Genomic DNA, 133,201 nt, shown 5'->3' on the forward strand with positions numbered 1-133,201 from the left:
TCCCAGCACCAGTTGTGGGCTAAGAGTCCTTCAGGCCAAAAAATATTATTCCATGCTCACTGTTGCCTGATTCACCATTTGAAGTCTGGACTTCGCTATTGTGTAGTATTTGTTTACGTCATCTGCATTCCTGCTATTTTAATACTTCCACCTTATGAACTGTATCAACTGCTGTGAATTAAGGCCTCTTCAAAGGCTGTGAATTAAGGCCTCTTCTTTCAAAAATGCCTCCTCTGGTGGTTTGAGTTGGAGAAGTGATAGCTTCATCTCATGCCATGTAACACTGCAAGGGTAGAATGGCTGCCATGTCCATCCACAGAGTTAGCCACGTTCCCGAGCTATCGCTAGAACTGCAGCCAGTAGAGTACTTTGGGTGTCTGATTTCCTGAGTGAAAGATAAGTGTGTTGGTAATGGTACCTTTCCTTTACAAGTGTAACCCCTTGGGGTTGAGAGAGCATGGCCCCTTTAAATCTTTTTCCTAGTAGGGAGGGGGAGCAGTGAGAGAAAGGAGGGAAAACTTGGGGGTGTGGCTTTGGAGCCCCCCAGGAGAGAAGGGCTGCAGCCTGGAGGCCCTGGACAAAGGAAGCAGAAAGAACCTGCCGGAAGCCTGGGAGGGACAGAGCAGCCAATCGGGGACACCCCAGGACAGGAGCCAGGAGGAGCACTGTGCCAGGGAGGAATCGCCCGAGAAGGACAGGCCAGAGCTGGACCCAGTATCATGCCGCCCAGAGCTGCATGGGGCTGTGAGTACTGGGGCTTGTAACTCTGCACTGGGAATAAGGCTGGCTAGTTAAGTGGGGAGGTGGTTGCTCTGTGTGGCTTTGCAGAGAGCGGCAAAAAAGGGCACTGAAAGGTTTTGTTAGGAAAAGTTCACTGGCACCGAAGACGAGCAGGAGCACCCAAAACTCACCATTGAACTGAAACTTGCTCAGAACTCCTGAACTGTGTGTGCAGACACATGGCTCAGTGTCTGCCTTTTCAGACTGTGCTACCACTGGGCATGTGGGGCCTTGGTTTGGATGCAACCCTGTTCTACTGCTCCCCCTATACTTACCCTTCTTGTTTTCTCCTCTCATCCCTCTGTAAATAAATATCTCCCTTTATTATATCCACTGTACTTTTCCTGTGGGTGGGTGTGTTCACTCTGGGGGGTTTGGAACAGGTGCCCCTGGGGTGAAAGGAATTTTTCCTGCTGCATTCCTGCGCGTGCCGTCTCTTGGACAGAGCTACCTGCAGAGCAGACTCCATCTTGGCCACGAGGGCACTAAAGTTACACAATTAAGAAACAAAAGGAGTTGCAATGACAGTTTGAAACAGGATTTGATGTGTAGTAACTAATGAGCATTTTTCCCCTTGATAGTGTGATACGGTGCAGGATCATAGCTGCAGGTGGGGGTGCACTGGCATGCTTACCTGACATAAAAACTCCATGCCACAAAGACAAGTAACAATAGCCAGGGTGCTGTAGATCAGTGGTTCTCAAACTAGGGCCGCTGCTTGTTCAGGGAAAGCCCCTGGGGGGCCGGGCTGGTTTGTTTACCTGCTGCATCCACAGGTTCGGCCGATCGCGGCTTCCACTGGCCACAGTTCGCCACTCCAGGCCAATCGGGGCTGCAGGAAGCGGGCCGAGAGATGTGCTGACCGCCCTTGCTGCAGCCCCCATTGGCCTGGAGCGGTGAACCGCGGCCAGTGGGAACCGCAATCGGCCAAACCTGCGGACGCTGCAGGTAAACAAACCAGCCCAGCCTGCCAGGGGCTTTCCCTGAACAAGCGGCAGCCCTAGTTTGAGAACCACTGCTGTAGATCATTTGGCTCTCCCTTTGGTCACTACTGGCCTGGTCCAGTGCTTACTGAGGTCAATGGAAGCCTTTTATTGACTTCATTGGGCACTGGATCGGGCTTTATGGTTGTCAGCACCCATTTTTAGTACTCTCTGTGGGGAAAGACTGCAGCCTTCTTGATGACTGTTCACACAAGCTATTACCTGACTTTGCAAGTCCAGGGTACTTTGTTCCCTCTCCAGGATCAGCCAGTGACTGCCTCAGTTAGCAGTTCAGAGAGCCAATTCACTATGTCTTCCTCAGAATAAACTCTTACTGCTGGCAATTGTATGGAAATGGAGAGAAAAATCTCTTAAAAAGATAGGAAAAAATAAACAGCCCTAGCTGGACAGCACAGAACTGCCACTCAGTTATAAAAATATTGAAAAATAACCTACACAATAGCAGAAAATATCCTCCTTTCTCCTCTTACTCCCTAAAGCTGACTCCCTTTGCTAGCACTTTGTCTGGCAATGCCCTCAGAAAATTTTATAACTAGAAACTCTTTGCTCCAAAATCTGCTCAGCTTTGATGTGTAACCTTCTGCCAGGTGGAGCCGGCAGCAACTAGGACCGGGTTCAATATCTAGGGGTTCCTTTTCAACAATACAACACACAACCGGCTCGAGCCTCCACCCAGTGACCTGGGACAATTACACACCACCCCTGGGCGCCTTTGAGAGGCAATACTTCCCCACACGCAAGCACAGAGTCTGAGTGTAGAAAACAAACTTTTAATGAAAGGACAGAAGTCACCCAATATTAATTAGGGAAAATGCCACAAGCAGGATTCATAAACATAAATCTGTGAGCAAAACATCCACCCCAGAGTGCGTGGGGCAGTATCTTCTGTCTCAGGTTCTTAAGTTCTACAACCAAAAGTTCCCTTTCCATGCCCCTCTCTGCTCCCTCACCACACCTCACTCACAATGGTTGTCCTTGGTCAGTGTGGACCCAGAGTTCAGAGGTGCATCTGTGTGAGGTCACCTCCCACCAGGGGTGGAGGCTGAAGGGCATCTTGCTTGCTCCACCATCTGAACAGTTGCTCTGGTTTCCCCGCCCTGCTGGCCAACCATTGCTCTGCTGGCTGCCCCGCCAGCCGCTCTCTGTTATGCTGGCTACTCCACCAGATGCCACTTCGTGGGCCGGCTGTCACTCCACCGGCCACCCCACCAGCTGCCATTCCGCTCCACCATCGCTGCTCTGCCGGCCACCTTCTTGCAAGCTGCAGTTCTTGGATGTTTTGCTCACAGTTCTACTCCACTGGCCGCCTTGCCAGCTGCTGCGCTAGACACAGTCACCTTCTGCTGCCACCTACTTCTCTGTTGTGATCTCTGCAGGTCAGTCTCTTGAGGTTTGCCTCAGTGATTGTCATCTCTTAATGGGGCTGCTGAAGCAAGCTGGGCAGAAATGCTGTCCCACAGGGAGTGATTTAAAATCTAGTGATCACTTAACAAAACAAAAGACTCCTAATGGAGCCTTACTTAGCTCTATCCTTGAACATAGGGGAGGGGCAGATTACACTTGCCTGCGGCTTTGAAATACAGTCCACACCTTCTGGCAAGGACACCTATCCCCACCCCCTCCTACTTTCACACTGGTCCAGCATTTGAGCCTCTGACTTAATGAGTTCATTTCAGTTGCGGGTGACCCCTCAGTCAGGACAGGCTTAGCACAGGTCTGCTGCCCTTTACTTATATAGTAAAGAGAACAACATTGATAACAACATTTCACTACCCCTGAATTAAGTACTAAAGTGATTTGTAACCCAACACCAGCCAAAGTTGATCACTTGAAGCTACATAACTCCTGTCCACTGGATACCTAGGCGGAGTGGATGTGTTCACTTAAATACAGTCTGGTCCTGAAATCTTTTCCCGTCCCCAGCTAGCTGTCAGTGGAGAGGTCATTCAGACCCTGCTTACATAAGTCTCTGCTGCAGCCTGTCTCAGTTTTCTCTTTTGATGAGATAACACTGAGGTCACTTTAACAGCCCCATCAAAAAGAAGCCGAACTCTCTAATTAATGTCAGCATATCTCTATTTAATAAAGCAATCTGAAAGGAACAGTTGAAACAAGTTAAAGGCTCTACCCTGTGAGCCCTGACAAAACGTAAGAGCCCCACACAAAAGTTTCTGGATTCCAGCAACAAATTCTGCTGTAAGGCCTTGGGCTTCTCCCCTGCCTAGAGAGCCCTGCACTCCTTCTCCTGCTTGCTCAGGGTCTCTCCCTGCCTGGAGAGCTTTGAAGTCAAATCTTTCTGTTTGTTCAGAGTCTCTCTGACCTCATGGCTTCCTGCTGCTCTTTTATAGATAGGCTTGGTAGAACTCCATTTTCTCTCTCTCTCATGTGTGGCCAATAAACTAACTAGCTGGGACTGGCCAGCTCCAGGTCTTTGGCTCCTAAAGGGGCAGGCCACCCAGTTACAATGTCCAAAAGCATCTCTACATTAGCATTAAAGGATCTTACATCTTTATACAAGGCTGTTATTTCTCTGCTGATGTCTGCTTATCAACAATATGATACAATGTTTTCAGATTATAAATCTCTCAAAGTTCTATACAGCCTTTAGGAGCTGTTACCTCCAGGAATGTTATAAAAAACAGTCATCACCCACAATTTAGCTTGCCCATAAATCAATCAGGTATTTAACAACTATTCATTGGTCTTGTAAGAACAGCTGATCTTGCTCTTCTGGCCACAATCTCATATGATAACAGTGCTATGAAATGAAAACCCAAACACTAACACTGATTTGACCTTCGACTCTAATCCCAAATCCTAGCATAATTTGCAACCAGAAACCACCTCATGTTATTTCACCTGAACTGGCTTTAACCCTCTATTATGTAGCTATAATAGTGTTGTGGTTAAGAGTAGTTGTAAAAGACAAACTACAAACTGTCTCTGGTGTCTGTTCTTGTGACCCAAATACACATTTCAGGAATCTCATGATGTCACTAGTAGAACCTTTTTGAGATCTGTCAAATTGCTGGGCTCAGACTGGTTCTTGGCTCAGACCTATTTGGATTCAGCTAGAGTATCTCCACAAGATAATTCAGCACAGAAAAGATAACCCACTGACACAGCAATGAGGATTATCATCCTTCAGGATACATATGCTAATACATGTAGGCTGTTTTCCAGATGCTTAAGAATCTTCATTAGTTAATCCCCTTGTGTTGGTTCTTTTCCAGAGGGACCAATATGATCTCGGAGTGCATGTTCACTTCACTTGTGTTGAAACATAGCTCTGTTGAGTAAAATTGTATTACACACAAATGCATTCACTCAGTGGTGTAGCAAACGTGATCAGATTCTGCGTTCTGTTACATTTGTGCAAACCACATCATGTGCAGGTTGGGATAGATTACTGGAGCAAAGTGGGAAACAGAGACTACATTGTTAGACTCTCAGTCCACTCCTTGCCCCAGCCAACTCACTCTCTGAATCCCAATATGGTCTGTGGTCTGCTCCTGGGGCAGTGTAACTATGCAACATGGGCTTGTGGCACAGTCACACTCTAGCCCCAAGATAATAAATATTATCTTATTTCAGGTTAGGCTCATTTGTGGATGAGACAGGTTGGGTCTGGGCAAGTCTCTCTAGGCATCTTGACACTAATAGTCATTTTTCTGTGTCCCACTCTCAACTCTATTCAGAACCATTATTTCATATACAGGATCTGCCAAGTACTCTTTATTCCATATATCAATCTCCCTCTTCTGTCAGCACTATCAACATTCACCCCTGCCATTTGTTGTCACCAGCAGGTCAGTAGACACATGTGTTTCCTTGGACCTACCTCTGATAGGTGTGCTCAGATCGCTGATAAACAGCTTGTCGGGAGTTTGGGGAACCAGGCCATACTCCTGCTGTGTTAATAATATACAACATTAGTAACTGCTTGTTTGGATCTTCCATTCACATAATGAATAAACAAGGTTGCTGAAGTAAAAAGAGGCTCTGTGCCTCTGAAAAAACCTCTTACAGATGCCAGGGGACACGCTTAACATAGACACGACCACCATGGCTTGGTCCTTACAGTTTGGCAAGCCACAGCGAACTGCTGTACAGAAATATCAGTTTAATTTGAACTGTTTTATTGAGGAAAGCAATAAGGCAATGCCCTTTTTGGCTGAGAAAAGGTGGCAAACGAGTTTGGCCAATCACAGAAGGAAGTGGAGACAGATACTGTTTCTTGAGGAGAGAAGGCTCATCTTCCCCTGAGTTCTGGCTGGGTTTTTCATCTCCTGAAAGAGATGGTGGTGTGACCTTTTTCCCAGTTACTCTTCAGGAGCACGAAATGGACAAAGCTTTCTGAGAGGCTGCCCAAGACTATGTATCAAAATCCCACAGAAACCAAGGACTGTTGTTGGATCATATTAAAGAAGTTCTGTATTAAAATCACAAATGAGTTTGATTCCCCATAGTTTAAATTCCAGGGTATTACTAATTAAGAGGTCTTTTGGGTTTTGGGACTGTTTCTCTCCCTCTCTGTGTGAAACTTGCAAGCTGCTAATTGTGTTAGCACATTCTAAGACAGAGTCTGTTCTCAAAGCAATTCTTTGTAACAACAACTACTCACACAGAGAGAGACTCAAAGCAATACTCTGTAACAACAGAAATAGAACCCAGAGACTCCCCGCCCTTTTATTGTAGTCATCTCGCTTTGTTAAAAATTGTGATTAAAATAGAGATAGAGGATGTATGTGGATGGGTGCTTGGTGTGGATAATAACTGAATGATCAGGTTTCAGAGTAGCAGCCATGTTAGTCTGTATTCGCAAAAAGAAAAGGACTTGTGGCACCTTAGAGACTAACAAATTTATTTGAGCATAAGCTTTCGTGAGCTACAGCTCACTTCATCGGATGCATTCAGTGGAAAATACAGTGGGGAGATTTATATACATAGAGAACATGAAACAATGGGTGTTACCATACACACTGTAACCAGAGTGATCACTTAAGATAAGCTATTACCAGCAGGAGAGGGGTGGAGATAGTGATAATCAAGGTGGGCCATTTCCAGCAGTTGACAAGAACGTCTGAGGAACGGTGCGGGTGGGGGATAAACATGGGGAAATAGTTTTATTTGTGTAATGACCCATCCACTTCCAGTCTCTATTCAAGCCTAAGTTAATGATATCCAGTTTGCAATCAGTGGATACAATTAACTGAGTTAGAGACTGGGAGTGGATGGGTCATTACACAAAGTAAAACTATTTCCCCATGTTTATCTCCCTCCCCCCCCACCACCACTGTTCCTCAGACATTCTTGTCAACTGCTGGAAATGGCCCACCTTGATTATCACTACAAAAAGTTCCCCCCTCCCCTGCTCTCCTGCTGGTAATACCTCACCTTAAGTGATCACTCTGGTTACAGTGTGTATGGTAACACCCATTGTTTCATGTTCTCTATGTATATAAATCTCCCCACTGTATTTTCCACTGAATGCATCCGATGAAGTGAGCTGTAGCTCACGAAAGCTTATGCTCAGATAAATGTGAATGATCAGGGAGGTGCCAGCCTAAGAATCCAGTGTCCATCAGCTGAAGAAGGTGTCAAGTGGAAATAACATGAGGACCCCCGGAGGTCAGACTGGAATCCACCCAACAGTCTCAAGGATGGGAGAACCAAAGAACAAGATAACATCTGGCAGCACGGAGCCGTCAGGAATGTGCTATCTGCTGATTGATTCAGCAACAGCATGATGAAGCAATTCCCATAGACTGGCAAAAGAATAAATTCCTATAAAAATGGACTCTAGAAAGTGAGAACTTTGGGGTCTGATTCTGCAAACCAACTTCCAGGAGCATCAGATGAGCATCTGACAAGGCCCTGCTCCCTCCTCATGTCCAGGCCACCTGGCCAATGGCTTGGCATGAGCAACTCTAAGGCTGGTAACTATGATAACAACCTTGCAGAACCTGTGTGTGTGTGTATGTGTATGAATGAATGTGTGAATAAATATGAAATTGAATGGAATGTTCTAGCTATAACTAACTGCTTACTATGATTCTTTCTGTATTGACAATAAATGTGGCATTTTGCCTTTTCCCCTTTAATAAGATCCTGCTGGTTTTTATTTTATCGGTATAAAACTGTCACAAATCTCACCACCTTATGCTGTAAGCGCAAGGTGCATTTCTTTGACCTTATAACAAAATCCCAAATGAAGCGCTCCACTCCACACACTGCTCCTTCTGGGGAGAGGATTAGAAAACAAACATGTGACAGATGTTAGTCATCTTGCTCAATGCACTACTGGAAGGTGTTCAGATACTACAGTGCTGGGCATAGTATAAGAACCTATCTGGAATGGAATGGAATCCAATAGAAGAACGAGGATCCTGTGGAGTTGGACAGGACAGGTGTTATTAGTGGATAGGGAGGAGGAGATCCACATATTAACATCTTCTTTCAACAGCGTCTCAAAAGGAGAACGGTAGGGGTACACACACTCCCATATACCACATACACCCAGCCACCCAGCTAGGAGATGGTCATGATTGTCCTGGAGTCACAATCACTCTCTGAGTTCCTCTGGAGCACTGAGGTTCTGCACTGGCACCAATGCAAATGACTGCCCCAATTTTTTCTCCAGCTCAAACATACACAAACACCGAATCAAAGGTGTGGAAAATTCCATCCCAGCGACTCCATGGGCTAGAGACACAAGAATGCTCCGGAATATTTCTTTGCTATTATTTGCCCAGCTGACTAAATTTCTTCAGCCATACCATCCTGACCCTGTATGTGCAACATACATAGCACTGTACTGGAGGAAAAGGTCAGCATGTACTGTACCTGACACAGAGCAGCATCAGAAGCTAACCAGATTCTGATTCTGTCTGAAGGGTGTGGGATAGGTGTGCGTATAGGATCAATGCATTTATACCTATAAGAGAGAGAGAGATGAGAATACAGGGTTGTTATTGCTGTTAAATGTCTGCAGGAGCAGATTGTTCATACCAGGGTATTTTTATCTTGTTTGTGAGCATGTGTAAAATAACATGTTAAGTAAACCAGCAGTATACACAGAGAGGAAGCATCAGTCTAAAGGCAACAAAGTCTATTGCTCTGAGGATAGGACAAGGTATCAGGAATGTATAAGTTCTAACCCTGGCTCTGTCCGTGGCTTGCCCTGCTGTGTGGCCTTGGGCAAGTCACTGGAAGCTTGATCCTACCAGCTGTGCCTGCTGAAAGATGCTGAATGCTGTCTGTTATCCGACAAGGATATAAAGGTCACAGAAAAAGGTCAACTTCTTCTAGCACTGATCAAGTGACTGTTAGCAAAGGAAAAACAACATTGTCCCAAAAGCTTGTCTACCTGCCTCTCTCTACTTCACTAGAGAACTTCTACCTAGCACTTTCCCAGGTTCCCCTCCAGCCAGGCTTCTTGCTACAGCTTTTAAGTGTACTGTTCACATATGTTCCCAGTATCCCCAGAGAAGTCAGCAGCTGTTATGGGCTCTCAGCCTCTCATCAGATTAGTCTTCAGAATTATAGCCCCCTAATTCACAATGACCTGATTATTCTAAGTATAATGACCCCCTGCCCATGAAAAGGAAGATCTGTTTTTGGTAGAACATTGATTCATCAAAGTGTTTGTGTATCCTCAGAAAGACAACTCCCCCTTTCCCTCCCCATCTGCCCCTCCCAAAAAAGGTATATTACCTTCTACAAAGAAATATCAGCAATCCTCCAGTGAAGATCATGGAGGGAAACAAAATTAGTATGAGCAGCTTCCAGGTGTTCATTTTATTATCTTTATATTCTTAAAAAAGAAGAGGGAAAGTTAGTTTTAGTAAAGTGAAGAGAATATAGAATCCTGAAAAAGTACAACCATAAATGGTTGCATTATACACTTTAGGGCAGGGGTGGGCAAACCTTTTGGCCCAAGGGCCACATCTGGGTATGGAAATTGTATGACAGGCCATGTATGCTCACTAAATTGGGGTTGAGGTGTGGGAGGGGGTGAGGGCTCTGGCTGGGGGTGCGGGCTCTGGGGTGGGGCCAGAAATGAGGAGTTCAGCATGCGGGAGGGGTCTCCGGGCTGGGGCAGCGGGGGTTGGGGTGCGGAGGAGGTGAGGGCTCTAGCTGGGGGTGCGGGCTCTGGGGTGAAGCTGGGGATGAGTGGTTTGGGGTATAGGAGGGTACTCTGGGCTGGGACGAAGGGGTCGGAGGGCAGAAGGGGCCTCAGGGCTGGGGCAGGGGTTTGGGACATGCAGGGGTGAGGGTTCTGGCTGGGGGTGCGGGCTCTGGGGTGGGGCTAGGGATGAGGGGTTTGGGGTGCAGGAGGGTGCTCTGGGCTGGGACTGAGGGGTTCGTAGGGCGGGAGGAGGATCAGGGCTGGGGCAGAGGGTTGGGGCACACGGCAGTGGCTCAGGAGTGCAGGCTCCAGGTGGCGCTTACCTCAAGCGGCTCCCAGAAGCAGCAGCATGTCCCCCCTCTGGCTCGTATGCAGAGGTGCGGCCAGGTGGCTGTGCTGCACATTGCCCTATCCACAGGCACTGCCCCTGCAGCTTCCGTGCGCCACAGTTCCCGGCCAATGGAAGCTGTGGGGGTGGCGCTTGGGGTGGGGCAGCGTGCAGAGTGGAGTCTTCTGGCTGCCCCTATGCGTTAGAGCCAGAGTGGGGACATGCCGCTGCTTCTAAGAGCCACGTAGAGCAGCCCCCAACCCTGCTCCTCGACGGAGCGACAGAGCGGGGCAAGCCCCAGACCCTTCTCCCCAGTGGGAGCTCAAGGGCCGGATTAAAATGGCTGGCACACAGTTTGCCCGTCCCTGCTCTATGGCCTCGTTTCTATGAATTATTGAATCAAAGGATATTATGGTCCTTTCTGCAATGCTGTAAAGTCCAAAGATAACACTTCTTTGAGATTTAATGAGAGGTAGCGGATGGAGCATTGGAGTGGAATGAGGGAAACCTTGGGTGTATTCCTAGTTCTGCCAGTGACTGGGTGGGTGACCTTGGGCAAGTCACTTTGCCGCACTGTGCCTCAGTTTTTCCATCTGCAAAATGGGAATAATGATACTGAACTCTTTTGTAAAGCACTTTGAGATCTTTGAGATGAAATGTGCTAGATATGAGGTAGCTGTTAATTTATTATTTATTATTATTATTATTAATTATTATAGTTTCCAGAAGTATTACTGTTATGCTGCTATTCTATGCACAATAGAATTATGGTAGGGGCATCTGCTTTTGAGGTAAATATTCTATAGGTTCAGGTTTTATAGCACAGTACTTGCTTATACATTATGTAGTTCATTCAGTGTGGTTTATATTGGGTACATTTTAACCTTGTGACTATAAAGTTGTTCCAATTCTTTGCACTCAAAGCTGAAACCATGCAAAACGTGCCTGAATCAAGGTTCCTTTGCATTCAAAACTGAGTCCCAGACTCAGCAAAAAGTGTCATTACATTTCTGATTAGATTGTAAAATCTTTAGGGCAGAAATTGTTTTCATGTGTGTTTATACAAGACCTATTGCGCTAAGCACTACCACAATACAAATAATAATAACCATCTTTGAGTGGAGCCTAGCTGATTTCATGGATGTGGGCTGAGGAGGCCATATTTGAATGTGGATTTGTTTTAAATTAGGGTTGAGGCTCAAAACTGAACCAAAGCTTAAGTTCCGATTCCTTTGAACAACACACTTCACAGAATGTAACTCAAAATGGCAGAAACCAGGTAAGGTTAGCACTCAAGTTTTTCATCATTTTGTGCTACCATCAGGCGAGATGTGTAACTGGTTTTAGATCCAACCCAGATCAATTTCAGGGCATGAAGGGCTTGAATATGGGCTTCCAGTTTGAACTTATCTACATCTATTTCATGTGGTTTTACTGTGAAATCAGGAGAAACTAAGGGTAAGTCTACACTACGAAATTAGGTCAAATTTATAGAAGTCGGTTTTTTAGAAATCGGTTTCATATATTTGAGTGTGTGTGTCCCCACAGAAAATGCTCTAAGTGCATTAAGTGCATTAACTCGGTGGAGTGCTTCCACAGTACCGAGGCGAGAGTCGACTTCCGGAGTGTTGCACTGTGGGTAGCTATCCCACAGTTCCCGCAGTCTCCGCTGCCCATTGGAATTCTGGGTTGAGATCCCAATGCCTGATGGGGCTAAAACATTGTCGCTGGTGGTTCTGGGTACATATCATCAGGTCCCCGTTCCCTCCCTCCCTCCATGAAAGCAAGGCCAGACAATCGTTTCGCGCCTTTTTTCCTGAGTTACCTGTGCAGACGCCATACCACGGCAAGCATGGAGCCCGCTCAGGTAACCGTCACCGTATGTCTCCTGGGTGCTGGCAGACGCGGTACTGCATTGCTACACAGCAGCAGCAACCCATTGCCTTGTGGCAGCAGACGGAGCAGTAGGACTGGTAGCCGTCATCGTCATGTCCGAGGTGCTCCTGGTCGCCTGTGTGAGGTCGATCAGGAGCGCCTGGGCAGACATGGGCGCAGGGACTAAATTTGGAATGACTTGATCAAGTCATTCTCTTTAGTCCTGCAGTCAGTCCTATTGAACCATCTTATGGTGAGCAGGCAGGTGATACGGATTGCTAGCAGTCCTATTGCATCATCTTCTGCCGGGCAGGCAAGAGATAAGGATGGCTAGCAGTCCTATTGTACCATCTTCTGCCGAGCAGCCATGAGATGTGGATGGCATGCAGTCCTTCTGCACCATCTGCTGCCAGCCAAAGATGTAAAAGATAGATGGAGTGTATCAAAACAAGAAATAGACCAGATTTGTACTCATTTGCAAAGCCGCCCCCCGTCTAGGGGACTCATTCCTCTAGGTCACACTGCAGTCACTCACAGAGAAGGTGCAGCGAGATAAATCTAACCATGTATCAATCAGAGGCCAGACTAACCTCCTCATTCCAATAAGAACAATAACTTAGGTGCACCATTTCTTATTGGAACCCTCCGTGAAGTCCTGCCTGAAATACTCCTTGATATAAAGCCACCCCCTTTGTTGATTTTAGCTCCCTGTAAGCCAACCCTGTAAGCTGTGTCGTCAGTCGCCCCTCCCTGCGTCAGAGCAACGGCAAACAATCGTGCATCTGAGTTGAGAGTGCTGTCCAGAGCAGTCACAATGGAGCACTCTGGGATAGCTCCCAGAGGCCAGTACCGTCGAATTGTGTCCACAGTACCCCAAATTCGACCCGGCAAGGACGATTTAAGCGCTAATCCACTTGTCAGGGGTGGAGTAAGGAAATCGATTTTAAGAGCCCCCTAAGTCGAAATAAAGGGCTTCATTGTGTGGACAGGTGCAGGTTTACATCGATTTAACGCTGCTAAATTCGACCTAAAGTCCTAGTGTAGACCAGGGCTAAGCAATTTACAGACTGGTAGGCAGAGTGGAATGTAAGAATGGCCTTTAACAAATCTTTATACACCGTAAGATGAACTAGGTATTTTTCTCAAATGTGTGTGCCGGAGATAAAATCAGAGCAGGGTCTATTGCTTTCCATTTTAGCAGCAAGTTTTATGCTGAGTGAATGACTCAGCTAACTCTAGGTCTCCTTAGATAGACCAGAGAGAAAGAGGAGCTCGGAGCACTCCTTACCCCAGCCAAAACACCAGGTCTACTCTCCTTCTGACCACACTCTTTGGGGACTGAGGAAAAAAAACAGCAGACATTTCCCTGCCCTCCGGGGCCCTGGTTCAGGAAGGTCTCAGACAGGCTGAAGTCAGGGACTGCTTCAGGTGAGGCACATGTTTAAGTACTTTGCTCAATAGAGATCTAGGGATGGGTAAAGGAAGGCTGTGGTCCTGGCATCTCCCCACCCTAGCACACAAACCTTGCAAACTCCTGAGGGAAGGAAGGGAAAAAGAGGACCAGAAGTACTTGCAGGGCGGAGTGCAGGAAGGGGGATCTGGCAAACTGGCTTTTGAGGGGGAGGAAGCAGTGGAACATATTCCCCAAATATCCAAGGATACTGTTATTGGATATGGTTAATTCTAAGATCCTGTGCTCATCCCAGGGGTGTAGCATGAGTTTACAGTAAACCATGTCTGCTTTTAACATAGTCACCTTTGCAATTTCTTTTAGATTTGTTCATATCTGAAGAGCAGGAAACCAACGACTACTCATATTAGGGAACTCTGCTATTCAATTTTTGTTTCTTTTTTCTTAGTGGCTATGGGTGGAGGGTGAATAAACCCATTTTCTCTTCTCAAAGGATCAAGTCTTGTTTACATATTTTACATCCCCTGAGCCATCCCTGATTCATGTCCAAGCTGAAGACGATGCCTGGGTTACAGGGCTAGTGACTGGCAGGATGGTGGTGTTGTCCATAGTGATCAAGGAAGGAGGCAGCAGGAAGGGTTTGGGAGGAAAGATTAGCTATGGTAAGCTTTAGCTGATGGCTAGATGTTCATGAGAAGATGTCAGAAAGACAGGCAAAGATTTTCATTTGGACAGGAGTCAGGTCTGGGGCACACAGGTAGATCTGTGAGTCACCAGCACAGGGATGGTAGTTGAATTTGTGTTTGTGGATGAGATTGGGCAGAGCTAAGGTGGAAAGATGGAGAAGAAAAGGGGACCAAGGACAGAGCCCTGTAGAAGCCCCACAGAAAGCTGGAGGGCAGATGAGGAGGATCCTCTGAAGGACACACTGAAGAAATGATTAGATATGTGTAAGATTTTGTGCGCAGGCACACACATACACACAAATATATCTATTTCCATATATATGCATATAGGGCTAAGTGCTCCGTTGCTCTGTGGCCCCTTTACACCAGTCTAACACCATCAAGATGCCAGAAAGGCAGCAGATTCTCTCATCAGGAATACCCCAGCATAGGGGTTTCCCTGGGTGGCAAGGAGGTGGCATAACCCTGGCATAGTGGGTGTAGGCAAGTGTCCGTGTGCTCCAGTTCTGCTTGGCTGTTGCAATGTCCCCTGGGGGCCATGGGCAAGGAAGTATAAATTGGACAGCTCCAGAATGTGGAGAGATGAAAAGGTGGCACAAACCTAACTTCCTACTTCTTCCAATTTCTAGCTCTGCCAGAATGAAAAATTGTCCCCATGATCTATTAACAGGGCTGAATATATTAGGCCAACTCCTTTGAGGGCAACATAGCTGCTTTGCATTTGTGCCACTGATGGATTTTGTTCATAGGGCTAGTGCTTCTGTTCTCAGAAGGATCACTCCAGTTCAGGAGGAAGTTCTCCAGTAATGCAGAACCAATGAAGAGGCCACTAAGATAGCTCCATGCTTTAGGGTAAGGGATTTGACTGGAGGAAAGGAGTCGGGTCTGGGATGGTCCTATACTGTGCTAACCCCCAGTCGAAGTTTCCCCTCTTGGAACAATTAGGAGCCAGCCAAGAGAACAGCCCCGCACACAGTGGCCCCAGGATCAGGGGAGTGTGATCTTTGGGGGCAAGGACTGTCTTTCTGTCCTGTGTTTGTACAGTGCCTAGCACAAAGTGGTCCTGGTCCATGACTAGGGCTCCTAGGCACTTCACTCCATCTTTGTACCCCTTCTCTCAACCTGCACTGCATGTAGTCTGGCAGACCCCCAAGAAGTGGTCCCGTATTCCTATTTGTTCTGGCATTGCCTTTTGGCAGCTAAAGTTCTTCCCTTTTATATATTATGAGTCATAGAAGTCTGGTAACTTACCATCATTAATAAAAACTGGTTCACTCCATTCACTCCAAATCTTGTTACTTATACATCTTGTTTTCTTTGCTCTGACTTGAACAACATATTGTTTTGCTGGATCATGAACTGGATGCACATATTCCTCTTCAGACACATCTACGGGCTAGCACAGGTTTTGTTTTAGTGATTTAGCAATACAACTCAGAAACATATAATACTAGAGATCTCAAATGTCATTGTCTCTCTTTCAAACCTAATATAGATATATTTTTAGTGACAGTGATTATGGTAAATCACAGTCTGATTGCTAGCTGGGGTATATGAAAAGTCCGATTCCAAAACAAAAGGGCAAATCCTGGGAGCTGATAAGATGAGAAGCTACAGAACAGGAGAATTTTAATACACAAAGAGCAATGACTCCTTGTTGATTTTCTATTAGAGTGAGCCTGAAAACCATATTAAGGCCAAGCTCTTTTGTTTTTGTTAGTGTTTGTTTTGGCTTGATTTTGTCACAGAATTGTATTTGTTTCCCTAAAGAAACAGCCTACATTTTCAAAAATAACTAGCAATTCTGGGTGCCACAATTTTGGGGTAACTAACCTTAAAATGGACTTCAGAGTGGGTGTTCAGCATTTGTGAAAGTCAGGGCCCATTAAGGTCTCTCAAGTTGGACACTGAAAAATTGAGGCACCTAAAATAATTAGTCATTTATGAAAATTCAGGCCGACTATCATACATGTGCAATAATACATGGTTTACAAGAGGCAGAAAAAAAGGAGGGGAGGGGACTGTTACTGACAAGGAGAATCAATAGTGGAAGAAAGATACAAAGGAATAAACTAAGAGGCAGAGAGCTGTGCAGGGAAGTTGTGATAACCTAAGCAATGAGGTCTGGAATCATTATAATTTTGCAAGGCAAAATGACTCCAGTGGTGTTAACTCCAAACGTTAATATGCTACTTTTTATAAAAGCAACTAAAACATCTCCGGGGGGCGGGGGGGAGAAGGGGAGGGTTCAAAGGCACGCACGGCAGTTAGGTGACCAAGAATATCTTATTGCCCTTATATAAATCCATGGTACACCCACATCTTGAATAGATGTGGCCTCCTCATCTCAAAAAAGATATACTGGCGTTAGAAAAGTTTCAGAAAAGGGAGACTAAAATGATTAGGGGTTTGGAACAGGTCCCATATGAGGAGAGATTAAAGAGGCTAGGACTCTTCAGCTTGGAAAAAAGGAGACTAAGGGGGATATGATAGAGGTCTATAAAATCATGAGTGGTGTGGAGAAAGTGAATAAGGAAAAGTTATTTACTTGTTCCCATAATATAAGAACTAGGGGCCACCAAATGAAATCAATGGGCAGCAGGTTTAAAACAGATAAAAGGAAGTTCTTCTTCACACAGTGCACAGTCAACCTGTGGAACTCCTTGCCTGAGGAGGTTGTGAAGGCTAGGACTATAACAGGGTTTAAAAGAGAACTGGATAAATTCATGGAGGTTAAGTCCATTAATGGCTATTAGCCAGGATGGGTAAGGAATGGTGTCCCTAGCCTGTTTGTCAGGGGGTAGAGATGGATGGCAGGAGAGAGATCACTTGATCATTACCTGTTAGGTTCACTCCCTCTGGGGCACCTGGCATTGGCCACTGTTGGTAGACAGGATACTGGGCTGGATGGACCTTTGGTCTGACCCAGTATGGCCATTCTTATGCTCTTATGTTGGGGAAGCAAGTGAGGTGCCGGCTACACTACACCTTTAAAAAGATTTAGCGTGCTGTCTTCTCGGCATGGGCTGGTGCACAGCATAGGTGTGACCTGTGTACCATGTGACTTTACTCTCCTCCTGTAAATCCTTCCTGACCTCCATCTCAACCTTTGGTCCAGGAATGCCGAAAATGTTAATATGCTACTTTTTATAAAAGCAACTAAAACATCTCAGGTGGAGTGGGGGACGAGGCGTGTTCAAAGGCACGCACGGCACTTAGGTGACCAACTCCCACTGACTTTGAATGGAAGTTAAGCACCTAACTGTCCTTTGGGCTTTGTTGTATGATATAAATGTTCCTCTAAAATACCAAACTTAGCCTGTGTAACAACTTTTCACTGATATGACCTTCATCCTTCTCTGCCCCCATCTCCAGGCTTTATTCATTGTTGTCCTTTGTTGTATGATACTTAGATTAGATCCTGACAGTGTGCTTCGTGTGAACGCTCCTTATGCACAGAGCTAGTCACATGCTGACTTCAGCAAAGGCTACAGGTGCTCAACACCTCACACACTCAGCGTCCTTGTGTTTAAGTGTCTAAATACAGACTTTGCTAAAACCTAACTTTTTGCATTGAATTTGAAAATGCTGAACAATGCACGTGTCTATTTTGAAGAGGAAAAGTACAGTTCTAATAGGGCGTGTGGGTTACAAAGGCAACAATATGCAACTAGCACACTTCCACTTTATCTTGTGATTTTCAAAGAATGGGTAGATATCAATTTAGTAGGGCTGTCAAGCGATTAAAAAATTAATCACGATTAATCGTGCTGTTAACAATAGAGTACTATTTATTTAAATATTTTTGGAAGTTTTCGACATTTTCAAATATATTGATTTCAATTACAACACAGAATACAAAGTGTACACTGCTCACTTTATATTTATTTTTATTACCAATATTTGCACTGTAAAAAACAAACAAAAATATTTTTCAGTTCACCTCATACAAGTACTGTAGTGCAATCTCTTTATCATGAAATCTGAACTTACAAATGTAGAATTAGGTACAAAAAAAACTGCATTCAAAAATAAAACAATGTAAAACTTTAGGGTCTACAAGTCCACTCAGCCCTATTTCTTGGTCAGCCAATCGCTCAGACAAACAAGATTGGTTACAATTTGCAGGAGATAATGCTGCCTGCTTCTTGTCACCTGAAAGTGAGACAGGTGTTTGCATGGCACTGTTGTAGCCGGCATTGCAAGATATTTACATGCCAGATGTGCTAAAAATTCATATGTCCCTTCAAGCTTCAACCACCATTCCAGAGGACATGCTTCCATGCTGATGATGGATTCTGCCTGATAACGATCCAAAGTGGTGCAGACTGACACATGTTCATTTTCATCATCTGAGTCAGATGCTACCAGCAGAAGGTTGATTTTCTTTTTTGGTGGTTTGGGTTCTGTAGTTTCCGCATCAGAGTGTTGCTCTTTTAAGACTTCTAAAAGCATGCTCCCCACCTCGACCCTCTCAGATTTTGGAAGGCACTTGAGATTCTTAAACCTTGGGTCGGGTGTTGTAGCTATTTTTAGAAATCTCACATCGGTACCTTCTTTGCGTTTTGTCAAATCTACTATGAACGTGTCCTTAAAACAAACATGTGCTGGGTCCTCATCCGAGACTGCTGTAACATGAAATATATGGCAGAATGTGGGTAAAACAGAGCAGGAGACATACAATTCTACCCCCAAGGAGTACAGTCACAAATTTAATTGATGCATTATTTTTTTAACAAGTATCATCAGCATGGAAGCATGTCCTCTGGAATGGTGGCTGAAGCATGAAGGGGCACACGAATCTTTAGCGTATCTGGCATGTAAATATCTTGCAACACCACCTACAAAAGTGCCATGTGAACACCTGTTCTCACTTTCAGGTGACATTGTAAATAAGAAGCAGGCAGCAGTATCTCCTGTCAATGTAAATAAACTTGTTTGTCTTAGCAACTGGCAGAATAAGAAGTAGGACTGAGTGGACTTGTAGACTTTAAAGTTTTACCCTGTTTTGTTTTTGAGTGCAGTTATGTAACCAAAAAAATCTTCATTTGTAAGTTACACTTTCACAATAAAGAGATTGCACTTCAGTACTTGTATGAGGTGAATTGAAAAATACTATTTCTTTGGTTTATCATTTTTACAGTGCAAATATTTGTAATAAAAAACAATATAAAGTGAGCACTGTGCACTTTGTATTCTGTGTTGTAATTGAAATCAATATTGAAATGTAGAAAAACATCCAAAAATATGTAATGAATTTCAATTCATATTCTATTGTTATAACTGCGATTAATAATCGCAATTAATTTTTTTGAGTTAACTGAGAGTAATTGACAGCCCTACAATTTAGCTGTCCAGATAAATTGACCATAACTTTTCAGCTCAGCTGCTTACATTTTATAGTGTCAGGTGCTTTAAAAAAAAACTAAGGCAGATGAGGTCCATCTCTAAAGTAAAGATTACAAAATATTAATATTACACTGTATTCATTAGTACAACTAATTTAGATGCTTGAGCTATATAGGGAAGCTTTTTCAAATCTTCATAGCACTCATGAAAAACCAACACTGGATGTTTTATTGTAGGAATTTTGCCATCACGTACAAATTATGGCATTTGAAATACATAGGTTACAATCTCAGTCCTGCGAAGACCTACATATGTATTTTATGCAGGTGAATACTGCCATTGAGTTCAATGTGTGTAACATTAAGTGCATGAGTAAATCCTTGCAGGACTGGGGACTAAATACATATTTTGAGAGTGAACTACATATCTAGTTTTATTTTTCCAATACATTTTTATTTTGAAGGGAGAAAAATGTCTGATGGAAAGTTGGCAAGTCTTAATTAAATTCATGCTGAAATTTTTATATTCAACTAATTTCCTATTAAAATGCAACATTGTGCTTTAAGGCCCCAATTCAAGAAAGCACCTAAACACATCTTTAAGTGCTTTTCTGAGTAGGGATGTTTCCTTCTTGGTGTCCAAAAATACTCCAGTCCATTGTCCAGAGTTTTCCAATGTTATTGTAATCCTAGGTTATAGCTTAGATTGGACCCAGCTCACCAGTAGCTCAGTGCAGGGTGCTCTCTCTATTCTGAGCACAGACAAAATTCAGAATTCCCACAACTTGCTTCTTGTGCACATGGAGTTCTGTCTACACTCAGCTTTGGAAGCATGAATTGCGGAGGCCGTTCTCTGTTTTTAACTTCCAGTGTCTTTTGTTTCAAAACATATCTATATCTATATGAATTTAAAACTATAGCAAGAACTACAAAAAACACATTTAGCAGACATTCTTAAGGGCATAAGACATGCATAAGGCCTAGAGTTTAGGATATGTACTCTTTCACAATTTCAACTAAATACTGCAATTATGACAACACTTGCATGCATATAACAACCCTCATACACACAAGTACTCAAAATGCCTATGCCAATGCCTATGGAGATCTGTTACTTCTATTCACCAGTTTCAGAGATACTGAAACTCTAAATGAAATTTAGGAAAGGAGTACAATAAAATAGCAAATCTTTAATTTGACCAGGACATACCCATCCTCTTGCAAAACATATCACAAGCTCTTAAATAACAAGGGAGCCTTCATCTCAAAAACAGCCTCTCTAACACCCTAGTATTTGCTAAGGAAGTTTTGATCAGCAATGACTCAGAAGTAGAACTGCTCAAAATTTTCCAGCACAAAGATTCAGAGTCAAACTGGTCTTTTCAGTCGACATTTCTCATGGAAATTTGTCAGTATTGTTGATTATTTTTTTCATTTTTCACAAAATAATGAATGCCAATATTTTTAAAATTGAAAATGTTGAGATGGTTATCGACATTTTTCTTTTACCAAAAAATCTGCTGTTTAGTAAACGAAAAACGTCAGTAATCGTTTTATAGTGTTTTCAGTAAAAAAGAAAACAAAACAAATGAAAACCTGATTCCTTTCAAAATGAAGAAAACTTTCTACATCTTCATGAAAATAGGTTTTCACTTTTTGACCAGCTGTACTGAGAAGAAAGGATGGTAAATGCTAGGTCATTTGCTGCAGGGCTTGGAATTTCTCAGAAGTTCAACCAAGACCTGATTCTGTTTAACCTGAGTGGGGAATTAGTTGGTATAGAGCTGAGGTTATATTGGTTAAGAAGTATTACCATATATTACCTCTAGATCTGTAATTTTCACTTGGTATGTAAAGCAAATGTTTTTTGCTGAACCAATAGTAGGTGGTGGTTTCCAGTTAATTTTAACGCTTCTGTTTTCAAGTGATACAGACACATTGATTGGAGGGTTCAGTTTCTCTGACAATAAAGAAAAACAGACTATTTCACATTCTTTCAGCAAGCAGGCATGTGAATGGAATACAGTATACTGGCAGACTGCAGCTTCTGTTTGGCAGTTTCAGTCAAAGTATGCTGTCCGCATTTTGGTTAGGTAATCGCAATAGTCTAGTGTAGCTTAAAGCTAAACCAAAATGTAGTGCTGCACAAGTTTTCCTAGGGTCTGAACAAAGAATTCACACCAGAAATACGTTTGAAGGTCCACATAATGATCTCAGTTACCGTGTAAATCTGAGGTGATGCCAGTAAATCCCAGTGATGTAAATCAGTGTAAATGAATTCAGAATCTGAGTCAGAGGGTAGATGAGAGTAAACATGGTGGGCCATCTTCTGAAATAAGTTATAGTGGTGTAAATCTGGACTGCCTGCGACAATATTTCTGTTGCTCGGATATCAATGGAGTCCATAAATTCATAGAGTTTGAGGCCTCTAGAGGGACCATCAGATCATCTAGAGTTATTCCAGATTTATGGCAGTGTAACTGAGGTTTGACTACAACCCTTTAGGTTCATAATGTAAAAGGGTGGCTACGTATGTATTGTAACTGAGATGTGAACTAGAACCAACCAGGAAAATACCCAGATTTTTTATGAGAAGCTTTCCCCCCTCCTCCCCGGGTTTAATCCATAGGAGTAAATGAATAAGAAATTTATCAGATCAGCCATAATTATCAACAGAGTTACAAATAGCACTCACTGAAACTCTTCAACTAAAACATTTTACATCAAAAGGTTTCAATGAAAATTCATTTTAAAAAATGAATATTGCCCATAAGTATAGTTTAAAATCTTCCTTTTTTAACTAAACACCAACATGAAAATTTTGAGGATTTGGTTTTTAGTTTTTGTTTTTATTTCCCCTTTTGTGGTGGCAAAAAAGGGGGGAAAGAAATAAAAAGGATTAAAATGGGGGGAAAGCGGGGATAGGGGAAGAAATTAGGAGAAATGAAAGCTTCAAAAACACAAATGTTCTATAAAAATCTTCATGAAATGTTCTAAATAAACTAAAAATCATTACTTTTCAAATTGTGCAGGACACAAACGATTTTGAAACATTTGATTTTTTTTTTTCACAAAACAATCATTACCATTTTTCGAACAGCCCGAATTACAAAGTGATTTGTATAAGAGATTCTTTGGTTTGTGAGCTTTATGTCAAACTCCTACAAATGTCAATGCATTATAGAAACAGAATATACCCCTTTGAATGCAGTGAGTCGTGCTTTTTTCCCCCTCTCCCCTGCAGGAAATCACAAGCAATTGAACATTTCACAATGCTAGGCAATAATGAAAACACCTACCTAGACTTTGAGGTGTAAATTTTTTGTAATAGGAATGGTTTTCTGAACTGTTGCTGAGTTCCTTTACCGTGATATTAAATCTGATTTTCTTAGTGTGATTAAAATACACTTCTTTCATGTGACATCCAATGTTTTTGTTCTTTGCGTTTGTTAAATAGAGTTGGCATTGAAACTCTTCTCTGCTGTGCCTGTAGGAAGCAAACAGAAGTAATGTAAAGCTCGGGTGATTTTTTAATATTATTTTGTGCTTGTTTTAACAGGATCCTTACCTGTAGGAAAGGAAATACTGAGCATCCTCAGGAGCTTCTGTTTTAATGTCCCAGGTACAATTTAAATGGGAAATGTTATATATGATGCATGAGAGATTTTGGATATATACTGCAACCAAAAAAGAAAGCAAGAAAGAAAAGAGAAAGATATTAGCATGTTGCTTGCTTTACATTGATCCTTGAAGTGACTGGTGCCAGTACAAATCCAGGAGAGAGACAGAGAGGGATCCACGTTTTTAGAACTGAGTTAAAGGATGTGTCTGCCTTTGCCTTATAGGGCATTGGGAACATTTCTATTCCTATTGCCAGAGGTCCCTTTGGAGACATTTGCAGAAACACTCAATAATTCCTATTGCAGACGCTTAAGGAGCCCACCTGGGATTCCGCAGCAACCATGTGCTATGGCACTTCCATAATCCATTCAGTTGCTAGGGAAGTCCAAGAGGATCGAGGGGTGCTTCTGTGTCTGAGTCAATAGAGTAGAGGTGGTCATTTTGTAAATGTAGTTTGCTTCCACCCATCTCTCCCATAATGCCTATAGCATGGGGTTGTATCCCTGACTATCTTGGCTATGAGCTATTGATGGAGGGGAGGGATATCTCAGCAGTTTGAGCATTGGCCTGCGAAACCCAGGGTTATGAGTTCAATCCTTGAGGGGGCCATTTAGGGATCTGAGGCAAAAATTAGGGATTGATCCTGCTTTGAGCAGGGGGTTGGACTAGATGATCTCCGGAGGTTCCTTCCAACCCTGATATTCTATGAACTTATCTAACTTTTTTATTAACCCAGTTATATTTTTGGCCTTCACGACATCCCCTGGCAATGAATTCCACAGGTTGACTGTGCATCGTGTGAAGAAGTGCTTCCTTTTGTTTGTTTTAAACCTGCTGCCTATTCATTTTATTGGGTGACTGCTGATTCTTATGTTATGTAAAGGGGTGAATAACACTTCCCTATTTACACCAGTCATGATTTTGTAGACCTCTGTCATTATCCTTCCTTAGAAATGCATACCAAAAAATAGCCAGCACAAGAAAGAGCTATTAGCCAGGACTTCACAACTGGTGCATCTCTAACTTTTTTATCAGACATTTTTAATATCCTAACACTATGCAGAAAACTAGCTGACCTGGAGGTGCCTTGTAAGTAAATTCAGTCCAGTTACTCTCCTTTATAACGTCTTCTGTTTCTTTTGAAAGAAGCTGTGTTTTAACTTTAGCATGGAAACCAGAGTGTAACCCAAGTCTTATCATCTTTTCCTTTTCTCGAAGTCTTTCCTGGAAGCAGAAAACATGGAACTGCATTATAATGAAGAGTTCTATGCAATAGCCAATTAGCAGTAGTATTATTAGAGGAAAGGTCTGCAAATGACAGCCAATAAATAAGGCATTATCTTATTTTACCAAAACCGTGTGTAAAGTGTGTTGTGACTTACTGTTATTTCCTTAGCTGCATCGAACTTATAAATCAAAAAATATTTCACATAATATGTCTCCATTTCTTCTGTAATGTTACAGTTCCAGGAGAGAATAACTCCGAAGTCATGTTTAACAATGTGCAGATCACTGGGTGCCATAATAGAAGCTGTAAATACAGTAAGATGAATGATAATTATTACTGTATAATAGGTGGGGCTGATGGTACAGCCCATTCTTGAGGTTGCCCAACACTTCTTATTCTAAGACCTTGTTTTCAGTTGCTTCTAACTTTACTAGAATTGAACTGTGTATGTTGAAATTTTTCATGTCCAGTGTTTGCCTAAAGCTGAAGTGTTCTGCCATTTCTGAAAACAAGGCTAGCAAAGAATTCATTGTATGATCTGCATTAAACAGTCTTGAGACCTTTTATTTGAAATACTATTGAGTGCTGATGCTTTGGAACAGGGACCTGACATTTGGCAGGCGGGGTGGCCTTTGTGTCAGATTTGCCTTTTGCTGTCCTCATGAAAACCCACCCAAATCTAGACAATTTATAAGCCTTTTGAAAAACTGCAGTTTGCAAAGGTTCAGTTGAGCGTTCTTAGATTTTAGCTGCTAAAGTACCCAAAGATTCTTTCCACACGGAGCAAGCTCCAGCCCTGTGCAATTTCGGCTCTAGACTGCTGCAGGCTGTGCAAGGTCTGGGCACTAGAACTGAGAGCAGAGAGCTTGTCTCTCCGGTGCTCTCAGTGCCCCATCTGCTGGGCCCAAACAGCCTGGAGGAGAAAGCTGTCTGATTCAAATTCAGATGGGATGAGAGCAGTGGTATAGCTAGGATAGGAAAACTGGGTGGGCCCCAGCTTTCAGGTGGGCAAGCAATGATGGGGAGTGAGGGGAGAGGGACAGGAGGGATGGGGGCCCTGGTGGGGGGCGGGGGGGTCAGGAAGGAAGGAGGGATGGGAGGCCCACTTCCCCCCACCCCCTCTTACTGCTCAGCAGGCACCCAGGGCAGACAGGCTGCAGAGCATGCCCATAGGGTAGAGGAGGGTCCCACTGGGGCTTGAGTCTGCCAACCCCTCCCAACCCCGGCTCGGTGTCTGTCAGCCCAGCCTTGTGCCCCTCCTGCCCGTGCCGTGCACAGCTGCCCTGGTCTCCGGCCCCAGTGCTCAATGCTAGCCCCGCCCAGACCCGCCCCCATGAGGTGCAACGCCCGCGGGGCTAGTGCTGGGGCCAGAAACCAGGGCAGCAGTGTGCAGTGCCGGCAGGATGGGGAAGCGGCCAGGCTCACAGACACTGAGCCAGGGTCGGGAGTCCCAGCCTGTAGCTTTGGGGGGCTCTGGTCCCAATTTGGGAAGGCCTGGATGCTAAGTGTGTGGTCTGCAGCCACTAAGGCCCACCCAGGGCTATGCCCCTGGATGAGAGCCAAACCTCTGGGTGGGAGGTAGCACGGCAGAATAGATTTGGACAAGGATCTTGTAAGGGGGCAGCAGACTTGGACTAAAGGCTCGTGGCGGGGAAGAGGAAAACTGGGACTGGAAGTTAGAGTTGAGGGGTGACTGGGATTCCTGAGTAAGAAGACTAACTCTTGGAGCTGTTGGGAGAGGAAATTGGAAGTGGATGTGCAGGCGGCAAACTTAATCATAGGCAATGCTATAAACCCCACCAATATTAGTAACAGACAAAAACCTACATTAAAAGAACATTATTAAGGATGCAAGGAAAAGCACTCCAAAATTCATCATCATCATCACTCCCATAACCACATTGGTTGTTGGGCGACCATCATTGATGAGCAGTCAACCAATTGTCTCCACCCCTAACGATAGTGTGTCAGTGCTTGAGTCTCCACGAAGTCCATTCCTGTCAACTCTTTTATGCTGTCAATCCATCTCTTCTTCTGTCTACCTCTTCTTCTCTTCCCCTGTACTGTCCCTTGGAGGATGATCTTGGATAAGCCAGATGATCTTGTTACATGGCCGTACCACTTCAGCTTGTGCTTTTCCACAGTCGTCAGAAGGTCTTCATATGACCCAGCGCATTGGGTGATGATGTTGCAGACCTCTTCATTAGTGACATGGTCGAAGTAGGAGATGCCCAGGATTTTACGGACGTGTCTTACCTCTACTTCCTGTATTTTCTGTTCAAGTTCTGACCTAAGGGTCCATGTCTCCCACGCATACAGAAAAATGGAGATGACCAATGTGTGCAGCAGTTTCAGTTTGGATTCCAGGGAGATGTTCTTATTCCTCCAAATTGGCTTTAGCTTTGCCACTGCTGCTGTTGTTTGCACAGTTCTTGCCAGAATTTCTGCCTTGGATCCTTCATCAATGATGATTGCCCCCAAATACTTGAACTGTTTCACTGTCTCCCACTCTTGTCCACTGACATTGATATGTGAGCTGATCCTGTCACGTTTCTTTGTCAGCAGCTTGGTTTCATCTGAACTGATTTCCATGCCATATTTTGCAGAGGTTTCATCCAATCGTTTCACAAGGTTGGTAAGTTCATCCTTACTGCCTGCCAGGCCGTCAGTGTCATCAGCAAACTGAAGGTTTGAGATTGACCACCACCCAATTCTGAATGTGCATATGTGATCTTCTAGGGCATCAGTCATTATGCACTCCAAGAAGATGTTGAATAGTGTGGGTGAAAAAAGGCAGCCTTCCTAGACTCCAACCGTGGTGCAAAATCACTCTCCTGTTATGCTATTGACGAGAACTGCCTGCTGGCCTTGGCCTACAGTTGTTTAATGGTAAGAATCTGGGCTGTCTAAGACAATAGGATTTCCATTTGTCTGGCAGTTGCATAGATCAGAGTGGTACTTTGTCCACCTATTGATGATGTCTCTTTCTTCTGTAAGACTGTTCCATTCTTTGTCTTGAATTGCGTTAGCTTTGGTCCCTCTTTCCTTCATCAGATCTTTTACAATCTGGAAGGCTCGTTTGCTATTTTTATTATTGATACACTCTTCAATTTTAGAGCATTCTTTTTCAATCCATATCTGCTTGGCCACCTTTGTTCCTTTCTTGATCTTTCTGCCAATTGCTCTGTATTTATCAGCTCCCTTAGTGCTGTTCTTGTTTCTCTTAAGTTCTCTTCTAATGTCACACATTTGTAGTATTTCATTTGTGACCCTTGGTTTTGTCGTCTTACAATGTTTCCCAAGGATGTCCATTGCTGCTTCATTCATTACAGCAGTGGTTCCCAAACGTGGGACGCCGCTTACTCAGGGAAAGCCCCTGGCAGACCGGGCCGGTGTGTTTACCTGCTGCGTCCGCAGGTTCGGCTGATGGCGGCTCCCACTGGCCGTGGTTCGCCACTGCAGGCCAATGGGGGCTGCGGGCTGAGGGACGTCCCAGCCGCCGCTTCCCGCAGCCCCCATTGGCCTGGAGCAGCGAACCGTGGCCAGTGGGAGCCACAAACGGCCGAACCTGCGAACGCGGCAGGTAAACAAACTGGCCCGGCCCTCCAGGGGCTTTCCCTGCACAAGCGGCGGAACAAGTTTGGGAACCACTGCATTACGGCACTGAAATTGTCGGTGATTGTTTCTATGTCTTCCTCTAAAGCAAGCAGTGGGGCAAATTTTCCACCGATCATTGCTTGGAATGACTCTGCAATGTTTTGGTCTCTGAGTCTTGCTAAGTCAAACTTGGTTCTGGTGAACTTTGGCCTGACGATTTTCCTTAGCCGCAGCCAAAAATTTAGCATCACAAGGTCATGATCACTTCCAATATCAGTACCGGGGAAACTCCTTGTTCTAGCTCTGTTAATCCCAGAACTAAATCGGTTTTGCACCATGATGTAGTCGAACTGGCTGTGATGTAGACCATTAGGTGTGTACCACGTTGATCGTCTGGCTGCTTTATGTTCTCCTAATGTGTTTGCAAGAACCAGATTGTTATAGCTGGTAAACTGCAAAAGTCTCAATCCTCTCTCATTGGTTAGTGCATTACAGAAAGGGCCACAATAATCTCGCTAATTTGCCTGTGCGTCAGAACTCACCATAGGCACCAACTTCCCCTCTGTCATGGGGGTGCTCGACACTCCCCCACCCCTGGCCCCGCCCCTTCCCCCCCTCACCCTGCCCAAATTCCACCCCCTTTCCCCAAGTTCCTGCCCCTGCCCCTCCCCTTTACCGCCTCCTCCCTGGAGAGCACCACATCCCCAATCCTCCCCCTCCCTCCTGGAAAGTCCTAAGCACTGCCAAATAGCTGTTAGGCAGCGGGCGGGAAGTGCTGGGAGGGGGAGGAGCAGGCAAACAGCGGGCTTGGGGGAGGAGGTGGTGGGGGCGGGGGAGGCTTGGCTCCCAGTGGGTGCGGAGCCGCTGCTAATTTTTCCCCCTTGGGTGCTCCAGCCCGGCAGCAGCCAGGGAGTCGGCACCTATGATACCCACTTTAGCATTCCAATCTCCCTATACAATCAGGATATCTTTCTTGTCTACCTTATCAGTGATGCTTGGACCTGATTGTAAAAATCTTCAATTTGCTCATCATCATAGTCTGTTGTCGGGCTGTAGACTCGTACCACTGTGATATTAAATGGTACTGCCTTTAGACGGATGGAAATAAACCTGCTGGACATTGGACGGAATCCTAATACTGAATTCTTGATATCTTTATGCAGAAGAAATCCTATGCCGTTTACATGTTTGTCCTCTCCACTCTAATAAACTACATGGCCTTCTTCCGTTAGTACCTCTCCAAAGTTCTTCCATCTGACCTCAGAGATTCCTAGGAGGTGCCAGGTGTATTATTCCATTTCATACATAAGTTCTTCCAACTTCACCATTTGTCTCAATGTCCTTACATTCCATGTGGCTATGGTGATGTTATCTCTTCCAGGGATTCTCTTTGTTGGGGTTACACCAGTAGTATACTTGTTGCGTCCGCTCTGGTGGATGACGCGGTCATTATTAACCCGGGCTGTGATCAATCTGGTATAGACATGGTTGACTTGCTCATTATATGGTGTGTCTTGGGCAAATTTCTAACCTGGCTGAGTCCATCCCTCTCCAGGCAGCCCCCTTTTAGTTTCAGGACATGCAGGAGGACATGCAGAAGACCTATTCTGTCCCCGGACCCACAGGGGAAATTAGGAAATGGCACAATTGAGGCTGCCTATTGTCAAGGCTGATTCCCCACTCTGGCATTTCGAGTGCAGAAGGTGGGGGCCTGCAAGTACTCTAAAAACTAATACTTGCCACTCCAGGTTTGTATTAAACTCCCAAGGTTACTGTTTTTCTCTGACCTTGGCTGTGTAGATGCTGCCACCACCTAAATGCAAAACCCATTGGAATCCAGGAAGGCGCACTTGGGAATTCCTTTGTGTGGGGTACCCTCAAGCCCTTTCACACACACACCCCCAACCCAGGGAAGAGCTGAGAAAGTAATCAGCTGTTGCCACCAGCTAATTAAAAAAACATGGGCACAAACCTTTTAGGACACCAAAAATCCAATCCTGTTTTTTAAAAATGTAAATTGTATTAAAAACAAAAAGAAAGAAAATACATCTGGGTCTTAGGCTTTTACTATATTTAAAAATCCCACTTACAAAAATTAAACATCAAGAATAACCTTCTTGAGATCCAGCTTAAAGGTTACAAGCAAAACAGAAGCATTTGGGGCTAGCACAGAGGAACCCACAAGCTTTACAAAATAAAAGAAATTAACCTAATCGCGTCTTTCTAGACATTTCTGATCTACTTACATATCTGGGTTTCCAAATACGCAATTTCTAGGTATGATTCTGATGATTTTCATACCTGGCCTTCAGCTTCTCACAGCATAACTGCTGCCCTGTTCCCCTCTTCCCCAGAGAACAACAACAGACACAAAGGGAAAGTTTTTCCCCAACTTTAAAAAGTTCTAGCCTTCCCATTGGCTCTTTTGGTCAGGTGCCCACTTCCTTCCTTTACCTGTGGACTTTTTTTTAATCCTTTACAGGTGAAGCAAGTAGAGAACAAATACTAACAGGGATTTTATAGCTAACTGGCTGACTGGGTGTCCATAAAAGGGAGATCCCTCCGCCCCCTTCATTTATCACACCTATATTAAGACCCATTGTGTGTATGCATTGTGATACAACCTTTAATTATATGATCACATATTATTTTTCCCATAGGACCCCTGCCACTTTCAGTGCACCTTTCCTATCCAACCACATCCTATCCAACCACAGCATTTTAAAATGTTTTCTCTGAAAAAGTGAGCATTTCACTACAGAAATAACCTGGACATGTCAAGTGCCAAATTTGGAAACTAAATTCAGTCCTTAAAAGGTGAAACATGGAGATTTTATTACTTCTTTAAAGGCAAATCTCAAAGCAATCTAAATTGCGGCGTCACTACCAACATCTGCAGAATTAGAAGATGACTAGCACTTGCACTGTATTTAAGGTTGAGGACAAAGTTTTTTCTAACACTACTTGCAGTGATATTATATTATGCTATGTAATGTTCTGAAATATTTAGGAACAATTAAATAACCAACATAGATAACGTTACAGTTTTAAGATGTGAGCTCATACGATTTAAAATAGCAACTCTTATTCACGTGTATTTTCAAAGTTATACTTGACATTGGCAGGACATTTTCCAGCCTGGGAGCCCGCTTATCACTTGGGATTTGGCCCAAGCACCTCCATAACATACTCCAATCCTAGAGAGGTCATGTTTTGAGGCTATGTATTGACAGCCTGAGGAATTAATGTAAGAGACTCCCCTCTTCTCAAGACAAAACTGCAGATGTCAGTGATTGCAACCTGTCACTACTTGCATGGGATCAAATTGAAAACCAATCCCTAAAGACTTGGGAGTGTGGATACATACCAGAACTTTATCAGACTGCTTTCAATTTCATCTTCTTTGTATCATTTTAAATGTCACAAAACTTACCAGTTATTGCTGGTTCTCCATTTGCCAGGCTAACAGAAATCATCTCATACCAGGTAAGGCTAAGCAGAAGCATGATTGAAGGAGTAATTGTAGCATGTGCCCTTAGAAATGCTTCAGTTCTGTTTGAGGCTGAAAAGACAGTTAGGACATGACCGTTATTTTCAAGCTGTGGAAAAAAAACTTTTAACACTTTAAGTAGTTTCTTAAATAGACATAAACCACGAATACAAAATGTCATTCTGAACTTTGTTGTAAAAGAAATAACACTCCCAATTCTCAGGTCTGTTTGAGCTCTATTTAGTGCAAGTGGTGGTGGTAGTGGGGAGAGGCAAGCCATTGTATGCCACCCATGTTCAACACCTGCTGATCCTCAGGGCTACCAAGGGCTGAACCAGTGCCCAGCACAAGTTAGAGCAGCTCTGAGGTTTTCAGGGTTCGTGCAGAGCACATCTGGTGAAACAAGGAAGCATGCAGTCTGTGTCGGAATATGAAAGTAATGGATCTCAGGGTTCTGACAGCTATATGTTTAAAGCAGTTATTCAAGAGACCTATATTAAGATATTCTCTTAAACTATGTGTGCGTGAGGGTGAAATAGAGAGACAGTTTACTGTGTGTGGGAACTCTGATTATTTTGCTGGAGGACACACAGAAATTAGGAAAAGAGGATAACATTTTAAACAGCAGCATTTTTAAATGTTTTCTCTGAAAAAGTGAGCATTTCACTACAGAAATAACCTGGACATTTCAAGTGCCAAATTTGGGAACTAAATTCAATCCTTAAAAGGTGAAACATGGAGATTTTATTACTTCTTTAAAGGCAAATCTCAAAGCAATCTAAATTGTGGCGTCACTACCAACATCTGCAGAATTAGAAGATAACTAGCACTTGCACTGTATTTAAGGTTGAGGACAAAGTTTTTTCTAACACTACTTGCAGTGATATTATATTATGCTATGTAATGTTCTGAAATATTTAGGAACAATTAAATAACCAACATAGATAACGTTACAGTTTTAAGATGTGAGCTCATACGATTTAAAATAGCAACTCTTATTCACGTGTATTTTCAAAGTTATACTTGACATTGTGGCAGGACATTTTCCAGCCTGGGAACCTGCTTTTCACTTGGGATTTGGCCCAAGCGCCTCCATAAGATACCCCAATCCTAGAGAGGTCATGTTTTGAGGCTATGTATTGACAGCCTGAGGAATTAATGTAAGAGACTCCCCTCTTCTCAAGACAAAACTGCAGATGTCAATGATTATAACCTGTCACTACTTGCATGGGATCAAATTCAAAACCAATCCCTAAAGACTTGGGAGTGTGGATACATACCAGAACTTTATCAGACTGCTTTGAGTTTCATCTTCTTTGAGACCCCAGTAGTCACAGTCGTTACCATCTCTTCCCTTGACTTCATTGGAAGAGAAAGTTTTCAAACCACTCTGTATCTTGCTATCACCTCTTGTCTTTAAAGAAACTTCCAGGCCTTAAATGAAATTAAATTAATCAACACCAAATGTAGTTTCAAAAATAAAAACTCTGATCCTAGGAAAGATTGTACAGAACTTACTACAGCCTCATGCGTCTTGCTGTATGCAACAAATAAAAAGGAAACAGATCAGCAAAAGAGCTCCAGCCCTACCGGATGGGGAAAGAATGACCTGCCTCATCTTGACAAAAGGAACTTGACTTTTCCTACCAATTTCACTTTTGATATCAGATCTACCTAACTTAGTTCCTGGAATTATCCAGCTTTCATCTTGTTTATTCTGTTAATTATATTTTTAAAAATATTTTTAAAATTCTAATTAAATTGTGTGAGAATACTGACCTTTGATTAGTGATTGTTCAGGACTTCCTCTCCAGAGGCCTGGTTACAGGCTGCGTGGGTAGTGGTTTATAATATTGTCAAACTTTAACTGTTCAAGCTGATATTTTCCATCCCGAGTGTCTGGTATATTGGGGAAAAGGTTCAGCTAAAATGGTTTGCATGTGTCTGAATATCAGATTAAGGGAAAATAGATTGTTTTTCCCATATTTAAAAAGTGCTTACATCTGTTTCATGACAGGTTTCAGAGTAACAGCCGTGTTAGTCTGTATTCGCAAAAAGAAAAGGAGTACTTGTGGCACCTTAGAGACTAACCAATTTATTTGAGCATAAGCTTTCGTGAGCTACAGCTCACTTCATCGGATGCATACTGTGGAAAGTGTAGAAGATCTTTTTATACACACAAAGCATGAAAAAATACCTCCCCTCACCCCACTCTCCTGCTGGTATTAGCTTATCTAAAGTGATCACTCTCCTTACAATGTGTATGATAATCAAGTTGGGCCATTTCCAGCACAAATCCAGGGTTTAACAAGAACGTCTGGGGGGGAGGGGGGGGTAGGAAAAAACAAGGGGAAATAGGTTACCTTGCATAATGACGTAGCCACTCCCAGTCTCTATTCAGGCCTAAGTTAATTGTATCCAATTTCCAAATGAATTCCAATTCAACAGTCTCTCGCTGGAATCTGGATTTGAAGTTTTTTTGTTGTAATATCGCAACTTTCATGTCTGTAATCGCGTGACCAGAGAGATTGAAGTGTTCTCCGACTGGTTTATGAATGTTATAATTCTTGACATCTGATTTGTGTTCATTTATTCTTTTACATAAAGACTGTCCAGTTTGACCAATGTACATGGCAGAGGGGCATTGCTGGCACATGATGGCATATATCACATTGGTGGATGAGCAGGTGAACGAGCCTCTGATAGTGTGGCTGATGTTATTAGGCCCTGTGATGGTGTCCCCTGAATAGATATGTGGGCACAGTTGGCAACGGGCTTTGTTGCAAGGATAGGTTCCTGGGTTAGTGGTTCTGTTGTGTGGTATGTGGTTGCTGGTGAGTATTTGCTTCAGATTGGGGGGCTGTCTGTAGGCAAGGACTGGCCTGTCTCCCAAGATTTGTGAGAGTGTTGGGTCATCCTTCAGGATAGGTTGTAGATCCTTAATAATGCATTGGAGGGGTTTTGGTTGAGGGCTGAAGGTGACGGCTAGTGGCATTCTGTTATTTTCTTTGTTAGGCCTGTCCTGTAGTAGGTGACTTCTGGGAACTCTTCTGGCTCTATCAATCTGTTTCTTCACTTCCGCAGGTGGGTATTGTAGTTGTAAGAATGCCTGATAGACATCTTGTAGGTGTTTGTCTCTGTCTGAGGGGTTGGAGCAAATGCGGTTGTATCGCAGAGCTTGGCTGTAGACAATGGATCGTGTGGTGTGGTCAGGGTGAAAGCTGGAGGCATGTAGGTAGGAATAGCGGTCAGTAGGTTTCCGGTATATGGTGGTGTTTATGTGACCATCGTTTATTAGCACTGTAGTGTCCAGGAAGTGGATCTCTTGTGTGGACTGGACCAGGCTGAGGTTGATGGTGGGATGGAAATTGTTGAAATCATGGTGGAATTCCATGAGTCCAGATGATGAAGATGTCATCAATATAGCGCAAGTAGAGTAGGGGCGTTAGCGGACGAGAGCTGAGGAAGCGTTGTTCTAAGTCAGCCAGAAAAATGTTGGCATACTATGGGGCCATGCGGGTACCCATAGCAGTGCCGCTGATTTGAAGGTATACATTGTCCCCAAATGTAAAATAGTTATGGGTAAGGACAAAGTCACAAAGTTCAGCCACCAGGTTAGCCGTGACATTATCGGGGATAGTGTTCTTGACGGCTTGTAGTCCATCTTTGTGTGGAATGTTGGTGTAGAGGGCTTCTATATCCATAGTGGCCAGGATGGTGTTATCAGGAAGATCACCGATGGATTGTAGTTTCCTCAGGAAGTCAGTGGTGTCTCGAAGGTAGCTGGGAGTGCTGGTAGCGTAGGGCCTGAGGAGGGAGTCTACATAGCCAGACAATCCTGCTGTCAGGGTGCCAATGCCTGAGATGATGGGGCGCCCAGGATTTCCAGGTTTGTGGATCTTGGGTAGTAGATAGAATATCCCAGGTCGGGGTTCCAGGGGTGTGTCTGTGCAGATTTGATCTTGTGCTTTTTCAGGGAGTTTCTTGAGCAAATGCTGTAGTTTCTTTTGATAACTCTCAACCTATTCATGATGACAACAGCACCTCCTTTGTCAGCCTTTTTGATTATGATGTCAGAGTTGTTTCTGAGGCTGTGGATGGCATTGTGTTCCGCATGGCTGAGGTTATGGGGCAAGTGATGCTGCTTTTCCACAATTTCAGCCCGTGCACGTCGGCGGAAGCACTCTATGTAGAAGTCCAGTCTGCTGTCTCGACCTTCAGGAGGAGTCCACCTAGAATTCTCCTTTTTGTAGTGTTGGTAGGGAGGTCTCTGTGGATTAGTATGTTGTTCAGAGGTATGTTGGAAATATTCCTTGAGTCAGAGATGTCGAAAATAGGATTCTAGATCACCACAGAACTGTATCATATTCGTGGGGGTGGAGGGGCAGAAGGAGAGGCCCCGAGATAGGACAGCTGCTTCTGCTGGGCTGAGAGTATAGTTGGATAGGTTAACAATATTGCTGGGTGGGTTGAGGGAACCATTGCTGTGGCCCCTTGTGGCATGTAGTAGTTGAGAAAGTTTAGTGTCCTTTTTCTTTTGTAGAGAAGCAAAGTGTGTGTTGTAAATGGCTTGTCTAGTTTTAGTAAAGTCCAGCCACGAGGACGTTTGTGTGGAAGGTTGTTTTTTTATGAGAGTATCCATTTTTGAGAGCTCATTCTTTATCTTTCCCTGTTTGCTGTAGAGGATGTTGATCAGGTGGTTCCGCAGTTTCTTTGAGAGTGTGTGGCACAAGCTGTCAGCATAGTCTGTGTGGTATGTAGATTGTAATGGATTTTTTACCTTCAGTCCTTTTGGTACAATGTCCATCTGTTTGCATTTGGAAAGGAAGATGATGTCTGTCTGTATCTGTACAAGTTTTTTCATGCAGTTGATAGATTTCCACTCCATACAGCTAAATGCAGTGCCTTGCATAATGACAGGTTTCAGAGTAACAGCCGTGTTAGTCTTTATTAGCAAAAAGAAAAGGAGTACTTGTGGCACCTGAGAGACTAACCAATTTATCTGAGCATAAACTTTCGTGAGCTACAGCTCACTTCATCGGATGCATACAGTGGAAAGTGTAGAAGATCTTTTTATACACACAAAGCATGAAAAAATACCTCCTCCCACCCCACTCTCCTGCTGGTAATAGCTTATCTAAAGTGATTTCTCTCCTTACAGTGTGTATGATAATCAAGTTGGGCCATTTCCAGCACAAATCCAGGTTTCCCCCCCACACACACACACAAACCCACTCTCCCGCTGGTAATAGCTTATCTAAAGTGACCACTCTCCTTACAATGTGTATGATAATCAAGGTGGGCCATTTCCAGCACAAATCCAGGGTTTAACAAGAACGTCTGAGGGGCGGGGGGTAGGAAAAAACAAGGGGAAATAGGTTACCTTGCATAATGACTTAGCCACTCCCAGTCTCTATTCAAGCCTAAGTTAATTGTATCCAATTTCCAAATGAATTCCAATTCAACAGTCTCTCGCTGGAGTCTGGATTTGAAGTTTTTTTGTTGTAATATCACAACTTTCATGTCTGTAATCGCGTGATCAGAGAGATTGAAGTGTTCTCCGACTGGTTTATGAATGTTATAATTCTTGACATCTGATTTGTGTCCATTTACCAGCAGGAGAGTGGGTTTGTGTGTGTGGGCGGGGGGGGGGGAAACCTGGATTTGTGCTGGAAATGGCCCAACTTGATTATCATACACATTGTAAGGAGAGTGATCACTTTAGATAAGCTATTACCAGCAGGAGAGTGGGGTGGGGAGAGGTATTTTTTCATGCTTTGTGTGTATAAAAAGATCTTCTACACTTTCCACAGTATGCATCCGATGAAGTGAGCTGTAGCTCACGAAAGCTTATGCTCAAATAAATTGGTTAGTCTCTAAGGTGCCGCAAGTACTCCATATCTGTTTCATGAGAATCTCTAACACCTCCATGTTTTGGAGTAGGGATTTAAAATTTGATTGGGGGAGAGGGGGGTTGACCTGATATCAGGAACGTGCCTTTTGCCACTTCTGTGAAAAATTTCCCAATTTTGGTAAATTATAAGCCTCTGCAAAATCTCAGTTTACACATGCTCAATGGAGTCTTGTCAGAGTTTGGCCGCTAAATTCTCCAAAGATTCACAGTGCTGCAAGGGCCAAGCCAGACTTTCTCTGCAATTGCAGCTCCTGGCTGCTAGGGAGCAACTGTGGTGCCAAGTGCCAGAAGTGAGAGCAGGGAGCCTGCCTGCCCTGTGTTTTCAATGCTCCTCCTGCCGGAGCCCAGGGTGCAGGGAAAGGAGGAAGGTGTCCGACTCAAAGGTAGAGGGGTAAGTAATGGGAGTGGGGGGATTGCATGAAGAGACGCAGGGTGGGGAAGAGGAAATAGAAGCATGTGGGGGAGCGAGGTTAGGAGCAGGAGCTGGGATTGGGCATAGGAGCAAGGGTAGTGGGTGCCAAAAATACAGGCGTGGGGATAGGAACAAAGGGCAGTTTAAGATGACAGGAGCCAGGGACTGGGGGAAGATAGGAGCAAAGAGGGGAAGGGCATTTTCACCTGGTCTCAACATTCCTGTGTTGTCTAGTAAATAGCTGTGAAAACTACTGGCAAAGTATGTGTCTCCATTCCCCTCTAGTGGCAGGGCCACATACACAAATACAACCTTCTCTTGCGGTTAGTTACTTCATTAGCTGAAGAGGTAGAGGACTGTGCTATGGAGCTAAAGATCTCTACCCTGCGGAGGAACCATGTCAGAGGTCTGTACAGTTCCACATGAGAAAATTTTTGAGTTTTTTTTTCTTTTTAGCTTTTTGAAAATGTAGGAAACTATATTTAAAATCTACATTACAGAATGTTAGGTTGCGAAGTCAAGTACTGAAAAGTTAGGAAATGCCAGAATTAAGGTTGCCTGTGTATTCTTGATTCACCACCTTGTGCACATTCCTTATGACATAGTCTTTAATTACATGATCACATTGTATTTTCCCACAGGACCCCTGCCTCATTCAGTACATATGCTGCAGCTCCTCTGAGGATGAATCTGGATTGTGCAGAGAAGGAGGCTGTTGTCTGTAGTACCCCCTGCTTCATTTGCTGAAGACATTGGAAGGTGTGTAGTGAATGCGGCAGAGACATGAAGGAAGAGAAAAGATGCCTGGTTGAGGCAGTTGAATGCTGCCCTGGAGAGTTGGATTCTATCCCTGTCTCTGCCACAGTCCCTGTGTGATGCTGAGCAAGTCACTTAAACCAACTTTTCAATGGTGGACACGAACTGTGTCTTCCTCATTTTTCTGGGTGCCCAGCTTAACAATGTGGGGGGTCTAATATGCAGAAGTGCTGAGCACTCGCAGCTGTAACTGAAGTCAATGGGAGCCATGCTTGAACATATAAAGTGCTCCAGAATGCGAAGTACTCTGAAAAATCACGTGCTCTGTGTCGCAAATTGGGCACCCAAAATGAGTGTATACTTTTGATCTTAATCTCTCTGTGCCTCAGTTCCCCACCTGTAAAATGGGGATAATGTCTCTTCCCCTGACAGGGGTGTTGTGTAATAAATTCATTTATGTATGTAAAAAAATAAGTGATGACGATAAGAGACCCATGGAAAATCTTGTGAGGAATTTAGTAATTTTGTATTCAGTGCATGGTGTGGATGATGTCAAATAAATAGTACATGAGGCTACAGACTGATGATGAGGGTAGAACATATCCTACCTGCGCAGTGAACGCTGTCCACATGGTGCACTGAATGAAGCAGAGAGGCTTGTTAAAAACACATTATGTGATCACATAATAAATTATAGTGACACAATGTATATGCACAAAAGGTCAAAATTAAGCTTAATACTGGCATTTCCTATCTTTCGAGTGCTTGACTTTGCAACCTTAACAAGAATGTAGGATCAGAAGCAATTTTGTTCTATGCACCTACTGCTACTTTGTCTGTATTTCAGATTTACTTTTAAAAGAACAATACCGTATTTCGATTTTTCTGCTGATGGGTGCTACAATGGCTGAGTAACACCCACTATTGTAATGTATATGATTCAATCCTTTACCATAGTCTCCAAAAAAGAAAGTACCCTGAGCTAAATGTATTTATGGTCACATGCACAGAGTACAATTAAATGTGTGGGGCTGAGGTTGACATTGAGGTCTTTTTCTCATGGCACCGTGATTCTAATTGCTTCACTAAAGAATTTTGTTTCCAGTGCAGGCCATGGACTTAGGCAGGATGCATGGATCCAGACACTCAAAAGGAATTTCTTTCTAGTGTGCATCATTTAACAGTTATATTCAGTGGAACAGACTCATAAGGGTAAATTCGATTACAGCTGTGCAGCCCCATTTAGGTCAATGGAGCTGCATGTGTTTAACTGAGAATATGGCCCATAATCGTAGATCAAGTACTAATAATGTAAATTTAAGCATAGGATCAGTGTTTTCTCTGTTAGACATACGGCAAAATTTTCTTATAAGTCTCTTTCATTTATTAGAAAAATGAACCGTTTTGTAGGATTTAAACATGTTATGTTCACAGCACAAAGATGGAGAAGTTGATAAAAACATGAAATACTCTTGCAGGAAGGTTGCAACTTAACACTATTTCTTAGAATGATAACACACAAGAATACAAAATTAGAGAGAGAGAAAACAGTCTTCTCCTTAAAAACAGCAAGGCACAACTAACTTTACTCTAGGCTATCTGGGTGCAGACTGACTGCTTCTAGGTCCACATCACATGCATCACCACAGACCGTGCCTAGCCTGGAAGCTGGACCAAGAAAAATGTGTGAAATTTAAAATGACATCCTATGATTGTTATATAGTTTTCAATACATCACAAAACATTAATTGTACATTGAATTAAAAGCTGTGTATGAATGTTTGTATTACTTTCCTTTCTGTCTTCTCTGCAACCGCTCAGTATTATCATTGCTGATCACCCAGACAGCCATTTCAAACAATTTTTCTCTCAGGGGCTTTCTTTTTCTTCAGATATTTTCAAAAAAAGGAAATGAAACTTATGTTTACTGGAGATACTTATGTATTTGACCAGGAGTTCACAAACTGACAACTTTTCCAGCAACGCAAGAGCCATAGTAATTTGAAATTGTTCTGTCTTCCATCCTTAATATACCATCATTTTGAACAGAAATACGTATCCAGTTCAGCAAGGTACTTCAGTGGAACTATTTGTGCGCTTCAGGTTGACACATAAGTACCTTGCTGATTCAGGACTTGTATAACTAATGATACCCAGTGAGCTAATGAGGCACTTACTGCTACCGTGCAGTTCATATGTTGTAATTCAATGAACAGCAGTAGGAAACTAAGGCCTGCTCTAAACCTAAAATTTAGGTTGACTGAGCTATGTTGCTCAGGGGTGTGAAAAATTCACACCTTAAGAGACATAGTTAAGGCAACCGAAGGTCAAGTATAGACACCTCCTCTCAAGGGGGTGGATTTATTACAGTGGTGGAAAACCCCTTTCTGTCACTGTAGCAAGTCGTCTACACTACAGTAACGTAGCTGCAGTGCAGACAAACCCTAAGCACTGCAAAGTTCCAGTTCACATCACTTCCAGTAGGAGAAAGAGAAACCGGGTGTGACGTTTCTGACATTCCATTTTCTCCTGGATCTGTTTCTTGTCCTAATGTAAATTTGTGGGAGAAGGGGTGTCTTTCTTTGTTTCGCTTCTATTTACATCAGCAGAGCAAGATGGGAAAATCACATCCTTAAAGTTTTATTGGAGTGAAAATGAAATTACAATGGTCCAAACGGTTGAAAATGAAATGTTTCACTGCTGCGGGACAGCTAGTCGAGCTCTAAAGATAGCAGTGCAGGAAAGGCAGGAGAGGAAGTGGATACTGATTGCTCGCTGTACTGCTGTATGCATGGAATCTAAATTACAGCCTAACTTAACCTTTCCACTACACCCCAGATTTGAAGTGTTTTACAGAAACTGACACAGCATCTGCTTTTAGGAGAAATGCTCTCTGTGTCTATCTCAACAACGTGTTGAATTTGGATCCTCAACTGAATTTTCAAAACTTATTTGGGAAATATTAATTCTGACTTTTTAAAAAATAAACACATTTACTACTAAGCTGCACTGACAGCCTTCCGTAGACAGGGAGTTCCTGGCAGCCATTAGATTGATAGCATTTAGTAAATCCCTAGTGTGAATTCAGCTAGGTAGATACTATACTAGCACTTCCAGGTTGGACTGCTGCAACATGTTCAGGTTGGGGCTACCCTTAAAGACAACTCAGAAGCTGCCGCTAGTGAGGAATGCAGCAATCCACCTTCCCGGTGGATTGGGTGGGTGAGCTCCTATTACAGTGTGGCCTAGTCCGGGGTGGGCAAACTTTTTGGCCCGAGGGCACATCTGGGTGGGGAAATTGCATGCAGGGCTGGGGCAGGGGGTTGGAGTGCAGGGTGTGGGAGGAGGTGCGGTGTGCAGGAAGGGGCTCAGGGCAGGGGGTTGGGGCACAGGAGAGGTGCAGGGTGGAGGAGGGGGCTCAGGGCAGGGGTGCGGGGTGTGGCGGGGGCTCAGGGTAGGGGGTTAGTGGCTCAGGGAAGGGGGTTGGGGTGCGGCAGGGGGTCAAGGCAGGGGTTTGGGGTGCGGGCTCCGGCCCGGCACCACTTACCTCGAGCGGCGCTGGGGTGGCAGCAGTGCGCAACAGGGCTAAGGCAGGCTCCCTGCCTTCCCTGGCCCCGCGCCACTCCCAAAAGTGGCAAGCATGTGCAGCAGTGACTCATGGGGGTGGGGTGGGGCAGGGAGCTCTGCCGCACGCTGCCCTCGCCTGTGGGTACCACCCCAGAAGCTCCCATTGGCTGCCGTTCCCCCTTCCCGGGAAATGGGAGCTGCGGGGGGCGGTGCCTGCAGGCGAGGGCAGCTCACGGAGCCCTCTGCTCCCCCCACCCCCCTCCACAGGGGCCACAGGGATGTGGTGCTGGCTACTTCAGGGAGTGGTGTGGGGCCCACAGCGCCACAGGGGTGGCAATCCCATGGGCCGGATCCAAAGTCCTGAAGGGCCGGTTCCAGCCTGTGGGCTGTAGTTTGTCCACCCCAGCCTAGTCAATAGGGCACTGGGGTGAGACTCAGAAGAGCTGGGTTCCATTCAGCTCTGCTACAGGCCTGCTGGGTGACCTCAGGCAACTCATTTAATCTCTCCGTGCGTCAGTTTCCCCATCTGTAAAAAGGAAATAATGATTCTGACCTCTTTTGCAAAGTGCTTAAAGGTCTATGGATGAAAAATTAAGAGCTAGGTATTATTCACTGGTGCTCTGCGCACTTCATGGCTTCTCCGTTCCCAGTAGCTATCAACTTGGACTTCATCTACCTTGTCTCAGACCTGACTACCGAAGGGTAGGTCTATATTGCAGCTCATGCAGACATAGCTGGCTTGAGAACCGAAGGAATGACGCCACGACAGCGGGCAGTTCAGTGCAGGCTGCCCACCTCAGTTATTACCCAGTAATTGTAAGACCCATGCTGAAGCGCTTGCTGCTTCAGCTTCACTGTTTTGGTACCCGAGTGAGCTAGACCAGGGGTTCTCAAACTGGGGGTCAGGACCCCTCAGGGGGTCGCGAGGTTATTACATGGGGGTCACGAACTGTCAGCCTCCACTCCAAACCCCGCTTTGCCTCCAGTATTTATAATAGTGTTAAATATATAAAAAAGTGTTTTTAATTGATGTGTGTTTTTAATTTATATTAATTTATTTAATTTAAAAAGTGTTTTTAATTTATATACTCAGGGCTTGCTGTGTGACAGGGGTCACCAGTACGAATCTTTGGGAACCACTGAGCTAGACAAACCTCTCTCGGGCATGTCTGCATGAGATGCAATCACACTCCATGGCTGCAGGACAGACATCCGGTAAGAGAGAGGTTTTTCCTGCATGCATCACTGTGATGGCTGAGGCAGCCTCTTACTCCTAGACTTGAACTCTTGGAGACTGAGGGAAGAACCCTTTTGATGGAGGGTCCATGAGTGGGGAATTAGCTTCCCCAGGTGGCGTCAAAGGTTGGGGGGCAGACAGATCTTTTTGGCCAATCACCTGACTATGGATCATCACTGGGGACATTTTTCTCCTGACTCAGGCAATACAAGGAGTGGTGCTGTTTATGCTGTCTTCTCTGTGCCATGTAATTGCATCCACACAATGCAATCAGATGCTGTGATCATGGACAGAAAAATAATAAATTAAAGTAATAAATGATCACATATGAATACATTTCCCGCTCCAAAAATAACAACTTGATTTTTCACAAGGTAGCCGTTTAGAAACCTAAATCAGGAACCTTTTTTTCTTCTCTGCCTCGCTGGTTGGCAGCAACTCAGATGTGGGCTCTCCCTTGCTCCATCTACTCCTCACTAACCTCAGAGGCCTACAAGAATGAATTTCTTTAAACAGCCACAGAGTGAGTGTGGGGGAGAGGAGTGAGCAAGAAAAAGTGGGGTTTTACAGCCCAACCCAATTCCCGTTAAAGCCAATGGAAAGATTCCCAATGGCTTAAAGCAGAGTTTGATCAGGTCCATAGAGTCCAATTCTTCTCCAAATTTAATCAGTGAGAGTTTTGCCATTGATTTAATGGGAATTGGGTTGGACTGGAAAACTCAGGTTGAGTCCAGTCAGATAGAGCTGAGACAAAAACAGAGGGCACTGACAGGCACCCATTTATTCCATTTCTTCAGTCCACTCAGCAGGGCTTTGGGGAACCTGGGCATGTTTCCCAAGTTACATACTGGGTCTCTAGAAAGAATCCAATGTGACTTCAAAACATATTTGTTTACCCTTTCTGTGGTTTACTATTGAACTACTTCCCAAAGAGTGTATGTGCTAGAGAAGGGCAAGATACTACACAAAGCTATTTCTTGGAAATTATGCATCACTCTCCTTCCCCAAATTTTCAACCACAGTATCTAGCCTTTTTCTCCAGGCAGGTCAGCTATGGTAGTGCAGGTTACATAGTCCAGGTTACAGCATAGCAACAATGTCACTGATCCTTGTGGAGTAGAACACAATTCCTGAGAGAGAAGATGACACCTTGGAGTGGCTGTATGCCATTTTGGAGAGAAACCCAACCCTATTAAAGTCCTAAGACTAGAATACTCAGGGTAAAGTGGGCTGGAACTCCTCTCTTGCCTCAGTGATGAGAGATTGCTGAAAAATATCGTTTCCTAGCAGCCTATGGGAGTCCTAGGTTAAGGTAAGGTACGCTTGACAAGGGGCTATATAAATTCTGCCTTCTTCCACCAGAAAGAGAGGCTTGGAGCAACCTAGACAGGCTGAGGAGAATCTTCCAGAAGAAGGGGCAAGTTTCCCATTGTTTCTTTGATTTCTTTGTTTTCGTGGACTGGGTTTTTCCATTTGAAAAAGGACTTCGAAGTAAAACCTTGTGGGAGGACGCTATGCTAGCTTCAGCACTAGGAATGGAAAGCCCCAGAAAGGGGAAGTTTGGGGATGTGTTTGTTTTAAAAAGGAACTCCACGGGTGTGGCTATTTGATTTGTTCTCCTACAGCATGTTACTGCGTAGCGAAGGGAAACCAGACTTCCTTATCCATAATAGAATCATACATTATAGAATACTTATAGAATCAGAACTGTAGAGCTAGAAGGGACCTCACGAGATCATCTAGTCCATCCCCCTGCAGGACCAAGCATACACAGGGAACATCTCTGGTGTTTGTCTAACCTGTTCCACATCCTCCCCTACCTAACTGTTCTAGTGCTTAACTATTCTAAAGCCAGTCTACACTACAAACGTACATTGGTATAACTAATGTAATAAAACATCCACACACCCTGAGCGACATAGTTATACGGCCCTAACTCCTGGTGTAGACAGTGCTCTGTTGGCGGGAGAGTTTCTCCCATCAACATAGCTACCGCCTCTCCCAGAGGAGTGTTAACCATGCTGAGGGGAGAGGAGAAGCTCTATCCTCAATGTAGTAGCGTCTTCATTCAAAACGTGCAGCTTTTTACATGTAGACTTCCTTATAGTTAGAACATTTTCCTAATATCCAACCTAAATCTCCCTTACTGTGAGCTAAGCCTGTTAATTCTTGTCCTACCCTTAGTGGATGTGGAGAACAATTTATCACCATCTTGTTTATAACCTTGAACTGATTTGAAGATTGTTACCATGTCCCCCGTCTACCTTCTCTTCTCTAGACTGAACTTGCACAGTTCTTTCAACCTTAGTCATAGGTCATGCTTTTTAAACATGCCTTATATTTTTGTTTGCTCTCTTTTGACCTTTTTGCAATTTGTTCACATCTTCCTTAAAGTGTGGTGCCCAAAACAGAATACAGTACTCTAGCTGAGGCCTCACCAGTGCTGACTGGTGGCACAATTACCTCCCATGCCTGTCATCTCATAACTTTAGGTTAGTTGAGAATGTCTGTTGGCTTTTCTGAGCACTTGAAGTAAATTCTGCCACCACCTCTTTGACCAAAAAGGCTCAGCTCTCCCCCCAAGAAGGAGAGTGGGGACAGAATTCTGGGAGTGCAGATACTCTGCAGGGTTAGATGGGGAATGAGGAACGGAGACAGAGGATACATCACGACGTATAGCTGCCTGAGCTCCTCTGCAGATTGTGGGATAATTTGGTGGACCCAGTGAAAGGCTGGTAAGCAATGCCAGCTCAGTATTATTGCTATTATTATTAATATTGCAAATGCACCCAACAGGTCCCAGCTAAAATTGGGGCCCCAATGGACTAGGCATTGCATACATGCATAGTAAAAGCATCCCTGCCCTAAACAGTTTATAATTTAACTAGACAAGAAAGAAAAAAAAGCGGGAGAAATAGCATGCTATTATCCCCATTTTAGTGGTGAGGAACTGAAGCAGGGAGATTAAGTGAGTTGCCCAAGGTCATGCAGGGTCTGTCTACACTGCAATTGGAGGTGTGATTACAGCACAGGTAGGCCTTCTCCTGCTAGCTTTGTCCAAACTTGTGCAGCTAAAAATAGCGGCAGGATGCAGCAGCATGGACTGTACAAGCCTGCCTGGAGCCTCGGGTCTTATTCCTGTTCCTAGCCCACACTGTCCATGCTGCTGCATCTTCACTGCTCTTTTTGAGCCATGCTAGCTAGATTAACGCTAGCAAGGGAATGCCGACCTGTGCTGTAATCACAACTCCAGCTGCAGTGTAGACAGACTCATAGAATATCTATGGCATAGCCAGGAATTAAATCCAGATCTCCTAAGCCATTATCTAGCCACAGGACCCTCCTTCCTCTCTTCAGGGTAACAAGTAGCTTATGGTTAGACGTTTCTTCTACCGCTGTAGCACTTTATCTGCTTAGAATAAATATGACCAAGGAATGAAGGAATATAATTGGGCAGTGTAGGAGAACAAGGAAAGTTTTTATGATATGTTCAGTTTTTTCTCTGTATTATCATACATGTCCCTTACCTGAAGTCCTAACACAGTCAAAACTCCCTGTTACTTTATAGAGTAAGATATTTAGGAATGGGCCCATTGTAAACAATTGGATTTTGAAGAAAGATCATTTATTCATTTAGCAAATCTCTTCCTTTGACAGGACACCATTCTCTTTTACTTTACACTTCATTCCTACTATTGCTTCAGTGGGTATTCTTTCAAAATAGCTTTGTTATATGTTAGCTTTCATTTGGTATACAGCAATGTATCCTTTTAACTGGCTCGTAAATCCTTTCACCTTATGAAATTCTTTAAAACCTCAGGCCTTAATTCTCACAGTGGTTCTATAAAACCCCAGGCCAGACTCCATTAATGCTGCTATTGATTCACGGGAAGTTAGTTTTAAAAGGCTGTTTCCTACTCTCAGTTCCAGGGATTTATGTACAGGGCTACCTTTCCGGCTCCCCAAGCTAAATTGTTCATCTCATAAATCATGTAAGGGCCTTGACAGGAAGTGTGCAATAAAAATGGTGCTATATTGTGTTCCGAAGGCACTCGCACTGGTCTTTTGCTAATCTGACACACTGTCATCTCAGCAGAACCTGGAGAAAAATTCAACCCCCCTGATAAATCCATCTCTTTTGGCTGCATTTCCCAGCCCTCTGACATTCACCCACAAACTCCAGTTGCTCAGGATGATCAAAACCAACCCTCCACACTCAGTCAAAAATAAATAACTAAATAAAGCAATTGCAGCTGGTGGGCCTTTTTCCATCCGTTGTCACTGCAGAATCAGGAAAAAGACACGCTGTGTCTCAAACATTTTCTCTGTCTGCAACAAGAAGTCCTAAGATTTGTACAGGAAGGGTATGTCTACCCTGCAGATGGAGAGAGCCTCCTGACCCAGGTAGATAGACTTGTGTTAGTGGCACTCACACTAGCGTGCTAGAGCTAGCTGTATGGACATTGCAGCTTCCCAGGAGATACGGTGGGTCTGAACTTGGGTGGCTGGCCTGAGCCTCTACTGGTGCCGCATGGTCCACACAGCAATTTTTAGTGAGCTAGTGCAAGCCTCACTAACACAAGTCTGTCTCCTGGGTCAGGGGGCTCGCTCCCATCTGTAGTATAGACATACAATTCGGAAGTGGCTTGTGCTAATCCCAGCCCCCAAACATCCCAGCTTCTTCCAGAGTGGGAAATGAGAAAAATATAATAGAATCATAGAAGATTAGGGTAGGAAGGGACTTCAGGAGGTCATCTAGTCCAATCTCCTGCTCAAAGCATGACCAACACCAACGTAACATCCCAGCCAGAGCTTTGTCAAGCCGAGCCTTAAAAACCTCTAAAGATGGAGATTCCACCACCTCCCTAAGTAACCCATGCCAGTGTTTCACCACCCTCCTAGTGAAATAGTGTTTCCTAATATCAAACCTGAACCTCCCACACGGCAACTTGAGACCATTGCTCCTTGTTCTGTCATCTGCCACCACTGAGAACAGCCGAGCTCCATCCTCTTTGGAACCCCCCTTAAGGTAGTTGAAGGCTGCTATCAAATCCCCCCTCACTCTTCTCTTCTGCAGACTCAATAACCCCAGTTCCCTCAGCATCGCCTCGTAAGTCATGTGCTCCAGCCCCCTAATCACTTTCTTTGCCCTCCACTGGACTCTCTCCAATTTGTCCACATCCCTTCTGTAGTGGGGGGACCAAAACTGGACACAATACTCCAGGTGTGGCCTCACCAGTGCCAAATAGAAGGGAATAATCACTTCCCTCGATCTGCTGGCAATGCTCCTACTAATACAGCCCAATATGCCATTGGCCTTCCTGGCAACAAGGGAACACTGCTGAGTCATATCCAGCTTCTCGTCCACTGTAATCCCCGGGTGCTTTTCTGCAGAACTGCTGCTTAGCCAGGCAGTCCCCAGCCTGTAGCGGTGCATGGGATTCTTCCTTCCTAAGTGCACGACTCTGCACTTGTCCTTGTTGAATCTCATTTCCTCCAGGTGTTTTTGGATTTCCTACTGGACTGGGCTTATTTTCCTTCTATGATTTTCTTTTCCTGAACTCTGCTGAAGTTATTTGGCAGCTTCTCCTCCATAATTAATTGTTTTAATTTTGCTTGCTGCTGTTTTTGTTTTTACTGAGTTTCAATGACTGATGACAATTGAAAGTTTATATGCTCAACACCTCTGAAAATCAGGTCCTAAATGGCTAAAATGACTTGACAAAGGTCATTCTGTAGCTGAGTAGAGAGCATAACCTAGGTCTCCTGACTCTCAGTCTATTCCTCGAACTACTTCAGTGCTGGGCAACCTGTGGCCCATCAGGGTAATCTGATTGCGGGCCACGAGACATTTTGTTTACGTTGACTGTCTGCAGGCATGGCCCCCCACAGCTCCCAGTGGCTGCAGTTCCCCGTTCCTGGCCAATGGAAGCTGCGGGAAGCGGCAGCCAGCACGTCCCCACAGGCTGCAGATTACCTACCGCTGTACTAGACCATGCTGCTTGTCTCGGATAACTCTTGGAGTGGTTCCTCCGAGCAAACCTATTAAAGTGCTCCAAAAGGGTTAGAGCTGAAGGCTATATCCATCCCACTGTCAGCACATTTTACTTTGTCCGTCTCATACTGCACTGAAATAGAACTGCATTTAATTACCCTCATTCTTCTGACCTCTTTGGCTAGGGAAAAGGATGGTTCTAAAAATCCTAACAAGTTACACATGAAATAGATTAACAGAGTCAAGTTTCCTAGACCCCCAGGTAAAGGGGCAGTAAGTGCCTTTATATTGTTCTTAAGCGAGTTTCTCTGTTTGACTCAGCACCATGGTAAACATCTTTCACAGAGAGATATGACTAGATCTCCTTAACCTGGGGGATTTGAGAACAAGAAAGACTCCCCCCACCACACACACACACACACAGCCAGACAAAAGAGAACGAATAAGTGAAAAATTCACTTAATATATAATCATGTGACTTCACTATCCACATGAGTACAATAGCTAGAAAGTCCCTGGGTTTCCTGGCCTTTCTGAAGTATATGTGAAAACTAACAATTCTGAAGAAACAGATTCCTGTCTACTCCAAGCGTCATCTGCATACTGTTGATTAATAGCTAAAATCCTCCTTTCTAATTCAGTGGAGAAATGATAATAATGAAAGCAGTTTGAATATTCTAAATATGCCAAATTAGCATAAGAAGAACATTTAGCACAGCAATGGGACATGACAAGACAGGGAGAAAGTCAAATTCAAATGCCTTCAAGAGCAAACAAAATAAATAAAATAATAAAAGAGGACATTGAAAGAGGATATTCTCAGAGTATTAAAAACACTGGTTAGACTTAAATGTACCATTCTAAAGGAGAGAGATTAAACTGCTTCCATGCTGATGACGGGTTCTGCTCAGTAATGATCTAAAGCAATGTGAACTGACACACGTTCATTTTCGTCATCTAAGTCAGATGCCACCAGCAGAAGGTTGATTTTCTTTTTTGGTGGTTCTGGTTCTGTACTTTTGGAAAGTTGTTCTTTTAAGACTTCTGGCAGCATGTTCCACACCTCGTCCCTCTCGGATTTTGGAAGGCTTTTCAGATTATTAAACTTGGGTTGAGTCCTGTAGCTAGCTTTAGAAATCTCACATTGGTACGTTCTTTGCGTTTGGTCAAATCTGCAGTGAAAGTGTTCTTAAATCGAACAACATATGCTGGGTCGTCATCCGAGACTGCCATAACATGAAATATATGGCACAATGCAGGTAAAACAATAGAGCAGGAGACATACAATTCTTCTCCAAGGAGTTCTGTCACAAATTTAATTAACCCATTTTTTTAAATGAGCATCATCAGCACGGAAGAATGTCCTCTGGAACGGTGGTCAAAGCATGAAGGGGCATACGAATGTTTAGCATATCTGGCACATAAATACCTTGCAACACTGGCTACCACAGTGCCATGTGAATACCTGTTCTCACTTTCAGATGCCATTGTAAATAAGAGGCGGGCAGCATTATCTCCCATAAATGTAAACAAAGTTGTTTGTCTTAGCGAATGGCTAAACAAGAAGTAGGACTGAGTGGACTTGTAGGCTTTAAAGTTTTACATTGTTTTGCTTTTGAGTGCAGTAATGTAACCAAACGAAAATCTACATTTTGAACATTGCGCTTTCACAATAAAGAGATTGCACTAAAGAGGTGAATTGAAAAATATTATTTATTTTGTTTATCTTTTTTACAGTGCAGATATTTGTAATAAAAATAATAATATAAAGTGAGCACTGTACCCTTTGCATTCTGTTGTAATTGAAATCAATATATTTGAAAATGTAGAAAACATCCAAAAATATTTAAATGAATGGTATTCTATTATTAACAGTGCTATTAAAACTCCAATTAATTGCAATTATATTTTTTATCTCGCAATTAATCATAATTAATTTTTTGATCCTTTGGCAAGCCTAATTCTTATACTTCTAATATGTATTTTAACAATAGTAACACACAGGTGAGCCAGACTGAATCCAGCTATGTATTTGTCAGCATTCTGTTGAGGCTTGGGGACCTTGCCAGGAGCTGGCACCTGGTCTGCCAGTGTCACATTTGCCTCCCCCAGTTCTGGGACTGGCCAGGGACTGAACTGCTCCCCAGGGCTGCTCTAACGTGCATTGGCTGGAACTCTCTCCCTAGTGGCCATGTCGCCTGCCCAGAATTGCCAGAGTATAGCATGTTCTAGCTCTGACCCCACCCCTGCTGGCATCCCCTGCCCCTTGACCCTCAACATCGAGGAGGGTAGAACAAGAGTAATAAAACCAGCATAGCGGGATCAGGGAGAGAACCTTTAGCCCTGAGAAATTTGACAAATAAAATAAGAATTATTGGGTGGCTGGCTAATTCATCTCTCCTTTTTCCCTCCAAATGTAAGTGTCATTCCCTTGTTGTAATAATAACAACAACAAATTCATACTGCACTCTCAGATAGCATTTTTCATTGTACTTCTCAAAGGAGATAATATCATTCCCCCCATTTTATAGGTGGGGAAACTGAGGCAAAGAGATGGGAACTGACCTGCCCAAATTAACCCACCAGATTAGGGGCAGAGCCAGGCAGACAACCCAGGTCTCCTGAGTCCCCTCCAGTGCTCTTTCCCCTAGATCACACTGCCTCCCACTGTCAATTTTCATGACAGCAGGAACTATGCGTGACTAGAGGCACAGGTATTGTATTTCCATGTACATTCTATTGCTGGAAGCAGTCCTTTCATTTCCATATCTTCTTATATGCCAAGTACAGGGACACATTATATGGGGCAGATCCTTAATTGGATTAAAGCAGCAGAGTGCGATTCAAGTCAATTGAGCTATGCTGATTTACTGAAGGATTTACTGATTACAGGGGAGGTGCTGGCCTGATATCTTTCCTATATGGCTTATTTCGACCTTTCTTCTTTTGTGACTGCCCACTTACGATGTTCTTCTTACATCCTGGACGCTTTTCTAAAAAAGATATGCTCTACAAAATAGTTTGGGGAAATTCTATGGCCAGGCTTATACAGGAGGTTAGACTAGATGATCACAATGGTCCCTGCCGGCCTTGGAATCTATTAATCTGTGATCCAATTTGCCAAGCCTGCCACAGCTCCCGCTCATTAACATTCTCACCTGCACTTTGTCTGCATACCAGCTATAAAGCATTTGGGGCTGGAAGTTTAGGCCATTTGGTTTTGGCCTAATAGACAGCTTGGAGTGGACCTATGAACGGAGCATACAGAAGAGTGGAAAGGATTTACACTTACCTGTGAAGCTTATGCTTCAGGAAAAATAATGGGCCAAATGAGAAAAAAATCTGTATTTCCCCATTACACTGTGTTGTGTGTATTACGTGGTCATGAGTTTCTCAGTTGCAGGAGAAAGTCCTCCACCTGGAGGGAAGCCTTGCTCACACCTTGTTTCAATGTATGCCTGTCTGAACCTCTAAACCTCTAAAGAGCTAGGTGTTGTTATTATTATTGTTTTGATTGTTATAGAACTATAAAGTGAGACAAAAACTGGGCTTTTCTTGCATTTAAAGTAAATTTCATTTTTTTCCCTTTAACAAAAAAACAGACACTACTTCTTCAGTGTATAATATACGTTCTCTTTTCTTTCGCAGTCATTCCTTCTAAACAATTGGGAGATATTACAATGCATATGTGTTGAATTAAGCGTAATTTCTTTTGTTTAAAGTATGTGATGCTAGTTGTCCATTGCTTATAATGGCTTGGAGTGCATTATTTCTCCCCCCACCACCACACACACACACACACACACACACTTGAAAATGACATTGAGAAACTTTCTTTGAAATGTCCATTAAGAACCCTCACAGCACTGAATTATTTTATTTTTTTTAAGTCTGTCCTTAGGAACACTACTCGCCTGCTGTACTCCCCTTTGATCCATCTCTGGTGATTTCTAAAAGCAGATAGCAATGTAGTCCGGATAAGGCCCCTAAGAAATCTTCTCTAGGTTGTGGATAGCTAGCTCGCCTCTCTGGCCAAACTGAGCTAAGACTCCCATGGAATCACATTGTCAGTCAACCTAGCTAATGGTAAGAGACGCCAGAGGCTCTGGCTGGCTCCTCTCCCGCAAAGTGAGCAGTCCTCTAGGGGACTGAAGAGGTTTCTCCTACAAACTAATGAGGGTTTCCTTTGCAGGGCCACAGTCCTGGAACACTGAGCAATGCTGTTGCTATTTGTGGCTGAGACTAGCACATAACATCATGTTAGACAGGGAAGTTCACTAATAGACACAGGGTTACAGCCACAAAGATACAGAGGCATCTAACTGCCTCAGCTCAACATTTAGGCACACTGACATCTTCAAAACCATCCCTCAGCTACTGCCTAAGCTTACTGGCTCATAAGGTATCCTAGGTGGCTAAGTTGCTGCCAGTGGGCATGCGCAAAGCTGCCAAAGTCCTGATGCTGCCCCACAGCTAAGGAGCTGCTTGGAGCTCTTGCTCGTGCTTAAGCCATGACAGGATTTTCAGACTAGGCATTCCCTAGTAAAATAGCGGGGCCTGATCTGTTAGGTGTTTTCAGACCACACCTACAGGATCAGGCCTCACACACAAAACACAGCATAGGGTGAGCAAGATGGGAATTTGTCTGGCTGTGTGCATCTACCCAGAATGCTCTGTGGTTAGGGCACTCAGCTGAGATATGGGAGACCCAGTTTCAAATCCCTGCTCCAGTTAATATTTAATTATTTATACATAGTGGAACAGCTCCAACAGGAGAAAATGGAGGGAGCCACACCCAGAATAGCCAATAACCCAGTGGGAGGTAAGAGAACAGGGTGTAAGTTTCTCCTCCAAATCAGGCAGGGCAGGAATTTGAATTTGGGTCTCCCGCATTCCAGCTGAGTGCCATAACCATGAGGCTATTGGTTACAATAGGAGGATTGGGGGGAATCTCTCTCTTTTTATGACAAGGAAGGGCTGGCCTGCCTTTGGCATATAACTCCAGGAGAGTGTGTATAACTCTGACAGACCCCGGTCATCGGTGGGTGGGATCGAACCTGGGACCTCTGGAGCTAAGTCCATGAGCTCTACCGCATGAGCTAAAAGCCAACTAGCTATTAGCTAAGGCTATAGAGCAGACTCATTTTTTTATATATATCTCCCTCACCCTCTTCTCGGTGCCACTAGATGGGACAGAACACCACACCTCCACACATGCACAGCCTCCCTCCAGCCCATCAGCCAGGTGCCCAACGACCTTTGTGAATCTGGGCCGTCAGCCCCACCCCTTTCCTCTGCTTTTCACTCCTAGCTAGCTTAGACAGCTGCCCACTCAACACGCGGACTTCTGAGGATCCCTTTCTTAGGTGACTAACCCTTCCCAAGTATTGTACTGGGAGCCTGGGCTGAGGCTTCTACTAGATGGCAAAGTGCCAAGAAGTTGGGTGTTGCCGCACATAAGTCTCTTTGTGGCCCTAGCCCAAGACGATTGCAGACTGTAAAACAAGAAGAGCTTTTAAGTAGCTCTATTAAGGCAGATCCTAAGCTCAGAGTTTGAACAAACATCTCCTGGAGGCAAAGTCCTGAAATGGTGAGTTGATCAACACCCAGAGAATTATAATTAAATGTAATCAAAGAAAACGTGATTTTTTCAAATGAAAAACATGTTGGCACTGTGCTTACTTGCATGCTCCTTGGTGGACTAATGTCGTAAAGACTTCCCAGTCACAACAGGCATGATACAATTTATCACTCCACTACTACTATATTGGGTCAGTCCTGAGGGTGGAAACCTGGCCAAGGAAAATGGAAGTTGATTCTCCAGCAGCATCTGGAAGGGTGCTGGACTGTACATAGAGCTTAACGAAGTCTCATACAACAGTGACAGATAAGCTCCTGACCAAATCTTCTTTCTCATGAGTGTATGGTCACAGCAGTCAGGCAACTGAGGGGCAAAAGGGAAACACGTTATCCTAAATTTTAGAGAATTCCACATTTAAAATCCTAGGAAATTGCCCTTTTTGGGATTTAATTTGACATTTCAAACACAAGTGGCTTTTCTGTGGTTTGGGACATTTTTGGAGGGAGTACTCTACACTTTCTGAAAAATCAGACCCTTAAAAGGTACCTCAGGTTGGGTGCCCAAAATCATTTTTGGTCATTTAGGCCACCGTGGACTGTCCAATACTAGAACGTTTACTGTTATTTGAACAAAGCCAACACACTAATCCTGTTTTACAATAAAACTCAGTCTTTAAAGAGAGATCTGAATGCAGCTTTCACTTAGCTGAGTTTGCATTGTTCAGAGAAAAACAACTTGCATTGTTTCCAAAGATCTCTTCAACAATATATGTACTATCAAAAGTGCAATGTAAGTTTCTAAGAACTCTGGATGTTGCACAAGTGCTGTTTATTCCGTTACAAGATGATTCCATGTAGTAAGAACTCCAGCAACTCTTTGAATGATATCAGCATAAACTGCTTTACCTATTTCTTGTTTTCAGCTTTAGTTTAAAAAAACAAAAACAAAAATACTTCATACGTTGCTAAGATTTTACTTACAGGTAGTATTCTTCTTAGGTCTGCTCATAATCCAGGCTGCTCTCAGTCTTGATGCTAAAATGACATACCATTCACAGTAGATTAGAAGATCTGCATAATCATCCCTCTTTTGCTGCATAGTTTGATCAGCTGTGACATAGTTAACATTTCCATTTCAATCAACATCACTGGGCTTTAGATTTAGGCTCCTTTGAAACAACTAAAAGTCGTTCATCAGGAAGCCATTGCTTCACCTGTTTCTGGTTCACATTTTGAAGGTCATCTTCATAAATATAAGGACTAGAGACTTTTTAAAAATGAAAATAAGGGGTGAGATTCTGTGCCGGGCCACTAAGAGTATGTCTACACAGCAACTGGGAGGTGTAATTCCCAGCTCGGGCAGATGTACATGCACTAGCTCTTCTCAAGCTAGAGCCTAAAAATAGCAGTGTGACCACCTAGCAGCACAGACAAGCTGCCTAAGTATATATCTAGGGGGTCAGCAGGCTCGTACTTGGGTGGCTAGCCCATGCAGCTAAGGCTATACTGCTAATTTTAGCATGCTAGCTTGAGCAGAGTTAGCACATGTGTACATCTGCCCAAGTTCGGTGCTAGGAACCAGGACATAGGCATTCTGGCCTACCAGTCAGAGCAGGAGTCAGGGCTAGTGGGTAGAGCAGGAGTCCAGGTCAGGGAACTGAAGCGGGGATCAGAGCCAGAGAGTAGAGGCACAGCCAGGACCAGGAACCTAAGCTGAGGGTCAGAGACAGGGTCAGATACCAAATGCCAGAGCCCAGGGTTGAGCCAGAGTTGGAGTCAGAGGTCAGAGCCAGGTAGCCCATGGTCAGGAGCAAGGTGAAAGGGCAGGAACTGGAGAGACACAAGGATCAGACACAGAGCAGGAGCAAGGTAGGAGTGAGGAGCAGGAATAGGACTGGATACAGACTGCAGGAAGCAGACAGGAACAGAGTCCAATGTAGCAGCAGGTGTGGAAGTCTGAACAGTTGCTTAGACAGCTCACCAACCTCACTTCCTGGCTTAAGCAGCAGGTGTGAACCAGTCAGGAGGCCACAGGCCTTGAGTGTGCCCGTAGCACAGCTTGGGGGGCCTGACCTTCCAGGTTTAGAGACCTAATGCTTTGCCTATCTCCTTGAGTGGCAATGTCAGAGGTCCAGGGTTCTCACAGTCCTGGGTTCTAGACCTACACTCTGAGACACATAAGTGCTGGATTTATGCCTCCCAGGAGCTGTACCGCCCTGGGCACAGCCTAGAACTCACATTCCAGCAGACAGCTTTAAACCATCGAACAATAGTGCAATCCTGGCTTGTTCTGGGACCCCAGGCATAATTTCAACAGCCCCCAAAGCACGTGTGAGTTCCAGCAGCCTCCCTAGCCTAGAATCTCCACCGTGCTGCACGTTGCAGCCCCATCCTGGTCACATACTGCTCCTGAAACAAGCACAACCGTGCTCTAGGACTTTCAGAAGAGAGCCTTATAGCTGCCATCTGCAGTGCCTGTCCCAAGGGCATCTTCCCACAGCCAGACCTGTGGCATTTAGGGTACTTTCACAGCACACTAGCCCTTTCACCCACTGTAAAGAGACTACAGAGGGGGTGAGGAGCTCACCATAGTTTCTGGGTGGAGCACAAAATACAGCCAATGGGTAGGTGTGATGTCATGGAAGAAGGCAGGTGTTTCTTTGATGCAAGCCTGCTTATTTAGAAAGAATGTACACAAAGTCCTGTTTCCCTGAACACGGTAGGAACAAACAACAGGAGGCAGTTTCCTTATTCAGACATCCAAGCCTACTTTCCAGCCAGTCCTGTGCCCAAAAGAATCTCTCTCTCCTGGCTTTCTCTCAAGGCCACCCTCACATTCACCAGTGCTCCTTTGATGGTCTGTTTACTTTCTGGTTTCTTTCACACACAGACAGATACCTGCAACCAAATCGATGCCCCAGCCCCTGCATTTGCAATCAGTTCCCCTAGGGACACATGGTGCAGCTTTGATTCAGGATTTACCTTGCTGCTCCATTTTGTGAGAGAGAGCTTCTATTGTTTCAGCTCTTTTATTCCATAAGGGAGCTTAAGTGCTCCTTCCATTTACTCTGAATGAAAGGTGGATAGCACGCCCATCAGCTTCAGCGAGGTCTGTAATTGCCCATGGATCAAACACACCCTGGCAGACACCAAGACCAGGATAAAAATATTTAGCTTTCATACAGCACTTTCATCAATAACCTCAGAGTTGTACAAAGGAAAGCGTGTGTCGTCACCCACATTTTAACAGGAAAAACAGATGAAGAGCAATAGTAGGTGGGGACTGAGCTATACGGGGCCTTAAAAGGAAAAATGTTTGGGCTTTGATGCACAGCATGATGTGGAACAGTAAAGTAACTCCAAGAGGAGTGACATGCTCAAAGCAACAAACAAGAAAAATGATTCTGGCCGCAGCATTTTGGTGTGGATGAGGGCTATGGATGGATCGATCTCTAATATGGATAGCTTCCCTTTTAAATAACTTACTTTCACCCCTAGAAGGCCCCAGAAACGCTCCTATATGTAGGTTTCAGAGTAGCAGCCGTGTTAGTTTGTATTCGCAAAAAGAAAAGGAGTACTTGTGGCACCTTAGAGACTAACAAATTTATTTGAGCATAAGCTTTCGTGAGCTACAAATGCATCCGATGAAGTGAACTGTAGCTCACGAAAGCTTGTGCTCAAATAAATTTGCTAGTCTCTAAGGTGCCACAAGTCCTCCTGTTCTTTTTTCCTATATGTAGGGATATCATTTACTCAGACTCCTCCCACCCCAAAGTTTTGAGGGGATGGTGGCCAGGTCACCTCCATCTTAAGGGCAAACAAAACCATAGGACGCCCCTGAGCAACATAAGTTACACCACCCCCAGCGCCCGTGTAGACAGAAGAGCGTCTTCCGCCAACATAGCTTCCACCCCTCGTGAAGGTGGAGTAATTAAGTCAATGTAAGAGCTCTCACCTGCCAGCTTAGAGTGTCTTCACCAGACACACGACAGCGGCACAGCCGCATCAGTAGCGCTTCTAGTGTAGAAATTCATGAACCAAGAGCTGATGTAAACTTGCAATATTAGCTCTGGAAACAAGCTATCAAAATCATAATGGCAGCATTTTACACAGACTCTGCCTTCACTTTGCACAGGTGTAAATGATTACACCAGCTGCAAGGCTGTGGAGAATGAGGCTGATTGTCACTTTTTTTTAGGGAAGGCCATTTGTGTGTGTGTGTGTGTGTGTTACGGTGTTAGAGATACAACCCTAAGTTTTGCAGCGAGGGAGGGTTGAGCTCTTTTGCTTCAGCAGTCATTGCTATGCAATAGCTTTTTTAATAAAGAAGCAAGACATGAAAAATAGGAAGTGAAATGGTAAAATCACCAGAATTGAGGTTTTCATGGTTCACTATGAATTTTTGGAACTGGTCCAGTTGCATGAATAATTCTGTGAAATGTCACAGCACCGGCTTGGAAAAGGGTTGAGTGTTCAGCCTTAACTTCTGGAACTGCCTGAATTTAGAATTCTTGATTTCTCAACCTGGCTACTGAATTAATGCTACCGTTTTTTTGCTTGAGTTATACCCTAACCAGAACAAACTAAAGGCACAGCCTTGAGCTGGAGATGTGTCTGAACCAAAGGCCTGGACCTGAAATGCCCTCCCAGGCCCAACACTTGGAGGAGTTTCAGAATCAGAATCGAGTGGCCAGGTCCTATCTCTATAATGGGCCAAACCAAAATCTTGCCTGTGAATATCCCTGGAATTGCGGGGTAGGATGTTGACAATTTGGATCTGAATTTTGCAGCTCTGGCCCATCTCTGTCTATGTATCACCCACAAGAGGATGATCATCTGAAAAGTTGCATTAGTAGAGTAGCTAGAGTTGTACAAAGCATGGTGCTCTTTGGTTGTTGTTACTATTTTTTTTAATTTCATGTGACCATTTTAGCCATTTAATTTGGGGCAATTTTGTATTCCTAGAATGTCAGTTTTCCACACCATTTTGTGAAATTCTGAGCAAATTCAGGGAATGCATTCTTCCTTCCTTTTTTAAAATAAAACCCACCTAATTCAATACATTTCATAACATTTGAGCCACATTTGTAGGTATATTTCTCAGTCAGGTATTTTGATTCCTGCTCTTCTGTAAGGTGATGATCACTAAGGCCCAAATCCTCACAGATATTTAAGCCACTAACTCCTGAGCTGGGCATAAGGCCATATCCACACTACAAAATTATGTCAGCCTAATTTACGTTGGCATACAGCCACAGCAGTTATTAAATCACTTGTGAATGTGCACACTTCTCTCCTTGTGTCGGCGGTGCACGTCCTCACCAGGAGCACTTGTATCTATTGTGTTGTCAGTGTGGGGCATTGTGGGATGGCTCCTGAAAGCCAGTAACGGTCGACATAAGCAACGCAGTGTCTACACTGACACTGCGTCAATCTGATTACATTGACCGTGACTCTATGCTGCTGAGGGAGGTGGTGTTACTAAATCGCCATAGAGAGGCAGTTATGTCAGTGGGGCCCAAATTTAAGTGAAGACACCTCCACAGCTAGGTAAATGCAAGGCAGTTTGCGCCAACCTAAATCCGTAGCGTAGACCAGACCTAAGTTACTTCTTCCTTTTTCATAAAGCAGTTTAGGCCCTTATTTGCACACAAGCAGTTTCTCTGACCTATAGTAGGGGTGGATCCACAGTTTCCTTTTTCTGGGTCTTTTTTCTGGGTTTAAATGAGTCAGACTACATTTTAGCCACTTCCTATTTTGTTTTACATGAAAAGTATGGTGAAACAGATATGTGGGTTCACAAAGAAGAAAAGATACTGATTGTTCCTCAATTAATATACATTTTTACTTCTGAAGAACAGCATACCTGTGTTAGTACATAGCAATACCTTACCACAGAGACAGATGAACTAGGCACTGCGCCAACACATAGGAAGACCTGGCCCCTGCTCTAAAGAACTTACAATTCTGTAAAAAGAAAAGGAGTACTTGTGGCACCTTAGAGACTAACCTAGTCTCTAAGGTGCCACAAGTACTCCTTTTCTTTTTGCGAATACAGACTAACACGGCTGCTACCCTGTAACCTGACAATTCTGTGTCAACAGATACATACATATTCTGTGTCAACAGATACATAAGAAGGATACTTCTTGCTAACAAGGATAGTAGTTCAACAAATCACAAAGAGGTTCTCCAAGTGTCAAGTGAATATGTAGTAAAACATATCAGTAGTTGTCAGGACTTCAGATTTATTAGTCTGAACAAACATAAATTAATTTATGGGAGAAAAGAAGTCATCCAGCCACGGCTTTTTGTGGTGTTAGGCAAGTTTTTTATTCATGTCACAATCTTTACAATGGTGGTTAAGCAATAACTTTCTATTCTATATAGGTTTTTACACTGTGCTCACCACACTGGTATCTGAGCATCTTCCAGTAGTGCATTGACCAACATGATTAAAATCTGTCATGCTTTGTTTGTTCTCTCATCCTCTCCCCATGCGGAGAAGCATATACAGTGAAGTGTCTCGATTTAGGTCTGTTGAGGGTGTTTTTGTTTTAAATCCACACGTTGCTATTTATTTATGTTAGAGAAGGCAAGGTCAAAGAAATGCACCTTCCACTTGGGATGGAAGATGGTGAGATTGGTGATTATCCTTATTTCTTAGGGGAGTTCATTCCAAAGTCTTGGACTGATCCGCAAGAAATTTCTGTGTCCTGCACAGACGAGCTTTACCTTGTGGTAGAAAGCCCCATTGTAATAGAGGTGCACAGTTGTCAGCCACAGTCTTCATCCTGGAGCTTTAGATGACTGTAGCGATGTGAGACTCACCGGTGTGGTGCCTCCTGCTGGTCATCTCGGGAATTAGCTCCTTCCAGCCTTCAGAGCACCCTCTGCAAGCCAGTGTCTCGCCTGCTGCTGGCATCCATGTCCCTCCCGGACCCCGGTGCCCTTTACCCTGGGGTTCTGCCCAGCACTACCCCCACACTCTGGGTCTCCCCTCCCTGGGGAATCCCCAACCCTCTAAACCCATCTTGCTTCAGTGGCTACTGACAGTCATCATCTAGCCCCCTTTCACTGGGGCAGACTGCAGTCTATCATTGGCAAGGGGTTAGGACCTGCTGCCTTTGCCTATCCCTGGGCTGCCCCTCTGCAGCCCCAGTACCTTTTGTAGGCCTTCAACAAGGCCTGCAGCCTGGGTGTTTACCAGGCTGGAGCTCCCCAGCTCGTTTTGCCCTTCTGCAGCACTGCTCCACTTTAGGTACCTCCCTCTCAGGCAGCTAGCCCTTCTCCCTCCAGGGCTGGAGAGAGACTCCAGCTCCTGGCCCTCGGCCCTCTTATAGGGCCAGCCGTGGCCTGATTGGGGCATGGCTCCAGCTGTGGCTGCTTCCCCCAATCAGCCTAGCTTTTCCCAGTCACAGCCCTCTCCAGGGCTGCTTTTACTATTGGCTCCCCCAGGCAGCCCTCTCCCAGGGCTGTTTTAGCCCCTTCAGTGCCGGAGCGGGGTGATCACCCCGCTACATGACCTTTTAGATACCCTGGCCCCAGATCATGGAGTGCCTTAAAGATAAGGATCAAGACCTTCAATTTAATTCAAAATTCTATGGGAAGCCAGTGTAGAGACTGGAGGACAGGTTTGATGTGCTTGTGGTATCCTGTGTTGCTGCGAAGATGCACTGCAGCATTCTAGTTGAAGTTTCCTAAGCACTGGTGGCTTCATGCTCAGGTATATTGCAGTGATTTAATCTAGATGAGCGGTGACAAAGGTATGAATAACTGAAGCCAGGTTATCGTCCACCAGGAGAGTCTCCCAGCCCTTTGAAGATGGTAGAAAGCATTACTTGCAAATGCTGCGGATGCTGCCAGCAAGGAACCCAAGAGTACTAGACTACAGACTGAATTGACCAAAGAGATTGCATCATAGTTTCAAACTCTTCAGAATTCTTTCCTATGTCTGCCAACATCACCTATGTTTTGCTCAGGTTCAAGTTCAGCTTCAGCCAGCTGTTCTTCACCCACGAGCTGATCTTGTCCAAGCACTGAGCCATTGTGGGTGGTAGTGGTGTGGTCAGATATAGCGAAGGATAGGTAGAGCTGTGTGTCACCTGCATAGTGCTGGGAGTTGAGTCCATGTTGTCTGATCAGTTTAACTAGTCAAGACTCCTCTAGGGTGTCCAGAACTTCTTGATTAGTGAATGTACTGAATTTTGGGAAGGCAGGTGGGCTGTGGTTGGCAGGGACAGGCAGAGCAGATACATGCTGTTTGAGAAGGCTTCCCAAATGTGCGTAATCTTTTCAGCAAAGAGGGATAATAGTTCTTCACAGCACTTGTGCTCAGTTTTAATGCAGGTTGTAGGTATACAGGATTGATGAAGAGGTTTACCACCCTGGGTAGCTCCTTGGGACAGGATTTGGCAGCTTCCGCAGAGGCCGATAGGAAAATTCTTTTGGCCTGTAATACAGCCTCAGCATAGGCTTTGAAGAATTCATTACGTTTCATCCTGTTTGATTTAGCCTTTTTTTTTTCCTGCCATCAGCACTCAAGTTTCCACCCCCCTCTTCATACAGTGCAGGGTGTCAGAAAACCCAGGAGATCTATGTGGGCAATGGAGAGGAAGGGACCATTTGGGGACCAGTGCGTCAGTGGCCAAGGTCAGTGAAGAATGGTAATGATTCACCAGATCTTTGACTCCTTGTCCTGTGGAAGGAGTGCTGCTGTCTTTTGGCAGGCTTTGGAATTTGTCAGAGTCCATGAGCCTTTGAAATTGAATCAGGATCATTTGTCTTTCTTGTTCCCGGGGAGCTGGACGATCTCGGACAACGGCCTTACTGAGGTAGTCATCTATCAAAGACAGACTGCGGATTGTGATGTCTATGATCTTGACATTTAGGCTGAAGATCAGGTCCAAAATGTGACTGGCTGTGTGTGTTGGACCAGGGGTGACCCATGAAAGTCCTAGGGAGGCAAGTGACAAGATTAATTTTGGGGGCTTTTGCATCTGTGGCCTTGTTGCTATGCATGTTGAAATCTCCCAGGATGACAAGTCTGGGTATTTAATCACCATCGCCAACAAGGTATCAGTGAGCTCCTTTATGAATCGTTTAGTCTGTGATGGTCTGTAAATGAGTATAAAATCAGTTTGCTTTGGTTCTGGCTTCTACTGTCAGATGAATGAAAGAAGGCAGGAAGATGTTTGTGAGAGATGGAAATGAAAAAGGGTATTGAAAATGGTGTCTTTGAATTTGGCAGAGTGGACAGAGCATTTAAGGTGTGCAGACAAGATGAATGCAGTGCCATCTGCTTTCTTGTCCTCTCTGGGTCTCTGATGTACCTAGTATACTGGAGGGACAAGGTGGGCTAGCACAGGGCTTGCGGTGTCATCCAGCCAGGTCTTGGTGATCCAGGTATATTGGGTGCTTAATTGCCGATGAAGTCATGTATCGTTTATTATTATTAGCAGCAGATCCTGCATTGTTCAGCCTCAGCTTTAGTTTGTGTTGCTTTGTGTTGTCTGCTTCTGACCTGTGCCTAGTCAGTGGTCCTGTGCAGTGTATAGGTGTAGGATGTCTGGAAACCGGTTTCTTATATCTGCTTTTCTATTTCTTTGGTCAGTTCCTCCCACTTTGAACTGGTGATGAAGTGGACAGTGCCATGGGATGATCTGAGTGGAGGAAAAGTTGACTGGTTTGCCAGATGCCATGGGAAAGGCAGGTCTGTTGGATACCTTTTGGGAGCTATAACCTGCTAAATCCTGGAAACAGGCAAAGTTGAGGCAGTGTGCTCCTGGGGTAGAGTTGTTGTGCGGGAAGCATGGTGGCATAACAGCAATGGAAATAGTAATAATAGTGACTGTTGGTAACTTTCCTCCATATCTCAACTCTGAGATTCTGGAAGATAGTCTCATTACTTTGTATTTGAAACCAAGATCTCTTGTGGCTTTCTGCTGCAGCATCATGTGGTAGCTGGTCTACACACAAACTTGCACTGAAATAACTGTCACTTTTAATTCACACCATTTGTTATTTCAGTGAAAGTCAGAATACAAGTGCTCTAGACTGACCAGCAAAATGAAAATAGGACACTTTTCTTCCAAACTTTCACACACACGTGCACCAAAATAATAAAAAGCTGGGAACTAAACCTGATTTAGTTATTTAGGTGCAGATATGTGTGTAGATAAGCCCCCAGGATATACCTGTAGCTCCTCTTGTTAGGCTGTAGCTCTAGTGGCAATAGCTTAGAATCATAGAATCTCAGGGTTGAGAGGGACCTCAGGAGGTCGTCTAGTCCAACCCCCTGCTCAAAGCAGGACCAATCCCCAACGAAATCATCCCAGCCAGGGCTTTGTCAAGCCTGACCTTGAAAACCTCTAACCCACCATCTCCCTACGTAACCCATTCCAGTGCTTCTCCACCCTCCTAGTGAAAAAGTTTTTCCTAATATCCAACCTAAACCTCCCCCACTGCAAACTGAGACCATTGCTCCTTGTTCTGTCATCTGCTACCACTCAGAACAGTCTAAATCCATCCTCTTTGGAACCCCCTTTCAAGTAGTTGAAAGCAGGTATCAAATCCCCCTCATTCCTTTCTTCTGCAGACTAAACAATCCCAGTTCCCTCAGCCTCTCCTCATAAGTCATGTGTTCCAGTCCCCTAATCATTTTTGTTGTCCTCCGCTGGACGCTTTCCAATTTTTCCACATATGTCTTGTAGTGTGGGGCCCAAAACTGGACACAGTAATCCAGATGAGGCCTCACCAATGTCGAATAGAGGGGAACGATCACGTCCCTCGATCTTCTGGCAATGCTCCTACTTATACAGCCCAAAATGCCATTAGCCTTCTGGGCAACAAGGGCACACTGTTGACTCATATCCAGCTTCTTATCCACTGTAACCCCTAGGTCCTTTTCTGCAGAACTGCTGCCTAGCCATTCGGTCCCTAGTCTGTAGCAGTGCATGGGATTCTTCCGTCCTAAATGCAGGACTCTGAACTTGTCCTTGTTGAACCTCATCAGATTTCTTTTGGCCCAATCCTCTAATTTGTCTAGGTCCCTCTGTATCCTATCTCTACCCTCCAGCGTATCTACCACTCCTCCCAGTTTAGTGTCATCTGCAAACTTGCTGAGGGTTCAGTCCATGCCATCCTCCAGATCATTAATGAAGATATTGAACAAAACCGCCCCAGGACTGACTCTTGGGGCACTCCGCTTGGTACCAGCTGCCAACTGGACATGGAGCCATTGATCACTACCCGTTGAGCCTGACGATCTCGCCATTTTCTATCCACCTTATCGTCCATTCATCCAGCCCATACATCTTTAACTTGCTGGCAAGAATACTGTGGGAGACTGTATCAAAAGCTTTCTAAAATCAAGGAGTAACACTTCCACTGCTTTCCCCTCATCCACAGAGCCAGTTATCTCATCATGGAAGGCAATTAGATTAGTCAGGCATGACTTGCCCTTGGTGAATCTATGCTGACTGTTCCTGATCACTTTCCTTTCCTCTAAGTGCTTCAGAATTGATTCCTTCAGGACCTGCTCCATGATTTTTCCAGGGACTGAAGTGAGGCTCACTGGCCTGTAGTTCCCCAGATCCTTCTTCTTCCCTTTTTTAAAGATGGGCACTACATTGGCCTTTTTCCAGTCGTCCAGGACCTTCCCCGATTGCCATGAGTTTTCAAAGATAATGGCCAAGGGCTCTGCAATCACATCCGCCAACTCCTTTAGCACCTGCAGTGCATCCGGCCCCATGGACTTGTGCTCGTCCAGCTTTTCTAAATAGTCCCAAACCACTTCTTTCTCCAGAGAGGGCTGGTCACCTCCTCCCCATGCTGTGCTGCCCAGTGCAGTAGTCTGGGAGCTGACCTTCTTCGTGAAGACAGAGGCAAAAAAAGCATTGAGTACCTTAACTTTTTCCACATCCTCTGTCACTAGGTTGCCTCCCTCATTCAGCAAGGGGCCCACACTTTCCTTGGCTTTCTTCTTGTTGCTAACATACCTGAAGAAACCCTTCTTGTTACTCTTAACAGCTCTTGCAAGCTGCAACTCCAGGTGTGATTTGGCCTTCATGATTTCACTCCTGCATGCCTGAGCAATATTTTTATACTCCTAACTGGTCCTTTGTCCAATCTTCCACTTCTTGTAAGCTTCTTTTTTGTGTTTAAGATCAGCAAGGATTTCATTGTTAAGCTGGTCGCCTGCCATATTTATTATTCTTTCTACATATCAGGATGGTTTGTTCCTGCAACCTCAATAAGGATTCTTTAAAATACAGCCAGCTCTCCTGGACTCCTTTCCCCCTTATGTTATTCTCCCAGGGGATCCTGCCCATCGGTTTCCTGAGGGAGTCAAAGTCTGCTTTTCTGAAGTCCAGGGTCCATATTCTGCTGCTCTCCTTTCTTCCTTGTGTCAGGATCCTGAACTCGACCATCTCATGGTCACTGCCTCCCAGGTTCCCATCCACTTTTGCTTCCCCTGCTAATTCTTCTTGGTTTGTGAGCAGCTGGTCAAGAAGAGCTCTGCCCCTAGTTGGTTCCTCTAGCACTTGCACCAGGAAATTGTCCCCTACACTTTCCAAAAACTTCCTGGATTGTCTGTGCACCGCTGTATTGCTCTCCCAGCAGATATCAGGGTGATTGAAGTCTCCCATGAGATCCAGGGCCTGTGATCTTGTAACTTCTGTTAGTTGCTGGAAGAAAGCCTCGTCCACCTCATCCCCCTGGTCCGGTGGTCTATAGCAGACTCCCACCACGACATCACCCTTGTTGCTCACACTTCTAAACTTAATCCAGAGACTCTCAGGTTTTTCTGCAGTTTCATACCGGAGTTCTGAGCAGTCATACTGTGCTTGTACTGTGGTACTGAAAAATTAGAGTTCAGCCCTCATGATAATTTATGAGGGGATGGTCAGTACATAATATAATTTGATATTCTCGTTTCCTATTAGAAGAAAAAATACCTAGGAAGTTACATTAAAATACATTAAAAAGGTTATTTAGGTTGGACAGTCAACTACTTGAAAGTTAGGAAATGCAAGATTTATGGTTGCCTGTGCAACCTGTTTCTTCTCCCTTGTGTATGCATTATAATACGGTCTCTAATTACATGATCATATGCTACTTTTTTCCACAGAACCCCTGTCTTATTCAGGGCACAGCACTGACACACGAGGGGGATGGAGGGTCAAGTGCTTGATTTTGCAACCAAAATAATCTTCTTTTAAGGTGTGTGGGTGGGGCGGGGATTATTCTACATATAGGAGCAGAGTCTGATTTCAGTTATGCTGGTGTAAAGCCAGAGTAAATCCATTCTGAAGTTACTCCAGATTTACTCCAATATAAGTGAGATCCGAATCTGGTTCATACAGTCTGTAAAGGTCTCAGGATGAGATGATGTGAGAAGGAGAAGGAAAGAGGGGAAGAAAGAATCTTACTTCTGCAGCTACCATGATGAAGGTTGCTCAGTGAATAATATCCGGCAGGCCCCTTGCCACTGTTGTTGTGGCTGGAAGTGAGGAATTGAGACCCTGAAGAAGAGGAAACATCTGCTTGAACTTGTACAGAGGGAAAAGTTGCTGTTGAGAATCAAACTGTAGGCGATCCAAGCAGCCAAAGGCACGGCAGGTTTGAGGAGATTGGTCTGTTTGTATTTTCTCCTGCCATTAGACAGAATATGCAATGTAGATATGTGAGTTACCTGTAAATATATGTGGTTTTTTATTACAGTCATAGCCCCCAGGAAATTAAAGACTAAAAAACCATATACAAACAAAATTAAGGTTGAGGAGACTTAAAAGGGACAAAAGCAGAGAAATGCAGAGATATGGTATAGATTGTAAGCTCTTTGGGGCAGTGATGGTATTATTGTTATTATATGTGTGTACGGCACCTAGCATAATAGGGCCTTGACTCCTGACTGAGGCCTATATGTGCTATAATAATAAAATAATAGTAATAATTAATAATACATAGGCTGTCCTTGACTCATTAATTTTGCCTGTAGTAAGATTTGTAGGACAGAAGTATGAAATATTATTTACTGTTCTAAATCCCCTGAAATGAATGGGCACTGAATGGAGAAAAAAGATTGTATTTATGATCATACTTACGATAGTATGTTTCAAATCAATTTTTTGCTCTTATTAAACTGAGTTTTTATGATCATGAACAGATACAACACACATCCCGAACTGTGACGCAACTCCTAATAAACCAATGCTCATTTTTACTTCCAGATATACGTGCAAGTTAGTATTTCAAGTTCTTGGGCCAGGTTCTCCTCACGTGTACACTGAAGAGTAATTCTATTCAGGAGTGATTCAAATGAAGGTAATGCAATTTCACATGTGTGAAATCCGTGTGAGAGGGGAAGCAGTCCCAGGGGTGCATATTTAAAGTTCAGCCATCCGTACTATTGTTTACTTGTTATCCAAGCAGTATTTTTGATTTGATATGGTAATAGTAATAAATATTAATGTTTGTTTCACAGTTCAGTGTAGAGAAGGATGTTTGTTAAACAGATGCACGAAGGTGCCTTGATCCCGTTACACACAATTACACTGCTGTGTTTGCATTGGTCCTGTCTAATAAGATACTTATTGGAACAGAAAGCTCTTTTGGTGAGTAGAACTTACAGGCAAAGTATTGTTTGTGGAAGAGGGCTTATTTGTAGGAGATAAATTTTCTATATGTACATTTACATCCAATGGTAGACCCAAAGGCACAAATGGACCAGACGAAATGGGAAGAGGGTGTCTTATTAATTAACTAGATGTCCATTTTGTGTGAAATTATTTATATTCTGCAAACAAGGAGATTAAAGAAGTTCCGGAAACTGCGAAGGAAATGAACCAAAGAACTGTCTCAACATCAGTCTTGCAACACTTCCCATGAATCGGATACTATGCAATGATAAAGTATTGTCGCAGCAGTACGACAGCTTCAGTCTCAAGCATTTCAATCATCTCTGAGTCTCGGACCCAAGCCCCTAAGTTAATTGAGATACCAGCCTTTTGCAAGAAGGAGGTAAGCTACTTTTTGTCTTTGTTTTTTGTCTGTTTGTTTGGGGGTTTTTATTTTTATTTCTCAAGGCTCCTATGACAAAACACAAACATTTGCAATGGAAAAAAAGCTATATTAGATTGAGTTCATCTACCTCCAAGTGCAGATTTGAGGACGGTCTTAGCCAAAATTGTGATGGCACATTATTATTTATGATTTATGATCTGAAGTTAAGGATACATATCTAAATGTGAGTAAAGGGAGTGATCAGATTCCCAGCATTGCCTGCCAGGTCCAGGAAAAACATTAGCAATATTTTCCCTCATCTCTTGGGTTGCTTTATTTTGTCTGACGTCTATTTTGTGTATCCAGGAGAAATGTTGCTGTCTCTTTCTTCTTTTAAAAAATAATCTAACTGGAAGCATTTGTATGTTGTCTCCTGTACATGAGTTTGTGTTTGGTAAGTTGCAGATCGCTCCATAGAGTGAATCAGTTCTAGGAATAGCATGAATTAACTGAAAAGAAAAGGAGTACTTGTGGCACCTTAGAGACTAACAAATTTACAGCTCACTTCATCAGATGCATTCAGCCAGTGAAGTGAGCTGTAGCTCACGAAAGCTTATGCTCAAATAAATTTGTTAGTCTCTAAGATGCCACAAAGTCCTCCTTTTCTTTTTGCGAATACAGACTAACACGGTTGCTACTCTGTAACCATGAATTAAATGTATATTTTAATGACTGATATGTATCCTGGCTTTTAATTTTATTTCAATCCTTTAATAGTAAATGTTACACATATATGGTGCTCTTAGGATCTCAAAGCAATTTATAAGCATCCATTTATCCTCACAACACCTCTGTAAGGTAAGTATTATTATCCCTATTTTATAAATGGCATTTCTATTTGAGATAGAGACATATGAATGCCATTGGACAAGGGACTGCTCAGCCCTCATTTGGAATTCTGTTCAGTTCTGGTTACCCATGTTCAAGAAAGAGTAATTCAGCTGGAATAGCTGCAGATCAGGGGAATGGCAAGCCTGTCTTAGAAGGAAAGACCCTGCTTGCTTTGTTTAGTCTATCAAAGCAAAGGCTGAGAGGGGATATGATTGCTTTTGTAAATACTAGCCATCAGTAAATGCAAGTTGGAAATTAGAAGCGTTATAACTAGGGCTGTCGATTAATGGCAGTTAACTCATGCGATAAACTCAAAAAAATTAATTGCGATTAATATTTTAATCACGATTAATTGCAGTTTTAATAGCACTGCTAGACAACAGAATATCAGTTGAAATGTATTGAATATTTTGGAGGTTTTTCTACATTTTTATATGTATTGTTTCCATGTTGTAATTGAAATCAAAGTGTATATTTTATTATAAATATTTGCACTGTAAAAATGATAAACAAAAGAAATAGTATTTTTCAGTTCACCTCATACAAGTACTGTAGTGCAATCTCTTTGTCGTGAAAGTGCAATTTACAAATGTAGATTTGTTTTTGTTACTTAACTGCACTCAAAAACAAAACAATGTAAAACTTCAGCGCCTACAAGTCCACTCAGTCCTACTTCTTGTTCAGCCAATGGCTAAGACAAACAAGTTTGTTTACATTTGCAGGAGATAATGCTGCCTACTTCTTGTTTACAGTGTCACCAGAAAGTGAGAACAGGCATTTGCATGGCACTTTTGTAGCCAGCATTGCAAGGTATTTATGTGCCTGATATGCTAAACCAGTGGTCTCCAACCATTTTATGCCCAAGATCACTTTTGAATTTAAGAGCAATCCAGGATCTACCCCGCCTCTTCCCCAAGGTCCTGCCCCTTTCCCAAAACCCCACCCCACTCACTCCATCCCCCCCTCTCTCGGTCACTTGCTCCCCCCTCACTCACTTTCACTGGGCTCAGGTAGTGGTTTGGAGTTTCGGAGGGGGTGTGGGCTCTGGGCTGGGGCCACGGGGTTCACAGTGGGGTGCAGGCTCTGGGAGAGAGTTTGGGTGTCGGAGGGGGCTCTGGGCTGGGGCAGAGTGTTGGGGTGCAGGAGGGGGTACAGGGTGCTGGCTCCGGGAGGGGGCTCAGGGCTGGGAGTTGGGGTGCAGCCTCTCACTGGGTAGCACTTACCTCCAGCGACTCCCAGTTGGTGGTGTTGTGTGGTTGCTGCTAAGGCAGGCTCCCTGCCTATCCTGGCCCCATGCCACTCCTGGAAGGGGCCAATGTGTCCCTGCAGCCCCTGGGGGGGGCACAGGACGCACATGGCTCCGTGTGCTGCCCCTCTCTGCAAGCACCACCCCCGCAGATCCCATTGGCTACAGCTCCCCATTCCCAGCTAATGGGAGCTGTGGAGGCGGTGCTTGGAGGCGCGAGCTGTGCACGGAGGGAGACCCCTGCCCCCGGGGCCGTGCTGGCCGCTCCCAAGAGTGGCATGGGGCTGGAGCAGGCGATTAATTGTGCGATTAATCATGATTAATTTTCTTAATCGTTTGACATCAGAAGAGATAGGTAGGTAGCCATCCTGCAGCAAAAAAACTTCAGGACCAGACTTCAAAGAGCAACTGCTGAGCTTCAGTTCATTTGCAAATTTGACACCATCAGCTCAGGATTAAACAAAGACTGTGACTGGCTAGCCAGCTACAAAAGCAGTTTCTCCTTCGTTGGTGTTCACACCTCAACTGCTAGAAGAGGGCCTCATCCTCCCTGATTGAACTAACCTCGTTATCCCTAGCCTGATTCTTGCTTGTATATTTATACCTGTCTCTGGAAATTTCCAGTACATGCATCTGAAGAAGTGGGTATTCACCCACGAAAGCTTATGTTGCGTCTGTTAGTCTATAAGGCACCACAGGACTCTTTGCCGCTTTCATCAGAAGAGAGAGGTTCTGGAACAGCCTCCCAATAGGAGTAGTGGGGACAAGAAACCTCAATGGTTTCAAAACGGAGTTTATTAATGGGATTATAGGCCAGGGTTGCCTGTGATAGCAGTAGACTGGACTTAATGATGCAGGAGGTCCCTTCCAGTTCTATGTGTTTATATTCTTTTATATGCGTAAAACAGCCATGAGTGACTTGCCCAAGGTTGCACAGCTAGTCAGTGGCAGAACTAGGAATTAGAATCTAAAAGTAGGGTCTTCCATCCCTTTCTCTCTCCACAGATGGTACTCTCTCATTAAAGACCTAATAAAAATGAATTTGTTGATATTTGCTCCCATATAAAGCCAGGCTGATCCTACTTACCCAGTGATAGTGGCCACAGTAATGATAGTCCTCATTACTTGAAAGTTGCATATAGGGCTATTGGAATCAGTTAATCACTATTGTATAATCTCACCAACGGAGAACCGGAATCAATCTGGGGAAAATGGACACATCCATTCCAGCAGGATGTCACCTCGTAAGAACTAACATTTCCAAGATCGTTTCCCATCTTAGCCTGGGTCTTGAGGGGAAGATGAGATAGATTTGGATTATTATTTCCATATCACTGTAACCACCCCGTCCCTTTCATTCTCCGAATAATGCTCGTCTCGATGCCCTGTTTGGACACTTTTCCCACAAGCTTCTCCACACTTTCCTCTATGCCTTTCCCTGTGCATGGAACACCTTTTCTTAACTGGTTTCAGAGTAGCAGCCGTGTTAGTCTGTATTCACAAAAAGAAAAGGAGGACTTGTGGCACCTTAGAGACTAACCAATTTATTTGAGCATAAGCTTTCGTGAGCTACAGCTCACTGCATCAGATGCATTCAGTGATTTTCCACTGAATGCATCCGATGAAGTGAGCGGATGCATTCAGTGGTTTTCCACTGAATGCATCCGATGAAGTGAGCTGTAGCTCACGAAAGCTTATGCTCAAATAAATTGGTTAGTCTCTAAGGTGCCACAAGTCCTCCTTTTCTTTTCTTAACTGATCCTTTTCATACTGAAGTCCCTCCCAAAAACCCACTTCTATTGTAGTGCCGACAAGAAACTAACCAGCTGATTGTGGGAAGGTTGGGATTTATTTGGGAAAAGTCGATATATTTTATACTAGTTTAAAAAAACCCAAACCTTGTTTTAACAAGACTTCCCAATCAGAACATGGCCAATTGCCACCTCACCACACTGCTTGTGTGGCGTACATCCTTTCCCTACCCTCCATCTTGCTGTTTGGTCCTCTTCGTTTTGTCTGCTTTAGAGTATAGGTTCTCCTTTTGCTTACCACGTTGTGAGTGCTACTGAAAACATATAAATAATAATAGTCAGAGGGCTTGTCGACACTAAAAATGCTGCAGCGGCGCAGCTCACCACTGCAGCTGGGCCGTTGTAGCACTTCAGTGAAGAGTCTACCTACGCCAACAGAAAGGGCTCTCCCATGGGCATATGTAATTCACCTCCCTGAGAGGCAGTAGCGAGGTCTACACCGGGGGTTAGGTCGGTTTGACGGCATCGCTGCTGGGTATGGATTTTTCACACTGCTGAGCGACGTTGTTCTGCTGACCTAATTTCCTAATGTAGACCAGGCCATAGTTAATAATAGAAGGTAACAAATAAATGCCTGGTTTCAAAGAGGGCAGTACGTACATTAGGAATGCAGTGCAAGTCCATGGCTCTTCCATTTATTCGTGCATTTTATTTATTTTCATTTAAATTTTTCAAAGGCCTCTCCCCAGCTCTAGGTGACCTGGAGGTTATTTAAAGCAACAGTCCACCAAAGAATAATCACACAAGCAGCAACCCATAGTCCACACACCACAAAATGAAATTATATACAAAGGTACATACCACCCACAACCCCCATCCCATTCAAACCTTATACCCTCCCTGAAAGCCCCAATAGATAGATGGCCTTTGCAGCATGTCCTAACAGTCTACAGACTCAGGACTAGAGCTAGGTGAAATTTTTCAGTCAAAACTTTTATTTGATGAAAAATGCAGATTTGGTCAAAATGAAATGTTCAGCTTTGGGTCAAGTGAAATATTTCATGTGACCTGAAATTATTATTTACTTTTTGATTCACCAAACATTTCAAAAAAATCAGTTTTGGCTTGACCCACGATGATTTTATTTTATTTTTTGAAATTGCCAGTGAACTGAAAAATTTCCTCAGCTCTACTCAGCCTATCAGCAGAACAAGGGAAGCAAGTGCCAGAGCCAAGAGGGTCTCACTGAAAATACCCTCCAGCAGCTCACTCTAGTTTACCCTGAGGGGGTTCCAGCTTGTCATCCCTCTGCTGACAATATGGCTGGATTAACCAGGGGTGGGTGGGGGGAGGACTCTGGAGATGCCAGTGCTACACCAATAATGGCCAGTTAGCTATAAAGGAGCCCTATTTACACTAGTACTGTACCAACAACTGACTCAAAGTGATGCAAGGCCTTGCTCCTCACCTTGAGCAGACGGTAAAAGGGGTCATGATACTTGTAAGGTTGTTATGGTGAAACAGGGACTCTTTGTGGCCCTTTATTCACCCCATAATGCATTATTTAAAAAAAGAAGAGTGCACTTTTAAAGGCCCCAGGATTACCCCAGTGAATTTCCCAACATGTCCTGATTCTGAGAGGAGAGTTTACAGCACTGTTCCTTGTTCAGTGGTGGGGCAAAGTCCATTCTGCAGTGGTGCCTGTGAATGTTTCCAACAGCAGCATCATAAAAACATGCACTGCGCTTGCAAAATCATGGCTAGCATCACGGTGGATGAGCTAAGCAGGGGGAGAGTGAGATTTTGAAGGTAGGATAGGAATGACAAGGGGGAACAAAGGGGAATGAAAACAGAGTAAAGGGAAACAAGAAATTAGGGAGGGAAGGAAAGAGGGATCGAGTGGGATGCAGATGAGCAAGAGAGGGATGGTTAGGAAGAGCTGAGAAGAGGGACCAACAGTATCTAAGATTCCTGAGCACATCATTGGAGACAGATAGAAAACATCTTTTGTGTCGGATTTTCGCAGCTTTCTGTTCAGCTCTAGCACTGTGTGTGATTTGTACTGAAGCGTCAGCAAACTCTCATCCCAGCAATTGTGCCCGTGTTGTTGCTACACAATGACGTCATGAGAATGATTCTGTAGTGTTTAAAAGAGAAGGTCTCGGCAACGGTCTGTCTGCACTGCAATAACGGTATATCTTGGCTGTCCCAACCTGGGTTTAACGTGGCTTTGAAGAACAGTGGGTACGAAACTATTCTCCCTGAAATGTGGGGTGCCCTGTGGAAATGTTTAAGGGTCTAATATAGCTTGAGGATATGGCTATGGTTCTGTCTGCACTACAAAATTGTAATGAGTTGTAACCAGTTGTCATGGATCTACAGGGTCTGTGCTATGCCTCAGACTTGAAGTAGTCTCCTGGGAGTACCTCTTCAGTGCCCCATACCTCCAAGAAGTCCCACTTTTCCTCCAGGATAGGCCACACAGCCTCAACACCTCTGAGACTGGGCCTTCAGGCTCCACCCCTCCTGTTTCTCACTGTGAGTTCTGAACAGAGAGTCTGACTAAGGTAGACCTCTGTTGAGAGACATTTTACCCTCTTCAGGGACCAATGTCCTTCATTAAGTATTTGCAGCAACACCAGGCAGCCTTTCAAAATGGAATGGGTTTTAATAGTCAACTGGAAAACAGTGTTGGGAAGTCCTTAGGCTAGCACAGAGAGGCAACGGGTAAGACAGAGTTCATACTGGCCAAATCCAGGGTTCCACCAAGCTAGTCTGCCCTAGAATCCATCCTCTCTCTCTCTCTCTCTCTCCCTCTCCCTCTCCCTCTCCCTTTGACTCTGAGTCCTGAATGGCTCCTGTGTTCTCTGTGAACCCTGTTCTAACACAATCTCCTATCATCTCTCATCTTTGATCTCTGGACACAGACATGCTTGTTCACATGTTCAGCTTGCCAGAACCTCCTGTGGGTTAGTGGTGACATTCAGACACTGGGGTTCCTATTGTCTTTACTGGATCCTCCATTGGTATGTGTTGATTCCAACCAGCTCTTGATGGTGCATTCATACTACCCCAGACAGCTAGGTGACCCAAACACCTCAGACCTCCTGCTCAGTTCCAGGAGACATATTTTAACCCCTCTGTCCCAGTGGATAACAATCCCAAGCCCAGTGGGGAGAGGCATATTGCTCATAAACATATTCCAGAGTATTCTCACTTTCATCACATTTCTCCTGAAATGGCTGTAAATTGGGCTGTACAAAGGCCTTAAGAAAAACAATTCACAGAATAAAAACATCATATTTCCATTTCCTTGAGTTTGCGCTGATTAACCCCCCTGAGAACAATTAAAATCTTATGTAAGAGAAGAACTTTTCTCATCATGACCAGAAATTCCAGTAATTAGTGTTGTTTCTTTGTACTGTAATGGTTTTTCTAAGGAGAAAATCTCCTTTAACAGCAAAACAGGTACTGAAAGAAAGAAAAGATTTCTCCTCCTAGAACAGTAATACTCAGACGTCAGTGGTTCAGGAGCCAAATTAGCGATCAGCATTTCCCAAAAGAGCCACAGAAGTGTGAATTCATTGTTTCATTTACTGTAGTACAATATATTCATATTTAAACAGTATGACAGGGGAAATATATATATAAAAATCACAACAAAATGACTGACCAAGTATTATTATTTTATCAAATGCAATTGGTTAATAACATAGTAAAAGCGGCAAAGAGTCCTGTGGCACCTTATAGACTAACAGACGTATTGGAGCATGTTGCATCCGACGAACTGGGCATTCACCCACGAAAGCTTATGCTCCAATACGTCTGTTAGTCTATAAGGTGCCACAGGACTCTTTGCTGCTTTTACAGATCCAGACTAACACGGCTACCCTTCTGATACTTAACATAGTAAAAGCATCCTGATTGGTTAGTAACTTAGATTGGTTAATAATTAAATCACATTGTGTTTTAATATCATATGCTGCAGAGAGACGCAGGAGACACATTAAAGAGCCAGGAGTGGCTCGCGAGCCTCAGTCTGAGTATCACGGTCTTGGAGGAAATTCAGTTTCCTATGAGAAGAGTGAAATAATGGATCTCTTGTTTAGTATTTCATAATTAGCCACTCTGAACTAAATTTAGATGCGAGTCTAACTGACTCTTAGGGAGTCTAAGCAGGTATAACGTGGGTCTGCTCAGTGTTGTTACACCAACTTAGACTTGCACCTACTTGCCAACATGTTATTTACACTCTCTTATACATTACCTCTCGATCTGGTCCACTGAATCTAAGGCACTAAAGTCTTACTCATGAACTTAATTTCATTGGGACTACTCATGCAGGTGAAGTTAAGCAGATGTGTGAATCTTTGCAGGATCAAAGCCATAGCAAGAGTAGCAGAGGGGTCAGACAAGGGAGATGTAGCAGAATAATGAGCAGATGAAAGAAGGCTGTAAATTAAGTGGAGGTATGATCTACTTCTACTCTCCTATTAAAGTGCAAACATAACTCCTTCAAAATTAAACAGTCTGGAGAACATGGTGAAATTTTTGTCTCTCTCGCTCTCGCTCTTTTTTTTTTTTTAACTAACTTTGGACCAGAACTTAAATCTGAAATCCAAATCCAGCTTGGACCCAGCAACCATATTAAAAAAATAAACCTCAAAATCTATTAATTACTGGATATCAGTCAAAATAGCTACTTGTCATTTACCAGTAGTTACTTAGAATTGCTCAGAATTGTTTAATATTTGTTAAAAATTACTCTGTTTCGAATTACTAACTCCCAGGAAACTTATTACTTGGAATCTATTAATGATTGCCTAGAATCATTTAATCACTAATAAATGACAAGAAAATTGTTTTACTGAGGATTAGTAATATAAACCTAAATCATTTCTACCAGATACTGAGTACCTCCAGATAATTTTTGTTGGGAATTATCTAGTGATTTTTAAGTAGTGAATTCTGATTTGTACTAAAGTATTCACTTCTTGCAAATCTGCAAATATTAAGAATGATTAGGGAGGATCTGAGGGCAGTGGGGAAGCCACCAGGAGCAGAGCTGCCAAAAGCCATCAGAAAGCTGGAGATAGGAGAGGGCAGAATGGTGGAGGCAAGAGACCTCCATGGGGATGGCCTCTGTCTCAGCAAACCTTCTGAGATTGGTGGGGAGTCCCTTGCAGCTCCTGAGGAGAGATCTTCTCCATTCATCCCGCATGGAAGCAGTCCAAGAAAATTTAATCCAGCAATACATGGATTTTCCAGGTGTGAATACTTGGTATGATTAGAACTGAGAAACTGCTGAACTAAATTTCTTCAGATAGTTTGTTCCTTAGATTTCACAAAGATTTACAAAAATAGCCAATGTTTGAACAGTTGTTCAAGAATTCTAGAGACTTCTGTATGTAAAGTTCCTGATTGGGACCGTTGGGACAAATGTATTGTTTTCATTTGCATATGGTCCAAGCATAGAAAATTTCAGCTCTAGAGTATTTTGTAAGAGAAAGTGTTAAGGAACTGAAAAGGGGGATTTATAATGGAAGGGATAAATCAATGAAGTCAATGACAAATAGCAATGCATAGCAATATAATTAATTTCACCATCCATGGGTGGAGGAGCCATACCAAAAATTAAGCACGGTAGAAAGGGGATTTCTTAATAAAAAAAAAGAGGAAGCTAGTCAAAAAGTCCATAAAGTCAAAAGTGAAAAAGTGAAAATCCTTAGATCTAGTATGGAGGTTATTTATTTAACAAAAGACAAAGGCGACTCTGAATGGTCCTAAAGACCAAAGGAAGCAGGTAGATAAGAAAAAAAATATGGTAAGACAGAAGATTTTTATTTCTCCACACAAATTTCTTTCAGAAAATAGAAATCCATCCAAATGAAGTCAGTTGAAAGCACTATAAACTATGACAGGTAAAAAGTAAGATGGTTTTAAGTGGGCCAACCCAGATTTTAAATAGCAGATAGGTAAAGACATTAAAAAAATAAGAAATAATTTAAATGTGTCAAAAGCAGAGTGTCTGTGAATGAATTGGTGTGTCCACCCAATTACCAGGGATTAAAGGGAGCAATTAAGGAGGAAAAGGGCATTGCAAAGAAGCAAAATTATTTCTTTGCATCATTCTTAACCAGAAAGACTCATGGGGAGCAGGGATAACTCAGTGGCTTGAGCATTGGCCTGCTAAACCCAGGGATGTGAGATCAATCCCTAAGGGGGCCATTTAGGGATCTGGGCCAAAAATTGGGGATTGGTCCTGCTTTGAGCAGGGGGTTGGACTAAATGACCTCCTAAGTCCCTTCCAACCCTGATATTCTATGACTGATATCCTGTTTTTTCTCTTGTAGGTTTCATTCCTGTCTATTTCCAAGAAAAAAAAAGATGTCTGCCACTCTAGGATTTATTTCCATGTTTTGGTGCATCATGTTATTTCCTACGTTGCATGCTGTCTTTTTGGATACAGAGTGTAAGTATAATACTTTAATTGAGATAATCTAAAGGACTGGGTTTAATTCATCTCACTCTAGGGATATTTGCCCATCTAGTTACGCTATGTATTGTCATAGCAGGCCCGCTAAATACTAGCCTCTGCACCTGAAAACTTTGAAAAATCTTATTGCATCCTCTCTGATATTAATTCATAAAACTTTCAGCAAAATCATCATCTTCACCCATTGCCAACTTGACGCTGAATCCCAGAAAACTAGAGCTGACCTGGGACAGCAGTGTCACCGTTCCTCAATACGACTGTTCTATGCATGTAGGCCTGAGTATGGTGAAGAAAACTGTAAGTTTTCTATTTACTTATTAAAGGAAATAATGAACTGTACTTTTTTCTTTTTCTTTTATGTATTTGATCTATAGACAAAACATATATATGTATCACTTGTAGAATCATAAAGGCCTAGAAAATGACAATATGTTTCCAGAGTTCTTAGAGACTTTTATTACATATATTAGGGCAGGTTCAGTTCCCAGTGAGGTATATCAACTGAAGGAACCAACTAGAAACACCCCTTAGCCCAATGTCATTCAATATCTTTATCAATGATCTGAAAAAAATGTACATTGAATGCTGGTAAAAACCGGTGGAATAGTAAATAATAAGTTATACAGAGAGCTGTAGATGACTGGGGGAAGTGGGACCATTCGAACAACATGCATTTTAATACAACATAATGCAAGGTTCTACGCTTAGGAACACAGAATGTAGGTCACACTTACAGAATGAGGGACTCTATCCTGGAAAACAGTGACCCCGCAAAGGACATAGGGTTCATGGTAAAAACCAGCTCAACATGAGCTCCCGGTGCAACGCTGTGCCACAGGTATGTCTACACAGCAACAGAGAGGTGTAATTCCCAGTGCAGGTACGTAGTCACACCCTGGCTCTGCTCAGGCTAATGCCTAAGAATAGCAGTCTGGCCTTGGCAGCATAGGTGACAGGTTGGGCTAGCCACCCAAGTACAATCCTGCCCAGTCACCAGGTGTGTGCACAGGCAGCTAGCCCAACCCGTTGTCCATACCACCACTGCCCCACTGCTGTTCTTAGATGCTAGCTTGAGCAGAGATAGCATGAGTATCATTTCCAGCATGGGCAGACAAACTTCCCAGCTGTTGTGTAGACATACTCTGAGAGCGCTACTGCGATTATTGGAAATATAAGCAAGAGAATATTGAATAGGCATAGGGTGCTCTGTGTACAGCATTGGTGAGATTGTTATTGGAATACTTTGTCCAGTTCTGGTGTCACCACTTCAAAAGGGTGCTGAAAATTGAAGAGTGCAGGATAGAGCTACATAAATGACCTGAGGTCTGGGAAACCTGCTTTGCAGGAAAAGACTTTAGTGTATGTCTACACTACAAATGTACATCGACTATATTAGGGTGACTTACAGCCACTGCAGTAATTACATGTCCACACTAGCCTCCTTGGGTCCATGGTGCACGTCCTCACGAGGAGCGCTTCCACCGACCTAACACAGGCAGTGTGTGGAGCTGAGCCATTAGTGAGCTCACTCTATTTAGCTTATCAAAGAGAAGGTTAAGAGGTGACTTGATCAGTCTGTACATACCTACAGGGGGAGAAGACTTCTAATAATATAGAGCTCATTAATTTAGCAGGCACCTTTCTGTGAAGCATTGGCTGCTGGCCACTCTCAGAGACAGGATACGGGACTAGATGGATAACTGGTCTGATCCAATACAGAAATTCCTAGCACGCATTCTTGTGATCCACTGTATCTGGTAGATACAGCAAAAGCAGAAAAGTCCTCCTGATGACAGCATACCTTTTTATAAAGGACTGTTTGGAGACAGTGGCTGCAAGAGGGGAGCTTTATTTGTTTCACATTTTGCTGTTTCTCTGACGGGCCAGGAGCACTGTTGGCGTTAGTCTTTTTTTGAGAATCAGAGAATGTACTGAAATGTTTGCCTGGAACAAAGAGAAAAAGGTTTTGTTTAGAACTGCCTGGATACCTTACTGTGTGAAGCTTCCCTTCGCAGGAATAAGCCATGTAGGGGAGTAGAAAGTCTGGAGACATGCATTTGCAAAATTTCCTCCTTTCTCTTAGGCAGAGGGGTTTGCCCTCACATAGAAGTAACTGGTGATTTGGTCAGATCCTCAGATACACACAGATTCCTGAGAATCCACTGGAGGGAAGGGGTGTCCAAGCAGAAGGCCCTGGCTTCCACACTGTCACACAACCCTTTCCTGCACAGCCCCTGCAGGCTGTAATCCACACAAATTACCAAATTTCATTTGGCTTGCTTGTGTTTGGCCAAGAGGGGAAAGAATCTAATGAAGCACAGTTCCTACTCAAGCCCTGATCTCTCCTGCCCCTGCTGCGGTGCTGGACTCCTGCAGGGCCCCACGGAGGAGCTTTGGGACTTAAGGGAAGGTGGCTGTATAAGAATATATCAGATTTAAATAGTAGTTTTAGAAATACCCGTCACAGTTTCATACACTCTATAGCTGAGAATGTGCTTTCAGGGAGAGCTTTCAGAGTGGAAGGATGGTCCAGGGGCTAGGGCACTAACCTTGTCTCTGCTCTGCCACGGACTCTCTGTGTGCCTTGGTCAAGTAACTTAGTCTTTCTGTGCCTCAGTTCCCATCTACAAAATGGAACACTCACTAGCTTATGAGGTAATCAGATGCTGCAGTGATGGGGGCCATATAACTACCTATGATAGCTAGTTACTGGAGGACTGATTCGGCCCACGGAGAGGTCAAATATCATGATGGGGAGTAGGCCACAGGGAATATAGCTCTTCCTTTGAATGCATGATAAACACAAGAGACTTCTATTTACATTTTTAAAAAGAACAAATAAAACCTTACCTTTACAACTCTGTCAGTCAGGCCACCTTCCATTCTACGTTCAAATGGGAGCTGCCTTCCCAATATACCAGGATGCATTTTCAACATTTCAGCTTCCTCGTTCACTGATTCTCATTTTTCAAGACTATGATCTCAAAGGGGATCGTACCACTGCTTCCTTGGGGTTCGAGAATTTTTCATGTAAAAATAGTGGCCCTGAGTCCCATCTGTGTCACTCCAGTTTATTCTGATGTAACTCCGTTGGATGTAAAACTGCAGTAATATAGCAGTGAATTAAGGCCAACATTGCTAATCTTTCTGGCTGTGAAGATAAGTTCCAGACTATAAATTGTTTCAATAATTGGATGTATTGTATATTGTTGTGCAAATCGACAGACAGCAAACATTTTATAATAGGGGTAAAAATCATATGCACACCATCTTTAATTAGTCCCTCTGTAATTCTTTGGACAACAACACACTTTTGGAAGACTTTTGATAATGCATGGGGGAATCCTCTGGATGCAGATCTACCCTTGCCTTTCCAGAAGAGAGGGGAGCTTGCTGCTACCATCATTTGATCCCTGCAAAAGCTTCTATACTCTTTGTTGAAGGAACTCCATGGAGTCTGGTGGGAGGGCAGTAGAGGAGAGGTTACTGCTTGCACTCCAGGGCACCTCTCTTTGTAGATCCCCTAGACTTCCCTGCAGAAATACTGGAGGCAATTCATGCAGCTGGAACTGTGCAAACAAAGACCCTACCGCTGAAAAGACTTACACCTGTGCTTAACTTTACACACTGTGAGAAGTCTTACAGGTTTCAATTGACTTATGCTTGGGCTTTTCCCATAGTAAGAACCAGTTAAAACTGGGAAGGAAAAACAAAGGATTAATACAAATGCATGTTATTTTTCAGGTGTACACTAAAACCTGCATGTTTAACAGAGAGCTCGCTCAGCCTATACATAAGGGGGCATTATTTCAAGTTCAAGCAATGTACAACCACACTTCATATTCAGCAGAAGTCAGATTCATTCCTCAAGGTAATGCATTAGTGTTTGTGAAAGGTTCTGTCTATCTACAATATTTTGAGAAAAAATTCTCAGAATACATTTCATTCTAGAAGTGATCATTGATTTCATTTTTTATTACAAATGCTTTTGCAAATCTGCTACAATGATGCCATTTTGTAACAAACTGTGGCCTCAGTTGTGCAGGTGACATTGTGGCAGAGGAAGGGTCCACTTTTGCACAGTAACTTGCAGGATAGAAACATCTGTGTGTGATATAATTGTTTTTCTTATGTCAGTCTCTCAGAGAAAGTGGGGATTAAAATGGCGCGTAGCACAATAAAACAGTGACCACGTTAGGCGTCTCCACTGAAGCAATTTTTGGCTAACATGAGCCTCATTCTGGCTGACTAATACAAACTGAGCTCGCTAGTCATATTTTTAATGGGTATGACAACTTGGTTTAATCACCATGTTTAAATGTAATGCAAAAGTTTTCAAACTTCGATGCCTAAAATCAGGCACCTAAATACTTAGGTACCTAAAATCATCAATAGAAGTTGCAGATGCTCAAATTCTCTCTGGGTCTGACCCGGTGTGTGCAGAGTTGTACCTGCTTGTACCAGTAGTTCACCTTTTCTTTTTCTTCTTCTTCACTAAGCCAGTTGGTAATATATAAATACACATGTAACTTTTCTTGGTTTCCAGGCATGAATGGAACATCTGTTGAAAATTTCTCTTGTGTGATTTACAACGTTTCCTTCATGAATTGCACTTGGAAGGCCGGCAGGAATGCTCCAGAAGACACCAAATATTTTCTTTTCTTGAAATACCCAAAGTAAAGAGTTTTCATTGGCTCAAAGAGTTTTGAATTAAGATTTGACAGATGACATTTCTCATGTTTAACTGAAATGTTTTGATATATGCAGGGAAGAAGATGAACAAGAATGTCCACATTACATAAGAGATGCACTTGGAAGACATATCGCATGCAGTTTTCAAGATGTGAAAGACATTAAAAAGAGAGTTTACTTCCTGGTGGATGGGTCCAGCAATGAATCGGAGATTCAGTTTTATGCTGAGTACATCGACTTATATAAAATTGGTAAGGAAAAAGTTTCTTTCTGTTTAATTTCCATTTTTACTACAAGTAGCATGAACCATTCTTCACTGGGAGAAGGGCCTGCATTTGTTTCAGAGCTGTGATCTTTCTTTTTTTAAAAGCTGTTTCTAGCTCTTATGGTTGCAAAGATGGAATTCCAAATGTGAACTGATTCTTTATCAAAAGCTGATTCTTTATCAAATGTAATACTGATTCTTTTATTCTAGAAAAACTCACTCCTCCATTAAATATCATTATAAAGTGTTCTGAAGAGCGACTACAGTGTGTAGTGCAATGGAAACGGCCCCACCTAAGCCATGTGGAAGGAAATAAGGATGAATGCTTTGAATATCAAATTGAAATTCGAAATAACGTAAGTGTAATTTTTTGAATGACTCTCATTACGAATATATATTTTCTGTTTATCCATCTATAATATATACACAGACATGAACCTCTCCTACACTATGAGTCGCCTCTCCTTCCTCATCTGTCATGCAGTCCTTTTTAGATCCAACCCTTCCTGCATGCTACATAGTTTATTGCCTCATTTGCTAACCTTGTCCCCATAACTGTCTTTCAGCACCTGCAACTGACTGTGCCCACTCTCTTCTCTACTTTTGTTTCTCACCAGCATTATACTTGCTTTTACACCATTGCGAACCCTAACACAGCGATTACTTTTCTGAACTCAGATCCAACAGCATGCATCCACAGAGACAGTGGAGAGAACTAGACACTACAATTTGCTGTCCACTGGAACAGGTGAAAACCCCAGCTTACAATGCCATTCATTAGCCTGGGATGTGAAGACACAGCTTTTTATAGCTTTTATCCCTAAGAGTGCAGGTCACTAGATGATTGATTCACTAATTTAACTCATCCCCACCTCCAAATATGTCTTTTTGGAATGACAACCTATACAATATTATAAGCAAGGCTGATAACACCACCTATTATTAAGGTTACCCGACACTTCCCAGTCTAAGACCTTGTTTTTGGTTACTTATAACTTTCCCAAACTTTAACTGTTTGGGCTGAAATTTTCCATAGCAGGTATTAGCCAAAATGGTGCAGCCATTTCCAAGAACGAGACTAGAGAAAAATACAGTTTTTCAACATTAAAAGAATTCTAGCAATCTTTTTCTTTGGAAACTCAAGGCCCCATTATTTGGACCAGGGACCTGACATTTGGCAGGAGGTGTCCTTTGTGTCAGGGTGTGCCTTCTACCATCCATGTGAAAATCTGCCAAAATTTGAGCAGGTGAGAAGCCTTTGAAAAATCAGTTTGCACTTGCTCAGTAGAGACTTGCTAAATGCTGGACGCACTGAGCATACCTGAGCCTCTCACAGCTCCTAATTTTGCCGAGACTGTGCATGCGTGTCATCCCCAGAGAGCTGCTGAGCATGTCCAGCACAGGCCTATGAGGTTATGGCTGCTCCTGGCTGCTCCAGGCAGGGTGGGACTGAACACTGGAACTGAGAGCTGGGCATCTGCCTTTCCTGTGCTCTCAGTGCACCCTGCTGGTGCCCTCCCAGTGTGGAGGAGGAAGACGCCAAATTCAGATTCAAATGCAGAAGCCACAAGAGCCCAACCTAAGGCATTGTAGGGGAGGCCTGGGGGAGTAGATTGGGACAAGAAGCCTGGTGGGGGGAAGAAAGAGAGTGCGGGAGGGGGGGGGAACTGAGACTGGATGAAAGGAGACTGTGACTAGGAACCAAAGGGGCAGAGAGAAGGAGGTTGTGCGGGGGAGGAGAGACAGATCTGACAATGAGTTGGAGTGCCGGATAAGAACTGGGACTGGCTGTACAAAGAGACTGGGACAAGGAGACTGGGACACGGAGAGTAAGGACACAGAGTGGATGAGAAGCGCAGGAATGAAGACTGGAACTGGGAACCATCAGGGATGGGGAATGTGAATGTGTGGGGGGTGAGTAGAGGCTGCAGGGAGAGACAGACAGATCAAGGAGTCAGGACAAAGACCTGGGAATGGTTGGGCAAGGGGAAGATTGTGTCTGGGAGCAGGGCAGAAAACTAGGACTGGGTGTGGGGGAGACTCGGAGCGGGAGTCTGGATGGGTGAGATTAGGACCTACTAGGCAAGGAGCCTGGGATTGGGATCAGAAGCCTGAAGAGTGGAGGCTGGGACTGACTAGGTGAGGAGAATGGGACTGGGATAAGCAGCCAGTGTTGGGGTCTACAGGAGTCGCATGGGTTAGAGGGGGAAGGGCAGAATGGGTCATGTTTGTGGGGAATGGGCAGAAGAGTCTTTGTCCACTAAAGAACAATTGCCTCCAGAGCCTGCAAGGAAACCCAAGATCCCAGAGTCTCCACATTCTTCTACAATCAGCAACTGTCTGTGAAACTCACTGGTAAAGCGTCCCATCCCCTTCTAGTGTTGGGCTAGTAGTTATCAATAATTAAAGACTGTATCATAATGAGTACTACAAAGGGCCAAATTAAGTTTGCACAGGAACTTTAATTTTTGTGTTACCTACATTTTGAGTGCTTGACTTTGTAAACATAATGTTCTTTTAACACAGGTGTTTTGTGTGTAATTTCATATATGGCATTTGGCAGGGGGTGTCCTTTGTGTCAGCGATGTTCCTACCTGTTTATGTGTTTCCATTATAAAGGTCATGGTATAGACAACCTTTGACATTTTCAGTGCTTCACTGTGGACATTTAACATTCTTTTAAAGTAGCTTTTTGTATGGACTATACTTTTATTCCACTTGAGATAAATTGATTGTAAGAGTTTGTTGCAGGAGACAGGGATTTGCACTAATTAACCAACCTTTTAATGCCTTCTGTATTCAACTGGTGTGATGCTAACTGTGCACTGGGTTACTACAACTAGCTGGGACTTGGAGCAAGGAGAAATCAAGACTGTGATGTGACATTCATAAGCCCAAATTCAGCCCTGGGAAAAGAAGGTATAACTGATGGGGATTTTCCGTCACTGGAGTTGTCACCCCTACGAGAGGTGGTAGCTAGCTTGACAGAAGAATTCTTCCATCAGCCTATCTGGGTCTACACCAGGAGTTAGGTCAAACTAACTACAGAACTTGGGTGTGTACGTTTTTCACACCCTGGGCAATATGGAAGATCAATCTAATTTTTCAGTGTAGACCAGCCATCAGTACTTACTGAGGCAAAACTTCCCTTGGTTTAAGGATTGGGCCCTTCAGATGTTATATAAAAGGAACTCAGTGCCAGAGCATAACAGGAAAATATAACTAGAAGGGCAGAGTATCAGATCAAAGAATAATTATATAAAATTAAGGGAGGAATTTAATCCTGTTCAAAGTGAAATTTAGACCTTGAGCCTACCAGTCCTAGTAATTTTCACTCCATACGTCTGAAGAAAGGGGTCATAGCCCACGAAAGCTTATGCTCTAATAAATTTGTTAGTCTTTCAGGTGCTACAAGACTCCTCTACCAGGTCAGAAAGCCAGTACCTTGTTCCCTCAATATTAGCAGTTAAATCTGAATTACATTTATAGATTTGTGGGGGGGAGGGACAGGCTCCCTGGACTCCCCCTGAGTTCCACTGTCTGTCATTTACCTCCTCTTCTCCCCATTTGGCAGTCTTTGGGGAATCTCTTTGCAGCCTTATGTTCTTATGCCTACCACCCACAAGCAGAAGTTTGGCTCCTGTTCTTCCCTTCCCTTTACAAGAGGGGAAGGTCTGGCTGGAACAAGGATCAGCCTCTCAGGCGGCCCCTAGAGAGTCTGCTCTAAGGGCTTAGTCTCTCCGAATCTATTGCCCCTTCATGGGGTTTACCTTCTACTCTTCTTCCTGGGGCGTATTGCTTTACTATTAGTCAGGGTGGCTTCAGGAGTGGTGCATCTTGCGGCTGTCTCCTCCTCGGCTGGACTCCCTCTTTTGCCAACAGTCCCTAGCTGGAGCAACCTTCTTCCTGTTTACTGCCCCCTCCTGTGGTAGGTTTCCCGCTTTTAAGCTCCTCCCACACCAGACTGAACAAGTCTTGCTGGTGTGTCTTGTTAGCATGGAACAGGCACAGAGGAGATAGTTAGCCTCTTCTATACCAGAGTAAGATTATGTCCCTTCACATATCCTACCCCTCAAGGTGGGAAAACCATTCGGGGTTGAGTTGTCTCCATCCCCAATCTGTGAAAAGAAATCTATGTTAGCATGGTCCTTTCCCACCCAGTATTGTACTCGGAAACTATAAGGTTGTATGAGGGTTCGTATCCCTCATGGACTAAACCCAGCATAGGGGTGCGTGATCTGTGATCAGGAAAAAGGAGCTATGCAACGGGTAATACCTGAGGGCTTCTACTGCCCATTTGATAGCGAATGCATCCTTTTCAATAATGGAGTACTACTTTTCCCTTGTGAATAGCTTCCTACGTAGGTAAAGGACCCGGTGTTCTACCCCTTCAAAGTCTTGTGAAAGGACGGCGCTGAGACTGACGTCCAAGGCACCAGGGTGTAGTATGAATTCCCAAGAAAAAAAGCAGGGCTGAAGAGCATGGTTGCCTGGCATAGTCATGTTTTCAGTTCTCTGAACACTTCCTCGCACTTGCCATCCCCATGGATTTTCTTAGGGTTGTTGCCTTTTATGAGGTCCATAAGTGGAGCTGCAATTGAGGTTAAGCGGGGGCTAAACAGCTGGTAATATCCTGCCAGACCAAGAAAATGTCTGACTTGCCTCTTTGTCTTGAGGACGGGACATGCCTACACCTTATCAACCACTAGTTTTACCAGGTCACCTCCTCCGCAGTACCCCAAATAGGTCACTTCGCTCACAGCCACCTTACATTTCGCCAGGTTGGCTGTAAGTCATATCTCCTATAGCGCTTTTAACACCTCCTATAAATGCTGTAAGTGGTCTTCCCAGGTGGTACTGTAGACAATACTGATGATGTATGCTGCAGCATATTGATGGTGGGGATTGAGGATCTTATTCATAAGCAGTTGGAAGGTAGCAACAGTTCTGTGGAGACCAAAAGGCATGGTCTTATATTGCAAGTGCCCAAAAAGAGGTGGACAAAGCCATTTTCTCTTGTGAGGAAGGGGATCAAGGGATCTGCCAGTAAGCCTTTGTCAGGTCGATAGTGCTGAGGTGCCTCACTGATTCCAGACATTCTAATAACTCGTCCACCCTTGGCATTGGGTAGGCGTAGAATTTTGTGTTGGCACTTACCTTCCTGAAGTCGATGCAAAATCAAACCATACCGTCTGGCTTGGGAAATAGAACTATGGGGCTCCTCCCTTCACTTTTGGATTCTATAAATCCTCCTCCCCATCTTCAGCATCGCTTGTACTTCCTCTCGGACCATTTCCCACATCCTTTGTGACAAGGGTCTAGGATTTTCTCGGACTGCCTGGCCTGCAGTAGTCTCTAAGTGATGTTGAACCAACCGGTTCTCCCCAGGTGGTTGGAGAACACCACAAAAAAGTCCCCAATTAGTGGGAGGATTTGTTTCCTTTGTGCAGGGGAGAGCCCTTCACCCCCTAGTACTGTTGCTGGAGCTTTGCTGCTAGGCACCTGGGGTACCAGTTCTGGTTTTGCTGGAAGAGGAGTTATCAGCAGGGCCTCCCATGCCCTCCAATGTTTGAGAAGGTTCATGTAGTAGACCTTGGTTTCCTTCCTCCTCCTGGGTAGTTTGATCTCATAGTCCACGGGACCTGCCTGCCTGATCACTTCGAATGGACCCTGCCATCAGGCCACTAATTTAGACTTGGCTAAAGGCAGCAGAAGAAGAACATGGTCACCTGGCTGAAAAGTCCGTAACTGTGCCCCTTATTGTAATTTTGTTCCTGGGTGTGCTGGGCATTCCTCAAATTCTCCCTGGCAAACACCCCTCTGTTTCTGAATTGCTCCCTTAAGTTAAAGATGTATTGGGTCATGTTTAAGGCTCCCACTTTTTCTTCTTCCCACCCTTTTCGCAACAGGTCCAAGATACCCCACAGTCGGTGACCACAGAACAACTCAGATGGAGAGAACCCCTTAGAGGCTTCTGGGACCTCTCTTGTGGCAAACAGAAGTGGTAGGAGTAGCCAGTCCCACTTCTTGGGGTTGTTGCTGACAAAGCACATGAACATCCCCTTCAGGGTCTTATGAAACCGTTCTACTAGACCGTCAGTTTGTGTATGGTACACCAAGGTCTTCAGGGACTTGACCTTCAGAAGGGAACATCATTCTGGCAGCAGTTGGGAAGTGAAATTAGTCCCTTGGTCTGTTAATATTTCACAGGGAAACTGTACATGTGAGAAGAGCTTCAAGAGCTCTGGAGCTATAGCTGTCACTTTTGGGGAGCGGAGAGAAAGAGCCTCCAGATACCTGGCTGTGTAGGCTATGATCACTAGTAAATACTGATGCCCTGCTGCAGTTTTTTCTAGGGATCCAACCATGTCCACCCCTATTCTTTTAAAGGGGTCTCAATCAAGGGCAGAGGGACCAAGGGTGCCTTGGTGATCCCTCTGCTGCTAGCTAGTTGACACTATAGACAAGAGGAACAATATTCTCTCACTTCATAGTGTATGTCTGGCCAGTAGAAAAGGGCTAATATCCAAGCCAATGCCTTTTCTCTCCCTAGGTGTCATGTGCAGGGGATGTCATGTGCCTACCGCAACATGGCCTGGCAGTACCTGTATGGTTCTAACAGCTGGTCCCGTACTACCCCCATTTGATGATTCATCTTGGTTAGATACAAACACTCCTTCTTGAGTGCAAAGTGTGGGTATTGATTTCCTCTGACTCTATCTCTTCTCCATTTATGGGGGCCAGTTGCTAATATGCACATTCAAATGGTGTCCAGAATTCTTCAGGAAGAGTCCACACCACCCTTAGCCACACCACACTTGGCCTCATTCACTCTTTTCATCACTGGGATTTGGTATCCCTACCCTCTGCTTAGCAAGTGAGGTTCTGTTTAGGATGACTCCCTCAATCAGGGCATGCTAAGCACAATTCTGCTTCCTTTACTCCTACAATATGGATAACAACATTTTATTACCCCTGCACTCAAATACTAGAGTGATTTGTAACTCAAAACCAGACAGAATTGATCATTTGGGCAAAGCAGCTCCATCTGCTGTGCACCTCAGCAGAGTACATGTGTCTATGCAAACAGTTTGCTCCTAAAGTCTGTTTCCCCATGCATCACTACATGTCAGGGGAGAACTCACTCAGACCATGCTTACAGAAGAAAGAACAAAAGGCAAGCAAAAGTAGCCACATATGCACCCCAGGAACCAGACTTAGCCTCAGCCTCAGCATCTTCTTCCTTTGTGTTGTCACAGTGAAACAGGGCAATGGGGAGGGAGACTTTAATTCAGCACCAGCATCACGCAATTGCTTAGCTAAGGAAAGAAAGAAAGAAAGAAAGAAAGAAAGAAAGAAAGAAAGAAAGAAAGAAAGAAAGAAAGAAAGAAAGAAAGAAAGAAGATTTAAGTTTCCTTTCTTTTTTAACCTGAAATGCAAGAAGCCCAAACTTTGAATAGAAACCAAACTCAGGAGAGTTATTGGAGCAAACTCTCCAGGTTTGCCAGTCATTAATTACAACCAGGGATATCTGTATGTGATAGGAGGACACTTATTGCATAATATTGGAATCTTACATATTGTACATTCTACTTGCACCTTCTTCTGAACCAAACAAGCAAGTAAATAATCAAAAAGGAAAAGAAAGAAAGAAAGAAAGAAAGAAAGAAAGAAAGAAAGAAAGAAATGGATTATTACAGGGTAACAAAACAAATAATAAAATAATAAAGATTTTTCTTTGTTTTACAGGCCAATCCCGAGAAAAGCAGAACTGAGTCTCATACGGTAACTATTCTCTTCCCATACTAATATATGGTCTTGTCCCGGCTTAGCATTTAGTCTAGTGCAGTGTAAAATATTGTTACTAGTGCCTAAATAGTTTTGGTGTCAGTATAACACTCAAGTAGCTGTGACCGTGACCGCTGGAGGGGCCATGCTGAGATTGCTCAATCAGGGTCAACTGCAAAGAATGGGGCAGACGATCCCCATAACCAACGGTTTATTCTTCTAATTAGGATCACCGAAATTAGACCAAGCAGCAATTCTGTAATACCTTTACTGGTTACCAAGAAGCTAAAATAGAGTTCCCCTTAAGCAATCCAAACTTTGGCTCCCACCAAGATAGCCAAGTCTGTCAAATATGGTGAGGATTACTTAAAATCTTATTCACCATATATAAAGTTCTAACTATCCCAAGAGATTGGGCATATTGACCACCATGTCAATGAATATTTCAGATTTTACCCAAGTACACACTTATAGCCAATTCTTATTAGCTAATTTAAGATTTATTTAAAAAGAAAAAAAAAGATACTTTGGTTAAAAGATCATTATACATATAGATATGAATAAAGTTCTTAGGTCAGTTTCATAGCAGAAATGGTGAGCTGCTGATTTGCAAAAAGTCCTTCCAGAATCAGTTTAACAGGTTATAGTCCAATAGCTAGTCCATGTACAGAGTTTGTTCAAATTCTTCCATAAGAATTTGCAGGGACAGTCCAGGGTACCTGGAGATCTGAGTCTTGCAGCTTGAACTTCCTCTGACAAAGTTTAAGCAGATCTGAGATGAAAAGGATCAGGTCCAAGAGTCCTTTTATAGTTTGCTAGCAGGCTATGACACAGCAGGCATTCCTTGGATGAAGAATAGGTAATATACATTGTTGTTTTGAAGTAAATCTCTATTTCCTAGGCACACACTGGTAACTAGCTGCATTCATTAGTATAAGGTAATTAACCATTCAAGTAGTTGATAGGTAATTTACTACAAATTTCAAGGAGAAATAAAGATAATGGTATTATTACACCCCAAGTTTCATCTAAATGTTTTCATATAAATGTTAATATTTCTTTTTCATCCCTGAATCAATAGAATATAATAACAGACAGGAACAGACATTTAGTATCCACAAGCTAATCTGGGCACATTTTTAACATCAAACAAGGTCTAGGTAAACAAAGACAAATACACTCAGTATCTTCTTCTAATTCTCTAACAATACAGGTTTACATTTCAAAGAATTTAGTCTACTTTAACATGGCTTTGATAACTATCTACAAGGAATGTCCCTGTTTACCATTTCAATACTTATCTAATATGTCTTTAAGGTTGATTTTGGGTCACTTAGCCTTCTGATTGCTTAACCCTCACTGGCTCAGTGTCACAGTAGCATACTATAAGGTATCTTTATGTATCAGTTTTCTTAAATATATCATATTCCAAACTGTTGGGCCAGAATCAAGGATTTATGTAACCTGGATGGACCCCCTAAAAATTTTTACATGGAGCTGCAGACCCCTTTGGAAATCTTAGTCATAGTTTGCAGACCCACAGGTTGAAAACGACTGTTCTATGGTAATGACAACCTTTCACGAATCCCTTAGATATAATCTTCAGACCCCACGGGGTCTGCGGACCACAGATTGAAAACCACTGACCTAGCACATCAGGTACTTCATTCAAAGATAGACCATTATCTAACTTTCCACATACCTTTCAAAACCTTCCGTTTTCTATTGGTTTCACACACACACATTCACACATACACAGAATGTATTTTATTTGTATCAACATGATACAAATAAAATACATTCTGTCTCTTTATCATAATTTGATGTCGTTTTGCAAAAGGTGGGAAACAAATTGTGTTCTCTTCTTTGCAATACTTTCCCATGTATGGTGGCAAACAAATATCAACAAAAAACCCAACATCAAAAGCTTAGGACAGTTTAAATTAGACAAAGAAAACTTCAAGCTCTGTAGGAGCCTCAGTATCTTATTGAGTGGGGTTCCAATATGTGCCAAGATATTCACTTTAACAGGAATATGACCTGTGTACTTCACCTCAATCCAGAAAGCCATCCAAGAGTTAGCAGAACCATATCTTAAAGGAACTAAATCCTAGTAACATAAAGTAGTGTAGGTCTTTACGATATACTGTATAGGAGCTATTGGGTGGACTCAAACACAGTAGTGTCTAGCAGAGACAGTGAATAGCATTGGGAGGACATCTTCTCAGCGTTCTTGTTTCTCCCAGCATAGATAGGGGAGGAGAAAGGCAAAGGCATGCTGCCACTGTTCCCTATTTTATATCCTCAGTCCTTGTGTCTAGAAGACACTTGTCCAGACACGTCCTGGTGGGCTTCGCTGAGTCACTGGGTTGAGCAATCTCCCTGGTGTGGCCTTGTGCAACTGAGTCATAGAGTTGAGCTGTCCCCATTGTGTGGTGCTTGGCCAACTGTCATTGAATTGTAAATCCCTTGATTATAAGTCCCCAGCTGATTAATGGTCATTGAACACCCTCCTGGGTTGGAGTCCTTTGTATGTCACTAACAAATTTACAGTATATTTCAGTAACCATACAACAAAATCTCATAACTTCATACACACTGATGATATACGTATTTGGACAGAACAAGGGGTTTCAGCAGATCATGACCTTTCATATGATTTCTTATATGGCATGCTCTATATGAAATATCACAACCACATATGAATGATGAATATGGGAGTTTCAGGGTGCCATTTTGAGGTACAGTGTGTCACAACCATATTCTGTTTACATAAGCAGGCACAATGTAAAGCTTGGATCAACAAATGAAAACTTGCATGTTATTAACAGCTACATATACAATGAAGAGAAGTACTTAGTCTAACTATTCTGTGTTTGTACCGTGTCTAGCACAATGGGCTGCATTCTTGGCTGGCCCTTAGGCACTACCATAATACATGTAGCTATTATTAATAATACTAATCATTGCATTGTTTTTAGGTAACAGAAAGAAGCTACATATTTCAGAATTACAATGGGGAAAAAAAATACACCTTGAAAGTCAGAGCAAAAGGAGATGCTTGTCGGATAAGTGAGAATTGGGGGGAATGGAGTGAGCCCATTGAGTTTGGTAAGGATGTTGAGTATTTTATTTAATTTTCCCTCGGTAATTACCTGTTTCACTTACTGTCTCACCTTCACAGACACAAACAAATCTTAATTCGATTCAAATATTTTATTGCTACCTGCTCAGAAGAAAGTGAGGGAGATTACCATGTCCCTTTTAATATTTGGGAAGCACTCAGATACTCTGGTAATGAATGCCAGAAAGAGTTAAGACTGAAACAGCAATAAGTGCTCAGCTACCATGGTGATGAGTGTGGCATATCATAAACACATGTTCCTTTGCCACCAGCTCATTGTTGTCATCTCTTCTTCCACCACCATGTCCTCTCCTACTCATCCTCATTCTCTGTATCCTCATCCCTGTCCTCCTCCTCTTTTGTCATCTGATGGAATCCTCAGAAACTCCTGGGCTCCATGTGTTGGATCATATTAAAGAAGTTCTGTATTAAAATCACAAATGAGTTTGATTCCCCATAGTTTAAATTCCAGGGTATTACTAATTAAGAGGTCTCTTGGTTTTTGGTACTGTTTCTCTGCCGCTCTGTGTGAAACTTGCAAGCTGCTAATTGTGTTAGTACATCCTAAGACAGAGTCTGTTCTCAGAGCAATTCTTTGTAACAACAACTACTCACACAGAGAAAGACTCAAAGCAATACTCTGTAACAACAGAAACAGCACCCAGAGACTCCCCGCCCTTTTGTTGTATTCATCTCGCTTTGTTAACAATTGTGATGAAAATAGAGATAGAGGATGTATGTGGATGAATGCTTGGTGTGGATAATAACTGAATGATCAGGGAGGTGCCAGCCTAAGAATCCAGTATCCATTGGATGAAGAAGGCATCAAGTGGAAATAACCAGAGGACCCCCGGAGGGCAGACTGGAATCCACCCAACAGCCTCAAGGATGGGAGAACCAAAGAACAAGATAACAGCTAGCAGCACGGAGCCGTCAGGAATGTGCCATCTGCTGATTGATTCAGCAACAGCATGATGAAGCAATTCCCATAGACTGGCATAGGAAGAAATTCCTATAAAAATGGACTCTAGCAAGTGAGAACTTTGGGGTCTGATTCTGCAAACCAACTTCCAGGAGCATCAGATGAGCATCTGACAAGGCCCTGCTCCCTCCTCATGTCCAGGCCACCTGGCCAGTGGCTTGGCATGAGCAACTCTAAGGCTGGTAACTATGATAACAACCTTGCAGAACCTGTCTGTGTGTGTGTGTATGAATGAATGTGTGAATAAATATGAGATTGAATGGAATGTTATAGCTATAACTAACTGCTTACTATGATTCTTTCTGTATTGACAATAAATGTGGCATTTTGCCTTTTCCCCTTTAATAAGATCCTGCTGCTTTTTATTTTACTGGTATAACACATGGCCCTGGTTGATCTATACTTCTGTTGGATTTATAAATTCTATCTGTTCCTGAGTCCTGTACTCAGTAAAGTATCAGACTGAAAGGAATTTCAGATTACACAAGTAGGCTTGTCATGCTGGCATTCATTGCTATCGGTCATCTAAGCAGCTATTTGACATAGCCATGTGTGCTCATCTTTACTATGCAAAAAATGTATAACCTTTGTAACTGTCTTTCTTTAAGGTAACCCAGATGATACAGTTCTTAGAGCTACAATTGTTTTACTCCTCATAGCACTCGGAACAATCCTAGTGGCATTGGTCATATTTTTTCTCTGCAAAAGGTAAAACTTTTTGTGAAACATGGATATACCCCCCCAAAACAACTTTAAGTGTCTAAATTTTGCCTGATATTTTTTTGCAGGGTGATATTTATAAAGGGATTGCAATATATTAGGGGGAACTGGTACCACCATTATTTATTAAGGTTGCCCGACACTTCCCGTTCTAAGACTCCTGTTTTCAGTTGTTTATAACTTTGCCAAGCCATTTGGATAGAAATTTTCCATGCTGCATCAGGGTGAATTAACTTTCTTTCTTTCTTTCTTTCTTTCTTTCTTTCTTTCTTTCTTTCTTTCTTTCTTTCACGTCAGCCAAAACAGTTCAGTCATCTCAGAGAATTAGGCTAGGAAAAATTTGCTGATTTGCCATTTGTAAATAAACAAAAACAAAAACAGCGATCTTTTCTTTGGATAGCTCTAATGCTGATGCAGCCATGCTTTGGAGCAGGGACTTGAAATTTGGCAGACTGGTACCCTTTGTGGCTGTGTCTTTTGCTGTTGCTGTGAAAATTGCAAACATTTGGCCTAGTTATAAGCCTTTGAATAATTGAGATTTGCACATGCTCAGTAGGGCCTTGCTAGAGCTTAACAGCTGAAATCTCTAAAGATTTCACCCTCACCTGCATGCTTGAGTCTCTCACAGCTCCTGATGCTGACCGAACTGCCTATGCATCATCCCCACAAAGTGACTGGAGCATGCTCCAGACCAAGACTACAGGGGTTCATTCCCTATAATGGCTGCTCCCAGCTGCACTGAAACGAAGTGGGGCTGAACACCAGAACTGAGATCAGGGAGCCTGTCTCCCCTGTCCTCTCAGTGACACCCTGCTAGCACTCAGGCAACATGGAGGAGGGAGTAGTCTGATTCAAACACAGAGGGATCAAGAACCCAATGTAAGGCATTGCATGAGAAGTCTAGGGGAATAGATCGGGACAAGGAGTGTTGGGGGCAAAAACTGGGCCTAACTGGGCAAGACTAGGTCTGGGAGCCAAAGAGAGAAATGGGGGAAAGATGAAGAGAATGGGTGGAGAGGAAACTGTGATTGGATGAGAAGCTGGGTGAGATTGGGACTGGAAACCAGTGGGATGAGGAGAAAGTGTGGGGAAGGGAGAGAGATCTGACAATGAGCTTGTCTGCAGGAGGAGAACTGGAGCTAACAGGACAATGAAACTGGGACAATCAGCCAGGGGAGATGAGAACACTGAGATTGGACAAGAAGCCCCAGGAGAGAGACTGGGAGCAGGGGAGGGAACTGGGACTGGCTGAGCAAGACAACTGGGGACAAGGAACTGAGGCATAAGGGGAGGGAGGACTGGTAATGGCTGGTCAAGGAGGCTGGGAGTTGGAGAGGATGGTGACTAGGTCTTACTGGACAAAGAGGCTAGGATTGGGATCAGTTGCCTAAGGAGTGGAGACTGGGACAGGCTAGTGAGGAGAATGGGACTGGTAGCCAGTGGTGGGATAGAGAAAGGACTGGGAGAGGGACAGTTTGGGGGAAATGGGGAAGAAGAGGTAAAGCCTGTGGGGGATGGACAGAAGAGTCTGTGCCCACTAGAGCAGTGTTTCCCAAACTTGGGACACCGCTTGTTCAGGGAAAGCCTCTAGTGGGCCGGGCCGGTTTGTTTACCTGCCGCGTCCACAGGTTCAGCCAATCGCTGCTCCCACTGGCTGCGGTTCGCTGAGCCCGGCCAAAGGGGGCTGCGGGAAGCGGCAGCCAGTATGTCCCTCGGCAAAATCTGTCAGCAAAATCTGTGAACCACACTGGCAATGTGTCCCATCTCCCTCTAATGTTGGTTGACAGAGGATAACAACCTACTATTGGTACCAGTTATCTATTAGCTGAAATGGCAGAGGTCTATGTGGTGGAGGTTGAAAGATTCCAACCCTGCTGATGACCCATGAAGATGTCAATTTGATGCCATATGATGGAATTTCTGGGGGGTTTTTCAACAGGCTTTTTAAAAATCGTAGGTAATTACACACCAAAAATCCATTAAATCACATTCATGTGCAAAGTCAAGCACTCAGAAGTTAGGAAATAGCAACTTGTACAACCCTGATTTATTGCCCTTGTGCATGTGCATTATGATACAGTCTTTAATATGACCACATATATACTATTTTTTCCACAGGACCTCTGCCTCATTCAGTGCACAGAATGGTGTGCATTTAATGAACCGCTAGTCAGTATTTTGTTTTATCCTCATTATTCAGTCTGTGGGTCCCAGGCCTTTTTTATTGCACAGTATTCTAATCCTGCTGTAAAAACAGAATTACTGATTTTTAAATAGGCTTTTATACATGGTGCTCATTACTATAGTACCTTCACTAGAGTGCTTCATAAACATTAATGAATTATTTCCCCAATACCCCTGTGAGATGAAAGGGGCTATTTTATTCCCATTTTACAGATGGGAAGAAGAGGCACAGAGAGATTAAGGTCATAACTATCCACTTTAATTTTGGATGCTCAATCTGAGACATCTAGGACCTTATTTTTCTGAGTACTCAGAATTATGTAGAACTTCATGTGTTCAAAGTGAAACTTCCATTGACTTCAGTTGCAGTTGTCAGTTCTCAGCACTTCTGCAGCTCAGACCAAGGATTTCAAGTCAGGTACTCTTAAAAAGTGGAACACACAATTAGCGACCACCTGCGGAAAGTTTGATTTAAGTGAGTACAGAATCTCACGGGAACTCTGGCAGAGGCAGGGATAGAATTCAGTTCTCGAGGGCATCATTCAACTGCCTCAACCAGGCGACCAGCTTTTCTCTTCCTGTGAGCCCTACCTCATTCACTGCATACTTTCCAAATTCTGCAACAAATGAGCCAGGGAACCTACACACAATACACTCATTCACTACACAACCCAGAGCAGGTCCATCCTGTGAATTGAATGAGGCAGGAGTTCTGCAAAATAATATGAGATTATGTAATTAAAGACTATATTGTAATGCATGCACACAAGAGGGCAGAACTAAGATTGCCCAGGCAACCTTAATTCTGGCATTACCTAGCCTTGCACTGCTTGACTTTGCAATCTTAATAATGTTCTTTTAACATAGTTTTTGGTGCAGTTACATACAAAGATTGTCTTTTCTAAAGTTTTGTGTCCCAAAAAGCTTGCAATCTAATTTATATAAGTAAACACCTGGAGTAGTGAAATCAATGACAAGTCTGTAACTATGCTTTCCTATATATTAAATCCTGTCAAGTAATATTTGTACTGTTTCTTTAACACTGCAGCAGGAAGCCAGGTCAGTGGGACAGCAGTGGAGCAAGTTTTGGGCAGAAGGTTACAAGTGAAACATAAGAGCTTTAATAAGGAGCATAATTCTCCACCTGTGTGGCTATTTACACTAATGCAAAATAAATGTAAATTGCTATCATTCCTATTCAATAGCATTTTTCATTTACTTTGCAATTATGTAAATGGCATCATAAAGCTCAGGGCAATGGAGAATCAGGCCTAAAATGGTTTCCTTATTCTAATCAAGTTCCTTGTTTAGTATTAGAAGAGAGTGACTTTCTGTGATTTTTTTTTTAACCAGTCACAAGGCAAGTAGTAGTAGTAATCAAAATTCTAAACAATTAATTGATGTTACTCCGCTCTACGCTAACCAAGCATAAATTTTCAGTTCCTCCACTGAAAAAGGAAAATAAGAAATGTCTCAAACATGTAATAGAACAGAAAATATTTGTGCATGTCCTATACCCATCTTTTTTTTTTTCTTCACCATTTCTTTTTGTTCCCAAAGATACTGCAGTTTGAAAAAAATGTTTTCTCCAGTTCCACAGCCAAAAAACAAATTTGATGAACTTTTCCAACTATCTGATAAAAATATACAGGTACATTTTTCTTATGTAAAATTTGTTGATTGTAAGGATCTATCACAGACTGGAAGGTCTGGCACAAAAAGTCGAGGTTTGCATTTCAATTTACAAATATTAAGACAGTTTGATGTGAATTCTTCTTTGTTGTTGTTCAGTGTTATGTGCTGTTAAACAGTTGTTCCAGCCCACTGGTTCTCCCATTCTAATGCTGAGTGACTATTGATACCGGTCAATTACAGGTATATAGATGTTTGTAATTCTGACCAGTGTCACTTGATTAGGGTCAAAACATAAAGATAATTCTTTTGCCAGCCCTGCTGTGTTGCTTCTTCATACCGTCTTAATATGCGTGAGTAAGGACTGCAGAATTCCCATTCACATTCATTGGAGTTTTGCATGAGTAAAAACTGTAAGAACCAAAGTGTTTCACCATTTATCTACAATCTATTTGGGTTAATAGAAAACTAGACAACAGAGAGACATTCACAGACTGAGAATAACTTTATTTTTCTTTACCATGTCTGGGAGAACTGAAAGAGAAGTTCAGTATTCAAATCACCTCCTTTGGTTTTATTCAGTTTGACATGGCTAATTGACATTTAGCTCTTGACTATCACGTCAATAGTGTTGAAATAAACAAGACTGGCTCTTAGCTGGAAGATATTAATTTATTGTTTTCTGGAAACATCTTTTACATTGCAAAACAATGTAATGTTGATTTTGCCCTTGAGGTATCATAATACTGGTATACCCAATTTTGTTTTCCTCTTAATGATAACTCTCTGATAACCAAGAGGTGGGATTATAAAGAAAAATTAAAGGAAAAAAATGAAATAATTCCATTAAATACCTTTAACCATTAAATGAATAAACTGAAGTCTCAAGTGGTAAATTTCTAGTTAATCTCATGCATGAAACTAAAGGGAGATTTTTTTTTCTTCCCTTCAATAGAGGGAATCTATGGATCTACCACCAACAAAATATGAAACTGAAGAAATAACTACTGTTGAAGAAATTAAATAACTTCTAAAAGCAAAACGAAGCACTTGGATTCCCCAACTCAAACAACTACAAATCCTCATGGGAATTTTGTATGTTTTGCACACTCGCTCCCTTTCTCTCCCCTACAGATACTGCCTAACACTTACATTATAAGACCCTGTATTCAGTTTCTTATAACTTTGTCAAATTTGAATCCTATGGACAGAAGCTTTTCCATGCTGCATGTCTACTTGAGGGTGAATATTCTTGGAGTGTTTAAAAAAACCCATTTCAGTAATTTGTTAGAACAACTTTAGGGAAAAAAATAAGTTATTTTGCCCATATTAAAAAACCTCTTACAACGTTTTCACTGACAATCTATAGTGCTTCCCTGCTTTGACACTGGTGGAAATTCAGCAGGGGTGTTGCTGTGATGACAAGAATGTGCTTTATTCATTCTTATGAATATCAGACCAAATTTGGCCAAGTTATTAACCCTTGAAAAATCATGGTTCACACATGCTAAGTAGAGACTTGTTAAAGAGTTTGGCAGCCAAACTTCTTTAGGTTCTCACATCAGACTATGTCTAAATCTTGGTGATTCTTTCTGCATAACATCTCTAAGATACATCTTTTTCTATCCATCCTCACAGCTAAAACTCTAATCCAGGCCCTCATGATCTTACGACTTGATTATTTCACCATCTTTTTCTCTGGCATTAAGAAATGCAACCTTTACCCACTATTATCCATTCAGAATGCTGCTGCAAAGATCATTTACTTAGATCCTACCCCATTTACACTGCTGTTCACTCTTTTAGTTGTCCAATCACTGCTAACCTTTCTGGTGAAAACTGAAACAAAAAAGGCATTTAATACATGAGCCATTGCTATGTTTTCTGTTATTGTATTTCCCTCCTCATTCAGTAATGGGCCTGGCATAGAATCATAGAATATTAGGGTTGGAAGGGACCTCAGGAGGTCATCTAGTCCAACCCCCTGCTCAAAGCAGGACCAACACCAACTAAATCATCCCAGCCAAGGCTTTGTCAAGCTGGGCCTTAAAAACCTCTAAGGATGGAGATAGATAACCCATTCCAGTGCTTCACCACCCTCCTAGTGAAATAGTGTTTCCTAATATCCAATCTAGACCTCCCCCACTGCAACTTAGGACCATTGCTTCTTGTTCTGTCATCTGCCACCACTGAGAACAGCCTAGCTCCATCCTCTTTGGAACTTCCCTTCAGGCTGAAGGCTCCTATTAAATCCCCCCTCACTCTTCTCTTCTGCAGATTAAATAACCCCAGTTCCCTCAGCCTCTCCTCATAAGTCATGCCCCAGCCCCCTAATCATTTTAGTTGCCCTCTGCTGGACTCTCTCCAATTTGTCCACATCCCTTCTGTAGTGGGGGGGACCAAAACTGGACACAATACTCCAGGTGTGGCCTCACCAGTGCCGAATAGAGGGGAATAATCACTTCCCTCAATCTGCTGGCAGTGCTTCTACTAATACAGCCCAATATGCTATTGGCCTTCTTGGCAACAAGGGCACACTGCTGACTCATATCCAGCTTCTCGTCCACTGTAATCCCCAGGTCCTTTTCTGCAGAACTGATGCTTAGCCAGGCGGTCCCCAGCCTGTAGCAGTGCATGGGATTCTTCCTTCCGACGTGCAGAACTCTGCACTTGTCCTTGTTGAACCTCATCAGATTTCTTTTGGCCCAATCCTCCAATTTGGCTAGGTCACTGTGGACCCTATCCCTACCCTCCAGCATTATCTACCTTTCCTCACAGCTTAGTGTCATCCGCAAACTTGCTGAGGGTGCTATCCATCCCATCATCCAGATCATTATTAAAGATGTTGAACAAAACCAGCCCCAGGACCGACCCCTGTCCTTGGTCTTTCTCTTGCTTCTAACTTATTTGTAAAATATTTTCTTGTTACACTTTATGTCCCTATTTAGGGCAATGATTAAACTTTCTAATTTTGTCCCTATATGCTTGTGTTGGTTTTTTAAATTGTAACCTTTCTGACAGGTGGAGCTGGCAGCAGCCAGGGCCAGGTTCAATATCTAGGGGTTCCTTTTCAACAATACAACACAGAACCGGCTCAAGCCTCCACCCAATAACATGGGAAAATTACACATCACCCCGGGGCGCCTGAAAGGCAATACTTCCCCACTCGCAAGCATGGAGTCTGAGTGTAGAAAAGAAACTTTTAATGCAAGGAGAGAAGTCACTCAACATTAATTAGGGAAAATGCCGCAAGCAGGATTCATAAACCTATAACTGTGAGCAGGACACCCACCCCAGAGTGGGAGGGGCAGTGCCTTCTGCCTCATGTTCTACAACCAAAAGTTCCTTTACTGTGCCCCCCTCTGCTCCCTCACCATATCCCACTCACAGTAGTTGTGCTTGGTCAGTGAGGACCCAGGGTTCAGAAATACATTTGTGTGAGTCCACCTCCCACCCGGTGAAAAAGACACCTGGCTTGCTCCGCCATCTGAGCACTTGCTCTGGCTGGCCACCCTGCCAACTGCTGCTTCTCGTTGTCTGCAGCCGGCTGACTGCTCACCACTTTTGCCGGCTGACTGCTTGCCACTTTCACTGGCTCCTCCCACCGGCCACCCATCAGTCACCTTCCACTGCCACTTGTCTCTTGACTGTAACCTCTGTAGGTCAGTCTCTTAGTGATTTTTTTAAGCTCTCAGTAGGATGGGCAGAAACACTGCTCTACCACAAGTGATTTCAGCTCTCATTGAGTACTTAACATAACAAAAGGCTCCTAATGATGCCTAATTAGCTTCATCTTTAAACTCTGGGGAGGAACAGGGTAAACCAGACCAGGGACCTTTAAGAAAAGTCCACACCTACCATCTGGGATACCTATCCCCATCCCTCTTACTTTCACAAGGCTCTGGCAATTGAGCACCTGGCTTAACGAGGTCCTTTCAGCTGAGGGTGACCCCCTCATTTGGGACAGGTTAAGCACAGTTCTGCTCCCCTTTAGTCATACAGCAAAGACAACAATATTGATAACATCATTTCATTCCCCTGCAGTCAGTACTAAAGTGATTTGTAACCCAACACCAGCCAAAGTTGATCACTTTGAGCAACACCGCACTATCTGCTTGAAATCTAAGCAGAGTAGGTGTGCTCATGCAAATACAATTTGCTCCTGAAGTCTCTCTCTCTCCCAGCTAGCTGTCAGGGGAGAGCTCATTCAGACCTTGCTTACATCATATTCATCCTTTGTAATTAGACCTAGTTTCCACTCTTCGTATGACTCTTTTTCCAGTTTCAGGTCATTGAAGATCTCTTGGTTAAGCCTAATAACTAGGTCAACATATAGTATTTATAAATTATTAGAGTGGCTCTACTTCCATCAGCCTTTTCCTATAAGTTTCCTCCTGGCAGCCAGGAGACACTGTGGTGCCTGACACAGGAACTGAGAGCAGGGAGACTCTCCTGTGCTCTGTGACATCTAGGAGGAATCAGCCTGATTGGAATGCAGAGGGGACAGAGACAGGCTCCAGGAAGGGCTAGGCCAGGGCAGAGATAGCCTGTCCTGGAGCAGGTTTGAAATGGGGCAGGCTTTGGAGGGATGGGGATAAGGGCTGAGACCAGGACTGCATTCTAAGGGCAGGGGCAGATAGAGTGAAAAGGGAAAGTATCTGTAACCACTAGAGAACACTCTCCCGCGCCCCCCCCCCCCCCGGCCTCCCTGAGCCTGGACTAGAAGCAAGGATTTTTGAGCCTGATCATTCTTCTGCTGTCTAGCAAATATTTATGAAACCCTCTGGCAAAGTGTCTTATCTCACTTTTGTGGCTGGTCCACATAGCAGTAGCTGGTGGTTATTTTCTATCAGTTACTCCATTGTATTTTAAGTGGTAGAAATCAGTGTTCTGGATCTAAAGGTTACAGTCTTCGCTGATAACCCATGTAAAGGGTCTATATGGTTCCACACAATTCAGTTTATTTTCAGTTTGTTTTTTTCTTTTTGTTTTTTGAAACCTAGGATATTCATACAAAACTGTTAAAATTAACATACATTACAAAGCAGTGCACTCATACATAAGGAAATGCCTGAATAAAGGCTGCCTGTGAAACCTAAATTTGACCCCTTGTACATAAGTATTGTTATAGTCTTTAATGACATGGTCATATTCTATTTTCTTCCCACAAGACCACAGCTTCATTTGGTGTACAAGACAGATATTGCTCACTGAGCTGATATGTATTCAACATTTTTTTTTAAACTCAGTACTAAACATGTGCTTACATCTGTTTCACAAACATTAACAAATTTATCTTCACAACCTGCCAGTGAAGAAAGGAGGTATTACTTGCCCCTTTACATAAGTGCAACTGAAGAGCAGAAAATAAGGCTAAAATGGTCACATGTCCACTAATTTTGGATGCCCAACTTGAGATGTTTAGGGCCTGATTTTTCAGGGTACATGTCCTATTGCTATCAAACTGAGTTGGCATATACATAACCATTGTAAAAAAATGATTCATAATGTCCAGTGAAACACATCTGTGAAGATTAAGAGGGAGGAAAGTATTCAGTATGCAAATAAGTGATATATTTAAGGGCCAGCTTTGTGAAAACTGGCTAGTTTTTATACTTTTTGAAATTTTCTATTATTCAGCATGTACAGCTGGTACCTACTACTGCCATTAGTCAGTCTTTTGGGCGTTCCAATTAAAAACTCTTTTTGGGTGTAAATTTCTGAACTTCTCAATGTTGCCCATTTTCCTAGGGCTTTTTTTTTTTTTTTTTTTTAAAGTTTAAACTGTGATTGGATAAGTTTGAATAGAAATTGGTTGTTGCAATAATACAGAAAACAAAAATTGTTAAATGTCTCATTTATTGAGTTCTGTGTTCCCACACTGTATAATCACACAAAGCTGCTGTTGCTAAATATGATAAAGAACCATAGAAAGCCTGAAAAGTGATACAAGCTGTAATTTACAGCAGAGATGAAGGGGATGCAAGTTCCATCAACACTTCCTTAAAAAAAATTGGGTCCCCTCGTCCAGTTTGTGTGTGTATATATAAACATTTCAATACCATACCAATCACAGTGGCTGCTCCAGTGCTAGCAGCAGATTTTGGTCTTTTCTTACCCCTGGTCTACACTAGGACTTTAGGTCGAATTTAGCAGAGTTAAATCGATGTAAACCTGCACCCGTCCACACGATGAAGCCCTTTATTTCGACTTAAAGGGCTCTTAAAATCGATTTCCTTACTCCACCCCTGACTAGTGGATTAGCGCTTAAATCGGCCTTGCCGGGTTGAATTTGGGGTACTGTGGACGCAATTCGACGGTATTGGCCTCCGGGAGCTATCCTAGAGTGCTCCATTGTGACCGCTCTGGACAGCACTCTCAACTCAGATGCACTGGCCAGGTAGACAGGAAAAGAACTGCGAACTTTTTAATCTCATTTCCTGTTTGGCCAGCGTGGCAAGCTGCAAGTGACCATGCAGAGCTCATCAGCAGAGGTGACCATGATGGAGTCCCAGAATCGCAAAAGAGCTCCAGCATGGACTGAACGGGAGGTACAGGATCTGATCGCTGTATGGGGAGAGGAATCCGTGCTATCAGAACTCCGTTCCAGTTTTCGAAATGCCAAAACCTTTGTCAAAATCTCCCAGGGCATGAAGGACAGAGGCCATAACAGGGACCCGAAGCAGTGCCGCATGAAACTTAAGGAGCTGAGACAAGCCTACCCAAAAACCAGAGAGGCGAACGGCCGCTCCGGGTCAGAGCCCCAAACATGCCGCTTCTATGATGAGCTGCATGCCATTTTAGGGGGTTCAGCCACCAGTACCCCAGCCGTGTTGTTTGACTCCTTCAATGGAGATGGAGGTAACACGGAAGCAGGTTTTGGGGACGAAGAAGAAGAAGATGATGATGATGAGGTTGTAGATAGCTCACAGCAAGCAAGCGGAGAAACCGGTTTTCCCGACAGCCAGGAACTGTTTCTCACCCTGGACCTGGAGCCAGTACCCCCCGAACCCACCGAAGGCTGCTTCCTGGACCCGGTAGGCGGAGAAGGGACCTCCGGTGAGTGTACCTTTTAAAATACTATACATGGTTTAAAAGCAAGCATGTGAAAGGATTACTTTGCCCTGGCATTCGCGGCTCTCCTGGATGTACTCCCAAAGCCTTTGCAAAAGGTTTCTGGGGAGGGCAGCCTTATTGCGTCCTCCATGGTAGGACACTTTACCACTCCAGGCCAGTAACACGTACTCGGGAATCATTGTACAACAAAGCATTGCAGTGTATGTTTGCTGGCGTTCAAACAACATCCGTTCTTTATCTCTCTGTGTTATTCTCAGGAGAGTGAGATATCATTCATGGTCACCTGGTTGAAATAGGGTGCTTTTCTTCAGGGGACACTCAGAGGAGCCCATTCCTGCTGGGCTGTTTACGTGTGGCTGAACAGAAATGTTCCCTGATGTTAGCCACGGGGAGGGGGGAGGGTTGAGGGGGTAGCCACGCGGTAGGGGGAGGCAAAATGTGACCTTGTAACGAAAGCACATGTGCTATGTATGTAATGTTAACAGCAAGGTTTACCCTGAAAGAGTGTAGCCACTGTTTTATAAAATGTGTCTTTTTAAATACCGCTGTCCCTTTTTTTTTCTCCACCAGCTGCATGTGTTTCAATGATCACAGGATCTTCTCCTTCCCAGAGGCTAGTGAAGATTAGAAAGAAAAAAAAACGCACTCGTGATGAAATGTTCTCTGAGCTCATGCTCTCCTCCCACACTGACAGAGCACAGACGAATGTGTGGAGGCAAATAATGTCAGAGTGCAGGAAAGCACAAAATGACCGGGAGGAGAGGTGGCGGGCTGGAGAGAGTAAGTGGTGGGCTGAAGACAGGGCTGAAGCTCATATGTGGCGGCAGCTTGATGAGAGGAGGCAGGATTCAATGCTGAGGCTGCTGGAGGACCAAACCAGTATGCTCCAGTGTATGGTTGAGCTGCAGCAAAGGCAGCTGGAGCACAGACTGCCACTACAGCCCTTGTGTAACCAACCGCCCTCCTCCCCAAGTTCCATAGCCTCCACACCCAGACGCCCAAGAACACGGTGGGGGGGCCACCGGCCAACCAGCCACTCCGCCACAGAGGATTGCCCAAAATAAAGAAGGCTGGCATTCAATAAATTTTAAAGTTGTAAACTTTTAAAGTGCTGTGTGGCATTTTCCTTCCCTCCTCCACCACCCCTCCTGGGCTACCTTGGTAGTCATCCCCCTATTTGTGTGATGAATGAATAAAGAATGCATGAATGTGAAGCAACAACGACTTTATTGCCTCTGCAAGCAATGATTAAAGGGAGGAGGGGAGGGTTGTTAGCTTGCAGGGAAGTAGAGTGAACCAAGGGGCGGGGGGTTTCATCAAGGAGAAACAAAGAGAACTTTCACACCGTAGCCTGGCCAGTCATGAAACTGGTTTTCAAAGCTTCTCTGATGCGTACCGCGCCCTCCTGTGCTCTTCTAACCGCCCTGGTGTCTGGCTGCACGTAACCAGCAGCCAGCCGATTTGCCTCAACCTCCCACCCCGCCATAAACGTCTCCCCCTTACTCTCCCAGCTATTGTGGAGCACACAGCAAGCAGTAATAACAGTGGGAATATTGGTTTCGCTGAGGTCTAAGCGAGTCAGTAAACTGCGCCAGCGCACCTTTAAACGTCCAAATGCACATTCTACCACCATTCTGCACTTGCTCAGCCTGTAGTTGAACAGCTCCTGACTACTGTCCAGGCTGCCTGTGTACGGCTTCATGAGCCATGGCATTAAGGGGTAGGCTGGGTCCCCAAGGATACATATAGGCATTTCAACATCCCCAACAGTTATTTTCTGGTCTGGGAATAAAGTCCCTTCCTGCAGCTTTTGAAACAGACCAGAGTTCCTGAAGATGCGAGCGTCATGTACCTTTCCCGGCCATCCCACGTTGATGTTGGTGAAACATCCCTTGTGATCCACCAGAGCTTGCAGCACTATTGAAAAGTACCCCTTGCGGTTTATGTACTCGCCGGCTTGGTGCTCCGGTGCCAAGATAGGGATATGGGTTCCGTCTATGGCCCCACCAGTGTTAGAGAATCCCATTGCAGCAAAGCCATCCACTATGACCTGCACATTTCCCAGGGTCACTACCCTTGATATCAGCAGATCTTTGATTGCGTGGGCTACTTGCATCACAGCAGCTCCAACAGTAGATTTGCCCACTCCAAATTGATTCCCAACTGACCGGTTGCTGTCTGGCGTCGCAAGCTTCCACAGGGCTATCGCCACTCGCTTCTCAACTGTGAGGGCTGCTCTCATCTTGGTATTCATGCGCTTCTGGGAATCGTCCCAGACCTGCAACACTATGCGGTCCCACCAGTCTGTGCTTGTTTCCCGAGCCCAGAATCGGCGTTCCACAGCATGAACCTGCCCCATTAGCACCATGATGCATGCATTGGCAGGGCCCATGCTTTCAGAGAAATCTGTGTCCATGTCCTGATCACTCACGCGACCGTGCTGACGTCGCCTACTCGCCCGGTATCGCTCTGCCAGGTTCTGGTGCTGCATATACTACTGGATAATGCGTGTGGTGTTTAATGTGCTCCTAATTGCCAAAGTGAGCTGAGTGGCCTCCATGCTTGCCTTGGTATGGCGTCCGCACAGAAAAAAGGCGCGGAACGATTGTCTGCCGTTGCTCTGACGGAGGGAGGGGCGACTGACGACATGGCTTACAGGGTTGGCTTACAGGGAATTAAAATCAACAAAGGGGGTGGCTTTACATCAAGGAGTATTTCAGGCAGGACTTCACGGAGGGTTCCAATAAGAAATGGTGCACCTAAGTAATTGTTCTTATTGGAACAAGCAGGTTGGTCTGGCCTCTGATTGATACATGGCTAGATTTACCTTGCTGCACCTTCTCTGTGAGCGACTGCAGTGTGACCTAGAGGAATGAGTCCCCTAGACGGGGGAGAGGGGGGAAGCAAATGAGTACAAAACAAATCTGGTCTATTTTTTGTTTTGATCCACTCCATCTATCTTTTACATCTTTGGCTGGCAGCAGACGGTGCAGAAGGACTGCATGCCATCCACATCTCATGGCTGCCCGGCAGAAGATGATGCAATAGGACTGCTAGCAATCCGTATCGCCTGCTTGCTCACCATAAGACGGTTCAATAGGACTGACTGCAGGACTAAAGAGAATGACCTGGTCGAGTCACTCCAAATTTAGTCCCTGCGCCCATGTCTGCCCAGGCGCTCCTGGCCGATGTGGCCAGGAGCACCTCGGACATGACGAGGACGGCTACCAGTCGTACTGTACCGTCTGCTGCCACAAGGCAATGGGTTGCTGCTACTGTGTAGCAATGCAGTACCACGTCTGCCAGCACCCAGGAGACATAGGGTGATGGTTACCTGAGCGGGCTCCATGCTTGCCGTGGTATGGCGTCTGCACAGGTAACTCAGGAAAAAAGGCACGAACCGATTGTCTGCTGCTGCTTTCACGGAGGGAGGGAGGGAACAGGGGCCTGACGACATGTACCCAGAACCACCAGCGACAATGTTTTAGCCCCATCAGGCATTGGGATCTCAACCCAGAATTCCAATGGGCAGCGGAGATTGCGGGAACTGTGGGATAGCTACCCACAGTGCAACACTCCGGAAGTCGACACTTGCCTCGGTACTGTGGAAGCACTCCGCCGAGTTAATGCACTTAATGCACTTAGAGCATTTTCTGTGGGGACACACACACACTCGAATATATAAAACCGATTTCTAAAAAACCGACTTCTATAAATTCGACCTGATTTCGTAGTGTAGACATACCCGTACTGTGGAGTGCTGACAACTACTTAAGTGTACCTATTGTATTCTCTCCACCTTCATGTACCAATGGCTCCTAAAGGAGGAAACTAGGATGGATCCTGTTTATTTTTAACTGCTTTAATAAGTAGTCTTGACATCTGAAACAGCAGCTTGAGCTGAAAAACAAACACCACAGGAGCTGCCAGCTCTGCACAAACTACGTAGTATGAGAAATAACACCATTGAGTATGTTGAAGATAAGAACTAACATACCTGCTAGCAGTAATACCTACAAGAGTTAACCATGTGTGTTACTGGAAGATGCACCATGTATCTAAGGAATGTGATTACATTACATAAAAACCTTAAAATCAATGGCTAACTGCTACTGGAAGAAATCCAGCTTCAACTCTGACAAATGTCTGTGAACCTCAAGCCTCCAGAGGAAATATTAGCCAAATCATAGACCAAGTGGCCTGAGCACCTAGTGTCCAGGGTTATACTATAGGTTATATCAGAGGTGGTCAAAATATAGCCCACGGGACAAATCTGGCCCATCTAATATTTCTGTCCGGCCCACCAGGCCCTTTGGCTGCCCCCTCACGATTTCCAGGCCGCTAAAAGTCCCGTGGTGCAGCGGTGTGCTCAGGCAGGCTACCTGACTGCTGTGGCCCCACGCCGCTCCTGGAAGTGGCCGGCTGCTGCTGGCATATCTCTGCATGCCTCTGTGTACTGCCCCCACCCCCAACCTCACAGCTCCCATTGGCTGGAAACTGGCCAATGGGAGCTGTGGGGGCACTGCTTGCAGGCACCAGCAATGCACAGAGACCCGCTGTCCCCCTCCCCGCCACGGGGACGCGCAGAGTCGTGCCACGGTGCCAGCAGCCGCGTGGGGCCATGGCCTGCAGGCCTGAGCCGCCAGTATAAGCGCCTCCCAGCCAGAACCTTCACCTCACACCCCCTCCCAAACCCCAACCCCAGGTCAGAACCCCCTCCTGCACCCAAACTCCCTCCCAGACCCTGCACCTGCTCCTACAACCCAATCCCCTGCCCAGAGCCCCCTCCTGCACCAAACTCCCTCCTAGAGCCCACACCCCAACACTGCACAAGCCCAGAGCTCCCCCCTGCACCCAAACTCCCTCCCAGACTCCGAACCCCCTCCATTAACATAGCAGAAATGTGCAGCCCATGATGACATATCAAAATTCGTGGAGTGGCCCCCCTGCAAAAATTATTGCCCAACCCTGGGTTATACTAATGATTCCCAACCTTTTCCCATTGGAGGAGTGCAGCTGTGTCCTAAAAGACCTCACACCATGCCCCAACATAGTTTTCCACTTGTGAAAGGGGGAGGTGGTTGAGGCTTTTGGAGGTGGGGGATGTTATTTTCTTTTTCCTGTTTCCCTCCTATGTTCTCTACTTCACAAAGCAGTTTTGGGGAAAAAACACACCAGGCCTCTGTACATCATAAAAATGTAAAAGGTCAACCCATTTTAGAGCTGATCGCAAAAAAAAAAAAAAAAGTATTTCTCAGTAAGAGGAACAAAAAGAGGTTTCCATGTTTATCCTTATTCTATCAATGCTGCCAGTTTTGAAAAGGAATATTTGCCTTCCACAACTGCCAACATGGGATTGACAGCTCTGTAGGTTCTTTATTATTGGGAACAATAGTGTATGAGGAGTAAAGACCAGGCAGGCTATATTTTGTTGGATCATATTAAAGAAGTTCTGTATTAAAATCACAAATGAGTTTGATTCCCCATAGTTTAAATTCCAGGGTATTACTAATTAAGGGGTCTCTTGGTTTTACTGTTTCTCTCCCTCTCTGTGTGAAACTTGAAAGCTGCTAATTGTGTTAGTACATCCTAAGACAGAGTCTGGTCTCAAAGCAATACCTTGTAACAACTACTCACACAGAGACTCCCCGCCCTTTTGTTGTATTTATCTCGCTTTGTTAACAATTGTGATTAAAATAGAGATAGAGAATGTATGTGGATGGACGCTTGGCATGGATAATAAATGAATGATCAGGGAGGTGCCAGCCTAAGAATCCAGTGTCCATGGGCCAAAGAAGGCATCAAGTGGAAACAACCAGAGGACCCCCGGAGGGCAGACTGGAATCTACCCAACAGCCTCAAGAATAGGAGAACCGAAGAACAACACGGAGCCGTCAGGAAAGTGCCATCTGCTGATAGATTCAGCAACAGCATGATGAAGCAATTCTCGTAGACTGGCATAGGAATAAATTCCTATAAAAAATGGACTCTAGAAAGTGAGAACTTTGGGGTCTGATTCTGCAAACCAACTTCCAGGAGCATCAGATGAGCACCTGACAAGGCCCTGCTCACTCCTCATGTCCAGGCCACCTGGCCAGTGGCTTGGCATGAGCAACTCTAAGGCTGGTAACTATGATAACCTTGCAGAACCTGTGTGTGTGTGTGTGTATGAATGAATGTGTGAATAAATATGAAATTGAATGGAATGTTATAGCTATAACTGCTTACTATGATTCTTTCTGTATTCACAATAAATGTGGCATTTTGCCTTTTCCCCTTTAATAAGATCCTGCTGGTTTTTATTTTATTGGTATAACAATTTTGCTTGTCACACATGTAAGTTACGTCATCAGTAATAATGCACAACACAAATTGCCTTTGGTGTATTTGGACAAGTATAATTGACTACTACACCATTCTGTTGATACTAGCTTCCCCCCACCCAAAAAAACTATTTATACTGTACTAAGAAAAACAAAAACTTGTGGTGTGAATGACAAGACTACAGAGATCTCTGGGCAGATTCTTTGCTGCACCTAGCCCAGGGCTCAGCAGAGAAGCACAGCCTGGATGGCAAGGGGAACGAAGGATCTAAATTACTTCTGTGCTGTAGAGTGTTTTACAGGGGCTGAACCATTACAGCAATAGAGGGCAATTAAAGTACAGATGGCTTATGCTGGCCATACACAGCTCGTCCACCAAGGAAATTAAATCTGTCTGTTACAGCTCCTTTATAGCCTCTCCACTTCAAGTATTCTAAACTACATAGTCCTTTAGATTACTATGGAAATCAAGCCTCTCTCTCCCCTACAAATGTTATCCCAAAACAAAATTTAAGCTCAATTTAAGTTTCACCTTCCTCTGAAGCATTCATTGACCAAAACTAATCCAAGAGCAATACCAGATACTATGAACATACATAAGTATTTTCAAGCAGTCATTGCTTACAGCGAGCAGTAATGCCTTTTCAGTGAAATGTGGACAGGTCACCCAGCTTAAAACATATTTAGGTCTTGGTGAAAAGCTTGGTTATTTAAAAAACAAATACACGCAAAAAACTAATACTCCCTTGCCTTTTATTTTTTAGGCCTTGGTTCTTAGCTGCCTTGCACTTTTTGCCATCATTTACAACATGCAAAGTATATGTGAAAGAGTCAGAATTAGAGCATAGTTTGAGATCACTCTGGATCAGCGATTTACAAGTAGAATGGAATTTAAATCCCTGTTTGGAACCTTTAAGCTGCTACCACAGAAATGACTTTACACTAGGGACCAGGTAGCTGAGAACCAAGCAAAGACAAACCCATCCAAAAAAACACCTCCCGTAGCACAGTATACTCTTTATATCAAGCACGGAGAATTGAATGAGTGATGGATGTTTGCCACCTCATGACACCATTGTGTACAGCACCTTTACATCTTCCATCGAAATGTTCCATCCAAGCATTTACCAGACCTAAATCTGTTTACAGCGATAATATGAATGTACCATGTTGTAATGTGGTGGTTCAAGCAGTGAAGGTATAAGGTGAAACTGGAATGTTCTTATGAAAAGATGGTTGCAAAAGTTCCCCAGGAGAGCCAACACTTCGATATAATTAGTTTCAACAGAGTAAATATGTTTATTGTTTTACAGCAGAATGCCCCAATTTAAAAGAACATACTTGCTAAAGGGTCAGCTGTGCAAAATGGTACAGAGTGCTTAAGTACAAGTGGAACAGACATGATTTGTTAAACAAATATGCAAACAATTTTATGGTCCTATAAGACAGGAAACTAGAGAATGATCAGAGGGCAAATACAGAAAAAAAAACAAAAACAACTTTCTTTGCCCAAACTGCTTCTGTGGACCCAGAACTACTGCCACTGATATCCAAACACTGATACAGAAAATTCAGTACGCTGAACTGTCAGTTTCAGTGTCTGCGAAAAAAGGCAATCTTGAAATGGATCAGTTCCCTTGATAAGTTTCTAGCCCCATCTACCAACGTGATCTGGCCCCGATAAATAAGACAACACAGGAATTTCTTGAAGGTCAATGGTCCATAATGGTAAAGTTATTCTACATGATCTGCTCAACTTGGTTTCCAATTCTAGTTAGGCTGTTTTTAAATTACTTTCTTTAATTCATCATACAGCACGAGCACAAAAGCACCACCCATGCCTCGGAGAACGTTGGACCATGCACCCTTGAAAAAAGCTTTTCCTCCTTCATCCCTTGCAATCTTCTTCCAACAGTCAACTGTTCCGGAGTACATGATGTCAGCTGTGGAGATATGAAAATTTCCCCCCCAATTTAGATAATTTGCTTCAGTATTTTTCTAACTGCAACTTAACGTTATAATGGGAAAACTTCAATTTTATTAATACCTAATTGAGACAGTAAATGATCATGAAGCTGTAATTGTCCATGTGGCGTTACCTATTTGCCAATCACCCATGCCACATAAAGATCAAGCACTACCTTACATAAAAACAGCACCCTCAATACAAGTACCAAACTCATTTGTAAATATTACAAAGTACTAGTTCCCTAAAAGCTAGTCTCGTGATTTGAAATGCTTATGACAATCATTGCTTAAGACAATTGGTTTCACACTATATAAAATGTGTTGATGGATTTGTTCTAAGAAAATTAAAAGCTGCTCAAAAAATAAACTGAACTGGAGTTACCAGCTTTTGCACCAAGTCAAAAGCATTGACAAGTATCGGTACCACCACTAAAGTGCGGAACAAAAGTTTTAGACTAATAAATATCAAGACTGTACCTCCTTTACGTCCTGACTGCATCATCATTCGACGCCGCACTGTATCAAAAGGATAGGAGACAACACCAGCCACAGAAGTCACTGTTTGTGCAATCATCCAGCTTATCACAATGTGAGTGTTTCTGGGATCTGGGAGCATGCCTGCAATAAAGACACCATAACATAACTTTTAGTTTTATACCCAATCCCTCCTCAAACTCACACATTTTAGAAAAGCAGCCGTCATTCAAAGTTTTACAAAAGAAAGCAACTCAGTCTCCTGCAAGGATGGCAATGCATGAAATGTTGCACCACGACCATACTTACATCTCTCTTCCAAAGATAATGAATATACTGTTTCAGAAATTTAGATTAACGATAAAGTGCTTTTCTTTTTATAACTGATTAGAAAAAGTATTTTTAACAATGAATCGCCCAAGGATTTGAAATATGTCGTTTTTAGAATATCTTGGAAACTTTTGCAGACTGAGAAATAGAATGGGGAAGGAGGGGCAGTCAAATACACATAGCCTTTACAGTAAAATTTGCTGAAATAGCCCATAAAAACACTAACTTGTTTAAGTGAAATTATAACCTGTATTACTGTGATAGCAGTGATATGCCTCAGTAATCCATCAAATCAAAAACATTGAAGCTACTCTGTCCCATTATTAGAACTTGTTTCTGCTAAAAGTGTGGTAAGCTGCTCTATCACCATATGTAGTCCACAAATACTTTGTCAATCCACAAACAGCATTCTACATTTTTAAAAGATGTAAACAGTATTTTCTCCAGCATTGTACTAAACACTGACAGGATAGCAAGATTCTATACTTAGCTTTTTAATGCTAGAAGGTAGTTTGACTAACAATAAAACAAGTAGTGGCGTCAGTAACTAGAAGTAGGGTGATAGTAATGGCTCCAATTAAAAAAAACCAAATGATCAGATCATGATTCATCGTCAAAGCAATAGCATAAAATGAAATGAAATACAAAAAGCTACATTAAAGCTTTCATATTGCAGTCAAGCACCCCAAAGTTATGAAATGCCAAAATTAAGGTTGCCTGTGCAACTTTCCAGATTCCCTCTATAAGTTACCTTTTGCTGTATCATAGATTCCAAAGTAGGCAGCTCTATAGATGATGATACCCTGCACAGACACATTGAACCCTTGATATAAGCCACGCAGACCATCAGACTTGGTAATTTTGACTAGACAGTCCCCCAGACCTCTGAATTCTCTGTCAGCACCAGCTTTTCCGACGTCAGCAGCCAAACGGGTTCTTGCAAAATCCAAGGGATAGACGAAGCAGAGAGAAGTGGCACCAGCTGCACCACCAGAGGCCAGATTACCAGCAAAATACCTCCAAAATTGAGTGTGCTTGTCCACTCCTCCTAAGAACACCTGCTTATACTTATCCTTGAAAGCAAAATTGAGAGCCTGAGTGGGGAAGTATCTGATGACATTTGCCAAATTTCCACGCCAAAAGGACAGCACTCCTTGCTCCTTTGGGATACGCACCACACAATCAATGATACCTTTGTACTGTTTGTCAGCAGCAATTTGTTTACTTGCATGTTGTACCTGTAAAAAATGTATTTAATACATTTATTATTTTGATCACATATCCAATAAACACTACAGGTGGAAATCAATATTAGTAGTTCAGACTGTTTATCTATACTCATGCTAGAACAGAAGTAAGGGATATCACTAAGTCTGAATGACTGGTCCAAATGATCATTTATCAAAATGTATACAACCCTTCACCCATCACTTTACTGTACACTTTCAAAAGTGGTTGTAAATATCTATAAATCAGAAATTATTTCATAACTGGAGACTATGGATAGAGTTTTCTATTCATTAGTACAATTTAATAGAAACTTTCTGCGTGTACATAATACTGGAAGTTCCTCCCCGTCAACACAACTCAGGAATTCAAGAGGATGGGACATTTACATTCATAAAGAAAATTTAAAAGGTGAACGCCATAAGAAAAATAAAAAAGGAGTACTTGTGGCACCTTAGAGACTAACCAATTTATTTGAGCATGAGCTTCCGATGGTTTGTCTCTAAGGTGCCACAAGTACTCCTTTTCTTTTTGTCCCTACAATGTGTATGATAATCAAGGTGGGCCATTTCCAGCACAAATCCAGGGTTTAACAAGAACGTGGGGGGGGGGGGGGGGGGGGGGGGGGGGGGGGGTAGGAAAAAACAAGGGGAAATAGGTTACCTTGCATAATGACTTAGCCACTCCCAGTCTCTATTCAAGCCTAAGTTAATTGTATCCAATTTGCAAATGAATTCCAGTTCAACAGTCTCTCGCTGGAGTCTGGATTTGAAGTTTTTTTGTTGTAATATCACAACTTTCATGTCTGTAATCGCGTGACCAGAGAGATTGAAGTGTTCTCCGACTGGTTTATGAATGTTATAATTCTTGACATCTGATTTGTGTCCATTTATTCTTTTACGTAGAGACTGTCCAGTTTGACCAATGTACACGGCAGAGGAGCATTGCTGGCACATGATGGCATATATCACATTGGTGGATGTTTAGGTGAACGAGCCTCTGATAGTGTGGCTGATGTGATTAGGCCCTATGATGGTGTCCCCTGAATAGATATGTGGGCACAGTTGGCAACGGGCTTTGTTGCAAGGATAGGTTCCTGGGTTAGTGGTTCTGTTGTGTGGTGTGTGGTTGCTGGTGAGTATTTGCTTCAGGCTGGGGGGCTGTCTGTAGGCAAGGACTGGCCAGGACTGGGATTTTTAGGTTTTTTTAGTTACAACATTTAGTGTAAGTGACTGACTCCAAATAATGGGAGCCCCCCTCCCCCCCATTAGTCAGTCTCCCTGGTAGCTCTAGGGCCCCATCGCTAATTTCCCGGTGCCTCAGGCCAGCGTTGTTGACCCGACCTACAGATGGGGGCGGAGGAGCCGGGGCGAAGCGATCGGCCCCAGGCTGGGGCGCTGGATCCCAACGAAGCCAAACCGGTTCCTCCCGACACCGAGAGGCCGCTCCCCGGCAAACGCCGCGAGCACCGGTCTGCCGGCAGGGGCGCGCCAAGGTCACCGGTCCCCCACGCGGCCACTGGGCTCGCTCCCCCCGGGCAGGGCGGGGGGATGGGGCTACGGGCGCGCGCCCACAGCGGCCCTGGGGAGGGGTGTCCCTGGCAATAACGCGACCCCTGCGGGCGTGGGGTCGGGGCGCGGCCAGGCCACGCGCCGCTAGGGCTCCGGCGACAGACGGGGCAGGGGAGGAATCTGCCGCCGCCGCCGCGAAGAAGAGACGCCCGGCGAGGACCGCGGCCTGCGCCACCCGCCGTCACGTGACAGTCGCGCTACAACAGGAGTGGCCACCGCCCCAGCGGGCGGGCGCCCGCGGCGAGGGGGGGAGGGCACAGCGAGCCGCCTCCCCACGTGACACGCGCGCCGGGCCCCGCCTCCTCTCGCGTCGCACAGCGGAAGACTTTGGCTGCCGCTCCTCCGCGCGCCCTCCCTCCACGTGACCGCCCCCCCCCCCGTAACCGGTTCCTAGCACTGTACTGGCCGGGGCGAACGCGCTCCAAGCCCGCTGTTGCTGCTACCGCGGCAACGGCGCGAGGCGGGCGCGCTTGGGTCGACGTCGGGCCCAGAGCCTTGCGCCCCTTCGGGCACGCGCGCTGTGGGGAAGCGAGGCCACGCGCCGCCACCCCGCTCTCTCCAGCCTCGGCCCCGGCCAGACCCCCCTCCCCCTCCGGCTCCCGCGCGCCGCTGACCTGGAGCAACAGCTTGACCCGCTCGATGGGCGCCACCGCGGTTTTGCTGATGGCCGCGGCCACGCCGCCCGCCAGGAAGTCCTTGGCGAAGGAAAGGGCCTGGTCCGCCATGTTCGTGCTGAGCCGGGAGCCGCTGGGGGGAAAAAACGCCGCAGTGCCCACGCACCGACAAAAAAAAAAAGGGCAGGATGGTCTCCGCGCATGAGCTAAACGCCCGGGCCGGCCGGGCCCGCCCCCGCCGCGCCATTGGCCGCCCGGCCGCAGAGAGGCGGGGCCGCCCGGGAGTTCTGCTCCGGCCCCCGCTTCCGGTCGCCTCGCGCGCTCGCCCTGACGTGCCTGGGTCAACCTGTTGGCGCGAGCCCTGCTCCGCCGCGCGCGCGCTCCCCGGCCTGGGGCTGGCGCTGGCGCTGGGGACCGGCAAGTCTTGGCAGACGCCGGCCCCGCTCGCTCCCCCCGCCCTAAGGCAGCCCCGCCCCGGCGCCTGGAGCCCGGCTTTCCGGCATGGCCCCCGCGCCCTGCGCGCTCCCCTGCCTGCCCGGCAGTCGCCTCTGGGCCTGCGGCTCCTCCTCGTTCGGTGCCGGTACCGGCGCCGCGTTTCACAAGCCGCTGGGCGACCACTGCCGTAGTGTGACACACGGGGAAGGCGGCTTCCCCCGTCCGCCAGATGCGCAGTTTCCACATCTCTCCGTTTGAAACGCTGCGGTCTCAACAGAAAGAAAAGGAGGACTTGGGGCACCTTAGGGACTAACACATTTATTTGAGCATGAGCTTTCGTGAGCTACAGCTCACTTCATCGGATGCATACTGTGGAAAATACAGAAGATCTTTTTATATACACACAAAGCATGAAAAAATACCTCTTCCCACCCCACTCTCCTGCTGGTAATAGCTTATCTAAAGTGATCACTCTCCTTACAATGTGTATGATAATCAAGTTGGGCCATTTCCAGCACAAATCCAGGTTTTCTCACCCCCCCCCCCCCACACACACAAAGGTATTTTTTCATTCTTTGTGTGTATATAAAATGATCTTTTGTACTTTCCACAGTATGCATCCGATGAAGTGAGCTGTAGCTCACGAAAGCTCATGCTCAAATAAATTGGTTAGTCTATAAGGTGCCACAAGTACTCCTTTTCTTTTTGCGAATACAGACTAACACAGCTGTTACTCTGAAACCAGTCTCAACAGAGTGACTGCGGAGCTAGCAAAGCGCTACAACGTGCTGGCCGCTTCTAATCTCACATTAAACAGGGGCTGGGAAGCTTTCCTCTGTTATTTATGTAGCTCCCGTTTCTGCCAGGTTTAACCACGCTGAGCAGCCCCATTGATTTATGGGGCAACAGGTGGAGCAGAGAAGCATTTTGATGCCAAAAGAAAAAAAAACCCTCCACTTGATCCTCCTTTTGTCTTCATGACTCTTCTGCCTCATTAGATTTCTCATTGCCCATGCCTTTCGGTGTCACCAAAGGTTAGAATATAAATTTTTAGAAAAACAGCCAGATGAGAAATCTGACCATCATGTTATGTATTTATTTAATTGAAGAAAAAAAGTGCTTCATTGTGAGACTGGTAAGCTGCACAGTTAGATGTTAAGGTTGCACATGCAACCTTAATTCTTTCTCCTGGTGCATGTATGTTGTGGTGCAATTTTTAATCACGTTATTTTTAAAAAATACAATATACAATTTTTTCTATAACATTAAATACCTACATTAATGTAAGTGTCATAAAGGTCAATTATGTATTAAATTATACTTTGCAATTGATAACCTTTTTTCTTTCTAAAATATGAAATGTAATAGTTTTGTCAGCAGCCATGATACACATTTTCTTTTCCACCACCAACACAGCTTTAGATGCAATTCAAGGGTGAGGCGGTAAACTATATATCTGATAGGCTTTATCAGGAAAGTTATTCAATTCAGAGGATGATCCAGTTGACTGTGAAACTAGGTGAGCTGTGAATATTTTTTTCAGTGCAGAGATGAGACAGTTACCGAGAAAGCTAATTTAAGGGTTTAACCTGGAGTGAACTCTGTGTGGGTGTGGTGTTACTGTGGTTTTAAGAGAATGAATAGATTCTTCATGGTGTGGGAACTGACAGCTGGACAAAGCAGTTGATTTTAGGTTAGGCTGATAGATTGTCTTGGGTTAAGATCAGTGGTGGGCAACCTGTGGCCCGTGCCACTTCCCGCAGCTCCCATTGGCAGATGTGCAAATGTAAACAACTGGCGGCCTGCCAGCAGATTACCCTGATGGGCCGCGTGCGGCCCGTGAACCGCAGGTTGCCACCGCTGGTTAAAATGCTCTGTTTATATGTTAACAATGTATCTAATAAAGACTTGTTAAATTACTGCCAGTGAATTATTATTAAGACTTGTGGATTACTTGAATATAAAACAACACAGTGGGTTCTACGTGGCAGGAGAGATCTGCCTCCATAGAGCCTGTTGCACTATCTGGGGCTTGTCTACACTTACGGTCGTGCAGCTGCTCTGCTGTAGTGCTTAGTGAAAATGCTGCCTATGCCAACGGGATTATTTCCCGTCGGCATAGGTATTTCACTCCCCCGAGAGGTAGTAGTTGGGTCGACGGGAGAAGCCCTCTCGATGACATAGCGCTGTCTACGCTGGGAGTTCGGTCGGTGTCATTGCGTCGCCCTGAACAATGTAGTTATACTGACATAAGTTTGTACTGTAGACCGGGGCTGGGCCTTTACTGCAAACTTATGCACCCTGTACATGCTATCAATTCCCATGTTACTCTTTATTGTATGCTGAAAGTGATATTGCAAATTTAAAAGCCACACTTCTGTCTGACATTATACCTACTATTTTTGAAAGTAACATGTAAAATTAGATTACATCTGAAAAAGATTAGACAAAAAAAAATTATTTTTTCAGCTGTGCATTTGACAGCACTTTGTATATAGCTAGTTTAATTCTTTCCCCTCTAATAAGTTTTAGTTGTCCTTTTTGATGACCTTTCCTACAACATGAAACAAAGAAAAACATTTTTAAAACCAGGAAAGTATGACTGAATAATCACAAAAATTGCAGCCCATGAAAGAACTGTTAACTCATTTATGTAGTTGACTGCATTTCAGAATGACAGTGCCCTTTTATCCTCAAATGTCATATAACAAGATTCTACATATGCATCTAAGAATGTTGAGGAAATTATAAAAACACGGAGGAGTCAGGTGTCACCTTAAAGACTAACAGATTTATTTTGGGCATAAGCTTTCATGGGTAGAAAAACCCACTTCTTCAGATGCAGATTTTTCTTCAGATTTTTGTGGATATAGACTAACACGGCTACCCCTCTGATGTGTGGAAATTATATGCTATTTTAGGACCTGCTCTTGTTACTAAATTCACAGGAACAGACTCTAGTACCCATACAGATCTAGTTGATGCTGGATCAATACACATGCACAAGGGTGGCACGTGCAACCTTTTTCAAGCAGAGCAGGGACCTGAACCTGCATCTTCTACTTCAGGGCTAAACCCCTAACAATTGAGATATTAGCTATGGTAGGGGAAGGGGAACCCACACGTACTTTGACTAGAAAGTTCATCATGGACCCTTTTCCAATGAAAATTTAATTGAAACTGATACATACCCATGAAAAGTTTTGGTTTCATAAAATTGGCATTTTCCACTCAACCCCTCTTTCCCTCCCCCAAAGGAAAACACAAACCTGCTCTGTTGCTTAAGCATGCAACTTTAACTTCTTCTAATATAATGTTTTATATGGAATTTATTAGATTTTTAGAATAAATATGGGGGGGGGGGTACATATTTAAACAACTTCAATTTCTAGGACTTAAAAGTTGTGTTGACTTGTAAAATTGGAGAATAGCATATGCCAATTCTATGATTTGGAACTGTTTAGCTAGACACAACTGAGTATCCTGTCCTATGCACCTTAGGAGATCAGATACATCAGATTGGGGCTCCAGCCTCTTGCAAACCTTACAAAGGTCACACCATTTCATGTTTTTTATCAGCATATTTCTATATACTTTTCACCCTTTTGCACTGTTTCAGTATATTTGTCTCTAGAGCTATCACTTTCTTTACTCTCTCTTTTTTATCTTTATTTTTTCTTTTTCCTTTCCCCGTTTTGTCACACTTTTTATCATTCTCATTTTCCCCTTTTCACTTCTGACCCTGGGATCTCATTCCCTTCTATTTCTGCACCTTCCTTAGTTTTCTCCCAGTGCTGGTTCAAGTCACTGGGGGGGGGGGCCTTTGACAGCCTGATTTGCCCCCCCCCCCCCCCACACACACACACACTTGGAAGACCTAAGATTCACTATGTGACCTTCCTTTACCTGTTACGCCGGCATGTTTGGAGGTGGGATAAAGAAGTTTAGGTTCATGAAAGACTTTGGGAGCAACAGGGAATATGTACAGAACTGGTATGTATGTTTTTGGAGAGAATTAGGGATATAATGGCTAAGTGGGTTCTTGTTAAATGGGAGGAGGGGGGTGGTGGTGGTGGATCTGAGATGTTCCCAAGCTAACACTGTGATAAAGGAGGAGCCATCATAGCCTCCATTGCTCTCAGCACAAAGATCTCATACCTCAGAGCATGGTCAGTAAGCATCATGGTAGTGGAGTCTCTCATGCCTAAAATGTGACATCATTGAATGGGTCCTGACTTCTCCCCCCTTTCTGCTCTGTATTTGTGTATCTATTTATAAACACACACACGCACATACATATACACATACGCACATATATACATACTGTGACACTCTATACCTTGGGGGAGCCCCCTGTAACCTCTGTATTCCTCATCTGTATATAATTGTGATATTGCATATAACGCATGCCATGTGAGGTATCTGGGGAAAGGTTATGATTTGCTGAAAGTCATTATTCTATCTAAATGTGTGTATCATCAGCGCATATGAAGTTAAGATAATTGTGTTGTATGGTTGTCACTAAAACATGCTGTGGGTTTGGGAGGCACCCAGATACTGACTCTACAGAGACAATGACAAGGGAGGTAACCAACATCCAGGTGGGTGCTGTTGAACAGAAATCACCAGCCATTGTCCAGCAAGGGGGCTACAATTCAATGACTCACTTGCATGAGGCCACACCAAGGGAATTGCTCAACCTTGCTTAGGGACTCACCAAACATGCCTGAACTTCTATTCTCCAAGCACATGGACTAAGGGTATAAAAACCAAACATAGGGGCCCATGCAGGGCCTTTCTCCTTCACCCACCTACGCTGCAAGCAACAAGGACGCTGAAGACTTGAGACTCCAACTGAGGGGACTGGCCCAGATTTCAAAGGTGAAATCTGTATACTATGGGCTGCAATATCCAGTGGGGTGAGAAAAACTGCTTTATCTAGATGTTGCCCAGTCTAATAGGGTTGAGAGTTTAGACTGTGTACTTTTATTTTATTTCTTTTGGTAACCAACTCTGACTTTTTGCCTATCGATTAATCTCACTTAAAATCCATCTTTTATAGTCAATACATTTATTTTACTGTTTATCTTTACCAGTGAGTTTGTATGAAGTGTGGGGCAAATTTGCTCAGGGTACAAAGGTTAGTGTATATCCACTTTCTATTGTGGAAGTGGTGAACCAATTTATAAATTTGCACTGCTTGTCTTGAGCAGTGCAAGATGGTATATTCCTGGGGTACAGTGCTGGGAGCTGGGGGGATTTGGCTCTGGTGCCTTTGTCCATGTGATTCATGAGTGTCTCTGGGAGCATTCATGCAAGCTAGCTGGGTGGGGGGTTTCCACAGGTGGTTGTGCTGAGTGATAACAGCACCTGGAGGGATTGCCGCTGGTCACTAGCAAGGCATGGTGAGAGACAGCCCAGGCTGGAGAGAGTTAAGGGGGCACAGCGGTCCCACGTGGTTAATTTTTTTGAGTTAATGGATTAATTGACAGCCCTAATAAATATAATAAACAAAAACAAATCCAGAGAAGAAATGGGGGAGGAGAGAGAGCAAGATGTTAGTTAAAAGCAAAAAGGCTTTCACATATTTAACTTTTCACAATACAGCTCTGCCTTCCACCTTCACAACAGCACGCATACTAAGTAGCACTTCAGGAGGTGAGCAGCTGACTGTCTTTAAGCAAAATGAACTGCCTATGACCCCTTCTGTCATCTGATCACTATAGCTACATAATTTTTGTTCTACCACTGGTTCCAGGTAATCTTATAGCATGCAGAAGAGTTTCTCTGGAGTCTGCTTTAGAGAACTGCTGTCCTAGTTCTTCTGTTTCCAGCTTCGATAGGATTATTCTGCCACAGCAGATTGCTCTTTGACTTCATTATTTTCTTAAATAACTTCACACTTACAATATTTTAGCAACCATGTACAGTATATATTGGGGAATTTCCTTTCTGGGAAGTAGCCTGTGGAGAGTAGCAGATACATGATTGATGAATCTTACAGAACTGTGACCAGATGATTTGAGAACACTGGTGTATCAGAGGGTATCTTTAATCACTTTTCTTCAACAATACATCTCTGCACCATTTAATGGCAATGCTACATATGTTGAAACACTCAGGAATGAATAAAAGATTAGAGGAAAAGGGTCAAATTACACCTGTGCTGTAGGATTCTCCAGAGAAGAGAGATGGCTCCTTGTCCCTCTCTGAGGGCCAATCCTGGTCTACTGCAGCCCTTACACAAGCATAGTCTTCTCGCACTGTCACTTAAGCAGTTCTGCTTTAGTGAGGCATAATTTAGCCCAATGATTTTGTACCAAATTCATCCTTACGGTAATGGCACCTACCACTGTGTGGTCCTGATCCATAAGTGGTCCTGGTCCATAAGTAGGGCTTCTAGGTGCTACGGTAATACAAGTAATAAATAATATCATTAACTTCAGTGAAGTTATATGAGGGATGAACATTTCCCTTTGTGTTTAATATGACAACTGTAATTTTAAAAAGGTGAAGAATAATTGCCAGAGTGATAGCAAAGCTCCCAGCTGTCTGTAAAAACAGTCTGTGTAGATAAAGAAAGAACTCCAACTTTCTTAAACCAGAACACATTCAGTTATACATAACCTGTAGTTCACCAAGAACTAAGAAAAGGGCCAAGGGGAAACAGAAAGTAGTGAGAACTTCTTGTGTTATCAGTGGAGGGGCTTGTGACTATATAAAGAATGAGAAGAGAAAGCAATTGCTTGCTTCTCTAGGGCCATACTGTTCTCATGATTTAATTAATCAAATTAAATATCACATGACAGTAGATAACCGCTTTCAACATCTATTTCTCAGTACTGTTGATAAGACTAGGACAGTAATTATGATTTATGACTAAACTATTGTGTAGAATTTTTTTTAAAACTTCAGAATCAGGGCATTGATCTCTGAATTTAGCAAATCCCATCAACTGTAGTCTGCTTTTTTAATCACAACTGAAGATTAGAAGATATTTCATCTTTTAAAAAAGGGCAGGTTTAAACTGGTAGTAGGCTGAGCCATCCAGTGATGAAAATTAACTGTTGAGATTCAGATATTCCAAGAAAATTGTTTCTGCAGTGAAAAAGAAACACAGTCAATTTGTTACAGAATGTAATACAAAGTAGTTTTGTACAAGTGACTTTCATACTGTACATTTCCTAGAGTACTTTAGGACATGAGGGATATTAATTATCATTCTATCTGACATCAGTGGTGTTACACCAGTGATGAATTTGTCCACAGTTGTATATATATACAACAGTCACAACAAAGTGCTTATGGAGGCAGATGCAGTGACCATTATTGTCAGCAATTGCTCACACACAACACTGGACATTAGAACCTATTTTTATTAAGAGAGGAAATGTTAGAAAGGACACCAACGCTTAGTACCTACCCTTTTTGAATAAGTGCCAGACTACCTCAGGACAGTTACCAGAAATGAGAGAGAAGAGAACCTAGAAGAGACCCTTCTTATCTCAATGGGCAGGTCATTCGTCTTGAATTGTTTCTCTGCAAACCCAATAGCTTGTTAACAAGAATCCCCAACTGCCGAATTTTGTTACTTAATATTTTTACGCTTGTTTGAGAATATAATTTATTTTCTCTTGATCTTGTCTTTTCCCAGTCATTACACTGAATCTCGCCCATCCCAACTCCCCTGCCATGTTTCTAATGGATCCTGAGCCAACTGTGTTTAGGGTTTTGTTTGATTGTGTGTGTTTTTGCTATCAACTTTATTGATAATAGAACGAGGTAGAACAGAGCTTATTCTGACTGCCACTAAGCAGCTGATATCCAAGGGCCTTAGCCATTAGGTGAAAAAACTGTAACTGCTGCAGGAATTTAATGGTGGTGGCCCTTGCAGAGAAGACGATGTTTGTGACTCCAGTGGAAACAGAATAAGATAGACAATGGGGACCTGAGAGTTTTGCCATTGACCTAAGTGGGGCCAGGTTTTCACCTCTGAAGGATAAGGGCAGAAAGGAAGACAGAGAATACCTAGGGCTGGTGGCAGAGTATTGTGGCCAAGGAGCAAGGTCAGAGGAGGGAGATCTTAGGATGGGTTGTAGGTGAACAGGGGGAAAGATGTCTGGAGTTATGGTGGGTGGATGTGGAGTATAGGAATTGGGAGCCCTCTCTACTGGGCCTCTCTGTCTTCTATTGCAGAAGCCATAACAGGGAACAGTGGGGAAAAAGAAGACCTGGAAGTGGAAAGAGAGGAGGCTTCGGAAGGAGGAACTAGTACAAGCACTGTTCCAAACATTTTCTCCACATTGCACCAATGGCTTACCTTGAGACAGAGAAAGGGAAGAGCAGAAGATACCGTGAAAAAAAATGAAAACAAACAAAACAGGACATGGAAAAATGTGAGGACAAATGATACAGATAGAAGAAAAGGAGTAAGAAATCAAGTAGAACTTGAAGCCAGAGGCAAAGTGGGGAGTGGAGGAAGAGAAATAGTAGTCTTCAAAGAAATGGAGCCTATGGAGGAATAGAGTACAAATTACACTGAAGAATGGTGATGGGAGAAAACAGAAACAGTAAAAAACGGTTACCTACCTTTCGTAGGTTTCAGAGTAACAGCCATGTTAGTCTGTATTTGCAAAAAGAAAAGGAGTACTTGTGGCACCTTAGCGACTAACCAATTTATCTGAGCATCCAACGAAGTGAGCTGTAGCTCACGAAGGCTTATGCTCAAATAAATTGGTTAGTCTCTAAGGTACCACAAGTCCTCCTTTTCTTTTTGCTGCCTTTCATAACTACTGTTCTTCAAGATTTGTTGCTAATGACCATTCCCTTTCTAGGTGTGTGCACACTCATGGGCACAGTCATTGGAGATTTTTGCCTTAGTGGTATCCGTAGAGTTGTTCCCCACCTCTGGAAGAGGACACTGACCACCTCTGGATGGAGCAACCATTCCTGGCGAGATGAGAATGTCCTGCTCAGGCGATCTGCCAAAGCGTTCCTGGCCCCGGGGAGGTGTGCGGCTACTAGGTGAGTGGCTTGCTGAACACAGAAGTTCCACAGCCTGAGAGCTTCTTGGCAAAGGGCTGCTGATCGGGCTCTGCCTTGCTTGTTGATATAGAATATTGCGGAGGTATTGTCTACCAGGACCTGAACCATCCTGCCCTTTTTATGACGTGGGAAAGCTTGGCAGGCCAAGAGTACCTCTCTGACGTTTATGTGTAGGGAGCGATCGTGACTCAACCAACGACCTTGCAGGCTGAGATTGTCCAGGTGGGCTCCCCACCCCAGATCCGAGGCATCGGAGACTAGGGTAACTGACGGGGACGGGATCGCAAAGGGGACTCCCTCCAACACCAGTAAGGGATTCAGTCACCATGCGATTGATGACAGTATGTGGTCCGGTACCTTGATCACATGGTCTATGTTGTATCTGTTGGGGACGTAGACCGATGCCAGGCACGCCTGTAGGGGACTGAGATGGAGCCACATGTACCAGACCATGTAAGTGCAGGCTGCCATGTGGCCCGACAACCTCAGGCCCGTGTGAGTGGTGGTGAGAGAGTGGGCTTGCATGCACGAGATCAGATCTATCATGGCTTGGAATCAGGCTTTGGGGAGGAAGGATCTGGCCCAAGTGGAGTTGAGGACCACTCCAATTACCTGTATGCATTGCATCGGCACTAGAGTTGATTTCTTCTCTTTTATTAAGATACCCAGGTCACGACACGTGGAGAGAACCAGATCGAGGTGCCACCACACCTGATCCCCCTGATCCACACCGGCCCTTGAGTAGCCAGTCGTTGAGGTACTAGTAAATCTGAACACCCCTCTGGCTCAGGTAAGCAACCACTGGTGCCATGCACTTTGTAAACACTCTCGGTGCTGATGAGAGGCTGTGACAAAGTGTGTGTGGGGGGGGTTCTTGGTTTCTCCTTGTTTTTTCAATGGTTTGCATGCAGAGGGGGAGGGACTCAGTTTCCCTGGGCGTTACTGGTTTAATGAGGTGATGGGAGAGGGAGTTTGTTGTTACAGAGGTCCAGCGACGGAACTTGGGACCCCCGCCAATGGATACCCCAGCAACTGGTGACTTGGCAAACTGGAGGCCCAGCTCAGGAGTCACAGCTGGTTCTGGCCAGTGGGAGGACAGTGGGCCGCGGAGAGAAGACACCTGGTGACCTGACCAGCCAGTTCCAGCCAGAGGACAGAAGAGAGGAAAGGAGGCCCAGGCGACCCTGTTTACCTGGAGAGAAGACAATAGACAGAGGTGGGGCTTGGGGGAGGTGACATCAGATGCCCAGCTGGAAAGCGCAGGGGCTCTGGGCTGGGGAGAGAGCAGGCAGAGCCCACCTGAATGTAGGGGAGACTTGGATATGCTGTGCTGATGGAGTCCGGGCCTGGGGGCCTGAGAGTTTCCTGTGCTAGTTTCAGACACTCACTAAACCCTCCTGTTTTACGCTGGCTGAGAGTCACTTTGGTCTAAAGATCAGGGTTGCATTATTCCCTCTGGGAGTGGAGGCCCTGGGGGTCCAGAGCGAGTGGACTCCCTGAGGGGGCCCATGGCGAGAAACAGGTGTGCTATGGCTCAGAGAGGTGCGGTGCGGTTCCAGGAGGTGGAGGGGCTTAACCCCCAAGAGAGAGTGGACCCCCGAGAAGGGCTGTCTCATTGAAGGGGGTTCCCTCCAGGGACCGCAGGGGGCCAAGAGTGGGCACGACCTGTGAGTCCATGACAGAGGCCAAATGGTAGTCCCATTAATTGGAAATGGCGCTGGCCCAACACGGAATGGAGGAACCGTGTGTGTCCTTGGAAGATGGAGATATGGAAATATGCATCATTCAAGTCGAGGGCAGTGTACCAGTTTCCCGGATCCAGAGAGGGAATGATGGAGGCCAGGGAAATCATGCGGAACATCAACTTTTTGATATACTTGCTGAGGTGTCACAGGTCCAGGATGCGTCTCAGGCAATGTTCCCTCTAATTTTTTCCATTCATGTGCAGAATGACTTTTGTTATGTGCAGCACCAATATCAAGGGAATGTGCGGATGTGCACAACCAGTACAAATGAAAAACCTAGATATAGCACACCAAAATGTGGCATAGTGAAAGCAGCTATAAAATAAAACAAAATCATGGCCATTAATTGAAAGCATACAAAATATGCACCTGAGTCCCCGTTTAATAACCTACTCCTATCATAGACCACTAAATCTTCAGGGAAAGCTACTCTCGAAAAATGAAGCATCTGCCAAAACACTAACATGCTGCGGACTTTTGCAGGTCACAAAACTGTCCCTCTTGCATGCATATTATCTGCACATGTAGCTCAGCTTTAAGATGCTAAACAAATCTATGAGTCAACTAGAAATAGTCATGCTCTCATCGCAAATATTAATACAACATTTTCTGATACTGAAAAGGAGAGTAAAAGGTATTCACTCAGGTTACACAA

The 133,201-nt window shown here is 43.9% G+C and overlaps 3 protein-coding genes across 8 annotated transcripts; 1 reads left to right on the plus strand and 2 right to left on the minus strand.

The window, feature by feature from the left end:
• Positions 1 to 2,544: 2,544 nt before the first annotated feature.
• Positions 2,545 to 33,070, minus strand: LOC114020276 (interleukin-5 receptor subunit alpha). 6 transcript variants are annotated; one of them, XM_027825639.3, is made up of 13 exons: positions 33,018 to 33,070; positions 32,780 to 32,933; positions 31,443 to 31,571; positions 24,567 to 24,715; positions 24,261 to 24,408; positions 23,132 to 23,240; positions 22,863 to 23,050; positions 21,387 to 21,523; positions 15,467 to 15,611; positions 9,501 to 9,600; positions 8,631 to 8,721; positions 5,626 to 5,695; positions 3,843 to 5,073 (listed from the first exon to the last, which is right to left on the minus strand). In XM_027825639.3, the coding sequence occupies exons 3-13, from the start codon at positions 31,513 to 31,515 to the stop codon at positions 4,985 to 4,987; spliced, it is 1,299 nt and encodes a 432-aa protein (XP_027681440.1). In that variant the 5' UTR covers positions 31,516 to 31,571; positions 32,780 to 32,933; positions 33,018 to 33,070; the 3' UTR covers positions 3,843 to 4,984. The 6 variants fall into 6 exon arrangements, with proteins under 6 accessions (XP_043393681.1, XP_043393680.1, XP_027681440.1 ...); XM_043537744.1 differs by having other exon boundaries at positions 5,626 to 5,692; positions 33,018 to 33,057; XM_043537746.1 differs by lacking the exon at positions 3,843 to 5,073 and adding an exon at positions 2,545 to 3,233 and having other exon boundaries at positions 5,626 to 5,692; positions 32,780 to 33,051.
• A 36,722-nt stretch (positions 33,071 to 69,792) lies between these two features.
• Positions 69,793 to 104,717, plus strand: LOC102940756 (granulocyte-macrophage colony-stimulating factor receptor subunit alpha). The gene is given in 13 exon segments (XM_027825634.3): positions 69,793 to 69,984; positions 80,208 to 80,231; positions 80,233 to 80,326; positions 80,514 to 80,647; positions 84,095 to 84,221; positions 84,897 to 85,026; positions 85,118 to 85,293; positions 85,518 to 85,663; positions 93,057 to 93,092; positions 96,077 to 96,206; positions 97,810 to 97,909; positions 101,666 to 101,756; positions 102,693 to 104,717. Coding segments are annotated over 13 exon segments (1,377 nt in total). The 5' UTR covers positions 69,793 to 69,867; the 3' UTR covers positions 102,765 to 104,717.
• Positions 104,718 to 116,412: 11,695 nt separating this feature from the next.
• SLC25A6 (solute carrier family 25 member 6) lies at positions 116,413 to 121,632 on the minus strand. The gene is made up of 4 exons (XM_037899495.2): positions 121,322 to 121,632; positions 118,661 to 119,147; positions 117,583 to 117,723; positions 116,413 to 117,080 (listed from the first exon to the last, which is right to left on the minus strand). The coding sequence occupies exons 1-4, from the start codon at positions 121,430 to 121,432 to the stop codon at positions 116,923 to 116,925; spliced, it is 897 nt and encodes a 298-aa protein (XP_037755423.1). The 5' UTR covers positions 121,433 to 121,632; the 3' UTR covers positions 116,413 to 116,922.
• Positions 121,633 to 133,201: the final 11,569 nt, after the last annotated feature.

The sequence above is a fragment of the Chelonia mydas genome, chromosome 1, assembly GCF_015237465.2.
Source record: "Chelonia mydas isolate rCheMyd1 chromosome 1, rCheMyd1.pri.v2, whole genome shotgun sequence".
Lineage (NCBI taxonomy): Eukaryota > Metazoa > Chordata > Testudines > Cheloniidae > Chelonia > Chelonia mydas.

Bases quoted from the DNA above. Each gene is read 5' to 3' on its own strand.
- LOC114020276 (XM_027825639.3), bottom strand. From the start codon at position 31,515: ATGCTTCTGCTTAGCCTTACCTGGTATGAGATGATTTCTGTTAGCCTG. The intron at 24,409-24,566 runs GTAAGTCACAAC...TTCTGCTTCCAG, and splicing joins ATGCAGCTAAGGAAATAACA to GAAAGACTTCGAGAAAAGGA. The intron at 5,696-8,630 runs GTACAGTACATG...TTATTAACACAG, and splicing joins CTGATGCTGCTCTGTGTCAG to CAGGAGTATGGCCTGGTTCC.
- SLC25A6 (XM_037899495.2), bottom strand. From the start codon at position 121,432: ATGGCGGACCAGGCCCTTTCCTTCGCCAAGGACTTCCTGGCGGGCGGC. The intron at 117,724-118,660 runs GTAACTTATAGA...TCTTTATTGCAG, and splicing joins AATCTATGATACAGCAAAAG to GCATGCTCCCAGATCCCAGA. The intron at 117,081-117,582 runs GTACAGTCTTGA...ATATCTCCACAG, and splicing joins GCAGTCAGGACGTAAAGGAG to CTGACATCATGTACTCCGGA.